At 51.5% G+C, this 141,805-nt stretch overlaps 1 protein-coding gene and 1 pseudogene across 8 annotated transcripts; both read left to right on the top strand.

Moving 5' to 3' along the window:
• The first annotated feature begins 51,278 nt into the window (after positions 1-51,278).
• LOC117023230 (thimet oligopeptidase-like) lies at positions 51,279-54,286 on the top strand (annotated as a pseudogene).
• Positions 54,287-80,591: 26,305 nt separating this feature from the next.
• Positions 80,592-126,909, top strand: TLE3 (TLE family member 3, transcriptional corepressor). Of its 8 annotated transcripts, none has more exons than XM_033107994.1 (20): positions 80,592-80,720; positions 81,251-81,351; positions 81,859-81,922; positions 82,901-82,945; positions 100,888-100,950; positions 102,438-102,512; positions 110,828-111,032; positions 112,784-112,800; positions 116,399-116,518; positions 117,291-117,341; positions 118,043-118,195; positions 118,632-118,764; positions 119,333-119,517; positions 120,328-120,404; positions 121,203-121,452; positions 121,813-122,060; positions 122,530-122,677; positions 123,492-123,642; positions 124,522-124,598; positions 125,624-126,909. In XM_033107994.1, the coding sequence occupies exons 1-20, from the start codon at positions 80,697-80,699 to the stop codon at positions 125,729-125,731; spliced, it is 2,295 nt and encodes a 764-aa protein (XP_032963885.1). In that variant the 5' UTR covers positions 80,592-80,696; the 3' UTR covers positions 125,732-126,909. The 8 variants fall into 8 exon arrangements, with proteins under 8 accessions (XP_032963885.1, XP_032963883.1, XP_032963884.1 ...); XM_033107992.1 differs by having other exon boundaries at positions 119,333-119,532; XM_033107993.1 differs by having other exon boundaries at positions 118,632-118,773.
• The last annotated feature ends 14,896 nt before the right edge of the window (positions 126,910-141,805 follow it).

Here is a 141,805-nt window from a genome sequence, read left to right as displayed (position 1 = left end):
GGTGGGTAAGGCCTGGTCTGGACACTGGCCACCGCGTGCACTGGCTGAATCCATGAAGGAGGAGGGTTTTCCAGCGGAAGTGAGAGACAGGCCGAGGGATAGAAAGTAAAGCTTCAAAGGACAGAGAGGGCCTCATGGATGGTCTGAACATTCTGCTACAGTGAGGGGACACACTATAAAGGCTTGGCCGCCCCTTGTCCCTGTGAACTGGGGAATCCCTGCTGCTCCCAGGTTGTGCAGAACCGAGCCGAGTCTCCCAAGCTGGTCGATGGGACGCAGCCCACGCAGGCAGGACAGCCAGGGACACAGCACCTTTCCCACAGCCAGCTCAGCTCCTGTCCCTGGGGAATCGCTGCCCACAGGTGTATCTCTTCCCCCCAGTGAGTGGGACCCTGCTGGAGGGGTGGGTCCATTTCCATGCAGTCAACAGGCTCTTCTCCTCTGACAGGGCCTTCTGTGTCCTCTGACGGAAAGATCACTGTGCCCAGCGGACTGCCTGCTATACTGGAAGTGCTCAAAAGGTCTGCTGCATCCATGCAGGCTCTGCCCTCTTCCATCCAACGTTGGGCAACCTCAGAAAGCCCAGCCCCACCCCACTTCCACCCCCGCCCCCATTCAGTAAGCGCTCTGTGTGCAGAGTGGCATCTGAGCAGGACTGACCATGAAGAAGACAGGCCCTGCTCTTGAGGGACTTGCAGACGACAGAGCAGAGGAAACACGGACATAACCTACTGCAACATATGCTAGAAAGCGATCGTGCCTGCAAAGCACAAATGGATGGGGATGATTGCTCGCATCTCTCAGACCTAGACAGGCTCCCTAAGAGGTGGCATCTGTGTTTACCCTTGAGGAGTACTGAGGTCACATACGTGAGGCTCAGAGTCACGTAAGAACATGATGTGTTCAGAAGGTCATGGTTGTACAAGAACTTTGACCAAGGGGCCTCGAGATGAGGTAAGCAGGAACCCTAGGATGGAGGACCGTGGGTGGCATGGTGGGGAGCCAGGGGAGGGGAAGCAGCAGAGGAGTCATATAACCAGATTTGGGAAAATAAACCACTATAACTACAGTGTCAAGGATTGAGACGGGGTGGGCTGTAAGAGCCGGAGCGCAATGAGGAGGGGACTGCCCAGGGGACAGCAGAGAGCCCAGGGTGATGGTCAGAAGGGTGCAGCTTAGGAAGACGATTCCAGGGTTATTTAGAAGGTGGAACTGACAGTTAGTGATTGTTTGGGTGGCAGGGGTGGGGGCAGGAGTGGGCAAAGTTGTAAAGGAAGGGCTGGCCTGGGGCCGGTACTTTTCTTAGGTGTCTGGATTGGCCAGAAGTGCCATGACCCTGGAGGGGGACGACTGGGAGAGGAACAGTTTGGGGAGCTCAGGGAAGACGTTGGCTCCAGAGACGGCTGCTGAGAGTTCTGAGGTGGAAGGGACATCCAGGAAGGCCTGGGGGGTGACCACAGAGGTGCAGGACCCTGGGTATGTGGATCCCAGCCCCCACCCCAGGCCTGCCTCCTCTGCCTTTCAGAAACTGCCTGCTTCTTTATGATCACCCCCACCCCTCAGCCCCATAGGGGGTGGTGTCAACTCCCCCAGTGCAGCTCAGCGCCCAAGGCCCAGTCATACACCGGCAGCCATGGCAGGCTGAGGCTAGGAGACTCACCATGCCACCTAACCCTGCCATGGGGCCTCACCTGCCAGCATTCCCTCCCTGGCCACCAAACAGACTGTTCACTAATCTTGCCCTTCTCCACATCCGCCTTCAGCCACCCCTCTGTGTCCAACCCACAGAGCACTTTACACGAACATGAAGTCACCCATTGTTATGTTAGGTCACTGAGATGCCTGGGCTTATTTGTTACTGTATCGCAACCCAGCCGGTCCTGACGAATAGAATCCCGTGCAGAGGTCACAGCACACCAAGCTCACACCTTGTTCCCCACTTCCCCTCGCTGTCTACATCACCACTCCTCCCCACCCCACCCCTCTCAAGCTCTCCTTTCCTCTACTGCGCGAACTCCAGCAGCCTTCCCTACACTTCCTCACACTGTCAATTCACCTGGCCTTTCCATCTCTCCCGCTGAAGTGTGAGCTCCTCAGAGCTAAAGTCGGGCCTGAGTGCCCTTTGTGTCCCTCAGGAAACCAAGCACCCTGCTGGATGCATGGGAACTGAACTAAGAGGTGTCACAAGTGACTAAGCCACTTAAAATCCCCGATTGCCAGGACTTCCCTTCTTTCTCCACTCTGTCCCGCCTGCAGGATCCCATGTGGGGGAGTAGGAGAAAGGCATGACAGAGAGACGGAAAATATTGCTGGTATTGTTCTAAGGCCACAGCCTGTGGTTGTGGAAGGAAGCAAAGGGGGGGGGCGGGGGGGGGGAGTTGGGAGATGGACAGGAGAGGTTAACAAGATTAAAAAAGCCATAATAAGACCACAGCACAAACCCTGCAATTATGCTCCCAAATTTAATCAAAACAGCTTCCCACACTGGGCCTGTAACTACCTAACAAGCCCTGTCAGGTTCTGCCTCCCAGGCCCTTCACTTGAGATACCGCAGAGCCTGGGGTCTTTTTGCAGAGCAAGGCTCAAGCACGGAGACCGCTTTCCAGCACCCGCCCCCACGCCCCCCACGGCTCAGACAGACCAGGTCTCAGGGAAGCTCCGCCTCCCCTCTCTCCTCCTCTCTGTCACATTCCACTCTGCTTGTCATCTCTGCCACGAACACTGCCCCTTCTTCCTGCCCAGTTCCACTGCTACCCCCACAAGTGGGGGCTTTCTCCATAGCCCTTGCTAGAAGTGGTGACCTCAGACAGGGCTCCCTCAGGTCTCCCAGTGGAGAACCCTTTCTTAGTCACACCCCACACACAGATCTGGCCCCACCAGGAGATACGGCCTTGCCTGGATGTGGTGACTTTCTTGAGAGCAGAAAATGTTTCTTCAAATGGTTTTGGTCTCCCCTGGCACCTGTAGGCTAAAACCTGTAGCAGAGGTGGTTAGTGCTCACTGCGTCTGGATGCTTCCCTGTGTTTCCCAGCCTCCCTAGTGGTAGGGTTGAGGCCATGCAACTAGTTCTGGCCAATGGATTGTGGCTTCCAGTCAAAGGGAAGAACCAGGATTCCCTTTTCATCTCTGTCTTCCCCTATCCTGCAGACCTTGGACCACATGTATTTTGACTGGAAGATGAAGAAGGCAACCCAACCCATGTTGACTCTTAAAGGAGTGAAAAGTCATTCACTATTATGTCAAGCCACGAAGAAGCCAAGGCGCATTTGTTACTGCACCATAGCCCAGCCTATCCTGACTAACACAAATCTGTCATTTAGAGACTAATGGAAGCGTTTTCAAGTCATGTCCAGTGAGATGGTGCATCTGGTCTCAAGTCAAGAAACTGAGCTCTAGTTCCATCTCTGCCAACTAATCACAGTGTAAATCAAGCAAGTTTCTAACCTTTCTGAGCCTCAGTTTCCTCATCATCTGTCATGCGGCTGGGTTCGATGAAACGGCGACATTCATTAAAACAAGAACTACAGAAGGAGGATCAGGCTTGTGGGTAAAGACTTGCGTTCCACTTGGGACCTGTCAAGTGTGAGGTGTCAGTGGGGTGTTTTACAGACATAAAATAGGTGTGAGGACAGAGAAAAGGACAGGGCCGGAGGTCATAGGTATAGTGAGGCTGGTAGAGATGAGTTTGCTGGGGGAAGGGAGTCAGACAGAAAAATAAGAGAAGAATACTCTTTGTAAAGTAAAGATGAAGGCACTAGAATGCAGAGAGACGGAGTAATCGCCCAAGGTGACATAGCACATTAGTGCCAGAGGTGAAGGTGGAACCCAGGACTCTTGTCCCTAATTCCAGGGCTCCATCTCTCTTCAGCACGGAGGAGCTGGGAGCCTGGAGGTTGTGAGGTGAGGCTGCCAGTGCATGCTGGGATAGTAATCGCCTGTGTAGCTCTGGTCACTTCTGCGGAACCCAGTTTCCCCATCTGTAGCATAAAACTATGGTGTGAGCATTGTTGTATGGGGCTGCCTGATTTATAAACCACCTTTGGAACAGTCATCCCTTCTGGTTCTTGAAGCCTCCCTTTGAGGAGCCAAGACACACAGGGAGAGTAGGTCAGAGAGATGACACAATTGACCACAGGGGAGATCAAGTCCAGATCCCCTGGCTGTAATGGCAGGTCCCCATCTCACTGAGTCCCCTCTTGGAAGACCATGAATGGGGCCCTGCTCTGCTCAGACATTGTTGCCGAAGGCCAGTCCCGGGCGGCAGGAGGCCTGGGCCACCTGTTCCTTCCCTTGCCCTCTTCATCATCCCCAAGCCCCTTTGGAGAATTGCTTGGTGAGGGGAAAAATCCCCACACCAAAATTGGTATCAGGATAGGAGATGCTCGTCCAAGGTCAAGCATAGCCTGGATAAGGGTGGCCCTGGGCCACACAGGAGTTTAGGTTCTTAGTGATTTCAGGGTTCTAGAGGAGAAAAGAAGTGACTGACTGTTCTCTGAGACAACACCGAGGGCTTAGGGCATTTTGTCAGCCAAGAGCTGAGCTTTTCTACAAGAGCTTATTTTAGGAGCAATACAAAGAAAAGGATTCCAGTCCATCCCAACCCATCTCATCCAGCAAATATCTATTGACGGTACTCCCCAGCCCACCCTCAAGAGGACGGGGGAGATAGCAGGAGAGCAGGATGCAGAATTTCCACCTAGAAGACCCCAAATCAGGGCCTAGCCCAACACTTTCTAGCTGTCTGGCCTTGGGCTAGTTACTTAGCCTCTCTGAGCCGCGTTTTCAAAATAGAGCTCCGTAATAACACCACTCAACTTCCCTATCTCCCAGGGTGGTTTTGAAAATCAAGAGACTTTTTTTGACAAAGTGGTTTGTAGGTTGTTATTAAAAAGATAAAATAAACACTTAATTCCGTGGGACACAAGGTAGACAGTCTTAAGTGCTGTTAGAGAGTCTCAGATAAGGCGCTATGAGAGAAAGGAGAGAGAGGGAGCGGGAGAAGGAGAGAGAGCACATGCGTAGTTGGGACAGTGGGGGAGGCTAATGAGAAGAGGGGTGGCATTGAAATTAAAGGATGGGTACAATCCCAACAGGCACAAATGGCAGAGACTGGATACTCCAGCAGAGAACAGCATAAGCAAAGGTCAGAAATAACAGGACCGTTTCCAGAGACAGTGCAATACGCCATGGGTGTTTGCAGTCGGCACACTGGAGATAACATTGCAAGTGTATCAGGGGAGGTGACACAGTGCCCTGAACACCAGGCAGAGGCACTTGGACTTTATTTGGCAGAGTTGTGTTTGTGTATGTGATGCAGCAGCTCTCAGTGTGGTCCTTGGACCAGCAGCTGCAGCTATACTTGGGAATTTGTGAGAAATGCAAATGTTCAGGCCCGCCCCAGACTTACTGAAGCAGCAAGGGGTGGAGGAGGTGCAGGGATCTGGGTTTTATCAAGCCCTCCAGGGGATGCTGACGCCAGCCAATTGTGCCCTGTCCCCAGCCCTGCCAGCTTCCATCTGCCACCATCAGAATCCCTTCAACTGTTGAGTTCCTGGGGCCACTGATCGTTCCCTGCCCAGGCATGAGAAGACTGGGGTTGCCAGGAGTTAGAGGCCCTGGGATGCAGCTGTCTTCTGATGGTTGACAGGAGTTGGTGCAGTAATACCCCAGCTCCCTGGTCCTTCAGAAGGCGAGGCTGCAATGGGTTTCACACTCTGCCTGGTCTCTGGCAGGACAGAGCTGCAGGGCCCACAGTGGGCACTGTGGTAACAACCGCTGTCTGTATCAAGCAACTTCCCTCCCTGCCGCACCTCTTCACGCCCCACTGGTGTTTCCTGGGACACTTCCCAAAGAAAGCTCTACCACCGGAGTGCTTGGCTCTGCTCCTGGGGGAACCCAAACCTGGACTGTGTGTGTGTGTGTGTGTGTGTGTGTGTGTGTGTGTGTGTGTGTGTGCGCGCCCATGCGTGTGCACGTGCTACCCTGGTGGGGTTAGGGGATTGCCCACTTTCTGGGCCAGGGAATGGCACTAGCAGAGGAAGAGACCTGGGAGAGGAGGCAGAGTGACCTGGAGATCAGACACAAGAAGAAGAGGCACTGGTAAGATGTTGGCAAGAACAAGGTGAGTGACAAAGGGCTTAGAGAAGAAGTGGTCATGGGGAGGAGAGGATCTTTTCCTAATGCAAAATTGCCAAGACTGGGTCATGATTGGATTTGGGGCATGAAACAGAAAAGGAGGTCAAACTTAACTCCAGCACCTTAAGATTATTCCCATTTCATTGACAAAGAAACTGAGGCCTAAAAGTTAAGTAGCTTGCTGTATGCCAGGCCTCATAGCTAGTGCAAGATCTGGGATCAAAACCCAAGCCTGCGAGGCCAGAGCTTCTTGTTTTCGTGCCGCAATCAGGAACTCAACCTCCAGGACTGCCATTACTGCTGCCACAACTGCTGTTAAATGCTGCTTTGAATTTTGTACCTCTGAGGAATTTGGTGTTCACTCTGGTCGGAGGAGGGGCAGTGTCCCTCAAGCAAGGGTTTCCCACACACCCTCCTTAAAACTCTAGCTCATCCCTCAAAAAGAAAAAAAAAAATCAACAGAGCTTCTGCAGCAGGCCGCCTGCATTTGTCCCAGCTGTAAATATGGCCCATTTATGTGTCTTCCTGCGTCAGTTTTCCCACCTATAAAACGGGAATAAAAATACTTCCCATTAAGCTCTTAGACTAGAACTCTTATAGGTGTTGTCATTGTTCTTATTCTTGTTGGTTACATTTCTAAGTTTGGAAACAAGGGCCCATAAAAGCATTTAATAAAGTGTTCCTGACTCTGTCACTTATCATATTCATCACCCAGCCAGTAAGGGGCAGAGCCGGGATTCAACGCCTGGCTGACAGAGAGCCCAGGTGACAATGATACAGGTTAGCTAGCAGGTCCCTAGGTAGACAGGGAGGTCCCTGGGGGAATAAACAAAGACAGCCATAGCCTAAAACTTCAGGTTTTGAAATCACTCCTTCGCTCCAGGACATAATGTAACAAGGCCTTGAGGTTAATCATAAAATTCATTTTGGCCTGACAAACGGAGCAGATCTGATTGATAAGAGTGAATTACTTTGCTAATTCCTTCAGGACGGGCAAGCAGAACCAACCTGGTAGACGAATTTCATTAGAAGGCGCCAGTTCCCTTCTTCAAACAGCTCCCCTTCCCCAAGCAGGCAAGGGAAGGTATAAAAGTAAGAGCTGTTGCCTCAGTCATGGGGCACCCCCCATTTGGGACCCCCTCCCCTTGGGAGCTGCAACCTCTTCTCCTGCCTCTAATAAACTATCCTCTTTTTAAAACTGTTTGCCTCTCCCTGGTCCTTGTTTCCGTTCTTCGGCTGCACGAGACACGATCCTGGCCTGCACTCAAAAACTGCCGGCTGATCCAGCATCACGAACATCTAGAACACCCCCCCATGCTACGGAAGGGTAACATAACTAAACACCAAAACAGTGGAAGAGTTTTGTTCAACATATTGTGTGTTGTTTGCTTCTCTCTCTCTCTTTTTTAATATATGCATTGGGGTGACAATGGTTTGTAAAATTATATAGGTTTCAAGTGTACAATTCTATAATACATCATCTATGTATTGCATTGTGTGTTCACCTCTCAGAGTCAATTCTCCTTCTGTCACCATATATTATATTTGGCCCCCTTTTCCTTCTTCTACCATCCGCTCCCCCATTATCCTCTGGTATCACTAAACTGTTATCTGTGTCCGTGAGTTTTTGTTGGTTTGTTTGTCTTGTTAGGCAGCCCATTGTTTTTTAACCTCAGATGGTTTTTTCAAAATGTATCTATTGACAGGGTCTTAGAGGGTACAGGTTGAAGAATGCTGTGTGGGTCCAAAGAAACAATGCCACTGAATTGGAATTAGCTCAAGGAATTGGGGTTCTGGGACAGGCTCTTTCACTCTGTGCCTCTGTGATCGGGAGCAGGTCATTGTCCTCCTCTGGGCTTCAGTTTCTCCGTCGGTAAATGGGTACACCAATCCCTGATTCTCTTACAGGGTCACGAGGAAACTGTCAAGAGGCATTTCTTGTCCAGCTCGTGCTAGGTGCGAGTGGGGAGAGAGACAGGTATGACGAATACCCCCCAGGCCCCGCCCTGGAAGCCGTAGTTGTTCCAGGGGAAGGGAAGGAGGCAGCATGTTGAAGGAGCTCCTTCGATGAATTAGGCACTGAGCTAAGGGACTGAGCTAAGGGCTTTACGCTCATGTAGTTTTCACAGCGTCCTGGTGAGGTTGAGAATATTATTCCTATTTACAGAAGAGGAGAATGAGGCTCAGGAAAGAAAGACAAGATGCCAGTATTGGGAGAGCTAAGGTTTGGGTTCCAGTTGGTCTCCAAAGCACAAGCCCTTTCTGCCACGCCACACTGCTTCTTATTTGGGGTCTCTCAACAGATAGATGTGAACCCTCTTTGGGAGGCAACAAGTGCCGGGCACTGGGACCCAGGGTGAAGAGGACACCCCTGCAAAGTGGAGTGACAAGTACAACAATGTAAATATTAAATGCAGTGGTCACTTAAAGGAAGGAACTGGATCTGTTGGATGAGGCACAAAAGGCTCACAGAAGAGGAGATATTTGACCTGGTTTTAAAGAATAGTTTTCCAGATAAGGGGAGGGGGGGAGAAAATTCTTTCAGAACAAAGGGAATTGCATAGATAAGGCAGGAAGATGTCAAGCGGCCGGCCCCTTGAGAAACAGCAACTGGGTCTCAGCTTCTGAGGGAGGGGTACAGACAAGTGCTAAGTCCTATCTCTTTAGCAATTTATCAGCCCTGTGACATGGAGCCAGTTACTCAACCATTCGCACCTGCAGTTTCCTATTTTGTTAAATGAAATGGCAATGCCTAATTCGAAGAGTTGTTGGTGTAGGTGAGATAAAAGTGAAAGAACTTTACATACATCATTCTCATTTCATCCCTACAGCTCCGTGATCTGAGCTGCATACAAAGGTTCACATTTTTTTTCAGAGCATCTGAGAGGGAAGGAACTTGCCCAAGGGCACACAACCAGAAGTAGCAGACTCAGGATTCAAAACCAGGCAGTCTCATTCCAGATCCTGCCGTCTTAACAACCTGTAATATTAACACAAAGATTCTAAACAAAATCTTAGCAAAGCGAAACCAGCTTTGAATAAAAACATGACTGGGCCATGATCAAGTAATTTTTATTCCAGGAATATGGATATGATTCAACATCAGGAAATTCCTTAATATAGGACATCATATCAGTAGGTTAAAGGACAAAAACCATAGGATTATTTTTAAAGAAATAGAAAAAGGGATTTAATAAAATGCTCCATAAAGATCTCACTTAAAATTTTTTTAAGTAAACTAAAAGTACTTTCCTACCTTGATTTTTTTTAAAAAAGCTTTCTCAAATCAAACAGCTAAGATGATACCTATTGGTAAAAAAAACTAGAAGTATTCCATCAAATCAGGAAAAAGGCAATGATCCCTAAAACACTCCTGTTTTTTAACACTGTTCTGTGAGCCCTAGTAGATACAATAAGACATGAAAAGATAATAAGAGGTGTAGCTATTGGAAGGGAGAAGATTCAATTATCACAGAGTATACAGTATGTTCTCACTCAACGGCTCATTAGGTTTTTAGAAACTTCGACTGTAAGCAAAACAACACATAAGAAAACCAATTTTACCACAAGCTAATTGACAGAAATAAGACTTAAGTTCCTATGGCATATTTCTGGTCACAAAAACACCACCAAACTTCTCAATAAAGACCCAAAACACTTCTAATATTAAACACTGAAATAAATGTGCACTCTATATACACTTAAGAAAGATGAATAAAAACAAGTAAGATGATTTTCTAATCCGCTTATTCTACTTTAGGGTTGCAGGTGGCTGGCACCTTTCCTGGCAGCTCAGGGCACAAGGCAGGACCCACCCTGGACAGGGGACAGGACGCCCCTCCATCGCAGGGCCACTCACACCCACCCACACTCACTCAAACTGGGACAGTTCAGACACACCAGTTCACTTCGCATGCACATCTTTGGGATGTGGGAGGAAACGGGTTCCCGGAGAAATCCCACACAGACATGGGGAGATTGCGCAGACTCCATACAGACAGCCAAGAACCATTTTTTTTCTTTCTTCTCATTAACATTGAATGGAAGGACAGTATTTAAGGACCTACTGTAATGGCCTACCTAAAAAAAATTCTCAATAAAAAGGGAAAACCTATTAGAACTCTTAATACTCAAATGATTAAACGCAAAATAAGTACATATTTTCTAAACAGTACTCTTTGAATGTACCAACCAGAACCAGCAAGAACATAACACTGGAAAATAAGATCCATTCACAACAGCTACAGATATTGTAAATGTGAATTACCTTAACCATAAATGTGTAGGACAACATGTAGAATGGAGAAAACATTTCAGAGACATAAAGACATTGAATAAATGAGAGATACAGCATATTCCCGGAGTAGAAAACTTAAATATTATAACGATGTTCATTCTTTCCCAAATTGATAGCATGTTTAACGCAGTTTTTTTTTTAAAGAAAACTGTGATATCTAGGTCTTGATCAAGTTATTATAAATTTCTAAATTATGTTAAATTTCATCCAGGAAAATGAAGAGGCAAGTCTTCCCAAGAAGATTTTAGGAATTAAGTATAATGAAGGGAGACGTTCCCCACAAAAAAATGCAATATAATACAAAGTTATAATCATTATAAAACAGTATGATCATAGCACAAAAATTACTAGATTGATCAATGGAAGAAAAACTACCTTGAAAGCAGGCCTTCGCTTATAAATGTGATAGCTATATAAGTAAAGTCAGTAGATGATAAAGTGAGAAAGGAAGACTACTGACTAACTGGTGCCAGGCGATTGATTAACTAGTTACAAAACTCAATAAATTCAGATCTTCACATCACACTTGATGCCAAAATAAATTAGAGGATTAAAGGACTAAATGTAAAACACAAAGCCATAAAAATCTAGAAGAAAGCAAAGATAAATATCTATTAGCTTTTTATAATGAGACCAAATAAAGCTCTACAAGCATAAAAATATGAAAGTGAAAAGACAAAGAAAAATTAGTACATCAGACTGAAAAAATTAAAATCTTCCCAACTCTCTGAACCATTATAAACAAAACTAAAAACCATTATAAACAAACTTAAAAACATTTGTAGTAAATAAAACAGAAGGACTGATCTTATTATGTAAAGATTCAATCAAATTGAAAAGAAAACAACTCAAATACCAATGGAAAAATGAACAAAATATACATGGAAAACCCAAAGGAGAAATGCTAATTAATGACCACAAAAATGCAAATAACTAAAAATGTACCATAAACCATTTTAAAATCATGCTTAAACTTTGAAATTAGCAAAGACTTTAAACAATGATATGCTCTAATGTGGACCAAAAACACCTTCATATACTAGAAACAATTTGGTGCTATATTTTTTACATTCCTTTTACACAGCAAATTCCCTCTTAAGAATCTAATTATCAGAATTTGTGACAAAGATTGATGCATATAAAACAATGTTTGACACTGAATTATTTACAAAAGCCAAATTTTGGAAACTACATAGATGACCAATAACATAGTGTTGCAGGAGATTGGCTTAATAACTTACAGTATCATCACACAATTATTTAGTATTTTTAAGCAATGTCTCTGAAGAATATTTAATGACGTGTAAAGAAGAAATGTGACAATAAATTATTTGGTAAAAAGATACATTTGTGTATAGAGTAGGATTCAAATTTTCTAATATTTAGTGCAAAACAAATACTTTAAGGATTATGAATTTTTCTTGTTGTCATTCCTATCTGTTTTTCAGATTTTTAACAATAAGCACATTTGTGGGGTTTTTTCCATTATATAAGATTATACCCTGGCCTGAAATCGTGTGATAAGAGAGAAGAAGGCCCTTTGACAAATTCAAGATCCTCTAGGTTTGTGTTGTTATTTTTACTACAAATCTCCTGGTGACATAACAAGTGTCTAGGAGAGACCCTTCTGAGTTGTCACTCACACACAATCAACTCTGGCTTGAGACCATGCTGCATGCAGCATGTGGATCGGGAAACCACGTTCCCTGCTGAGAGGACAGCTGGCTTTACTTGGCTGCTCCTCTCTGTCTTCCTTCTGCCCCTGCTCCATGCTTGTTTGCTCTTTGTAGAAGCAACACCATTGCTGCTATCAATAAATGCAGAGGTCTACACACACACACACACACACACACACACACACACACACACACAGACACGGCCCTTCCTTGCCTTCAATGAACAGGCAGCACTAGCCAGACTCCCATTTCCTTAATAAGAGAGATGACCCGAGATGTTAAGTGATGTTCACCCCTCCCCCTCCTACCATCCAGCTGAGCTCCTTGCCCTGCCCTAGAATCCGTGGATCCCTACCTTGTTTACCCTCCTCTCCCACCCTTTACCTGGCTACCACTTCTGTAATTTTCCTAACGTGGAAGGGGAAGCAGGTGGATCACGGTTGTAGTGTTGGTTCTGCCACCAATCCAACTGATGACCAGAGGCTAGTCACTTTTCCTGTCTAATTCTCAGAATTCTCACCTGGGAAATGGACCAGCTGGAAGAAAGCATCTCTGAGACTCCCTCCAACATCAACATGCAGACGGGCAATTGCTCAGGGGAGGGCAGGGTTTCTGGCTCTCCCGACAGCTGAACCCGGCATCCACTGAGACACACATCTAAGCATGTCCACCATAGTGATGCCATGGCACGGGACGTCCCTCACTTGGAGAAAAGATAAGGAGAATGTAGTGGGTACAAGTTTTAGGAGACTCTGGAGCAGTTAGAAGCAAACACTAAACGTACATAGAAAAAGAAATAGTATGTTATTAAAAAGTAAGAAACAGAATGAAATCAATATGTAAGTGCATCGAGCATTGTCTGTTGCAGAAAGGGGCCAGAGGTGTTCACGATGCACATGGCATAGACCTGGAGAGGCCCCGGACTGCCTCGCTGTAAAATCTTGTCTCAAAATCACTCTTTTGGGTCTTAGAAGCATGTTTATTTGTTTGTTTGCAAGACACAAATCTGATCAGAAGCTGTCCTGGGTTCAACGAGAAAATCTGAGGCGACAGTACCATATGGGACAGACAACGTTTGAACTATTATGCGAATCTCACCTTGGGTTCTTATCTGTCTGAGCTCCTCTATGTCACCGTGAACTTCATCCCAGCTCCTTTTGGAGCTGCTTGCAAACTTCCTGTCCTTGCAGCCATCCCTGCCTCCTGCCCTGATACTTACTCAGCTTGTCTTTCCTTCTGCATTCCCAGAGAGCCATCCCAGGGGACCATTTCCCCAAGGAGACCCCCTCAGCTGAGACCTTTAAGGCTCTCACGAGATTTTAGAAGGGAGAAGAGAGAGAGGGTACAGAGGGGTGGCAGGGGGGCAGCAAAGGCAAACATAGCTGACTCCTCCATGAGCACAAAGGAAGCCCCAGGAAAGAAAGCAAAACCAGCCCTGCGGGCATTGCTTGAGTTCCAAGACTGCCGGGGCTGCCGTCCCACATGTTTCTTACAGTAATGGCCTTAAAAGTGCCAGCCTTGCTGGTGAGTTAATGTTCCTTTAAAAGTAGCTTGGACTAGTATAGCAAAAGTGCTTCAGTAAGTCTCTGGGCAATAAGGGAAGGCAGAAAAAAAGGAAAAAATTGTTCAAATAATAGGTGGAGCCATGGCAAAGAAAGCGGCAACTGAAGAAAACAGGTCATTTGCATTTTCCCAGAAGTAGAATTAGGTCAAAAGGCATGAGCGTCTGTAAAGTATATTTTATATATTGTGTAATCTAAAAAGATGAAAGAATTAATAATGCCACCAGCAGTGACTGAGTATAGCAGTCTCACCACTACCTTGCCAGCACTTGCTGGTATTGTTTTAAAATTGTTTTTGTGAGTTTGGTAGACAGGAAGTCAGTTTTTCTTCCTCTCATTTTATTCCATTCAACAAGCTTTCAATGAGGACCACTAGGTCTCCGGCACTTGGTTTGTCCCAGGAAGTCCTGAGAGATGCAGTCTCCTTGCTCTGAACCAGCGTCACTCTAGCTGAGAAGGCTGAGGGACTGAATGCGCCTGGGGGGCATAACAATGCAGTGTCAGGATGAGAACAGTGAAGGCTGGGAGCCCAGGGACGGAGCTGCACTCTGCTCGTGGGGTCCTCTGATCAGCTTGGGGGCTCCAAGGCTAGACAGAGCTTGCACAAGCGGCTACCAAATCCACAGGCTTGAGCTTCTCCAAAGGGGCCAGCTTCCCAGACTCCAGCTCACCAAGTTGCAGTCTGACAGCACCCTCTGGGAGAGAAATGTGACCCTCCCCGAACCCCTCCCCAATTCTGGACAACCATCCAGAGCTGGGAGTGGGGATACAGAGAGCACTGGGCTGGGAGCCATGAAGCTGCAATTCTAGTCTTAGCTCTGCCACTGAGATGCCAGGTGACCTTGGAAGTCTTTGTCTTTCTCTGAGCTTCAGTTTCTTACAGAATGGGGGGGTGGTTGTACTCACGGGCACGTGTCTAATACTCTTTGCCCCCCACCCCTTTGTGGAAGACCTGGTCCTCAAAGGCGTGGAGCCAGTAAGCTACAATCCAGTGAATCCCAGATCCAAAGTAACAGGCTGTCTGAGTCTTCATCCTAAACCCGGGGAGATAGTTTCTAAGAGGAGAGATGTCAAAGAGGCCGATTCTAAGAAACAAGGCCTGAGAAGAACAAGCTGAAGATAAAAGGACCTGATAATTGTTAATCGCTTACTGTGTGCTAGTTGCTGGTTCTCGGCAGGAGGATTCTGGCTAGCGTTATCTTTATCCCAACCACAACCCTAGGAGACAACCATTCTTTTCCACATCTTGCAGATAAGGGAACAGAGTCTCCAAGATGAAATTACTTGTCCAGGACCCCACAGGCAGAAAGTGGCAGATGAGTTGCAAACTCAGTTCTTCTGATCCCAACAGCCGAGCTCTTTTCCTGAGCAAACAGACCAGGTCAGACGCTCACCAGGCTGAATCTGGCCCACAGATGCATGTTGTTTGGCCTGAGTGAGGTTTTGAAAATGGGACATTTTCCCAGAAACCGAGCTTCTAGATTGGAACGTTGGGAAATCTGGTATCACGAAGCTCTTGTTCCACGTGGACCCAAGGAGCTGGAGCTGCGTGGGGGCCCAGCCTTTAGGACAAGCCTCTCTAGAGAGCCAGGTCCTGCTGTCCCACATGGCAACTGGCTCTCCTGCCCTTGTATGCCTGCTGGGCCTGTGACCCCAGCCTCAGGGAATATCCCTGACTCTGCTGCATCCCACTGGGGGAAAGGCTACATAATGAAGACAGGAAAAGTATTCTGGCTCCAGCATCCCGAGCTCTCTGCTTCCCCGTCCTTCTCTCCCACTGCTTCACACCCCTCCCCCGCCCCTTCTTCCCTTTCTCTCTGTCGTGCTGGAGACCCTGCTCATGCCGGAGACCCTGCTCGCTGCGCCATTTGTCACGTAGGGTGGCCTGCAGGGTCTTAGCTCCCGCTCCCCACATAAGAACGCAGGACATGATGGTGAGGCCAAAAATGAACACCCACGGGGCCATAGATAGGGGAGTCATACCACTATACCACTGGAGGCTGGATCCACACGACCTGCAAAATGCCGTCCACTTCTCTGCCTGCTACCCAACCGACTGACCAACCAACACAGCCGGGGCAGTTATATCAGTGGCCAATTGGCTAACTGGTTACAGCTGACAGTCAACTAACCACAGCTGACGGCCATCTACTACCCAAGCCAGCACCTTTCACGTGAGGCCGAGAGCCTAGAAACTGCTCTCTGGGACTCTGTCCCCACAGTCTCCTTCTCCTCCCTAGTCTGGCCCCTCCTGCACTTTCTTTACACACACACACACACATACACAGCCTACTCTCACTTTTCCAGGGTGTGCTCTGGTCCCCCAGGAGACTGCAGACCCTGTGGGGACAGGGGTGTCCCTCACCTCTGCACACAAGACCTGGTGCAGCTCCGCAGAACAGGAGCTGTCTCCCAGGGGTTGTAATAAGCTCTCAGTGTCTCTGGTGTCCAGGCAGAGGCCCAGCTGGCTGGGGAGGGGGTACATATGGCAGGAGACCCAGCTTCTATCCGGCTGTCCAGAATCACCCCCACTCACCATGCCAGTGCTCCTGGGGCACTTCCTCTGATGGGTGAGGCGTGAGGAGGCCCCAGTGGTACCAGCCAAATGCCCTAGCTAGGAATTTCTCCCCACTGACACTGGCTAATCTTGGGGAACCTGGGAGCTGGTCCCCAAGTCAATGTGCGTTTGCCCCTTGGCTATGTACATGAAAGCTGCAGCAGACGCCTAGCCCTGGCCAGGAGCCTTTAGATCTTGTGGGATGATTATCTGAGACCCCTAGGTCAAATTTCAGGAAAGCCTAGATTAGCAAAGCCACTCTCCTCCCACATGTAGGGCAGAGACCACAGGGGCTCAGGCCAGACCAGCCTGGGATTCAGCCCAGAGCACCGCCATGGACTGCCTGGGTGGCCTTGCATGGGTCTCCAGCTCAGTTTCTCCGTCTGTAAAATGGGACTCAGGAGGCTAGCCAGAACACATTCCCAGGCCTGGGAGGAGGGAAGTCTCAGGTTCTTCACCGGTGAAAGGAAGGGGTGAGGCTAGATGGGAGTTCTCAGGCCTGGACAAGCATTAGCACCACCCGTGGAACTTCCAGGCATGAGACAAACCTTGGGGAATCTGCCCAAGGTGCAGCCTCAACACAGTGCCTTGGGATAGAAGGCCTCATAATGTTTCCCATTACAATTTAGGGAATGGGTGTTTCATTTAGCAGCTTTTTGTTTAGCAGCAGAGTTTTCAGGAACAAATTCTAGTCATTCAGTGAAGGACTGGGTGTGTGATTCTGGCCTCATGGCAGAGGAGCAAATAAACTGGCCTAGATAATAATAATCTAGAAACTATTCCTGAGTGGTTTCGTAAGTGGTGGGAGTCTTACATATATTTTGTCATTTCAACTTCCAAGAGCCACAAGCACCCAATAGAGTGATGGTATACGCATCAGTATCTTTATTATATAGGGGAGGAAACTGAGGCACAAAGAAATCTGATTCGCCCAAGTTTACCTGGTTAGCCAGTAGCAGAGCCAGGATTTGGAACCGCGGTCTCACTCTGGCTCCGAACCAAGCATCTTTCCTTGTTCCCTCTGATACTTTCCTGAGGAGGGCTCTTTCTGCTCACAGGCCTGTCCCCTAAAACGAGACATGTGGCATATGGCCCATGGACTGCACTTGCAAGTCTCATTCTTTGGGATCTATGTGAAAGAGCCCTCAGAATTAAAGAGACAAAGTGAAAAGAAGTGTAACTGTGTTACTTTCAACACATCCAAAGAGCACAGAGCTGAGGAATGGCTGAGCTGGCAGAGTCAGCTCTGCTGTGTCAAGTGTCATCCAACTCTCTGGGCGTCAGTCTCTTCAGCTGTGAAATGGGGATGGCAATGTCCACCATACCTGGTTAATGCAGGGATGATCAGATAACATGGAAGTAAGTTCTGGATAAACTGGAGAATAAACCGTTATGCAGAAAGTCAGATTTTTCCAGAAGATTCCAGAATGCCCAAAGAGTACTTATCATGTTACAACTTTGTTTTTATATTTCAAATCTGTGCCTGACTGGTATTTTACTTGTTATTTGACAGTAAATAAATCTATTGTCAGTGACATAAACCTGTTTGGTTCAGCAAGTGAACTAAAGCGATTGTTCCAGGCGGAGCTGCATTTCCCGGTTGGTGCTGAATTACGGGTGTGTACCTTTCGTCATCAGAATCAATAAGAGCAGCTTTCTGGAAAAGGTGCAGCATCTAGTCAGGGTTTTGGTGCCAATTTTACAGGTTGGCTTGGAGTAGTGGTATGAACCATTCCTCAGGGCATTTTCCTCCTTCAAACATGTTTCTATATTGTTCAAAATGAAGGAGCCACAGCATTCATAAGAGTAATAAAATATGTGTATGAGACAGCTATAACAATCCATTACCTGAATCTCTTTTACATGAACAATAAGGAATGATGAAAAGAATGGATTCGAGGTAAATTGGTTATATAGTGTTATGTAAAAAGTTTATTTTGCATAAAATGTGTTAAATCCTTGGGTATGTACACATTTTAAGTGAGTTTGCCTAAGTGGTCTTCCTTCGGGATCTTTCAAGGAAGGATTTTTGTTTTTCAGCACATAAAAATCAGTTCATCAATCAACATGAAACAAACAGTATTCTACAAGGACCTACACTGAGGGCCAGTTGTACCAACAGGGGTTTCAGATGCGCTTGTACCCTATTCATTCCCCTAAGTCAGTTAAATTTTCCCCTGCAGTGTCACTCCCTGGGTAGCCAGTCGCTTAAGGAACCCCTTCTCTCCTTGGCTAGAGTAACAGCAAACACCATTGCTGCTGTGCACAAATGACCACATGCCAAACTAGCTCATGGTCCCCCTTTAAAGGACTTTTAGAAAGACATTAGTTACGCACAGGCTCTCCTACACTAAAGCCCTCTTCTCATGATGAACACGAAATATCTAGTCCACCATATTCCAGGAAGAGGAGTGGCTTTGGAAGAAAATGGCCAAGGCAGAGGCCGTAAGACGCCCATGTTCTGGCCTGTACGCCGGGCACTGATTGGCATCTGGAAATCCCACTACCTTGGAAGAGTGACCTCGCTCAAGAAGGGAGCATTGACTCCAGAGGCAGGCTCTCCGGGTTCAGATGTTGGTTCTGTTTCTCATTAGCTGTGTGATGTTGGGTAAGTTGCTTGATGTCTCTGTGCTTCATTTCCCTCATTTGTAAAATAAGGAAACAGGCTGATCATTTCCTCAGGACTCCAGTTTCACGAGCTCTGGTGGGTCTAGAGCAGGGGTTGGAAAACTTTTTCTGTAAAAGCCCAGATAGTAAATTTTTTTTCGGCATTGAGGGCCATACATACAGTCTCTGCCTCACCACGAGATTCTGCGGTTGCAGTACAAAGCAGCCGCAGACAATAGGACACAAATGAATGTGATTGTGTTCCCGTAATACGTTACAAAAATAGGCAATTAGTTGGATTTGGCCTGTAGGCTACAGATTACTGACCCCTGGACTAGAAAATGTCAAAGCCAGGACAAAGGAAGTGGCAGTAAGAACGGACAGAGCCCGGACAAAGGAGGAGGGATGATTGAAAAAATTTCTGAGCTCATGGAAAGAAAACTGAGGAGGTAGAAAGAACCAGTGGGCTCCCCCTTCCCCCATGCTGGTTGCCTGAGCTCTTGTCATCTCCCGACCTAGAATGCCTCCCCTTCTCCCAGACCATTTTCCAGGTTTCAACTCCTAAGGGTCTCTCCCATTCCATCCACACCCTTGGAGAGGGTAGGGACCAGGTGTTCTATGTTCAGTGGGGACCAGAGTAGACTTCCTGAATGTAATGCATTTGGTCAAAATACCATTGCCCCGAAGCTGAGTAGAGGTGAAGGTTCTAGTCCCACCTCTGCCGTGAACTTGCTGTGTGACCTCATGTGTGAGGCCAGTAAGGCAGCTGCAGCCCCAGGGCCTCCCCTGCCAGCCAGGGTTGGCCTCACAGGGCACCACAAGATGAGTCTGGGGACAGGAGGGCTGTGCCGTCTGTGCTGTGTCCCATCCCTCCGTCCTGCTCACGTCCCCAACCTATTCCCCAGCCCTAAAACACGCAGTCCAAGTCACCCCTTCAGCACCCCTGGCTGAGTCTGCAGCTTTTCTCCCTTCTATGCATCATATTCTCCCATAGCCAGAGGGCTTTGAGATCATCTAGTTAACCCTCTCAATTTTTAAATGAGGAAACTGCAGCTCAGAGAGGGGGAGGGACTGCCCGCGTTCTCACAGGTAGCTGACCTGACTGACAGGCCAGTGCCCTGTCTGGGTTCCTACCCTGAGGAAGCCCCACCCTCAGTCTCTGCAGGAATGCAAACCGCAGGGACTCTGAGGGCCCAGGCAAGGCCATCACTGGACCCAACAATGCCTTTGTGAGAATTATAAAAGAGTACTCTTCTCTGGCCAAACAGAGCCCCACACCGGTGCCTATGGCATGGCAGGCAGATGGTAGGAATTCAGCTCCATGTGGTCCCACAGCAGGATGCTTTGTGTAGTGAACAACATGAAGCCTTACGTGGAAGCACTGGGCCCAGGCCTGGTAGCAGGGATTGGCACTAGCCTTGGCACACCTGAGATCGCAGACCCAGGTGGTGATGCCAGGCACCCCTCAGCTCGCGGCCACCGTTGCCGTCTAGGAGTACGCACCCAGTGTCACACTGGAACTCTGGGTTTTCTCATGAAAGCTGCAGTTTATAAATGCTGCCAGTGGATTTCTTTTCTTTTCTTTTCTCTTCTTTAAATACAATACAGGCTGATCCAGTGCAGACCACACAGGGTAAGTCTGTGGTCTGACAGATGTTGTCATCCAGCTACTCCAAACCCCTCGCAGTACAGATGTGAGATGACAGAGAAGTGACTTGTCCAAGGTGACACCTCGAGCCAGTGACAGGCTGTCTTCCAGCCTTCCCTGATACCTGCGACCCACACCGTGCCTCCATTTCACAAATCAGCATGCATTGCACACACACCTCCCAGCCTGGCCCGGTCCCCAGCTGATATTTTTACCAAATGTCCCAGCAGTGTGCAGGAAGGCCCAGGGTCTGGCTTGAGCCAGTAAATTATGACCGCTTGCCAGCGAGCTGTAAACAGGACTCTGATTAATGAATTCCTTAATGGTCGGGCCTTGTGTGCAGACGTTGTCTGAGTGTCACCCCCCGGCACACATGGAGGAGGAGTTGGCCGGGCAGTGGGAAGATTTGTGTCATGTCTTTGCCTCAGAAAAGGAGCTCCAAACCTGCTGGCCCCAAGCGCCTCGATAATCTCCCCTCCCTCACTCCTAATCGTGCGCCTGCCCGACTGAGTTCCTGCAGCTGACGTGTACATGAGACCAGGGAAAGTGATGATTGATCCTCGGGTGAAAATAGAACTGGCTGGCCTCCACCGTGATCTCAAGAAATTTGAAAATGCCCTATCTGAATCCAAGCAAAGAGCGGAGAAGACGTCTCCCTCGTGCTGCCTGCCTCGCCCCTGGTGGGACCCCTGTGGCCTGGTTAGAGCAGGAAGCTCTGCGTCTCCACCTTTCTTGGTTGGAGATTGGAAACTCAAACAGCAGGCTCTGGAAACATATCTGTCCAGACTCCCCAGGGATTTGGGAAGAATGAAAACACAAGAAAGTTACTGACAAGGAGATGGTCCTGCTATGTGACCTTGGGCCGGTCTCCTGACCACTCTGGACCTTGTAGAATGAAAGGCCCAGAGAGCGTGGCTCTGCAGCAGGCGAAGTCAAAACTGAGGCCAGAACAGGGGTAGGAAATAAATGGCACGTGTGGCCCACTCCCGCTCTGCTGATCCATCCTGGCTTTCCTGGCCACTGAGCAGGGACCAGCCCTCACAGCCCTTGTCAGGGCAGGCCTCTGGCAGCCAGCACCAATCAATCACAGCTGGCAAGTGTGAGAAAGCGATTTGCGGTCCCCAGACTGGAATATTTGTCTTTTTTGCTTTAGTCTAAGAGTGGCAGCTGGTATGACATTTTTGGGAGGGAGGGAGCTGTTTGTGTGGTTTTTGTGTTGGGGCTCTTGGATAACTGTCACGGCTCTGCTCAGCTCACTCGGGCAGGGCACCAGGCCTCTCAGAGCTCCCTCAACGTCCTTTCCTGCCTCGAGTGCATGGACTAGTCAAAGCAGTCTGTTAATTATAGTAGCCTGGGCATTTATGTATCAGGCACTGTGCAAAGTACCTTACAGCATTTTCTCACTTAGTCATCATAATACTTGACAAGGAGGTATTCATATTGTCCCATTTTATGGAGGGAGATATTGAGGTTCAGACAAAGTAAAAGAGACCAAGTTCACAACTAGTCTGTGTCCCAATAGTGAACCCAGGCATCGTGTGACAGATGAACTGTGTCTGTAAAGTCTCTGAGGCTCCTCCCATCCACAGATGGAAACTGTTTCCTCCACCCCTTGAATCTGGACTCTGTGACCAATGGGATGTGGCAGAAGGGGTATTGTGGAAGCTCGGCCACCTGGGCTTCACAAGACCTTACAGCTTCAACTCTTGCCCTTTGGGATGCTGCCCTGAGACAGCTGGTCTACCTACTGGAGGACAAGAGGACAGGTGGAGAAGCAGCAAACAACCAGCATGGGACATGTGAGTGATGCCACAGCAGGCCTTCCAGTCCTGCAGACCCTCCAGCCTGCCCCCCAGCTGAATGCAGCTGAGCGAGTGAGCCCAGAACCCAGCAGAGGCACTGCCCTGCCAGCTTACAGACCTGTGAAAAGTAAGCCACTTAGTTTTTAGAGTCGCTCGTTATGCAGCAATAGCTAACAGATACACGATCTTACTCCACTGCCACACTCTGAATAGTGTTGGTGTATTTCACAAGAGGCAATACAGAGTAAGAGTGTGTAATACAGAAAGCCTGGCTTCAAATCCCAGCTACACCCTTTACTAGCTGTGTGACCTCAGGTAAGTCATTTTATTTCTTTATGCCTTACTTTCTCCCTCCATAAAATGAAGGTGATAAGAATAATATAGCTATCTTACTGGGTTGTTGTGATGATTAAATGAGTTACTTGAAATATATATAAAATGCCTAGAAGAGTGCCTTGCACAGCGTTCTCAGATGTTCTTCCTCAAGAAAGCAAATCCCCAGGCTCATGAGCACCCAGTGTCACTTGCTCATGAGAGCTCCTGGGGACTGTGGCAGGAATCCTGCCTTTTCTCAGTCCCTCAGAGAGAGAGATTGAGCCAGAAGCCCCCGAAGGGACATCTTGGGAATCCCCTCTAGACTTGTAGAACGTGCAGACGAGCATGGTGGCCCTGGAGGTAGATGCTATGGGTTCTACTTCCCCAGATGAAGAAACCAAGGCCCAGAGAAAGAACCAGCCCTCAGCCAGCCTCCCAACTCCTGGTCCAGAGCTCATCCTTCAAGCCCCCCAGGCTTCCGTCCTGATGCTGGTGCAATGACAGGGTGTCCTCTGTGGGGCCCATTCCCCAGCCTTCAGGGTAGGTTAGAAGTGGACTCTCTGAGATTCAGTTATCCAGCCGTCTTTGGGCTGCGGGAGTGACGGGGCAAGGCCAGCCCCTCTCTGAGTCCTCATGCAGCAGAACCCGGGGGAAGAGGGTGGGCCAGATTCCAGCAAACTAGCAGAGCCCGAAGGCATATCTTTGAAAGGGGGATTGTGCCAGCTCTCGGGTTCGCTTTCTCTCTCTTTGGAGAAGTCCCTGGTCCTTTGTTCCTGGTCATCCAGCATCCCCTCTCCTTCTACCTCTATGAGGATAAGCCCTCCCTCTTTCCTTTTTCAGTGGTCTAGCATCAGGCAGGGGAGAAATGAAACCTAAGATTTGCTGAACACCCAACATGTGCCTGATACAATAAAAACATTCCCCTCTTTAATTGACACAACAATCCCACAGGGATGCGAGTTTCCTCACTGTCACAAATGAGGGGATGGGGCCCCAAGAGACTCGGTGACTTGCCCAAGAAAACACCTCTAGTAGGTATCAGAGCTGAAATTTGAATCTAGACCCCTTGACCTCAGAACCAGGGCCAATTCCACCACCCCACCTGGCATTCCCCAGGGAAGCTGGGCGCCCAGCATGGAAATTCCGGTGTGGAAACAGCCGAGTGGAAACTGCGCTAATGAAAGGAGACTGAGCTGGGCCGGGCCCCCAGGGCAGGTTCCTCATCGGCTGAGCCCCAGCTGGGGAGACATGTTCCCAGCGTCCTCAGCAGCTAATTACCGGCTTCACTTTTTCCTTTCCCTCTTTGGATGTTCCCTATGCCCTCATCAATGCTCCACATTCAGACTGCAGAGCACGCTGCTCCTTGGAGCGGAGCTGGCAGGGCTGGGGGGCGGGTCGGAGAAGGAGCCCACAGGGCCGACTCACAGCCCGCGGGCCCCAGGCAGCTGCCTGGGCGGCCACTCCAGGAGGGCAAGGACCCCTGTTGGCTCCATGAGTCGCTGAATTGTAGTCCCCAATAAGGACTTGTTGAATTATTTAACTGAGCACAGCTACGTGCTTCATGTCCACACCTCATAATCCTTGCGACGCTTACACTGTCATCATCACCGGTCATCTTCACTGCATACGTGGCCTCGCGGGGCCACCTGTGTGGGATCTCACTGCCGGCTCACGTTGACCCCTAGGGAGAGCCCCAAGGAGTCCCAAGCCTCACTGCGTTGTCCAGACCTCAGATGAGGTGGCTGATACCCAAAGGGGCTAAGTGACTTCCCCCAGCGAGCAGGTGGCTGTTGCAGGGTTTTAAGCCCAGGTCCCCTTGGCCCCTGAGCCAGCACTCGTAAGCACCAGACTCCAGGTGATGTAGACTCCAGGTGATGTAGGTGGCCAGGGAGATATCTCCCTCTCCAGAGAGAGGAGCTGGCTGGGGCAGTAGTGCCCTCAGTGTGGCCCTCAGGCTGACAGGGACCCCCCTGAGGCTGGTCTCCCTCCAACCCCGGTCCATCCGTGTAGCTGCTCCTTTCCACCTCCCGATCGACCCTCTCTCCCCAAAGGAAGGGGATGGTGCTGGCCCATCCGGGCTCCCCACTTCCTGGCCCACCCACTGCCTGTCTCAAGGCCTGTGGAATGTCGGTTCGAGTCCAGTTACATCTTGACCATTGAGCGCCGTTGATGAGATCTGTGCTTCTCTGGTCCAGCCTGGAGCTAGAGACCTTCGGCTCACTCTCTCTCTCATCCCCTTCTCCTCTCTTATTTCCTCATGCCCCACTTCCCCCACACACACACACACCGCCACCTTCCTTTCCCTTCCCCTTTTTCTCAACTTTCCTCTTCCTCACCCAGAAAGGAAAGGACGCAATACTTGGGGTCAGGAGGCTCAGGGCCCAATGTCAGTTCCCCACTCCACATCTGGGTAACCTTGGATAAGTCACTTAATCCTCAGAATGAAGCAAACAAGTCCTGCAGCCGTTTAGGGTCCTGAGATGGCGGAGGGGCCAGCTAACATTTGGGGTCCCTACTCTCTGTCTGGGGTTCCTTAGGGATAGCTCTGCCTATTTTCCCTCTTGCAGTCTCCCAAATGGGCCTGAGTGGAGATGGGGTGAAAGAGGGTCACCCAGAGGACTACGTCTGTTTTCTCAATGAGGAAAAAGAGGTGAAGTCACTTGCCTAAATGCCCCAGGGCTAGTTAGAATTTGGATCCGAATTCGGACCAGGTTTATCCAAGTGCGAAGTCTGTGCTCATCCATCAGTTCAGAGTGAGCAGCAACTCACTGTCAAGCACGTCGCCAGGCAGAGGATTAACAAGATATTTGAAGGCACAGCCCTCCATCCCCAGGTGACTGAGGGCGGGAGAGGGGTATATCAAGGGCCAGAAGAGGTCGTGGGCGGGAAAGCACTTGTACATGTCAAAAGACAGTGCATGCCCACCTCCCGCCAGGCCAGACCTGCCTCTGCTCGGCCAGACCCAGGGGTCTGGGAAGGCAGAGGCCAGAAGTTGTTGGCAGACCCCTACCAGACTAGCAGACCACCCAGGAGCCTCCTCCTTCAATCTTCCCTGACACCCAGGTGTGAGATTAAGATTAAATTAGCACAGAACCCTGGGCCTTGCTCCAGATCCCACCGTAACCTGTGCCCTCAAGGCCCAGGGTCCTCTGCTCTGAGAAGCGCCCCTGCCTTCCCCCGGGTCTCTAGTCCTGCTGGCCCTGCCCTGCAGAGGCCCTGCACTGAGCCAGAGCCAGAGCAGAACCCTGCCAGGGCAGGGGCAGTGCCAGGAGGAAGCCTAGAGCATTGTGCCAACGCTGGGAGCAAGATGGGAGGTTATTTTTAGAGGCAGCCTGATGGGGTAGCCGTCTGTCCCACTTCTCAGTGACATGGAAATGCCCTCTGAAGAAGGAGAGGACCTTTGCAATCCAACACTCAGCCTCTCTTAGCCTTGCCAGAGCCTGGGCAAAGCCACCTCCTCCAGGGAGCCTTCCCTGGTTCCTGCAACCGGCCAATAGCCCCTTATTCTCAATTTTGTAAACAAGGAATTAGGAAAAGGCAAGGAAATTACTCTTGCATGTTAAATGACTTCTCTGTGCCAGGTGCATATCTCCTCATGTACTCCTTCCAAGACTCCTGACAGGAGGGCATTACTCATTCTCATTTTACAGAGTAGAAAACTGACACTCAGAGTGGCTAAGTAACTTGCTCAGGATCACTCAGCTTGCAAATGGCAAAACTAGCATTTTTTAAACCCAGGACTGCCTAACGCCAAACCCTGTCCTCTTCCCGTTCCTCGGTGGCACTTGGAACCATGTCCTCTTCCCAGTTTCTGCGTGGGCCTCTGGCCACATCTCCTCCATCATTCCCCCTTGTAACCTTCAGTCCTGATATTCCGTGAGCCTTGGTGACTTCTGGGCGAGTCAGCCCTGGCCCGTGGTTCTCACTGTGGATAATGAGCATTTATTAAGTATCTACTATATACCAGGCGCTCGGCTTCGGGAATTCCCTTGGGATTCATCACTGGGCCACTTAATACCCTCAGATCTCTGTGCTCTGAGCTGTATCTCTGTTCTTCATAATGACCTTGGGCAGGAAGAGCCATTATTTCCATTTTGCAGGTGAAGAAAACACGGGCTGGAGAGATTAACCCTCACTTGCCTAGGGCTTTGAGATCACATGGTTTAGTGTCCCTATTACATTTGCAGTAGTTGTTTAAACGGTTCCTATCAAGTGCTTCCTTGTTGCAGGAATGCAAAGGCCTGAAGGGATCTTAGAGACCCCTCTGGTTCCATACCCTTATCCCTCATTTTATATTAACCTTGAGGCAGGTACCCGTCACCTAACTGTCCTGAGAAGGGGTGGAACTTTCTGTGTGTTGCAGTGACAAAGGCAGGACTGAGTGCCTATTTCCGCCTGCTTCCCAGCTGCCCTCAGCTTTAGACAGAGGCCCTTGGCCCTGAATCCAAGCAGTCCAGGATACAGACACAGGTGGGCGTGTCCTCTTAGGCCTGTGCACTTGATCTCACTGGAAGCCAGAAACCCTGGGAGGCTAAAAAACTCTAGCATCCTCAAGGGACATACATTTCGGAAGGCGCAGAATCAAGTAGGAAGCAAGCTCAGTGGGCGGTTCTGCTGGGGCCAGGGTAGGTGCAATAGGAAGAGCTGAGACTGAGAGCCAGGAGCCCAGGGGCCTGTCACTTTGACTCCCTGTGGGGCCTTGGCAGCAGGGGTGCGGTCTTTGACCTCTCTGGGCCTCCTTCCCATCTGCAGAAGTAAGGAGGGCGACCAGGTGGTCTCCCAAGTTTTCCCTTCACTCTGTAAAGTGGTAGCTAAGGCCTGCCATCCCATGGGAGGGACACAGGAACATCAATGACACGGCGACTCCTGTTGGAACGCACAAGGAAAATGGCCAGAGGTCTGCAGTATCCAGAGGGGAAGGGAGAACTTTAGGGACCTCTGGGCTCAGGATGGGGAGCAGGGTGAGCAGCTAACAGGCTGCTTCAGCAAGGAAGGCAGCCTGAAGAAAGAGCGCCCCTCTTCGCTCCCCCAGAAGGCTGCTGGTTGAGTAGCAACGGCCCTGACAGTTGCGAGGCAAACAGCCGCTCAAGCTGGCTTGCAAAGCCGGCTGCACGAGAGGCTGGTGAAGGAGGCAGCTGCCGGAGGCCACGTGCGTTAGCATCCGATAGCTGCTGTAACAAACTACCACCAACTGGGGAGCTTAAAGCTACGGAAATATATTCTCTCACAGTTCTGGAGGCCAGAAGTCCAAAATCAAGGTGTCCAGGGTCATTCTTCCTCTGGGGACTCGTGCCTCTCAGCTCCTGGTGGCCCCAGGCGTTCCTTGACTTGCGGCTGCATCACTCCAGTGTCTGCCACCTCTCTGTGAAATATCCTGTGTGTCTTTTATGAGGGCACTTTTCATTGGATTTAGCACCCATCTGGATAATCCAGGAGGATCTCTTCATCTCAAGATTCTTAATAACATCTGCAAAGACCCTTTTGTCCATATAAGGAAACATTCCCAGGTTCTGGGCATTGGGGCATGGCCATCTCTTTTGGGGGGAGCCACCATTCAACCCACTATCGCAGCATCTTGGGGGCTCCATCCTCACTGCCTCCTGGCATCTGAGAGGCTTCTGGCAGCTCAGCCCCGCTGGGTGGGGAGTCCCTGCTTCCTGCCCGCTTTCTCTGCCTACCGCGAGGCAGAAGGCTGAGGGCAGAGCTGCTCGCTCCTGGGAGGGAAGGAGGTCTTTCTGCAAAGGTGTCTCCAGCTCTGGGGAGGCAACAGCTGCCTGCAAGCCTGTCTTCCAGCTCAGAGACAAATGAGCCAGCTAATTCAACTCCATCGACTGGAATGACCAAGCCTGAAGGGGACTTAGGGCAGTCAAACTCCTTCCTTTCACACGCAGGGACAGAGAGGACACAGCAAAGAGAACCAGGTGGAGACCCAACAGGGGTACTCGGGCGCAGCAGCAGGACACAGGACAGGACCTCCCAGGGCATCTCACACGAACCCCAAAGACACCCTCTTTTCCTCCCAGCCCAAGCACAGGCTCTGGAGCCCAGGTTTGGCAGAGCTGTCCCAGTTCAGGGCATGTTATATCATTATCAGAGCCTGTGCCAAACATGCCTTTAGATCTGAGGTCGTGAAAATAAGTCAGTGAGTACATGAGGCCCTTCTCGCTCCAGGCTATTAGACATGAGCTCTTGGCCAATCTTGGCCAAACTAGTTTACTGAATGCTGTGACCTGGTTCTGAAAGGGACAACGTGGGGGAAGAAAGGCATGGGACATCATCCCAGTGCTTGGGGAGCTGCAGACTGAGTAGAAATTGTGCACACAACAAGAAATAACAGAGTGTGGCCTGGAGAGTAGAGATCAGGGGACAGTAGTGTGGGCAAGAAAGCATCCTAGGTGCCCAGGGACAACCGAAAGGAGGTATGTGCAGGGGTTAGCTTTGGGATATAAAGCGGCAAGCACGTGTTCTAGGGACTGAGGAACCACGCAGTCTTGTAGCTTGGGAGTGACAATACTGGGCTAAATTTCAGGAAGATCAATGCACGGGCCACATGTAAGATGGACTGAGAGGAAATAGAGAACAGGGCAGAGACTATCTGGAAGGCTGTTGTCCAGACCCTAGAAGGGTAATGAGAGTTTGTTTGCACAAGGGTGGTGACTGTGAGCCTGGAGAGGGAGGGAGGGAGGGAGGGAGGGGGGAGTGAGGGAGGGAGGGGGGAGGGAGGGAGGGAGGGGGGAGTGAGGGAGGGAGGAGGGAAGGAGGGAGGGAGGGAGGGGGGAGTAAGGGAGGGAGGGAAAAAAGACTCGTTGAACATACGTTCTACTCCAAACACTGCACACAGCACGTTTCATCCTTTATCCCATTTCATCTTCTCAATTGCTGCTACAATGGGATGAATGGGTTCTAAGAAACGTCATGTGGTCAAAACATTGCAGAAGGAATTTTTGCAATACCGTGTTTCCCCGAAAATAAGACCTAGCCAGACCATCAGCTCTAATGCGTCTTTTGGAGCAAAAATTAACATAAGACCCGGTATTATATTATATTATGTTAGATAAGAGCCGGTCTTACATTACAGTAAAATAAGACCCAGTCTTATGTTAATTTTTGTTCCAAAAGATGCGTTAGAGCTAATTGTCCGGCTAGGTCTTATTTTCAGGGAAACACGAAAGGACAAAAAGAGATCATAGAATGAAAAAAAAAAACAGACTCCCAATAAAGTTATTTCTCTGTGATGATTCCAATAATTACAGTGTCTTATACTCAAACTTGTCATTTGTGATTGCAAGCTAAAAATAACGGAAAGACATGTTTCCCACACGTGGGGTGCTATGTCCCACTGTGATCACGTCACCACAGTAGCAGTCCAGTAATATGTATCCTGTTCCCTAATGAATCAGCCATGCCTTTTCCAACTCAAGCTATGGAAATATGTGTGGAGCAGTGTCTGTGGTTATTACCCCCATTTCATAGATGGGAAAACAGGTTTGTGGATAAGAACTCCCTCACCAAGGTCACAAAGCCCAGGAAGGGCTGAGCAGAGATGTGAACTCAGCCTCTCCAACGGGGCGTCTTTACACTCTCTAACCTCCAGGAAGGGCTTCAATTTGGTGACTGATGCCTGCTGACAGCCCAGGAGGCAGGGCAGGTGCAGGTGGAGCTGGCTGGAAGCTCAGGCCAGCTCCTGAGGGCCTGAGCCTCTGAGGCAGGCAGCCAAGGGAAGGCAATCCCTCTCCTGCTTGGCCAGGCTGTCCCTCCCACCCTCGGGAGCCCTGACTGAGTGCTGCACTTGCAGAGCAGTGAAGGATGGAAATGGGAAAGGAGAGAAAGGAGCAGATGGGGAAGGAGGGAGCATCTCGCCCAGAGGGAAGACAGCACCCTATTTAGGCCGGACTGAGGGCAGCTCTGCCTGGCTATTGCTACGCTACCTTTTAGCACTTTAATCAAATGCCTTACGAATGGGTTTGCCCAGATGTCAAAAATCCAATCGGATACATTTATTGGACTGACAACCAATTTTCTGCGATGTATCATCAGGGACTGATGGTCCATTCGAGGCAACAGGGGAGTTGGTGATAATGGAGCTGGGAGAGCCATTGTGTGCCCTCAATATTGTCTCAGGCTGTCATGGGAAGAGAAAGGAGCCCACAGAGGCAGACAGACGGACAGACAGAGCATGCCTTGTGCCTCGGATCCCCACACAGTGGGGAAAGTGCTGGACCAAGGAGAGTAGGGGGATGAGGGAATCTCTGGCTGGCCATTCACAGCCTGCATGGCCTGTGGCATGGCCCCGGCCTATCCTGGCCTTCCTCAGGGTCCTCAGCAGCCACGTAGGGAGCCTGGGAGAGCAAGAACCTGGCAGGCCTGACGTGAGGATTACGTGGCTTCAAACAGCACCTGCTTAGTATTCTCCACGTGCAGGGCATGGAAAGGGGAACCGGTTAGAGCATGGCTCCAGTCCTTGGGGAGTTTCCAGGAGACTGGGGGAGATTGAATTAAAGGGTTGGAGGGGAACACAGATGCCCTCCCCTCTCATGCCTTCCCAGCTGACACTGAGGAAACCCTAGGAGTTTCCAGGAGCCCCCCTAGGAGTTGCCAAAAAGCTGCAGAGCGGGCGCCCGGTCCACATTTCAACACAGCGGCTCCACATTTATCTTTTATTTGGTGGGCTTCTGTGTAAGATCACCTTTGAGCAAAGGGTTGTATTCCTTTTTGAAAAAACCAAAAACCTTTGAAAAGCACTGATTTAGCCCAATCCTCTTATTTTACTAACAGGGAAACTAAAGTCCAAAGTGGTGAAGTGACTCCCAGGCAGCCTAGGAGGACTTCTCAGAGGAGGTGACATGTATGTGCATTGAGGCCTTGAAGGATGAGCAGAATTGCCCCTGCATTGAGAGGCAATGAGAGGAGGAAGGAAATGTCACATTGTCCCATGCCGGTCCCCACCTCTGGGCCTTTGCTTAGGGGCCTGTCCCATGGAGGGTCCTGTCACCCTTTCCCCTGTGCCTCCCTGGCTCACTTTTCTCCTCCTTCAACCATCAGCTCATACCATCTCCTTCATAAAGTCTCCCACCCAGAATGAATGGTCCCAGCACCCCAGCACTTGTCAGAGATAATTTGTGGGGCAATTTAGCTCTTCCATAACTCTGCCCTGCCCTGTGCCCAAGGTTGGTGGTGCCAGTGCCACCCAGTCAAAGACCACAGGGAACACACCTGTATTTGAACCAAGGTGCATGTATTACCTGTTGCAATAAAGGAGAACTCACATCCTGGGGAACGGTGAAAAGGTGCTAGAAATGGGTTCTAGGATCTGGGCTAGTGAGAGGTGATTTGGGGGAGAATTCAAAGAAGCAGAGCTTTGTTCTGGATTGAACGCTTCCAGGAAATGGGGGAGGAGTACTTCTGTACTGCCTTAATGAATCTTATCTAGAAGAAGGGAAGGCAAGAGCAAAGCGAAGTTCTAATTGCTAACAAGGCAGTAGTCGCTGATATTAGCCAGGACAGGGGGCCGTTTGGTGACTTTTGTGGTTTGGACCAGGTTCTTGTTTTTGTCTGTGTTCAGACACGATTACAGAGTGGTCTTGTTTTTGTCTTGCTTGTGGCCTCGCCTGATGTTTATGTGCTGGGAAATTGTTTATGTTCAACAGGAGACCACGGCAGCCGGGCTGGGGTGCCAGCCAGGCCAGCTCTGGCCATCGGGGGTTGTCTGTGTCCTTCCGGGAATGGATGGACTCTTGCTCCTTCCTGGCCTAACACAGAGCAGGCACTTAGCAATCGTGTCCCGTGTGGTACGAGAGGTTGGAAACGCGGTGTGGGTTTAAGGAATCTGTGGGGCTGACACCAAGGACATGGGGGTCGGGGGTCAGAGGTCAGGAGCAGGCCTCGAATGCTAACTAATCAAATGGGCCGACCGGATGACTGCGCTCTGGAAGGTATAAAGTACAGGCGGATGCTGGAGGATTAGTCTTATCTCCTTCTCCTTCCTCCCTGGACATTGGCCTGGAGGTTTGCAAGCTGTTCAGCAACCTCACCAGGCTCCAGAGACAGGAAGAGAGAAAGAGAGAGAGCACAGCTCAGCAGTAGCCAGAGAAGCTCATCCCGGGTGGGCAGGCCAGCGAGGAATGCTATTTATTCCGAGGACGCCGCTGACCTTTCCCCACACGACAGGGACAGACCCACGGAGCATGGCTGCATCCTTCTCCTTTAAAACAAGAAATGGAAGCATTACTCACCACCCTGGCCATTTATCATGGTCTGGGGACATTAATTTGACAGTGTGTCCTTTTCCATTTGGTTTGGGCCCGGTGGAGGCTGCCCTCGAAACACCTTCAATTAAATGCAGCTAATAACACAGAGCTATTTTGAGCCAGGAGGCCCTCTGCCTACCACCCCCCACCCCCAAGCGCTCTGGTGTGCATGTGCGGGAGAAGGGGGGCTGCAGCTCACGGTGATCCCAGCGCTGGGATGCTTTTCCCACAAACACCATTGCAGGAGGGGGAAGCGCAACCAGAACAGAGAGCATGGGAGAAGGACCCCCTCAGCCCCTGGATGAGAACATTCCACCGGCCAGGCGGTGGCCCTTTCTGCAGGACATCAGAAGCCATGGTTCTCACCCAGCATCGACAGAGCAAAGGTTTTGGAGTCCAGCAGGCTTGGAGGTGGATCTCAGCTGTTCTGCTTCCTGCTGTGTGACTTTAGGCAAGTCCTATAACCTCTCTGAGCCTGTTTTCTTATCTGCAAAATGCAGACAAGAGTTCCTCTTTCATGAAGTGATATCATGATTGATATTTTCTGAACTCAATGCGTTGGCGGTAACCTTTTCACTTTCCTAATTTAAAATTGGGGGAAAGATCATTAAGTCCCCAGCACTCAAGATTTCTTCAGTGAGACTCAGAAAGCGCAGAATGCTACGGCGAATGCCCATGGCCTCATGTTGGAAACACCTGGGCTGTGGTCCCAGCTCAGCTGCTAACTAAGCATGTGACTTGGGGCAATTTGTTTAACTTCCTTGTGCCTCAGTTTCCTCATCTGTAAGAAAGAGATAATTATACCAGCCCTCCCTAAGATTGTGGAGAAGATGAAATGATAAGACAGATTAGTAAATGCTGGATACACGCTAGCTTGCCCATTCTTTGCCCAGGCCCTGTGTGTAGAAAATAAGCACCAACTGTGGTGGTTATTACGTTGTATGTACGTGCTAAGCATTGGGGATGCATGATCTCATTTTAATCCTGAAAATGCTGTAAGTTAGGTACCATTTGTAGATTGAGCCATATGCCATGTGTTGGTTTTGTAGGTCAAAAAAGGTTGACTATCAGCAATTTCATATGTTCAACCTAACGTCGTCCACTCTGTTGATGAGGCAGCGGAGTCTCAGGAATGTCGACGAGCTCCCACCAGGCACAGCAGCCCTGGGCGGAGCCGCGGTGGGTTCCTGGCCACCAGGTGACACGGGGGTTGTCAGCTTAGCCAGGCTTGATGGGGAGGCAGAGGGTCCATAAGAAGCCCCAGGCTCTAGGAATAAAGGATAACCACCACTGGTCCTATTTTCACAGGACGGTCCCCAGTTCCAACCTGTTGGCACTAGAAACATTTGGTGGGACCCAGTCAGAGGTCTGGAAAGAGCCAGTGTAATGGTCAGAGCAAAGCTCTGTGTGGGGGTAGGAACCAGCGGGGCACTTAGATCCTGTACAGCAAGTCCTGAGGGTTGCTAGGCTCTTTGGGGACCCCAGGACCCAAACTCCACACTCTGATGCCTAGCCAGCCTCACAGACGGTTACCTTCCCCACTCCAAGGCCCCAGGCAGCCATGAGTCAAGAGCCACAAGAGCCACAATTCACCAAACACACAGCTGCCAATGGGCCCCCTGCAAAGTGCTATATGGATTCAACTGCTACCGCTGTCGCTGTCGTGGTTCCCAGATTGCTGTGCTGGGGAAAAGCCCACAGCCCACCATGCGACAGCACTGAGATCCTATGAGTACAGATAAGATGCTGATAAATGCCAGCCGATTCAGGCAGCCCAAGTCACAGGGAAGCATCTTAGTCTGGGGGAGCCCCAGGCTCTCTTCCAGGCCTTGCCCCTTCCCCTGTCTGGGCTCTGTCTCCTCAGCTGTAAAATGGGGCCCTGAATGAAGGCTAGTTTGTCCATCATGGAAGATCTATGCGTCTTTACAAGCAGTGTTCAGAAGGTTCCCCTACTGGTGTATTAAAACACTTTCGTTCCAAGGGAGATGAGGTGAAGTAGTAAGATTCTCCTGTTTACGGTTCCTACCATCCAGGCTGGTCTCAACTCATGCTAATGTTGTTAAACAACTTTTTAAAAACTATTTTTCCTTTCCCTGTACGCCTCCATCCCCCCCACCCCCACCCCACCTCACATACAGAGGTAAGAAAATGAAGGGATCGACATTCCTTTCTTCCTTCACAGCACTGTTGTTGTTTTTTAAACTGGTCGAAACAAGCATGTGGGCATTTCTTAGCAAGAATGGATACCTTTGTCAGTTTCCACATATTCACCAGAACTCAGTGTTGGAAGGCCTGCGGGGAAATTGGAATTTCAACAAGCTATGCACAACGGAAGACCAGCCAGGCGGTTACGACAGCCTGCCCCTTTCTCTTGCCCACAGGGAAATCTGGTACAAATATTCTGGAGCAGTTTGGCAAAATTGATCAGGATTTTTAAAAGATTTGTATCCTTTGGAATATATCCTAAGGAAACAATTCAAAGTACAGAGGGGACCATATGCATAAAGGAGTTCATAATGTGAAAAATTAAAGTAAATTAAACATCTAGCAATAAGGGATCGGTTAAGTAAACCATCCCACATCTGCGTGATGAAATGTACAATATTCTGCATCAATTATAAAAGTCCATAAAACCTACAGCAACATGGAAAAATATTTACGTTTTAACAGTAGGGGGAAAAATCAAGATTCTAATGCAGTTAAACATGGTGGATTAAAAATAGCTTGACCTTCCCTCATTCTCAACATCTCATTAAATTAATAGTAAAGGGGGAGATGTATAAAATCTTAACTCTAAAGTGGTCTGTGACATCAGGAAGTAAGAGATTTCAACAGATATCTGGAAAGTCATCACAAGCGATAATGACTCAGTCCAGTGGACAAAGCTACAAACTCAAGCACTTGCAGATGAGAGACCAATGAGATGCAAACTGATTGCCTTAAAGAATCCCCGAGAGGCTCAGCGCTCACACGTTGCAAGTCCGTGAAAGTCCGTGGTGCAGCCAGCACACAGCTGAAGGCGGAGGTGCAGGGGCTGAAAGTCTCCATCTGGAGCAAAGCACTCCCAGGGCCCCTCCCACCCTCCACATGGTGTCAGACCTCGAGCTGAGCTTGAGAAAGTAGAAGATGGTGGAAACAGGTCCACAGAATGCAGAGAGGAACATTGTTTGCAACACAGAATTCTATACTCAGCCTGATTGTAAGTCAAGTGTGATGGTGACATAAATATATTCACACATGCAAAAAAATTAACCGCCCTTGCACCTTTTCTTAAGAAGTTACTGTAGCATGCGCTTCAGCCAAACAAGAGAATAACCCAACAAATGGGAACACGTGGGATTACAGGAAACAGGGTTCCCACCCAAGAAACTGGCACATTTCAGGTAGCTACTGTGCAGTGGGCCCAGAGCCTCTGGAAAGACACAGACAGCGGCCAGTCCAAACGAGCACTGAGAGTGGGAAGGCCAGAGATGAAACCGTTGTTCCAAACTTTCAGAAAACAATATTGATAGACGTTCGCTAGGTCTCTTGGAGCCTAGAGAACTGACCAAACGAAAAAGCCAAGAAATTAATATCAAGAAAAGCAAAACGATGTACAAAAGGGAGGATGTAATCATAGTACCTCATGTGATTCGTGGCAAAACAGTATTTTTATAGCCTGAATAATGGAAACACAGGCCCAAACTGTGATATAACATGGTAGTAGGATCATGAGAGAAGGAGAAATGGGGGAGGGATCCTTGTAAAGTAGTTAAGTCGTCAATTACCGGAACAAGAGGGCAACAGACAATGTGTGTGGGGGGGCTGGGGGTGCAGCATAGCAAGTTACTCAGAAGGATATGGAGCTAAGTAATAGAAGCAATACCTAGTGAGCTGAGATCGCTTCCTCTGGGGATGGGGGAGGGGTGATGATCAATGGAGCAGGGACAGCTGCTTTGCACATGAAGCCTTTTAGTGTCGCTCAGTTTCTTAGAACTACGTGTGCAGGTTACTTTGGAAAAAGTAAAAAATTATTTTTTCAAAACGGTATCCCCACTTTGTTCACAACTGTCAGCTGCACGAGTGCTTCTCGAAGCCAAGCGGATCCAGCCCCTGTGATGGCACCGTGCAGCTCCTAAAAGGAAGGAGCAAAGACCTGGGGTAATTTCAGGCCATTGCAAGGCTATGGGTCCTGTTTGCTCTCAGCCTGATCCCCCGCTTTCTGTCCTTTGCCCGGACCCCTACCTCCATAGAGGACATCTGTACTTTTGCCTCTGACTTTCCGTGGATTTAGAGATGCTCTTGGTTTGCTGGACTCAGGACTTTGATTAACGTTTCCCCTCCTTTGCCTCCCCTGGTTCCCACTGCCTGGGTGGAGGCCCCCAGCAGACACGTCTACACCATGCGGCCCTGCCCACTGGCCACAGCTGATTGGAGCAAGGGTGTCCGCCTGACCCCAACAGAGCCAACCCTGTTCCCTCTGAGAAATTCATAACTGAGACCAAGAAGTAGCCAGACAGCTGGACTGCTTTGTTGAAAAGCGGAAATGTAAATGTGGAGCTGTGGGCATGGAGGGCAGACAGTCAGTCTGGAGAGAGAGAGAGAGATAGAGAGAGAGAGAGAGAGAGAGAGAGAGAGAGAGAGAGAGAGAGAGACCCAGACGAGCAGGGGGAAGCTAATTCAAGGGACCGTGTAGTCTCAAGTAGAAAGACAGACCGAGAGAGAGGCTGGTCCTCGGATGGCCCTCCCTGAGGCTTTGAACTCTTCATGCTTTCTTTAGGAGAAAGCCTCTTTTTCTGATGAAACGAGCTTGAGTTGGATTCTGTCACTTACAATCAAAAGAATCTTAAGTAAAAACCAATCCAGTCCATCTCCCTAAACCCTGAATGGGGAGGGCTGGTGAGAAGTAGACATTTGAGTTTGGGCGGACTTAAGCATCTATTCTCCTCTCCTAAAAGCCCTCAATTTCCTGTGGGGAGTACCTCCCCCACAGCATACAGCCTCAGTTTATAGTGAGCACAGAAGGTCTGTGTTTCCCTGGGAAGGGGGAGCCCCCCTGGAAAGGGGGAGCCCCCCACCCCAATCCCCAGAGGCCCCTTTGCAGGAAATTTCCTTCCACTGCCCTGACTTAGTCTGGGGATGGACACCTGATGAATGAGACCATCTCCTGGGACTCAGGCCTGAGCAGAAGCAAAGGAGGCAGGGTTGGAGTTCACGTAGCCAACCAGCAGTGGCCATTCAGGGAGACCAGAAGAACTGCTCCCAAGGAGCTCTGTGGCCACCCTTCTTTCTTGTCAGTCAGTTCTGGCTGTTTTCATCCTTCTTTCCATCCTATGGCATCCCCCACACTCTTCCTTCAAGCTCCCTTCTTTGTTTCATTTAGCCTGGTTAGCCTTCTGTTCGTTGTAGACTGGGAATCCTGACTGACCCTGGGAAGAAGGACCAGGCAGAGACTGGACAGCTGTATGTGGACCCCATGCAGCCCCAGTGGACTCCCCTTGTCTTGGGGACAACTAGAGACAGCACCCTCATCTTCATCAGTGGCCCTGCTAGGGAGCCCTGTTGGGTTTGGTAGCCAGTGGGGTCAGGAGCAGGAGCTCAGAGAGATTTCTGATTTAAAAATAAAAAGAATAAGACAGGAAAATGAATTCATTTGGCAGATACAGTCTTTCACATCAGGGGGTTCATGGTGGTTAAAATTAATAAAGGGAGCTCGTAGTGATGAACAGCTTGCAGTAGGTTAGCCTGAGCCACCTTGCTACAAATTAGGATTCGGCTTGGCCTCTTGTCTTGGGTCCTCTCCCACCTCCCTTCCCACCCCACCCTCGTCACCTGCTCGCATCCCTCCACCGTCATCTTTCTCCCCTGAACCTCAGGCAGCCACCCTTGTCTCAGGTTGATCTTCACAGGGTGCCCCTGTGGGAGAGGCGGGACTTTATGCCTACACATTGCACAGGCTTTCTAGCCCCGACCCTTCCTCTTCTCTCAGCTCGCTCTCACCTATGAATCTTCTGGAAGGGTCGCCCTGAGGACAAGCAGTTTACAAACTCAAGGGAGAATAGGGAACTCACATCCTGGGTATCAATTAAATTTATGAGTCATGGATATCACAGGGCCCTGTTGTCATTTGATTTCATTCACCACTTCCTTTCTTCATATTAATTTCTCCCAACAGCCCACTTATCTTCCCTCTTGGAGCCCTGCCCGCCGTCACTTCCCCAGATAGCGGGGTATCTCTAACAGGCTCAGGCACTCACAAGTTACTCTCTGTGGTTAATCAAATATCAAAACAACCTCCCCCCAGCGATTTGGAGGAGCTTGGTGACAGCAAGACACTGGCCACAGAGCCATCAGAACAGGCCACGTTGGTCTGATGACCGGCCAGTAGCGAGGCCAGTTTCTGTCGTGCTGCATTGCTAGTGGCAGTGGGCAGTGGCTTTTCCTGAGAAGCACTGCTCTGTGGTTCCTGAGGTTTGGAGCTTTTTTTTTCCCTTCTCCTCCTCCTCCTTCTTCTTTTTTTTGAAGGCAAAGAGATGCTCCACGCCGAAGGTCAGCTGGGTGGTGGTTAAATTTTTTTTTCTATGACTAAATGAATCATAGCAGCAACAGCAGTGGTTAAAGGGAAGAGACCGCCTCTCAGAGCTGGTCTGAGTTTTGTCCAGAGAACTTTGAACAAGTCACAGCCACTCTGAACTTCTGTTTCCTCTTCTGAAATATGAGAAAATTGGATTAAGTGGCCCCTACGGTTCTTGAAACAGAAGGTGATTCAACTTTTTACAGTAGCTTATAGTTTAAACAACATGTCCACGCTTCTTACTTCATTTGATGCTCACAGCAATCCCATGAGTGAGCCAGGAGAGGGGTTGTTATGTCCATTTTATAGTAGTGAAATGACTTGCCCACGGATACACATCCTGCCTGAAATGGAGCTGAGCCTCCTGCACGGGCTGCTCTCCTGGTCCAGGCTTGTCCCACCTCTTGGTACAGACGGCAGATGCTATGATCCAAACTACCCTTCCCTTTCATCTCCTCATGGGAGCTGCTGTTCAAGCCAGAATTCAGGGGTCACCTTGGTCACCTTTTTTTCTGCTAAAAAATTGAGACCTGTAGAGGGAAGTGAAACGGCCTCCCCACAATCATACCACGAAGAGCCCCAGTCTCATGACACATAACCCAGAGCTGTTCCACGCCACCACCCTCCTCACCGGTACCACAGGGCGGAGAACACCTGCATCTCCAGCCTGTGCTAAGGATGGGCCTGTCAAGAAGGTGACACTGGCAAGCTCTGAGCACACTTGGGACACCACCACTGTGTCATCTCTACCCTCACTGTCTGTATGGGGCCTTGAGAAATTGTCACTGGGGTCCTCTTGGGGACTGATGTGCCAAGAGAGCTCATGACAGGATCGTCGGTGGCCTGTCACCCCTCAGTGTCTCCCTGACCGTCCAGGGCTGCAGCTACACAGCCCATCCTCTGGGCTCTCCCAAGTCCTCCGACGTCTGCCGAGGCCCAGCCCCACCCCCCTTTCCTCTCCCTGACCTCAGTGTGAGTGGTTCGCTCTACCACCGCCGCCAGGCCCCACCGCTGTCACCGGGAGCACAGTGTGCATGCGGGGCTCTGGGGTTTGGCTGGCCTTGCGGCCTGCAGTGCCCGCTCCCCCGTCTGCCTGGTGAACGCCGGCTCTTTCCTCCTGACTTAGCTCAGGTGGCCTCTCTTCTAGATGTGGCCCTGCAGAGGTGAGTGTTTCCTTTCCTCACTCCCATGACACATTGAATAAACCTCTGTGGGTGCCCACAGGTCTCACGTGGCCATCATCACCAGTCTACAGGGCTGCCCTCCTTCTAACTGGCGTGAAGGAAGGAGGGAGGGAGAGAGAGAGGGCGGGCAAACTGTACTCACTGATAGGAGCGCACTAGGCCCATCACCACTGAAATCAGCCCCACCATCGACCGATGTGTGAGCCAATCCTCTCCAAGCCTCAGTTTTCTAATCTACAAAATGGGGACAATGATAGTACAGGCCTCATCTGGATTATAGGGGATAAACCATGGAAAGAGCTGAGCACATCACACATAGTAACCGGGAACTATTGGTATTATTATTGGGGAATTCCCTGTCAGGTTCTTCCCTGAGCTCACAAGAAAACCCCAGGGTCTCTACACCATTCGCAGGAAGCACCCAGGGGAGCTGGCAGCCACCTTCCATGCCCTCCCTGCTCCAGCCCCAGTTGGAAAACCCCTTGTCAGGTTGCCCCAGACACAACCAAGCTATTTTCCTTTCCCTTGTTGACACAGGGAAGACCTGGCCGCTGGGCCTTGGGCTGGGCCTCCCACTCTCAGTGCAAATACCGAACTGTGTATTTTGGGCCCCTCTGAAGGGCCGTTTCTGGTGAAATACCAGGTTTTGAAATACTTCACTGCTTGTTTGCATTCGGAAGCCATACAAGCTCAGGCCTCGAAAGGCCCGTGTTCAGAGAGGCTGGAGGCTACGTGGTCACAGAATCAGGCCCCAGCGGGGAAACACAACAGCTCCCTGCTCTCTGGACTGGGCCTGCTGGAGTTGCCTGAGGTGGAAGAGTCCACGTCCAGCCTGGGGAGGGCAGACAAAGGCATGCAGACACGCTCCCAGGCAGCGGTGAGACAAGCCACTTGCACAGTCAGACCAAAGCTTGAAGGGAAAAGTGAGCTTCCTGCAGTGCTGTCTGCAGAAGTGCTAGGCCCAGCACTTCTTCCAGTCCTCCCTCTTCCAATCACCCAAGGCTATGTAAACTCCTAGTCCTGCCAAGAGCCAGTGTGAGTGGAATGGATGATGATTTGAGCTGTGTGGCTCTAGGAAGGAGCCATCCAGCCCTGTAGCCTGGAGCCGAGGTAGAGGGGCCAGAGAGGAGGCAGGGAGGCCTGGATGGAGACCCCATGGGTGTGAGTGGGTCCCGTAGGAGGATAAGCCACCTAGGTGATCATTTGGGCCAGGTGTTTTCTAGGCCTTGTTTACGGTACTTTAAACTTCCTAAAACAGGTGGTGCCATCTCAATTTCATAGATAAAGAAACTGATGCTAGAATAGATTGGGCCTCTTGCCCCAGGGCCAGGACCCTGGTAAGAAGCTCCTAGGACAGTGACCGCCCTTATGCAGAGGCTCCCGGAAGTGTTAGCTGAGAGGAAGTGGGGACAGGGCTTTCAGAGAAGGGAATGTGGAGGAAGTTGGCACACGAGCATCCAGGCCAGATGTTTGGGACAAGTTCAGAGGCTGGTGAGAAGCCCAGTTTGGCAGGAGAGAAAGGAGACTGGGGACATGAGGACAGGCAAAGGCAGGGAGCTGACCATCCCTCCTCCCGCGTGGTGTGTGCCCAGCCAGGGGCCGTCTGCCGAACAGACAGCAGCAAATACTGCCTAAGCACCTTGGGTGTGACCAGTACCTGGGAATCCCCCAAGGAACAGACAAAAGGTGGAGAAGTGGATTGATATATTTATACAGCCATCTCATGGGCCTTCCACAAGGAAAACAGATTTCCAACACATGCGTTTTTCCTCAGAAAGGGCCCTCCGTTTAGGCCTCTACTAGAAGCCTGTTTACTCTTAGTTTGCAAATAGTCCCAACAAGCTGAGTGACCTGGATTCACAGCCCCAGGCAGATTAGAAGCTCAGGTTCAGACAACAGAGAAAAGCTGTTCCTGGAAACCAACTGTGAAGAAGGGCATGGAACCACCATAGCAAGATGGACGAAAGTGGTCCAGGTGCAGAGGGAGTGAGGGTCATCTTACGAAGGAGGGCTTTGGATGGAACAGAGCTGGGCCTTTTGACTCTGCTGTGTAGCTAAGTGAGGGTGGGAAAGTTCCTGCTACTCTGAGGCTCAGTTTCCCCGCTCTGAAAATCAGGCCTAAGGCCACCTGCAGGAATTAATGTACACAGAGCTTGGGAGTCACCAGCTGAGCGTCTGGTCTCAGGAGCAGTCACTTGTATCATGATTGCTGTGCTTCATGTTATTTTTTCTATTGGAGGAAACTCACCACATCCTAGAACAGTAGTTCTCAAACTTGTCTACACCTTGGAATCACCTGGGGAGCTTTAACAAACACTCAAGCCTGGCTCCACCTCCCAGAGATTCTGAATTAAATGGCCCGAGGTTGGACGCGGGCACCAGGACTTTTTAAACTGTCCAGATGATTCTAACATGCAGCCAGGGCTGAGAACCTCAATCCTGGAGACAACTGCAACCCAACCCAGCCTAGGATCAGACGTGGAAGGTCCTAGTCCTCAGACTTGCCAAGAGGGGGCTAACTCTCCCTCACAGTACCCAGCCTCTGAAAGCAGCGGAACATATTTTAGAAAGCTTTCTGTCAAAGTGGTTAATTTCTTTTAAGCCTTGGCTCTTAGGGGAATAAAGTTCAATTATCTGGAAAACTCACTTATGTGGAACCTCTTACTCCCTAATGACACTGGTTAAATGAGGTGTTACGATTCTATAGATTCTCAAATTACAGTATTTGTGGTTCTTCACCCACACACAAAAATTATCCAGAAGCTTGGAGCTGAGGCACACCCTCGCTTTCCCAGCTACTTAGCCAGCTGAGCTCTGGCTAAGCCTTGTCTTGGGGAAAGGCTCGCTGGCTTCGCAGGAAGTTGTTTTTGTTTTGCGTCCCAGCCAAAGCAGCATGCCCACCGCCTTGGGGCCATTTAACCCACTTCCTCATGAAACAAGCAAGTACCTTCTTCTCCCATATCCAATAACCATATCCCGATTTACTGGAAGAACCACTGTGGATCCTGCACCCATCCCGCAGAGCGCATGGCTCCACGTGGATATTTTGGATGAGTTCTTTTATAAAGAATAAACATAAAGAATTTGTTTCATGTGTGTTTTATTAGCCCGTTTTTAACCAGAGGTGTGAGAAGAAAACAAAAGGCGTTTTGATTATCAAAATCTTGTTCTCAAGGCCCCCGCACAGGCAAAACCCAGAGGTGGAACTTAACGTTTAACGTTTATCAATGAGTCTTCATGACCCAACTAACGGAAAGAGAATGGAAAGAAGGATTCGTGTCCCAGGAGCCTTTGCAGGTGTTGTCATTGGCTATTTAATGCGTGTCTTCCCCACTGGAAAAGAAGCTGGAGGAGAGAAGGGACTTCGTCTGCGTTGTTTATTGCTGGATCTCCAGCACCTACGATCACACCTTGCCAGTAGTACGCATGCCATAAACATTTGTAGAATAAGACGATCCTTGAACGGGTCCCGGTTTTTGTAAGTTTGGGATGAAAGTTCTTGGAGACACTAGTTACGTACTGTATTAGTTTGCTAGAGCTGCCGTCACAAAACACCACAAACTGAGTGGCTCTACACAGAAATTTGCTGTCTCGCCGTTTTGGAAGCTCTGAGTCTGAGATCAAGGTATCGGCAGAGTTGGTTCCTCCTGAGGGCTGTGAGAGAGAATCTGTTCCTGCCTCACCTCTAGCTTCGGGGGGTTTGCGGGCAACCTTTGCTGTTCCCTGGCTTATAGAAGCATCATCCAATTCTGGCTTCATCTTAACGAGGCACTCTCTTTGGGTCCGCGTCTGTGTCCAAATGTCCCATTTTTATAAGGACACGGGTCCTATACGTTTAGCACTCACCCGAATGACCTTATTTTACCTCATTACTTTGATAAAGGCCCTCTCTCCAAATAAGTCAGATTCTGAGGTATTGGGGACTTCAACATATGAGTGTCTGGGGGCGTGGGAATCGACGCTTAACAGCTGCTGATGGATCACAAATTAATTAAACTAATTAAATAAATCAATTCCTGTCACAACATCCTGACGGCTAGGTGCTTTGTGAAATACTGGGAAGCGATAAAGACGATATAGAGAAGCTGGCAGAAATTGAAATTGAAACCGTCTAAGGAGGAAAGACCCTCGCAGCTCTACTCGCCACAGGGCCCTGGGCTCCACTGTAGGGAGTGATTCGTTCTGTGGAGGGGACCAAGGAGTCTTCATGGAAAAGGTGACCTTTGAGCTGGAACTTTGCAGGATAAATGGTGTCCCCCAGTGTGGGGACAGAGCCCCAAAAAGCAGTTTCTAGGCTCTCGGCCTCACATAGAAAGGTGCTGGCTCAGGTAGTAAATGGCCATCGACTGTGATCAAATGGCCATCAGCTGTGGCTGGTTGGCCGTCAGCTGTAACCAGTGAGCCATTGGCCACTAATATAACTGCTGTGGCTACGCTAGCAGCAAATGGGGGCTGGCAAGAAGATGGTGGCTGAGCTAGCAAGTGGAGCAGTGAGGGTTGCGAACAGTGTGGCTCCTGGTTCCTGTGTCTCCAATCCAGCCACCAGCGAGAATATAGTAATATGACTCCCCCATCTATGGCTCCATGGGTGTTCCTTTTTGGTCTCACCATGTCCTGCGTTCTTATGTGGGGAGCAGGAGCAGAGACCCCGCCTGACACCCTGCAGGACACTCAGTGAAGAAGGAAGGAAGAAAGGAAGGCTGATTTGCCACCAGAAATGAAGGCAGGGGGGCGCTGGGCATTTGAAGGGTGCACTGAACGCTTGAGCGAAGCCGGGATGTATCCATGTGAAGGCATGAAGTAAGAGAGATGCCCGTAATGAACACAGATGTGAGAGGCTTGTATGTGTATTTGCTGCCAGGCAAGGGGAGCCAAGGCCTGCGGTGGAGGAGGAGCCTGATTCAGGAAGACCACATTTCCCATGGTGCAGGAGGAAGGGTGCAGAGAGCAATTTTCTAAAAGCCCAGGCCAGAGTGGGGATGAAAAGAGCCATGGACTCCAGGCTTCCCCAGATACAAGCCAGGACAGGTAGAAGGTGGCGAAGAGACGGGGCTGGGGGAAGCGAGTGGGAGGTTGTAAACAGAAAAGACAGGGACTGAATGGTGAGTTAGGTGGTAGAGGAGGTGAGCTGAGCCTGGGGCGCTCCAGGTGGGTATGGCAAGGTAGGAGGCATTCAGGAGAGAGATGAGGGCTGGAAACAGATGGGAGAAGGGGACATTACAAGAGATGAAGTCACCTGGAGGAGAACAGTGGGCATTTGGAGGGGAGGGGTGAGGACAGGGCCCGGAGGCCTCCGTGATGGTGAGTGTCAGTGGTGGCTACACCTGAGCTCCATCTGGAGAACTTGGGAGTCAGAAAAGCGCCAAGGCCCTTTCCAGACAAGCCTGATTCACCTGGGCGGCAGTGGGAACCCGCATCGGTGTTTTTTTTAAGCAGTTGTTCTCAAACTTGGCTGCACGTTGGAATCACCTGGGGAGCCTCAAACACTGCTGATGGCCAGGACAGACACCCCGAGATGCTGACTTAATTGTTCTGGGGAAAGGCCTGGCCATCCAGAGTTTTCTGTGCTCCCTGAGGGAGGCTGATGCACAGTCCTGAGTGAGAACTGCTGCTGTATGGGGTGGTGATGGGACAGACCCAGGGAGCAGTGAGGGTAGCCAGGCAGCAAGGAGGAGAACAGGAGACCTCAGCAGCCCTGGAAGCCCAGGGAAAGGGTCCAGCGCCGTGGGAAGGTCAGAAGACGTGACGCTAAGAGGTTGTCACGCAGTGGTGTGCTGGAGCTGGCTCCATGGCTTCTGAGGACCATTCGTGTGCATTTCTTCCCAGTTCTGTGCTCAGCGGCTTCCTAATGCTACCTTGAAAGTGGCCACATTGAGAAGATGGATACTACAGAAATGGGCAAATGTTACCAGTCAGGATACAAACCAACCCCCACCCTAGCCAATTGCTAAGCATTGACCAGCACGCCACCGTCTTCAGATTTGGCCACTGTCTGAGGTCAGAGTTTTAACCCACACAGCTTCCATTCCAGGACAGGCTCCCTCCCAAGGGTGCCTAACTTCCAGGCTGCAAATGTGTTTCCTCTGCCCTTAGTCCTGGGCCTTTGTTTTCCATCCATCCACTGGAGCAGCGTTCCTGCCTCCATCACCTGCTGCCCACAGCAACCCACAGAGGCAGACACCGGCTGGCCCCTGCTCTGTGTGGGCCCTGAAGGGGCCACGGGGACTGTAAAAGTGGCCTCGGCCCCTGAGGACCCCATCTCACTGCAGACACCCAAAGGACGAAGAGCTAAATGTCCACAAAGATGTGGGTGACAGATTAAGTCAGAAATAAGAGACTCTCACAGCCCACACTGTCAAATGGCTGTGCCAACCACGTTGGGAGCCCTGAAGGCGGGGTGGGCTTGGCGGAGAGGCTGCTTAGCGTTGGCAGGTGAGTAGGAACGTGTCAGTGGCTCAGTCACCCACAGGCATCGCACAAGGGGAACACTGCGCTCCCCAGAATTTTATTGCTCTGAAGACATTTCCACGTGGATTTACACCTCTTGTCCTCTGGGCCAGTTTCACATTTCCCTGGAGCCCCTGCTAGAAGCCCCTGCTGGACCCTCTGGGACATGATCGTAGCAGAGAGCCAGGCTTCTTGAAGAGACTCTGACGAACCGCTGCCCAGCTCCACCCAAGTCTCCCCTCTTGGTCTCCCACCACACTTAGTTTTGGTCAGCAACCCTCTCTCCTTGCAAACCCTTGGGCAGCGGTGGACGAGCTCAGTCATCAGCTCCAGCTGGCTTCCACATTGAACCCATTTGAAGCACCTGCACAGGAAAAATAAAGATCGACCAAATTTTTAGGGGCAGCATTCATAAATTGGAATGGGTCCAGGAGCAGGAGATCAAGCTGTACCCCAAAAGCCAGGTCACAGGACGGAGGGTGGAGGCCTGGGGACCGGGCATCATTGGGTATGGTGAGATTCTGACCCTAAGAGCTTCACTGGGAAGCTGACAGAGCCACCACGTGGATGTGGAATTCGTCTTCTGTGTGTGATGAAGGGCAGAACTTGTCCAAAGGGGGAGTATCCACAAGGTAACACAGCTCAATTCCAAAGGGTGCTCTGCTGCTTAGAACTGTCTAGAGTGCTGCCTGCACAGGCCTCTGAAGTTGGCAAAAGCAAAGGTCAGACTGGGTTCCACATTCTGGAAACTAGTCAAAGAGAGGCCCCTTTTAAAATCACCATTGCCATCAACACAGGGGGCAGTGTCCCCCCCCCACCCCCACCCCTCCACCCCTGTCGTCTCCCAAGTCACTGCAGCCCCCAGGGGGGCTAAAGGCCCCAGGAGGTAGTCAGAAGGCGGCACTTCCTATGTGCTTCCTCTCCTGACGCTAGAATGTGGCCACACTTCTTCCTCCCAGCCGTATGATACAAAACAGTGAGGAAGCTGGTCTCAAAAACGCCTGCTGAGATGTGCATGACAAATGACAGTGAGACTCTCAGCATCCAGGGCTGGAAAGGGGCGCTAAGCTGGACCACTGCCTGAAGCTAAAGAGAAAAACCTACAGGGTGTAATGTCGGGCCCCGCCAAGCTGGACATGGAAACTAATAATTACAGACCTCACGGTCAAGTCCTATGCTGGAGCTGCACCTTTCTTATCTGATTTAATATTACGGCTCAGAAGGCCACTAGATAGTTCCCATAAACCGACCTGGTGTCAGTCAGGCCTGGTGTGGAGGTGGGAAGACGAATCTCTTAAAATATACATTTCTGTACTCTCTCCTCCAAGGAATAGCATTTTACGTTATTAAACAGAATGCCACACCTGAGGAGGTCTGCAGACAGATGAAATAGAGGGCAAACCCAGCCCCATCACAGAAGGATCCCTGGGCTCTCAGAAAGATCCAGGGTTTCTGTGGGTAGCATCTTCTCCAGTGTTTGTTTTCAGCTCATTAAATACTTAACAGAGGGAGAGTCTAAAAGCCGAAGTGCTCCAAGCCAGTGCTGATTACGTATCAATCAGAAATTAAGACAGAGCAAGTCTGAAATTGTAATGATCCTTTTTAAGGACAGGTCCATGTTCCACTTGATTTTTTTTTTTTTCAATTTGCCTGGCAGGAAGCTAAACAACTAAAGCACGTGGTTAAACACAGGACACCCAGCGCCCTTGCCACTATGATGGGTATCTGCTCTCCTCAATTTACAGGTGAGGAGCCCCGAGTTCTCAGAGAGTGGGGAGTGCCGCAAAGCCACACAGATACTGGGAGTGCACACGTGGGGGGCCAGGACTCCGTCTGGGTAAACTGGCTCCAAGATGGTAAGCACCACTCCCACCGCACCCCCACTGTTGAAGCTCCCTGAAGCAGGCAGAGAAATCTCCTCTCCCGTCCCACAGCTGGCAGAGACCTGGGCTCTGGGACAAAGACAATACAACTCAGAGTTACTGAGAATTTACTGTGTCCTGAGTTTACACTGTTCTGTTCCACGTGTCATTTAATCATCACAACCACCGAGTGAAGGAGATACCACTATGTATCCCTTTACTGATGAGAAAACTGAGACCTAAAGAGGGTGAGTCATTTGCCCAAGACACCTGGATGGTAAGCGCTGGGCCCAATTTACAGACATCCTTTGATTTCAGAATCCCCAAGCTTAACCTCTGTCCCCATGATCCCAGCTGCTGGGAGGGGGGCCAGCCACTCCTTGCTGCAGGCTGTGCCCCAGCCCCCCTTCAGTTCCCACATATCACTCTGAAGATGAGGAGATGACATTTGGCACCAACCCTCTCTAACTGGCTCCAAGAGGAATCAGTGCTTCCTTGTGGTTCAGGAGTCAAAGGGTTAACTTGAACTCCATTCCCCTTTCAAAGGAAAGGAAGCAGAGGATTCATTTGGGGTAGGTCCTATGCCTGAGTCACTTTGGCACTTAATTGTTTATTATTTAATTGCTGTATTGGGGAGCACAAAGTGATCTACCGCAAAGTTATTAGCAAATTTCAGTTTTAAGGAAATAATTACTGAATTCTCCCTCCCTGGATTGAGTAATTCCTTCCAAGATGTTCAAAGACATTAAGCATTTTCACCAGGGCCGCTAGCATCTCTGTAACATGCAAATAAAGTAACTCTGTAATTACCAATAAAATGCTTACTGAAGTGACAAATTTTTACTCAGCAGTGAGTTGGGGGCGGGGGGGAATGACATCATTTGTTTTTTTAAGGATCCTTTAACCTTGTTAGTTGGCACTCAATTCTATGCTGTTTTATGGTCATTTAAAAAGACAGTGAAGTCAACAGGCCTCCCTGAGTGGGGAGAAGGCTCTCCTGGGAGCTCCTCTTCCCACTGGCCACATCATTCTGGGGGGCCTGCGTGCTCCACTCTGGATGCTGCAGAAGCACGGGTCCTCTACAGACTTGCTCTGTACCTCTCTAAGTATGCAGTGGGGTTTCAGACTGATCCTTCCAGATGGACAAATCACGAGTGACCTCTCAGCCAAGAGCAGCTGCCAGAATGGTCCTTCTGAAGCCCAAGTATGCCAGTGTTGCTCCTACGTTTGCAAACCCTTCCCTTGCACTTTAGAGATAATAGCATAAAGATCTAGCCGTTTGTCTGGCTCTCAAGGTCTTTCGCAATCAGTCAGGGCACTGGGCGTAGGGAGGGCTCCAGCTACCTCTTCTCCAGTCTCATCCATGGCTCCCCATGCAACTTTGATTTCTTCATCTCTAAAAAGCTGTTTTGGTCAGCATAGGCCGGGTTATGCCGCAATAACAAGCAAGTCCAAAATCTCAGTGGTTTAAAATAATCAAAATTTATTTGTTGCTCATCCTACATGTCCATCATGGGTCAGCCTGAGTATCTGCTCATTGTTTTCACTCAACAAAAAATAGCCTGATGAATATTACCCAGCAATAAAAAAACAACGAAAGCTTGCCATTTGCGACAACATGGATGGACCTAGAGAGTATTATGCTAAGTGAAATAAGTCAGACAGAGAAAGACAAATACTGTATGGTTTCACTTATATGTGAGATCTGGAAAAAAAAAGAGAAAAAAAGATTAAACAATACAAAACAGAAAAACAGAAACAGACCCACAGATATAGAGAACAAGCTGATGGTTGCCAAAGGGAAGGGAATTAGGGATGAGGGAAAAGTAAACAAATGAAGTTTTCTTTTTAAAAAAAGCAGGCTGATGAAGCTGTCATCTTCACAAACACTTCTGGCCTGTCACCATCTTGGAAGGAAAATGAAATGTTCTCCAACGTGGAATGTCATAGTATTTTCTTTCACAAGTCATTGGTCAGAACGGTTCGCATGGCCTCTCCCAACCACAAGGGCTCAGGAAGTGAAATTTTACTTGGCAGTCAGAAGCAGGAGAAGCAGAAATATGATGATAAGACTGACTGCCATTAATATATATTTTAAAAATCATGTAAGTGTTATCTCCCTCATGGTGTTGTGAGAGCTACGTGTGATCACGCTTGTAGAGAGGTTAGTACAGGGCCTGGCACTTAGTAAGTGCTCAATATCAGTTACTAATAAATAGGTGTTCAATGTACACTTACTGGATAAACAGTCCAGTATAACCCTCTGAAGTCACAACCGGTCCACTCTCTCTCCCTCTGGAGCCCTATAAATGGTGGTGATCAGGGAGAGGTTTCAAAGAAAAGGTAACAGTACAACCCAGTTTTGGGAAGGCTGTATTGTCGGGAGATGAACCTCCAAGAAGAGGAAGCCATAAGTGCAGGCTGTGAGCTGGAAAGTAGGGTGGACGTGGGGAAGACTGAGATGAACTTGACAGGAGTAGAGGTTTTCAGGGATAGTCCTACATTCCATAGGGGTGTCTTCTCAAAGAAGTAATAAAAAGCCTTCATTCAGAAGCCTGGGTTAACAGCAACAATTCACAAATCAGAAAAATTCCTTTGACACGTCCTGAATCTAATTCTTGGCTTGGAAACTGTCACTTGGAAATAAGGTTGGGGTTAGAGATCAGAAACCTTGATCTGAAACCCAGATCCCAGCTGGTTGCAGGTCCAGCGGCCTCTCCACAGCCCACGCGGTGGCTGACCTGGTTTCTTCTCCTTCTCATTGCCGATGGCTCCATTTCTGAGTGACCACATTTGCCCCAGGAGAAGTCTTTCTCTTATATTTGCATTGGTAACGGCTCACAGGCCCACCGAGGCCTTCGAAGCACACCACTCACATCCTCTCACACTGGCCCGATTGTTTGTGGTGCACGCCTCTCTTTTGAACTCTGGACCTTCTAGAGGAAATGATTTCAATAGGAATAACTCTGAATTCTCCAAGGCCTTGCCATCTGGGCATCTGGAATGGAGCTTCCAGGATATATCGTTCCTTGGAAGGAAGCAAATTCAATTGGTGATTGTGTTCCCATTTAATATGCCTAAGGAATGCTCTTGTACTCTTGCCAGGGCTTTTTTTTTTTTTCATTCAACAAACACTTATTGATCTCCTACTGTGCACTCTGCACTGGGCTGTGTGGTGGGAGGAGAAGGTAGGGAGAGTGGACACTTGTTAAAAATGACTTTGATCCGAGTAGACATGTGGGCAGCGGTCGCCTCAGTGGGGATGGCGGCTGCTACTGAGTGAACGGAGATGGCCGGCTGCAGAGGCTGAGACACCCCAGTGCAGACTAGTTGGAAGGAGAGGCTGCCAGTGCATACCCGCCCACCATGAAGCCCCCGCAGCCTGTGCAGGAGATGCCCTGGACAGAGTGCCCCTCTGCTCCATGGTGAACCGCTTGAGATGGGACCTGAGCGCCCAGCAAATAGGGAAGCTCACAGCGGAGCTCATGGAGCAGACCAAGTGCATGCAAGGCCAGGTGGGCTCCCAGAAGTTCAAGGACGTATCCTATGAGAGTACATCAAGATGCTGGCTGATGTGGAGATGTCCTAACAATTCAGAGGAATATCCTTGACTTCCCCCAGGATGTTTCTCCATCTAAGGCCATTCGAATGGCCAGCACAGGGGCAGACAAGAAGCTGTCAGAGGTCGACACGGAGATGAGCACGAGGCAGGACGGGTACCAGAGGATGGTCTGGCTGCAGGAAAAAGTTCAGAAGGACTCTCTGAGGCCCGAGGCTACGCGGTACCTGGAGCAACTGATCAAGCTCTGCGGAAGGAACAGGCTTCACTGCCCAAGGAAACTCAGGAAAAAAATCAAAGGCATCAAGAAGAAGCTGAGTCTCCTGTGCATCGACTTCAATAAGAACCTGAACGAGGATACGACCTTCCTGCCCTTCACGCCGGAGAAGCTGGGAGGGCTCCCCGAGGACTTTCTGAACAATCTGGAAAAGATTGAGGATGAGAAGTTCAAAGTCACCCTCAAGTACCCTCACTATTTTCCCCTCCTGAAGAAATGCCACGTGCCCGAGACCAGGAGGAAGGTACAGGAGGCCTTCAATTGTCAGTGTGAAGGGAACTGTGCCGTCCTCAGCGAGCTGGCACCCTGCCTGCCTGCTGGGATTCCCCACACATGCTGACCACGCCCTGGGGTGAGCGTGGCCAAGACCAGCCAGGCGGTGGCCACTTGCTTTGACGAGCTGGCCCAGACGCTGAAGCCCCTGGGAGAGCAGGAGCGGGCCGTGATCCTGGTGCTGAAGAAGGCCGAGTGGGAGACACAGGGCCCAGACTTGGATGAGCGGGTCAGTGCTGGGGACATGCGTTACTACATGAACCAGGTGGAAGAGACGCGCTGTAGCGTGGACCAGAACCTGCTCAAGGAGTGCTTCCCCATGCAGGTGGTCACCAGGGGCTGCCGGGCATCTCAGGAGCTGCTGGGCTGACCTTTGACCTGGAGGAGCACACCGCCATTTGGCACAAAGATGTGACACTGTACTCAGTGAGGGACCTGGCCTCAAGGACAGTCTTCGGGATGTTCTTCCTGGACCTCTACCCCTAGGAAGGCAAGTACAGGCACGTGGCCAGATTTGTCCTGCAGCAGGGCTGCCTGTGGCAAGACAGGAGCCTCCAAATCGCCATCATGGCCATAGGGCCAACTTCATCAAGCCCACCCTGCCCGCCCCCTCCCTGCTGCAGCACGATGAGCTGAACACCTGCTTCCATGAGTGTGGGCACATGATGCCCCAGCTCTGCTCTTGGGTGGAGTTTAGCATTTTCAGCGAGACGCACGTGGAGTGACTTCATGGAGGTGCCTTAGTAGATGCTGGAGAACTGGGTGTGGGAGAAGGAGCCTCTGCTTGGGATGTCACAGAGGACAGCACAGATAGCACCACCCCCAGGAGCTGCCCGAGAAGCCCTGCAGGTCCCGACAGGACAACACAGGTCTCTTCAACCTGTGCCAGATGGTCCTGGCCAAGGCGGACCAGGCCCTGCACACAGATGGCCACAGACACGACTGAGGAGTAGCCCACCTCTGCCAGGAGATCCTTGCGGTCCCAGCCATGCCAGGGATCAACATGCCTGCGACCTTCTGCCACCTGGCGGGCAACTACGACACACAGTACGATGGCTACCTGTGGAGCGAGGTGTTCTCCTTGGACACGCTCCACATGCGCTTCAAGCAGGAAGGCGTCCTCAGTGGCAAGGTGGGCGAGCACGACAGACGCTGCATCCTGAGACTGGGCGGTTCCCAGGGTACCAGTGTCAGACTGAAGCTCTTCCTGGGCTGCGACCCCAAACAGGACACCCTCCTGAGCAAAGGCCTGCAGGTGGAGGGCAGTGAGCCGCTGGGCGGCTGACGCACTGGGGTTCTGCTGGCCCTGGGTGGGAGCCTCCAGCTCCCACCGCCTGGTGCCTCCACTCCCAGCCTGGAAATGGGGAGGGAGACAGCGGCCTCCAGCTCAGCGTCCTGGGGAAGGTGGGCAGGGTGAGGAGAAGGGCTGCTCCCCTTGGTCATTTCTCATAGCCGGTATCTACAACCCCATTGGTGGCCGGCTTGGGCTGAAGAGAACTCACCCTCGAGATGTCTCGGGAGCACTTGCATCTGGTGAGGGTTGCCTCTCTGTTGCACTAACACAGCCCCTTCCTGGGAAGTTGTCCTAGGCAAGGGATGCGTTCTTTGAAATGCAGCCATTAAACAAAAGGAAACCAAAAAAAAATGGCTTCGACCCAGCATAATAGAGATAAGCAGGAAGGACTCTGGGAGCCCAGCAAGGATGGTGCATTGGACCTGGGCAACTCAACAAGATTCAGAAAGGGACAACCAGGGCCACCAGGCACCGAAGAAAATGGACCTGCAGAAACTTAGGGAGTCCTACACTTACTCCACAATATTTCGGAACAACTTTGTGGTGATCACCATAAAATGTGATTCCACTGAACAGACATTTTAGGTCACCTGTACTGGCCAGGCACAGAGCTAAATGACTGAGGGACCCAAAGAGGAAGGAGGCATAGTCCCTGGCCTCAGATTGCTCATTGTCTAGTCGTGGAGATTTAGGGCACAGATAACTCTAACGCGCATTGCTTTAGAAAGCCCTACTGCAACCCCGCCACATGAAAAGAGCGCAATAGTCCCAGGGACTGGCAGATGGCAGGCAGGCTTCCTAGAGGAGGTGGCAGGACGGGGTTTTTGGAGAGATGGAGCAATGGGGAGAAAGAAAGAGAGGACTGCGGCACAAACAGGCAGGGTGACCCCGGAGCCAAATCATAAGCACGACACACACATGTTCCAACTGAAGCAGTGGGAGCAGGCCCAGCGGCCATGGGGTGAGGGTAGGCTTCACCCTACTGGCCTGCGACCACCAAAATTATCACCACCAGAGCACTTTCGTTCCGTTTCTCTAAGGATCTCATCTTTTCGCAGGCTTTCCTCTGCTGAATACGCCTCATCTATTAAACAACAATCCATGTGTTTCCCCACAGCATTGACTCAATTGAGATTATTCTAGCCAAAATGAAAAAGAAAATTTTCTGAACACATCACTCTGATGCTCCACACGCTTCGGTGGCTACCCATCACCCCCAGGATAAAGCCCAGCAGCCCAGGTCCTTGGCTTCCTGGCCCTTAGCTCGCTGCGGGGCCCCGCCAAACTCCCTGTGCCTCTGCAGACCGACGGATTGCCCGCTCCAGACTTCCGAGTACCCCGCTCCTCTGCATGGAAGCCGCTCGCACTTCCTCTCCACATCTTCTGGCCTCTCTGGGCTCAAACCTCAAGGCTTCCTCCAGACAGCGTTGCCTGACCCCAGATCTGGGGTAGATGCTGAGCTCTGATCACACGCTGTGGGAATGCTGCGTGTGCTTGTCTGTCTCCCTCAGGAGGCTATGAACACCTGGGGCAAGGACTCCACATCCAACCCGCAGTGGCCAGCACTCTGGAGTACAGTAGTGCTCGAGCAAGGTCGAGGAATGAACAAGCCACGAGTGAGAGAATGAATGTGATGAGTCATTTCAGGTTGACCTGGGGAGCCACATCATGGCCAAAAGGACCATTCACACGCACCAAGCTTTCCGAAGGAATGGCAAGAACCTACAGATTACCTGGCACAGGCGCTGAGGAGACTTTGACCCAGGGAGGGGCTCGCTTTTCCACCCACAGTCTGGCAGCTTCTCTGCACCCCTCCCCCCAGTCAAGAGGGCTAGGCAATGTAATGTGGCATCAACCAGGTTGTACCACCTTTTTCTGTGGGTATCTTTCCTGGTCCTCTCTTTCAATGTTTCTTCACCTTCTGACCCCGGACAGGAAGCAGGATTAGTGCTTCTGATTCTTCAGGAGATGATGGCCTTCTGATCCCTGTGTTTAAAACTCCACCCTTGACATTGTCACCAAGAATAAGTGTTAAGGGTGTGCCAGCCACTGGGGACCCAGACACACCCCAAATGTGGTCCCTGCTTTTGATGGGTTTGGAGTGAGGGCATGAAGGATAAACCTATCACTAAATAACTCCCATAGGAGCCTTAAGCAGGGTGAGCAAGGGGTGCAAAGGGGTCTCTGGCACTGAAATTTTGAGGGTATCAAAATGTGGAGGAATGGTTTTTAAAGACTGAACATACTTCTTAGCCCTCCCCTCAGGCCCCATGACACTCTGGAGAGGATGGCGCAGGTGACCAGTTAGCCAGAGGCAGCCTCACTGCTTGTCCCGTGTGGCCATCACCTGTTGGTGCACTTCATGCTTCACGCCCCAGGTTTCCACACTGTGACGGATGACGTTAGCTATCACTCATCCTGACACTGCGCTAGTTGGTACCCACAATACAGTCCGTGGAACCTCACTAAACTACCCTGAGAAGTGGGGATGAGTTCCCCCATTTTAGCTTGAGTGTTTGTCCAGCTGATTACAGCAGCAATTTGAGAACCCAGGTCTAGGAGACCCTGAAGCCAGGGCTGCAGCACCAGTTGCATGGTTTGGCCCTCATGGCAGAGGGTTGGGGAAGCTGAGCAGATGGGAGTGTCCACTCCTGGCCATCCTTCGGTGGAGCTCTCCATGCTCGGAAATTAGATCATGTCATTGTTTGCCAATGAGTGTCAAGGGCCCACAAAGGCGGACAAAATCAACTCCCTCTTTGGCCAGCCATGCAATGCCATGGATAGTGGTTGCCCTCTGGGCCGAGGCCCTGCCGTGCAGGTAAAAAGGAGGGGCAAAGGAAGAAAAGGAGCCCCTCCATCCCATCAGGGCCCCAACTTGTCTCTCTGTACCCTCTAATCTTCCCCCACTCCAACCCACCAACCCCCATATTCGTTTATCCATTCACATCTGGTGAGCACCACTCTGTGCCAGAGACTTACCTCACTCAACCCCTAACAACCTGAGGAGAGCTTTACTAATATCCCCATTTTACAGAGAAGAAAACAGAGGCTTAGAGGCTCAACGATCCAAGTCATGGAATTGGCAGGGGCTGGGATTCCAACGTAGAGCTAGCTGTCTGGCTCTGAAGCTTCTTAAAGCCACAATCCTGCAGGGGTGTTCTGTCCCCTTCCTGACAGGGGAGGAGGAGCCTGAGAGCTTGGAACCCATCAGGAGACAATTACAGATTTCAGGACTCCTCTTTTTCCTCCTTACACTTTTGCTCAGCCCCACACCCCTCAGGGAAGTCCTTCAGTCTCCGCTGAGTCTCCCTGCCAGGCCCAAGAACACTTACCTCCATCATAGGGGGGGCGGGGCGGGGAAGGGCAGGGGAGAGAGGGTAATTAACCGTCTGCAAGGGCTTTGAAGATGAAAAGCAGCCTTCAAGTGGCAGCCTATTATCCCTAAGCTTCACACACGGAATAATGAAATTCCAGGTTCCAAATGGACAGTAAAAATCCTTTAACAAAGTGATAAAGGGAGGCGGCTGAGGGCCAAAGTGGAGGGCAGGAGGGCAGTTCACCAGCCTCTCCAGAGCCCAGACCCCAACAGACCCCACAAGCCTCGGGCTAAAAGCCTGTGAGCTGGGTCAGCCTCAGGCTGGGAGGCCTTTTTCATCACGGGCTGCTGTCCTTGCCAGTACCCTGAGATTCTGTAGGAAGCGAGAACCAGGCGTCCCCTGAGGGGCCCCCGGGGGCGGAGCCAGAATCTGAGGACCCTGAAGCAGATGGTGAACCTGAAGGACCCGAGCTGGGAGGAGGGAGCCTTGAATTCTGGCCCGGCTCTGCGCTGGCCCGGTGCCTGACTGTGGACAGGTCCTGCTCTCTCTGCCTGCATGGCCCCCACCCAGCCCCCACCCACGGAAGCCCCTAGAGGATGGGCACGATGTGCGCAGCGCTGCGGAGCCCAGAGCCCGCACAGGGCCTGTGAGCAATAATTACTGTTGACTGAACAGCTGCTCTAGGGTCCCTCCTGGGGCTGATTTTCTGGGGTTCTCAGACTTTAGGTGTTCAGTCCGTCCCAGATTACAGGGTTGGGAAGGGGCAGCCCTCCCATAGCCTCCAGGAACTCTAAAGGAAGCCTCACCCCCACCCTCCCCCTCAGCAGTACTCCCAGCTGACCCCTCAGAGGCGGTGGGTTCCCTGAAGGCAAGGATCAGTCCCACTCAACTCGGGACCCCCAGTGCCGGCCACAGGGCAAAGTCACATTCAAACATAAATTCTTGGTGTTGGCAATCCAATAAATAGTCCTGAAATTGAACTGGTGAAGTTACTAAAGAGATTTTAGAAAAGTCTTACCAAAAATTAAAATTTGATCCCACCTCTACTATTTGGACAAGTCACTTAACCTCTTTATGCCTCAGTTTCCTCATCAGTAAAATAGAGATAGTGATAGGACCTACCTCATAAGATAGTTCTAAGGTTATGCGGGTTAATTCCTATGAAGAGCAGAGAACAGCATCTGACATATAATAAGTATTCAGTCAGTTATTATTACTTAGTTATTACTAGTAGTGTGGTTAGTCCCTTATTATTCTCTTCAGCTTTTTGCTGTCACCTGGAATTACTTTAACCCCTTCACTGCACACGGAGGGGAGACGCGGAAGGGAGAGGCCATTTGGACAGGCATTGTGATGGAGCCCTAGCCCCCAATGGCACATTGCAGGTGCTCAGAACTCCTAATAATCAGCCTCACGTTTGGTCCTTCAAACAACCTCGACATCCAGAAAGGTGGGTACTAGTCTCCTCGTTTACAGAAGAGAACATCGAGGCACAAAGAGCAATGGAGTGGACTACGGTGATCCAGCTGGACAGGGCAGAGCGCAGATCTGAGCACAGATTGGAAATCGTCTGTGCAGTTGAGAAATGTATATTGAGCACTGACGGGCCAGGTACCAGGGACGTGAAAATAAAGAAGATGAACGTGTTCTTTGCCCTCCTAGAGCTAACATTCCGATAGGCAGATAACGAGCCAGAAGCAGGGGAGTAAATGATCAGGGCTCGGAGGTAAATAAACAAAGTCCTATGGTCAGAACTAATGAGGAGGTTGTTCAGGGAAACATCTCTGAGGAGATCCAGGCTGAGCCCTGGAAGATAAAAGGGGAAAGGCTGACTGCCGTCCCATTGCTACTGGTCATCTCACCACCAATTCTCACTAAGGTGTAAATGATTAACGGTTCAGTCCCATCCTGGAAGCAAGATTTGTAAGCAGAAGGGAAGAGGGACACTGAGGACAGTGTGGCGAGCCTAAGGGAGGAAGAGCAGGATGGCGCTAGAGAAGGAGAGGGCTTGGAAAGGCAGCGGAGCCTTACAAATATAAGGACCAGAGTTGCAACTTTCCAGGGCTTTGCTAAAAACAAAAAGCCAGGCCTGGAGGCTTGAGGAGAAAGTCCCATCGATGAGAAGAAAGGACATGTGCCTGAGTCCTCTGTGTCCCAGAGACAGGCCGCAATTTGAGGCTATTAAGACAGAAAAATGAAAATCATCTGTTCTTGTGAAGAGGGATGCAGGAAGATGACATCACCCTTAACCAGAGCAGACAGACGCAGTGCTACACGCAGGTCCCCTGAGAAGGATGACACCACTCCTTCCACTCTCACAGCTGTCATGACTTAACTGGTCCCAGGCACCCTCCATGTCCTGAAAGAGATCCCACTACGTGTCCCACATTCTACTTAGCTCAGAGGAGAGACAAGAGAAATCAGCCTATAGCAGCAGGTGTGCTCAGGCCCAGGAAGCAGAGAAGGCCTCTCTGAGGAAGCCCATTAGCACTGAGACTTGAGGTAGCAAAGGGAAGGGAAGTGTGTTCCTGGCGAGAGAAACAGCATGTGAGTGGTGCGCTGGTAAATTTCTAATAACTGGCTCTGGGGGGGCGGGGGCGGGGGCGGGGGGGCAGCTGATTGGCAGTATTTGCCCATTTCTGTGGTGTAGATACTCTCACTGGGGCAGTGTGTGACTGGCATGGGAATCAGAGCCCGTGGGTGCCAGCTCCGGCCCATCACTGGTGTGTGCGGCCTGAGGCAGGCAGGCACATGGCTGGTGGGAGGCCCAGGAGCCCAGCCGGCGGCACCCGAGGAGGCTGCTGGCCTTGGGGGAGGTGCAGGCTTTGGCCAGCAAGTGGCACGTGTAGATTGCGACCACAGGTCTCTTTCATCTTCCCATTCTCCTCAGAGCTCTGCCAGGTTACATCCTGGGCCCAGAGTTCCTGGTGTTAAGTAACAAGGAGATGATTAATTAATTAGATCTCCGCATGAGCAGATGCCGACTTTTCATCTGGTGAAAGGGCAGCAGGCACTCTGTAACCATGGAGGGGATGCCCCTGGAAGTGCCTCTGTCTCGCCCTCAGTGACAGCACCCAAATCACATACAGGCTGTTGGCGCACCAGCCCTTCTGCCTGAAGAGGTCCAATTGGGCAGCCAGGCTGGAGAGTGGGGGTGGAAAGGTAAGATACAGACCCCACTTGTGCCCTTCCCAAGAGCTCTTGGACTATGCGGCATCTCTCCATTCCCATTTTAGAGAAGGCTAGAGCAAGGCAGAGGAGGACCAGGTGACGACAGGTAGACAGAGAGCCGCCCCAGCACCAGGCACCCAGGAGGATCGGCCACTCACAGGAAGGAGGAGGGGACTTGGAGAGGGTAGGCCTGAGGGGGGAGGGCCTTGGGGACAGGGCCCCTGCACTTCCCACCCTACCCCTCACAACTGGACTCGGTTCCCTGCACCCTGGCCCTCCTAATCTTCCAGTCTGAACCTGCCCGAAAAATCCTCTGTCCTCCACCTATTCGTGCGTCTCCCCACACTCCTAATAACCACTCATCCTTTTACTGTCTGCATCGTTTCGCCTTTTCCAGAACGTCACATAGTTGGAATCATACAGTGTGGAGACTTTTCAGATTGGCTTTGTTCACTTAGTCATATGCATTTAAGCTTCCTCCATGTCTTTTCCTGTCTTGATAACTCATTTCCTTTTAGCACTGAAAAATATTCCATTGTCTAGATGACCCGCAGTTTATTTATCCATTCACCTACTGAAGGGCATCTCGGTGGCTTCCAACATTGGTCAATTATGAATAAAGCTGCTACGAACACCCATGTGTTCAGCAGGCTTTTGTATGGACATAAGTTTTCAACTTCTCTGGATAAATACCAAGGAGTGCAATTGCTGGATTATATGCTAAGAGTATGTTTAGTTTTGTAAAGTGGCTGAACCAGTTTGCACTCCCACCATCGATGAATAAGTTCCTGTTCCTCCAGCACCTGCTATTGTCAGTGTTCCAGATTTCAGCCATTCTCATAGGCATGTAGTGGTATCTCCTTGTTGTTTGTATTTCGTATAGGACATATAATGTGGGGCACCTTTTTATATGCTTACTTGCCACCTGTATCTCTTTTTTGGTGGGTTGTCTGTTCATATCTGTCCATTTTTTAACTGGGTTATTCATTTTCTTATTGTTGAGTTTTAAGAATTCTTTGCATATTTTGGATAACATTCCTTTATCCGATATAGCTTTTGCAAATATTTTCTCCCAGTCTGTGGCTTCTCTTCTCATTCCCTTGATGAGTTAAATTTTTCATTATTAAAACAATTGCTTACTGTGTAAACAACATGTTCGTAATAAAGATTGAAATAAAAGAAAAATATTCTTGATTCTATTCCTCTAAGGATGATACGAATGATGATAGAGACATCCATTCCCATCTTTGTGACTTGCTGTGTTCTGGGCGCGTGGCACGCGTGCCAGGTCACCCTGCCACAGAACCTTGTGGGAGAGGTATGGTTATGCCCACTTTATAGATGCTAAACAGGAGACTCAGAAATGAAGTGGCTCGACCCAGACTGCACACTAGTAAGTAGGAGAGCCGGTATTCCAACCCCAGCGTCCTCGTTCAAAACTCCCTCACAGACAGAGCTGTGTGAGCTGGTGCAACGTCATGATGCAAGAGCTCCTTCAGGACCAGTTTTGCACACACCTTTCTCATGCCAAGATTTTCAGCTAAGATTTTCCTCACTGTTTCTCTGTCGATGTTTACTTGGTCTGCTATGCTTCTCACAGTCAGCCTATGATTTTGATGCACAATTTGACAAACTTTTGCAATGTTTTCATCAGTTCTGCTCGTTACTGGCTGTCCTGACCTCTCTTCATCAGTGACGCGTTCTTGCCCCTCGGAAAAACATTCAACCCATTTGTACACTGCCGTTTTCTTCATGACACTGTCCCCATAAATTTGGAGCAACATGTCTCTGATTTCACTTCCACTCTTGCCAAGTTTAACAAGAAATTTAATGTTTGTTCATTGCTCTAGTTAAGGCTCAGACAGTCTCATGACGGCACACAAAAACACGCAATAACAGTAATGAACACCACTCAGCAAGACACTGCCACACGTCAACAGGAACACAGCTGTGAGACGCTGATGTACCAAGGTTATGACACCTCACCGAGCTGTTTGTACAGTGCTGCCAGTGTAAGCACATGGTGGCAAGTTCGCAAATTTAATTGTCAGACTTCGTAGGCCACAATTTGTTAATCCATTTACCCTCTGAAGGACATTTTATTTCCAGGTTTTGGCGATTATGAATAAAGCTTCTATAGTAGTTCCCCCCCTTATCTGTAGTTTTACTTTCTACGGTTGCAATTACTCACAGTCAACCTCAATCCCAAAATATTAAATGGAAAGTTCCAGAAATAAACAATTCATAAGTTTTAAATTGCACACCACTCTGAAAAGCATGATGAAATCTCACACCGTACCCTCCATCCCACCTGGGATGAGAATCGTCCATCGGTCCTGTGTATGTGCCACCCTCTTGCTGGTCACTTAGCAGCGTCTTAGTTATCAGATCCACTGTAGCCGTATCACAGTTTACAAACTCAAGCAACCCTTACAGCAGCCTAATGCCACGTCACAGTGTCACTCACCTCACTTCTGTCCTCACGTAGGCACTGTGTCATCTCCCTCATCACAAGAAGAAGGGTTGAGTACGGGACACTAATATTTTGAGAGTCACATAATTTTTCTTACAATATATTGTTATAATGGTTCTATCTTCTTATTAGTCATTGTTATTCTCTTACTGTGCCTAATTTATAAATCAAACTTCATCATAGATATGTATGTATATCTATGGTTCGCTCTGCAGTTTCAGGCATCCCCTGGTGTCTTGGAACATGCACCCCATAGATAAGGGGGGACTGCTGTATAAACATCCATGTGCAGATTTTTGTGTGGATGACTTGCCAATTCATTTTGGTCAATCCCAAGGGGAATAATTACTGGTCACCCTGGTGTCTTCCACACCACGTCCCTGACCTCTCCCAGTCTCAACTGGAGAACTCTTAGAAGGCAAAGAATGCATCTGGTACTCCTCTGTCTCCAAGATTTTCACATAATAGGTCCTCAGTCTATGTCTATGGAAACAGGAACCGCAAATACACAACCATATAGCTCAGATTTTCCAGGACACTTTAAATTCCCTATCATTTTCTTCTCGGCAGCAAAGGTAATTTATTGTGAATACAACCAAATGAAGATTGAAAATGCCTGTGTAAGGCTTTGCATATCAAAACATTTCACAAAAGACTTTTAAAAAGTCTTTTGCCAGATACTGACTCCTGCTTTGGGATTCCAAAGACACAGTGCTGGCGTTAGAGAGACAGGGACCCAGACTGCATCAGATCATTCTCTCTGACCTTCGTCTAGTCCCTTTCCCACACAGGGCCCTGGTGTTCCCCTATGAAACAAACGCAGGGTTTGGACTAGCTGACCCGAGTTCCTTCAAGTTAGGTTGTGCTAGGATTCCCCATCAGATGAGCCCCTTACCCTCACTCTCCCAGGGGAGACAGGGGCTTAGAAGGGTGGGAGAGAAGGCCAGGTCTGCTGAGGTCCCACTCATAGATAGGCTCCCCAAGCCCCAGCAAGAGGAAAGAGGAGGGTAGGAGCACCCTGCCCCGTTTCACCAGAGATGCCCCTTTGCTCTTTCTAAACTATTCATTTACCATGTTCGTTATAAGAACATCCCCTGAGCACTTACCACGTGCCAGGCACTAAGCTAAGTGTTCTTAATAGACTGATTTAGTTCTGGCACAGCCCAATTATATAGGGACTATATCACCCACATTTACAGATTCTATTAAATCCCCAGATAGGTATTGAGTACCACAAACAAGACACTGTTTTAGGGCTACAGAAGACAGCAAGGCAGAGTCCCTGGACTCATGGGCTTGACATTCCATGGCAGGAGACAGACAATCAACACAGGGGAACTTTATGGTTTGTTAGAAGGTGGCAGCCCTACTGTAGAAAGAAAAAGTAGAGAATGGAAGAGGGTCAGGGCGGTGGGGAACAGCATGGAGCTGAGTTCAGTATTAAACCGGCTAGCCAGAATGGGCCTTGTTGAGAAGGCAGGGTTCCTGGCAATCATTTGAAGGAGAGAAAGTTAGCCAAGTGGATTTCTGGGGAAAAAACTTCCAGGTAGAAGGAACAGCCAGAGTGAAGGCCCAGAGGCAGGAGAGCGTCTGGTACAGAGGAGTAGGTGGGTGAAGTGAGTGGGGCAGAGAGGCAATGGGGTCTGCTCAGAGAGGTCCTGGTGGGCCACTGTAAGGACCTGCGCTTTTCTCAGAGAAAAGCTGGGGAGCTGGCTGGGCCGGGTTTTGAGCAAGCGTATCCTGATCACCCTGACTTCTCTGTTAAGAGCAGATTATGGGGAGAGGTGGAAGGGTAGAAACACAAAAGCCTGTTGGGCGCTGCTACCGTCATCCAGCAGAGACATAAGGTGGCTGGGAGCTGCTGGTGGCCGTGGAGGGAGTGACAAGAGGTGGGATTTGGGGTTGACCTGGAAGGTGGAGCCATCATGATTTCCTGAGGAAACCATTGCTCCCTTGAGAGATTTGAGGTGGAAGCCTTTACCCAGGCCCTGTCCTCAGGGATAGCCCTGGGGTGGGGGATTCCAAGTCTGCTTCTCTCCCAGGCAGGCTGGTGAGGCAGGGGCCACCCCAGAAATGGAAAGTACCTCCTATGCCTCCCCTTCCCGGGACTGGCTGCAGGAGCCTCAATCCCAGTTTCGCTGGTGTCACCATCGATGGCACAATGATGGTAGCTTCCTATGGCACTCCCAGAAGCTGACCTCGAAGTCACCCGGCCAGGCATTTCAGTTAAAGAGGAAGCAGAACCGGAAGTGGAACTCCTGCCCTAGCATTCCATACCCTCCTGAGAGCTGGGGCAGCCATGGGGGTGGGGGGAGAACAGAGGAAGGGGTTCCTCTCACCGTTATTGAAAGCCATTAGATCGCTCCAGATTTTTGCAAAATCTCTGCTTCACTTCAATTAATTCAACATTCAATGAGCTCCTACTATGTGCCTACCCACTGAGCTTGGTGTTTTTTTGCATATAAGATGGTAAGTCAGCCTTTGGTGGAAACAGCACAGGCGTTTGACTAAGAAGATCTGGGTAGCTGAGTTATGTTCTGCAGTTAGTAGCTGCCTGACCTCCCTAACCATTTAAAAAATGGAGACAGTGATGTCTATCCAAGAGAGCTATAAAGGAGCATGAATGTAACAGTGACTTACATAAACTGAAAAACACTGCCCAAGGGGAGAGACCCACATGCCCAGCTCATCACAGGGCAGGGCGCCCTGGGGAGGGGCATCAGACACCAGTAAGGATGCAGCAGGAGCCCAAAGGAGGGATGACTCTTCTGATGGGAGAGGCCGTGTTAACATGAAGGCTTGCTAGATAAAGGGTCTTGAAGAGTGGGTGGGATTCCATCAGCTCAAACAGACTCGAAAGGGCATTCCAGGTAGAGGGAACAGGCAGACCAAGGCAACGTGTGGACATACACCACAAATGGCCACAAGAACTATGGAAGGGTTTGGAGCAGGGGCTGGCAGAGCCACATTTGCCTCACAGGTCACCCTGGCTCCTAGGGAGGGATGGAGTGGAATTGCCCGACCCAGCTGAACAATCCCAAGACTCTAGCCAACTCCACTCTCCAGAGGAGAGGGGAAGCCTGCCGGGGTTCCCTGCAGTCCGGATGTGCCTGAGGAAAGGCAGATGGAAGTTGGAAGCTAGTGAGAGTGGGAGCCTGGGCCAGGCTAAGCTAGCTGGCTGCCCACCCCGCCCCCAAGCCTCCCTCCATCCCAGCTCACCCACAGCCCCTGGGAGCCTAGAGACCTGTTTGTTTTCCTTGTAAAGAGGGGAGCTTTGCCCTTTGTGAGATTTCTGCTTGGGAAGGAGCGAAATGTCTACTTGTGCTGCTGCCTGGATTTCCAGCTATTGACATAGACTCTGACAATGAAAGCAAAGGCCAAAGGAGGCAGAGACAAGGTGGCTGATTAAACTGTTCTTCCCCAGGGTTGTTCAGTCCTGCCCTGGGAAGGCTAGTTGGAAAACCCGGAGAGGAACCCTCTCCTCCAGAGCCTCAAGCCCACTTAGATGTGAGGCTTTGAAAATAGTTGGGGAGTTTCTGCACCCCCAGCCCAGTCCAGCTGATCCAGCTCCTGAATACACTGTTTTGTTGTTTCACTCTTCCCCTAATAACCAGGGTCACTTAGATGACTGTAACTTCTTTGAAGCTGTTTTGTTTCTAAAATAAGGCAATGATATTACCACTTCATAGGGTTTCTTATAGGTCAGATTCTCCAAAGAGCAGATTCTGAGATGGAGCAGGGTTGCCCGATAAAATATAGGACACCTACTGAAATTTGAATTGCAGACAAACAATGAAGGATTTTTGTTTTGTTTTGTTTTTTAGTATAAGCATGTCCCATGTAATATTTGGGACCTACTTATACTCAAAAATGTATTCATTATTGAAGGGAAATTAAATGTAAATGGGTGTCCTGTACTACTATTTGCTCAGTGTGACAATGGTAGCTTGAATCTGTTTGAATGCGACGGTTCATGGCCCGTGCTCTCAGTGTACGGCCAAGGAGCCAGGGCAGCAGATGAGCGTAGGGCTGCCACACAGAGGTCGCAGCCAACCTTCCCCCTGGGGAGGGAGCCCTGGAGCCGGGCTGGCCTTTCAGAGCTGCCCAAACTGAGGCTAGGGCGCTGGGCATTTGTATTCCCATGTCCCACCTGTCATTGGCTTCTGGCTTCCTGGAGGTGGTGTGACATTGGGCAAGGTGGCTCTCCTTTACTGAGGGCAGTTCTGGGAGGGAGACTCAACACAACACTGTCAGCCCCCAATACTCCCTTCAGCGGGGGCACAGTCACTTCGGTCCTAGGGGAGTCTGGGCAGCAGCCCCCCACCGCAAGTGCTATACAGTCTGGTGAGACAATTGTGTAAACAGCTTAGTTTAGTGGTCAGTAGTCAGTGATTTTAGCATCCCCCAACAAAGGTCAGGTCACTGAGCCTGGGCTTCAGGGCCATCAACCGTCCAGGTCCAAAATTATCTGCTCTTTCAATCTCCCTCAGCTCCTTTTGGGGAGCCCTTTCCAAAGTCAGGCCCGTTGAGAACATCTGGGCCGGGTGCCACGATCACAGTTCCCTCTGTGCCTTGATGACCACACCTGCTCCAACCTTTGAGTCCGCAGATCCCAACCAACAGCATAACGCTGGTCTTCTCCTAAAGACTGTCTGAAGCCCAGAGCCCTAGTCATGGTCGTGAGGCCTTTGGTCTTCCTCTGACTGGGGCTGGCCTCTGTCTTATCTTAGTTAGGAGTTGTGAGGCTGCAGTTACCTGGGTTGGAGAGGACACACTCATCATTGGTTAAAAGGGGATCCCTGCATTGCCGATTGAGGGGGCAGCCTGGCTCTGGTTCCCAGTGCCTTTCTAGGTTTGGCCTCCATAGGGTAGGAGGCTGCAGGCAAGTGGGCAAGGGCGGCCTCCATGCCAGGCTCTTGCTAGCTCTGGACAAGCAATTCCCTACCCCATCACACACACACACAGACGCACACACGCACGCATGCACACACACACGCACACACAACCCACTGCAAACCCACCCAGCCATGGCCCCTTGCATTCTCCCTTTTCAGGGAGTCCAAGGGCCTTCTGACTATCATTGGCCTCCAGCTTTTGAGCCTCTGAGTTCCCAGCTTCCCTTTTTCCCATGTCTCCCACAAATGTGAAACATCTTTAAGTTGTAGGAGCAGAGAATCTGGCTCCAGTAGAAAAGCGTGTAAGTTTGGATGTAGATAAAGAGGCTGAAGGGTCTGAACACACTGAGACAAAGCCGTCAATATGCCCTCATTCATTCAGAATCACTAAAAATCATTGAACGCTTGCTGCCAGCCGGGATTATCCACTTACTTCTCACAACCGCCCTGTCAGGAAGGCACTATTAATATCCCCATTTTACAGATGAGGAAACTGAGGCTTGGCCAAAGAAGTGCGTTGCCCAAGGTCCCACAGCAGAAAGAGAACAAGAGAGTCGGGATTCCACCCCAGCTGTCTTTCAATAGCACCTGAGCTCTGAATGGTCGAGTGTGGCCCCTGCTAGGTTGCACACATTCATCTGTTTATGGTCAGGCTTGATGGCCGTGAGTCACTGGTATTTTCAATCACTATTCTTGTGAACCAGGTAAACAGCAAGGAAAGACAAAACACCCCCAAAGCCCAAGTCAGGCTGAGACTGGCATAGTTGGGAGGTTTGCTGGAAGAAACAGGAGTGTTCCAGTCAGGACTCAGGTGCAAGGAACAGGGGCCACTCTAGCTATGTGACACAGACAACATTCAGTGGAATGAATTAGCATCTAAGCCTCTAGTGGAAGGGCTAGAGAAGGCTGGGGACTGGGCCTCCAGGAACCATGCCTGGAACTCTTGAGAACTCACCTGCCAGAGAGACGGCCTCTTTGTTTTTTCCATTTTTTACTTTACCACGTACCATAAAATTTGCCATGTTAACCATTTTTAAGCGTACACCTCAGCGGTGTTAATTTTGTTCCCATTGTTGTGCAACAGACCTCTAGAACTTTTTCATCTTGCAAAAGTGAAACTCTGTACCCACTGAGCGGCTCATGTCCCCCTGCTCTGAGCCCCTGGCAACCACCATTCTGCTTTCTCTTTTTATGCATTTGACTACTCTGGACACCTCATGTAAGTGGAATAGTACAGTATTTGTGTTTTTGTGACTGGATTATTTCCCTCGATTATTTTCCTGAGATTTATCCATACTGTATGTAGCACGTGACAGGAGTTCCTTCTTTCTTAAGACTGAGGAATTTTCCATTGTGTGTATATACCACCCTTTATTTATCCATTCATCTGCAGATGGACATTTAAGTTGGTTCCACTTCTTGGCTATTGTGAATTATGCTTCAGTGAACGTAGGCTTGAAAATATCTCTTAAGATCCTGCTTCCAGTGTTTTGGAGTATATACCCAGAAGTGGGATTGCTGGGTCATAAGGTAGTTCTATTTTTAATTTTTTGAGGAACCTCCGTACTATTTTCCATAGTGGCTGCACTAGTTTACATTCCCACCAACAGTACACAAGGGTTTGAATTTTTCTACATCATCACCGACATGTTATTTTCTGTATTTTTTTAAAGTGGCCATCCTAATGGGTGAGGTTATATCTCATTTTAGTTTTTATCTCATTTCTCTAATGACTAGTGATGTTGAGTATCTTTTCATATGCTTGTTGGCTACTTGTATATCTTCTTTGGAGAAACGTCTATTCAAATCCTTTGTCCATTTTTTAATTGGGTTATTTATTTTTTGTTGTGAAGTTGTAGGAGTTCTTTATATATTCTAGATATTAGCCCATTATCAGATATATGCTTTGCAAATATTTTCTCCCTGTCCAAAGGTTGCCTTTTCAATCTATTGATTGTTTTCTTTGATGTGCAGAAGTTTTTAGGTTTGCTGTAATTCCATTTGTCTATTTTTGCTTTTGTTGTCTGTGCTTTTGGTATCATATCCAATATCATGAAACTTTCCATGTGGGGAAGTCTTATGGGGAGAATTCTTGTGGGGAGAGCTGCCTCTTCTAGCCGTCAGGAAGATGGGGAAATACACAGCCACCTTAGAACCTCTAACTTCAAGCATCCCCGCTGTCACCAAGATGCAGAGTTTAGAAAGCTGCACTACCCCTCTACCCCTGCCACAACTTTCCCTTCATATTTATGAAGCTAGTGACTAGGCATAGAAATGTGGGTGCAGAAAAAACCAGCATCTCCATAAAGGTGTCATTGTCCAAACCGACTGGGGTAGCCAAAGGTGACCTCTGCCATACTGCTGCTTTCCATTCTTGCTTGGGAACATCTGATTGTAGAGCCATATTCTCATCCAGCGCCCCAGCAGTGGAGGAATCTAGAAGTGTGATATTTCACCGTCAGTCTTTGCAGTGCAGGAAGGTGCCCAGTAAGGAGGCTGGGAGAGACGATGAGTGGCAGGGGGCCAAGATAATAAATTAGATGACGTATCAGAAAGTGCAAGCTTCTTAGCCCAGAGCAGACCATTGTTATACACTGTGACCTTCTAAGCCTGAAGGAATGGTGGGCTGATGAGGCAGGGTGGTATTGGGTAGGGTAGCGCGATGGTTATGGGCACCGGCTCTGCAGCTGGACAGGGCTGGTGTGTAATCCCAAGTCTACCCGGCGTGAGCTGTGTCACTTGAGCAGGTCACTGGGTCTCTCTGGGTCTCTCTTTTCTCCTCGGTAAAAGGGCAGCGAATGGGGAGCAGGGAGAGAGGGGGGCCCAAATAATCTGCAGCTCTCCCCTTCTGGGCTGCCTGGCCATCCCACCTGCTCTGGGGGTGTGAGTACAGCCCTTGGCCTCTCTGAGTCTCCCTTTTTTCTGAGGCCATTTCACTAGAGCCAATGGGAGACTGAATTTGGGCTCCCTAAGCGTGAAGACAATACAAGGTCTTCTGCTCTAAGACATCATCAAGACCCCTTGAGACCTGGAATTTCTGCAGCTCTTCTCTCTAAGTAGGAGAAAATTCTGTAGTCACAGCTGAGAGTGTCCGGACAGATCCTGTGTAGTTCAGTGATTCTAAAACTTCTTTTTAGGTCCAGAACCTCTCCCCTTTCCCCCAAAACAAAATATTTTGTAGAACCTAACCTGTAGAACAGATAAAAATTGGAGTTGTTCTGATTGAGGTGGGGGAAGGGATCCCCACCGCCACTCTCTCTACTTCCCCTTCTTCTCACTTCATCAACTTCTGCAGATCCCAGGACCTTCTTAGAGCACAATTCGAAAACGTGCTGGTTTATGGAAAGAATTCATTTCAATGCTAGAAGACCCAATTCTGGCAGAACTCACCATTATCAACTTGCATGGTGGTGGACACTTAAATCTCTCTGGTCCTCAGTTTTTTGATCTGTTAAATGGGGATAATTTTCCCAGCTCTACATTTTGTGTCTTGTCTATGAGTCTATAGATATTGATAGCACTTTAAGATGAAAACACAAAAGTAAGGTGGCGTTGGATGTGTTTGCACCTTGCTTTGTTCTGTAGATGTTTTGCAGTGGATTAGTGGTCAAATGGTAAGTTAAACCTCCAGATTTTCAAACTGAGTCTCTTTTTGCAATTTTATGCCAACGTCAAAATCTGAAATGGTCTATTTGCTTTATTCTCCTCTTTCTTACAACTGAAGCCCCTTCCCTCTTCTCCTGCCCCTATCTCTCCATGTTCCCAGAATTCCAGGGTCTACCTGCAGCCTGGACTTTCAGAGTCCCCATCTCCCTCTTCTCTCTGCACCCCCCAACCCTTTCCCTAGCCTACCCTTCTCCTCTTGCCCCAGACTCCCTCCTGCAGAACCTCAGTTCCAGGAAGAGCACCCCCAAATAAAGCAAAGTATACACCATTCCTGGGTCACCCCTCCACCCCAAAATACACACAATCTTGTCCTCTTTAGCCTTCTGCCTGACGTCTGTCAGAGCTGGGCCAACAGCTACTTTCCTATTTTCTGGTGTGACACAGACATCTAGAAGGCCCACACTTGTCCCCACTTGTAGGAGTTATGGGGGGGGGTGTCTTAGGACCTTGCCTAAAGCTGGATCTTCACAGGGAGACCTCATTTGAATAACTACATCATTGCTAATTTATAGGCAACCATTAAATTGGCTTAAATTCTACCCAAGGTAGGATCCCAGAGCCAGTTGATTTTAATTACTTGTAGAGAGCACTGAGAATAGAGAAAAGAGAAGAAAAGGGGTCTGAAGACCCTACTAAAGAGTTTGAAGGTAGAGGGTCTGAGTTCAGCAACCTCAACTTCTCCCCTGCCTGCACACATGATGTTTTCCTTCTTGTGCTTTGGTTTGCTCATCTGCAAACTAGGGACACAGAGAACTACCCTACTTACTAAGATTAAATGAGATAATGTATGTCAAGTTTCTTCAACCTCAGTACTATTGGCATTTGGGACCAGATAATTTGTTGTGGGGGCTGTTCTGTGCACTGTAGGATATTTACAGGCATGCCTGGCCTGCACCCACCAGATGACCCCTACCCTGAGTCACTGTGACAACCAAATGTGTCTCCAGATATTGTCCAATGTCCCCTTGGGAGCAAAATCACTTCCGGTTGAGAACCACCCGTGTATGTGAACACACCGGATAAACAAATCTTCACTATTATTTTATGTATGTGACAAGCACCGATTTATGAATTCATTTACTAAAAGGATAGAAAGTTGAGAGCACATATTTGGAAGTGAAAATCAAAGCAGTCGGGCAAATGAACACCCTCTCCTCTCGCCTTCCCTCACCCCACCCCCATGGAAAGTCAGCGTGCTTTGTAAGAATCCTGCCTGAATCACCCAGGTGGACCCAGAGCCGTGCTCTCCACTGGCCTGGATCATTCTCACAACGTGGGCCTCGCCCTTGTGAAGTTGGATGCATTAATACCAGCAAAATATTTCTTAATCTCCTAAGCCTCTGTTACGAATTCTTAAAAAGGAAAGAGAGGAAGGGCACAAATCTCTTAATTAGGACGCCCAATCACTTCAATAAATATTTGCCTGGTTGGACATGAGGCATAGAAACCCTGCGCCATCTGTCAATAGAGGTCAGCAAAGGGCGCCTGGGTAACCACGGGCGCAGTTCAGCTTGGCTGTGGACAGCGTGTTGGGAGTCTTATGCTTCTGCTAAAGGCAGGTGAACAAACACATTCCGTGCCTCCTCTGCTTACCTGTCCCCACCCCCCCAAAGTCCCAGGTGGACACCGGGGTCTCATTGGAAATCATTGCCTGGCTTCCTTAGCTTTCTGGAAGAGGTGGTGGTGGCCTCTTCTGCCACCACGCAAACCTAACCATCCTGTTCTCCAGAGTGTCCTGGCTGGACACCTGGGTCCTATCTGGAACTCTTCCCCTTCTTTCTACTTGGCCACACCAAGGGCCACCCTCTACAGGCAGTTTCCCTGATTGTCAACCCCCACTTTTCCACCCAATACTGCTTCCCTGCATAGACTCTGTTTAGCTCTTAGGGCCTATACACAGGCTGGAATCAGGAGCTGTCTGGCCTTGTATGTGTCCCAAAAGTAACGGCTTCCCTTAGATGTTGGTACCTCCAAAGCAGTTTTTGCAGAGTAGTTTTCTATAAATTCTTGTCAGGTAAGCAATCTGACGAGGTAAGCAGGTACCACGATGCCCATTTTACAAATGTGGAAACCAAGCCCCTGAGAGTTTCTTGCAGATCCTCAAGCCTCCTGATGCCCAGGTTGGGGGTGCTACACAGTACTGAGATGTGGATTCCTCTCTCCTGAACTTAGGAGCCCTCAGACACAGATTTCACTGGCCTCTGAAATAGAAGTGAGGATGAGGGAAGCAAGCTCTTAACTCCTTTCCTCTGGGACCAAAAACACCTTGTCAGGTGGCAAAAACACAGAAAGGATCTAAGGAAGCAGGCTGAGGGAAAGGGAACGGTGTCTGTTAGAAGTATTTGCTCACCCTGGTCCCTCTGCCCACTGGAACTTCTGTCCATTCTTCTGGGCTGAGTTCGAGATCTGCCCTTCCAGGAAATCCTCTGAGAACGCCCGCTCCCCCGACCACTCTTGTTCTCCCTCAGAACCAGACTGCTTGATTGTTGTGCCTTGTCTTCTCAGAAATGCGATGGGCTCCACTGCTGCCGCAGGCTGATTTCTCTGCCTCAGTCTTCCACCCCCATTCCCACAGGGCTATTCCTTAAATTGTCCCCCATTCTTTCCTATCCACCTCCACACACCTCAGGGGTCCTTGAGCAGTAGGGATGTCCAAGGTCATCTGAGGACCATGATAAAAAAAAAAAAAGGGAATTACAGAGATAGAAGGGAAGGCCTGACAACTTCGGGAAGGTGGGGAAGGAGCTCAGGGAAGGGGAGCTAGGTGTTTCTAGCTGGGTTTAGTTACGAATATATAGAATAAGGTGGGGGCTACTGTCTGGTTTATTCCCCCCAAGGGCTGGGACATTAGTCCTTCCTGTCTGCAAGTACCCAGAAAATGTGCGAGGAGTTGAATCACTCACTGGGTGGTTGCACAGCACCGTCATGGCCACATAGCTAACTGTTATTAATCACTTAATGTGCCAGGTTCTGTACTAAGTACATCGCAGGCATTATCTCCATCAATCCTCGGAACAAACCTCTGAGGTGGACTCGATTGTTATCTCCACTCTACAGATGAGGAAATGGAGGCTTAGCAAGATTAAATAAGTCCCCCAAGGTCACATAAGGTAGACCAACCAGATAATTGGAAGAGAGGTTGGGGGACTCCCTTGACCTTTCAGAGCTCCATCCCCTTCCCTGAAATGAGGTGGCTCCAGGACACGCTCTGTGGGGGCTCCCTCTGGGACTTCCTGGGGCCCTCCAGTGTCCTGTGGTCTGTCCTGAGGCCCTGAGCTGTATTTCCAGGAAAGCCATGGTTGTAGAGACAGTGGGGTGTGGTGGTGAAGACTCTAGAACTGAATTGCCTAGATTCAAGTCCATCAGCCACTGAAGTGACTCCAGACAAGTCATTGCCCACTCTGTGTCAGTTGCCCCCTCTGTAAAATAGGGGTGATAATGATAGCACTCACTTCATTCGCTGTGAGAAGATGAAGTGTGTTAACATGTGTCCAGTATTTAGAACAGTGTCTGACACATAGTAAGCACTATATGAGAGTTGGTTAAGTAACTAAAAATCCCCTTTCCCTCTCTGGTGACGTGCTTGCTTGTGGAGGAAGGCCTAGGATAACTGGTGGGAATGGGGGTGGCGGGCTGAAGGTGCGGGGACACAACTGGCCTAGCAATGGAACCAAAGGCCAACAATCAGAGAAGTCTTAGAGTCAACCAAAGGAGGGGGCGGAGGGCAAGGGAGATTTCTCTTCCCTTTGGGCAGTCTCTACCAGAAGACACCTAAAAACAAAGCCAGTGGCGGCTGTAGGGGAAGGGACACAACTCCACCCAAGGCACTGGGTGATCTCTTCCTCAAATAGGAGGCCACAGCTTAGTGGCTGATCTGAGCCAGACCCTTTAATTCCTGAGAAAGGGAAGACACATTTATTAACACTCTAACTAAAGTGTTTGACAATGATTTTTAAAGAACCAGAGGACCTGCTTTTGGAACTACCCGCCAACCACCCTGTGGCCCAAACGAGGGGCTGGAAGCCTTCGCTTTGTAAATCCAGGCCGGGCTTTCTGTTTCACCCGGGTGAATTTTTTTTTTTTTTTATTGTGCCAGGAATTCCTCTCCCACGTGGGGTGGACTCCGAGGTACTCAATTAAGCAGCCAATGAAAAGTCAGCTCTCCGGTAGCAAATGACCCTGACACTTCTTGTAACATAAACAGTTGAAACGTTTCCAATTAGAACTGGAGACAGAGACGTTTGAACTCTTTCTCTCCACTCCCCTCCTTCTTTAAAAATAATTGTCAAGCGCTTTGGACAGGGTGTTGTATACATGTTTTTTATTTTCTTTTCTCCTTCTCGAGCATAAAAGATTTTTTTCTCCTTGTTTTTCCTGATTTGTGGGGTGGCATGGGGGAGGGCATTGAGCGGTGGTGAGCATAAAGGGGTGCTGGCTTAGTTCCTTACCTCTCCGCTCTTCCTGCTTGGGGCTCTGGCAGCTCGGGAGAGCTGGGAGTGACGCTGGGTGCGGAGCGACTGGGAACCAGCGGCGGGTGCGCTGGGCCAGTGACCCTACCAAAAGAGCTGGTAGTGAGTGAATGAGTAAATAAATGAATAAATGTGAATGAATGAATGAATGCCTGTCCTTCAGCAAATGCTCACACGGATCCAGCGCAAGCAAAGAGGACTCTGGGATGGGATTGGCTGTCAAGTCGGTTGCCCTGGATTTGAATCCGGACACCTGCCCCGCTTGGGGCAAATTGCTGTTTCTCAGCCTCTCGTTTTTGCTCTATAAAATGGGGCTACCAGCCAGGCCGCTTCCCTCGGGAGGGAGGTGAAGGTAAAGAGAGTTCTTGCCTGGGAAGCAGTGTCCTGCCTTGTATGTAATAAGCGCTCTAGAACAGTTCTCACTCTTGACTGAGGGGCCACATACACCACACGCCGCCTCGGGCTCCTCCCAGGTACCCGGCCCGGCGCTGGCGCTGGAGCTCACAGGTGAACTTGACAGGAGTCTGCCCTTGTTGGAGCGCCCTGGCTCGTGGGGTCCCTGCAGGAGCGCGGACGTCGGGGTAGGAGCGACGCCGGAACCCGAGACAGCTGTTGTGCTCGGGGGTGCAGTCCGCGCAGACCCGGCCTCGGGGCCGGAGGTCCTCGGCCGACTGCGGTCGGCAGCCGTCGGAGCCAGTCCCGAGTGAGACAGAGAGAAGGAGGCCCGACGAGGCGCCGAGTCCCGGCATCTTGAAGACATTGTGTTTAATAAATCCGGGCGAGACGCACACCCGCTCTCCCCCTCTCCTCTCGGCTCCCAAATCGAGACCTGCTGTGGGATCCCCAGTTTATAGGGTCTTAAAACCCCCTACACTTTGATTAGCGGCTTCAAAGAGTTCTCTTTAAAGTTCGCCCCCTCCCCGCCCCCACTCCTCTATTACAGGCCACCCCTCCCCCAGACTAGACTTCTAGACTTCTGGACAGCAACAAAACAATGCAAGTTTAAGGTGTGGGGGGGACGACATTCAGGTTTCCTCCTTGCACGTGGGCCTTAGAAATTACCTGTTTCAGGCGTGCGCAGGAGTCGGGGAACCGTGGAGTTTGGGTGTTTTTCTTTTCTTTCTTTTTTTTTGGGGGGGGTGTGTGTGCGTTTTTTACCTTTATTATTTAAATTGATACGTTTCATTACTAGGGAGAAAAATAAAATATTCCTTTGATACACAAAATCAAATTGATATTTAGCCTCTGCTTACTTTTTTATGCATGGCTCCTTTATACCACATGGTAGTGACAGATTGTTTGAGCTGGAAGGAAAAGCCATTCAAAGCTAATTAAGCAGCCATTCCAAGTACTATTTGCAAGCGGGAGGCTCAGAAGCCTCGGCATTTGTCAGCGCTCCCCCACCCCGCGTGGTTTTGACTGACAGCTCTGGACGCGGACTGACAGCTACCGGCATCTCCACCAATCAGTAACCGAAGAGTCCCCTCAGTGGTCTCTGATTGGTCTTTCGGGCCTTGCTTGGGGCCGGCGTTGGCGGCCCCACGTGGGAGCAAGAGCGAGAAAGGGGCGGGGTGAGTAGGAAGCGGGTGCGCCCACCCGTGACGTAAGGGGGAGGGCAGAGAAGGGGGAGGGGAAAAGGAAGCTCCGAAGAGGAGCCATTTTGTGTCTAATGAATGCTGTGGCCAGATGCTCGCATCTGTCGAGCCGGGCTTCTCCCCACCCCCCCCCCTTCGGTGCGCGCCGCACACGATTTATGTTTTTATTTAGGAAAATAAATAAATGAAGAGAGGAGCGCGGTTCGGGGCGGGAGGCCGGAGCGGGCGCGGGGAGGTTCAGCTCCTAGGCGGGCGCTCACGTGTAACTCCCTGCGCACCGGCCTCCGAGCGCCCGCTGGCTCGCAGCTCTTCATTAAGATGCACAAGCGAACTCCGGCTCCTAATGAGGGGAAAATATAGATCCGGGGGCGCGCGGCCGGCTCGCGCGCGCCCGTCGGCCCCGGGCGCGTGCGGGTTCGCGGAGATGTTGGAGCTGGACCCCGGGGCCACCTGGGCCCGCCCACCCGGAGGCACCCGCGGGGTCTGGGGCGCGGCCGCTCAGGCCTCCTAGCCGCTCGGGGGCAGCTTCCCCTTGGCCTGTCCTCCCTGACGTAACCCCGAGCGCAGGAGAGCGAAGCTGTCGGTTTGCGGGCAAACTGGCCTCCGGAGTCGAGTGGTCTGTGCGACCGCGCGGGGAGTCCCGGAGGAGCGCCCGGGGCGGGTGAGCGTCTGCGCCTCCCGGGGCGTCGAGGCTGGCTGCTGTGACACTCCACAGGCTCGCCTGCTATCCCCTCCTCCGGCGTCCGCCGACGCTGTGACAGTGGCGCGAGCAGGCAGAGTAAACCAGGTCGGAACTCGAAGGACCCAGCCCGCGGCAGGGCAGGGCCACCACCCCATTCCCTACTCCGCTCCCTAGACCCGGCGGGCAGTGAGGAGCTGCGACAGGGCCTCTCTGTCCCCGCCGGGAAGGAGACCCGAGTGGGGACAGCGCGAATTGAGCCGGCAGTCCGTGGGCAGCCAGGCCTTTCCATCTGCGCTGCCCCCCAAGAGTTCCCCAGACTTCTCTTCCCAGGCAGCCGCTGCACATCAAAGTCGTGTTTATTTGGCTTTCCGAAAAGAAGGACGAATGAACAAAGAGGAAACACTGGGGACCATGGGGTGTTGGGGGTGCGCTGGAGGAGTAAAGAAAGGGACACCCTCAGTTCCGACCAAATTTTTAAAGGTGGGAGGCAGCTTTGAAAGCCACCATTTTCTTCGTCCTAAATCTTTAATGTGAAAACATTAAAGTGACAAAGTGATTCTGTTTGTTTTATAGTATCTAATTGGGCTGCTTTGCAGACCTAATGAGATTAGAGGGAGAAATGGTTCGCCGCCACTGCAGAATAAACTGATACATTACTACCAGCCACAGGTTTTAAGGACTGTACAGCCTGTCTTTTTTCTTTTTGTTGTTATTTCTCTCGTCTTCTCTCTTTCCCCCCTCGCCAAATAATTATTTGCTGGCAGATCGTGGAGGGAAAAAGAGAGGTGGAAAAAAACTCTAGCAGGCCGGGACTATAATATATATCTATTTATTATATGTCTTTCGGTTAATTCCTGATCAGAGGAGCGCTGTTTTTCACTCCCATGCGAAAGTCACCAGCGGGTAGGGCCTGATTGCTACTTTTCATGCATAGTTTTAGACACAAGAGGGCATTGTGACGTCGCGTCCGGCGGCGCCCAGTCGCAGGCCGAGTCCGGCGGCCCCACGTGGGAGCTCTACGCTCCCATTGGCCAGAGACGGGTGAAGCTGCCACATTATTTTGTTACTTTTCAGTCCCTATTTGGAACTGCTCTCGCGGCAGTTCAGACCTCGTGCTCGTCCCTCTCGCCTGTCTGTGTGTGGTATCCGCAGGTCCGGGGCACTTTTTTGATTGTGTGTGTGTGTGTGTGTGCGCGCGCGCGCGTGTGTGTGTGTTGGGTGTGTGTTTGGGGGATTTGTCGCGTCGCAGAGCGGAGAGCCGGGCCGAGGGGAAAGAAGGAAGCCGCAGAGCGCCCGGGTCTCGGGCTGCGTCTCCCCTCCGGCGCTCTTCTGCCTGCGAGCTCCGGCGCCGCGCTCGAGCTGGGAGCAGCTCTAGGACCCCTTTGCGGAGGCTTCCTGTGCCTGCTGGAGTTAGGATACCAGGTCGGCTGATTTGCACCCACTGAACCGGAGTTTCTTCCCCAGCCCTGGGAAGGGTTGGCGGCGGCGGCGGAGGCGGCGGCAGCAGCAGTAGCAGACGGAACAGCAGGCTCTCTTCTCCGAGGGGGGGCGTCGAAGCGCCCAAGCCGGGCTCCGGCCCTCACCCTCCGGCGCTCCTGCGGCCCGAAGCCGCACCTCGGAGCCCGCCTCCTTCCTCTTCTCACCGACAGCCGCCTTTGGGCTCGGACCCGCGCGCCACGGATGCTGGGGCTGCCCCGGCGCGCCCCCCTCCCACTCGAGTGATCGGAGGGGGCCCCGCGCTCGCCCCAGGAGAAGCCCGGGCCTCGGGACCCCGAGCCAGACCCGCGGAGGAGACGACGATGTCCGCGCAGCCCCCGGCTCTGACGCGCTCCACGCAGCCGGGGGAAGGCGGCCGGTCGCTGCCCGCCGAGCCCTAGGCGCACAAAGCCCGCGCCCGCCGCTCGGCCTCTGCGCCAGCCGACGACTTTGCCGCCCGCTCCGCGGCTCTTTGTCTCCGCTTGGGGCGGTCGCCCGACTCTGGGATTTCGCTGCGAGAGCGGGCTGGGGGGGCCGGGGGCGAGCTCTCGGTTTGCCGGCCGCCCCCCGCTCGGACTTGGCTCCCCCCTCCCCCGCACCTCCCCGGCCGCGGCTCTCGGCGCTTCCACGCTCTTGGAATCACGACCCCTCCCTGCCATGTATCCGCAAGGCAGACATCCGGTGAGTAATTGCAACTCGGTTTATTTAAGCATCTATCATGGCAGGGTAAACGAGGCAGTTTATCTGGCACCTCCATTTTGCTTGTTGCTACCTTTATGGAGTGTGTGTGTGTGTGTGTGTGTGTGTGTGTGTCTGCGCGCGCGCGCGCGCTCACACAAAGGGTATGGGGATGGGAGAGCGCCGCTGAGATAGGTTCATTCCACCCTATTGGTATGAGGGGCTGCTTGTGTCCTCCGCCCCCTCGCCTAAGTCTCCCAACTCAGACGCGTGTCTCCCCCGCCCCCATCTTACTTGGGAATGGGGGCCCCTTCGTGAAAAGGATGGGAGCCCCGGGGCCAGTTAGGGAAGGATTGGGGCACCACCGCTCCCCTCCTGGGAGCTGAGAAACTTGCCAGGATGGTTCTCGGCTGTGAGGGTGGCCTCTCTGATGGGGCGGGAGGAGGATGGGGACAGCCGCTGAGCGGCGCGGGCCGCTAGGAGTCCTGTCTGACGCCCCCGCCCCCTCCTTGTCTTTCCTTCGCGGGCTCCAGGCCCCCCATCAACCCGGGCAGCCCGGATTTAAATTCACGGTGGCTGAGTCTTGTGACAGGATCAAAGACGAATTCCAGTTCTTGCAAGCTCAATATCACAGGTAAGGCTGCTTGGGGCTGCCCCGGGGCTACGGGGAGGGGGCTTCCCCGCCACGGCTCCTGCCACCCCCCGCGGGGACCGAGGGGGCTCCCGACCCCGGGGCGGCGGGGCAGCCGGGCCTCCGCCTTTTGTTTCCCCTTTTCGAGCGCGGCGCCTTAACCCTTGGCTGCCCGCAACCTCCCGGCTCCCGGCTCAGCCCGCGGGGCCCCTGTGGTTTGAGGGTCCGGGTCCCGGGCTACCTCACTCCAGGATCTGTGGTTTGCGAGCCAGTGTCAGGATCACCCCCCCCCCCAAAACCCCGGTCCCCCGCGCCCGCAATCAGTCTCTTCGCTCGGCCGCGGGAAGTTTCTAGTTGTTTCACTCCCCCTCCGCCCCCAGGCTGCGGGGTAATGGGGTTCCCAAAGGGTTGTCAGGAAAGTGGAAAAGTGGCTCTTAGACGCCCTCGAGTTGGGGCCCCAAGGAGGCTGTGCAGGCCCCAGGCCTGAGCCGACTCCTCCTGCCCTCGCAGCCTCAAAGTGGAGTACGACAAGCTGGCGAACGAGAAGACGGAGATGCAGCGCCATTATGTGATGGTGAGAGGCGGCGACCCGGCGGGGCGCGGCGTGGGGCCGGGCGGACTGGAGCCGGGTCTCCCCCCTCCCCCAGGGCCCGCGGCAGGGCAGCCCCGGGAGCGGGTGGAATCTGAGTGTGGCCTGTGCGCCTTCCCAGCCTCCTTCGGCCGGCCACTCGGAAGGAGGGTGGGTGGGTGAGAGGAGGGCCAGAAAGAGAAACCCAAACCTCAGGCCAGCACTTATGCGCTACCTTTGTGTACCTTTAGTTTGTTATTTGAAGGTTTCCCAGAGGTCTGGTTGTCCTATCTTGGCGAGTAGAACAGGGCTGGATTAGCCCACATCAGGGTTGGATAAAAATCTCCCTTGGAATCCTCCTGGGAGTGTTTGGAAACTTTGCAGCCCTGGGATCTAGCCAGAATGGGCCATAAGCCCTCCCCCCTACCCTTTTCCTTCCCCAGGCATTTCTGAGAGGGGAGGATTAAAGCCTCTACTGCCCACTCAGGAATTCCCAACTGAGAATCTTGTCAGCCCTGGGATAGTCTTGTCCCCTTCCCCCGGTGTCTGTTCTAGGGAGTTTACCTCTTGCGTCTGTGAGAGGGCATGGGAGGCACTTAAGCGGCTCCCTGCGCTGCTTTCCACATAAGAGGCCTTCGACACATTGCTAAATAACTCTCAGAGGACAAGAGGGTCCCAGTGTACACAGGAGTCCCTGTTGAACCCGAACCTGTATAAACAGGATATATGGCACATGCAGTGCTTGTGGGAGGGAGGGCCCCACTCTTCTGACTACTGTATGTAGTATAATGTTCTGTTGAGAACAGCACTCACTCCTTGTCAGCTCTTTAAACCCTCTATTGCTGGCTTTGGGGTTTAATTTAAACTTCTTCATTAGCAAATGTATCCTAAAAGTATGATTTGACCAAAATCTTCCCAAAAGCTGACATAGGAAAATGGAGAGATTTCTGTGTTTCTATTAATGGCAGTTCTTTTCACTTTTAGTACTATGAGATGTCCTATGGCTTGAACATTGAAATGCACAAGCAGGTAAGTGCTTTTCTCTTTAAAACTACATCAAAGGGGAAAATTGTACCTTTAGGATCTGCTTTAGAGGTTCCTGAAACCAAGAGGTGACTGGCTGCTTTTATTTGTTTTAATGTAGAATTCTCAAGGGGAAATGCAGGGTGTGTGTGTGTATGTGTGTCTGTGTGTGTGTGTACATGCAAAAATGTGATGTCTGCCTTGATAAGATTAAACTTCAAGAGTCTTAAAAGCCAGGCTGAGCTGTCAATACTTAAAAGAACAAGCCACTAACTGCTTAAAAATATAAAGCTAGAATGAAACAGAACCCTAGTGCCTTGCATGAGGGAGCTTTCTCATCTCTTTCTTAATTTGAAAGTATCCACCTTCCCATTTTACAGAGAAGGAAGGTGAACAGCAGAGATGAAGTAACTTGCCCAGGGGCAGCCTGGCCCGGACTTTTGAGATGGCTGGGAGTTGAGCTTACCTTTGAAATCCTGAAGTCAAACCAGTTTAGCTAGTGTGGTGTTGCCTGATGGATATGTAAACTACCTCATATTGTCACTCTTTTAATAACAGTATACCTCAAACTGAGCAAATACAAACACCCTTTATCTGGGTGCATATCAGTAAGTAGTCCCTGGTGCTAGGCTGGGCTGTGGGAGAGGCCTGTTTGTGTATTTGTGTTCTGAGGAGAGGCTGCCTATAATTTGGCTTGGCCAGGATTAGAGTTGGCACGTATAAACGGAGTATAAATGGTGTAGGCCTGTTGTTCTTTTTAACAATTGGTGTTCTTGAAATCTCAGAAGGCTGTTGACTCATGCTAGCCTTTGGTGACCGTGACTTGAATGGATTTTCTGCTGTAAATTAACAGTCGTTTACAAGGTTTCAATTTTGCTCTTTCAGGGGGTAGGACCCACGGCAGGTGAGAAGGGCAGGTGACCTCTGGAATGCTCTCAGATTCCTGGAATCTGCCTGCTCCAGTGGCTTGTATAGACCCTATGAATCTGTAGTTTCCTTTCCGCTCCTGGAGGGAGCCCCCAGGTTGGGTGCAGGGTGACCAGAAAGGGGTCTGAGTTTACTGAACAAGGTGGGAAGCCAACTTGTTGCTTTCTGAGGGATTAGTTCTTCAGGGATGCACTTGAAGGATACCAGGATTTTACTTCCTGACCCACAGAAATCATAAACACATATCGCTTTGCGTGTAAAGATGTTTTTCTTCGGGAGAATGGTTCTGCCCAACTTTAGGTGGAACTAACTGGGTTTGACTGGTGCAGTAAGAATGCATGAAGTGGAACTGGGGTCCCAGGTGTTCAAGGACCTTGGGGTGTTATGCAAGGTGCCACCTCCTCCCTTTCTCCACCCCCCCTTTTTTTTCTCAGCGCTTAGTATCTTGGGTGTGTTTAAAGAGGGTAATTGCACCCAGGTTTAAAATTTATAGCAGCAGTTATTCTAAGAGCTTCATAATTAAGGTGTAATATGTCGTTGCATGTTGAGGTCTGCATGGGTGGTGTTTCTCCCCGGGTCTGTGAGTGGTGGATGGGTCTTTGGCACAAGAATCCACCTTGGCTGGAGGAGCAAAGCTATTCCCAGAATCCTGAGGACACTGAACTCATGAAGAGTTAACCATCTTAACGCGTTTGGTGGTGGCGTTTGCATAAAGAGCAGCTGTGTGCATCTGGGGCTTCTGGCCATTCCCCAGTCAGGGTCCTTAGGGGGAGTATGCCTGAGGTTTGGCTACATCTTCTCATGTAATCCTCTCAGCTGCCAGAGGCTCATAGATGGATTCTCTGTCCCTTTTTTTATGGGCGAGGAAACGGAGGCTTCAGGGGCACCAAGAGAGCAGAGCTGGGACTCAAATCCAGGCCTTTGGATTCCTAGCCTGGGTGCTTCACCCTCCTTGCCTGCCCTCTGCCTTTCAGCCACAGTTCCCATTTGCTTCCCAGCATGCTGTGCCTGGGAAGAGTTTATGGCAGTCCCTGAGTTGGGTGAAATCACCCTGTGGCTGTGTAGGAACAAAGGCGTGCAACCTTGACCTAATGGGGCTGGCCACTCCCTCAGCTTGCGAGCTTTTTGCAGAAGAAAACCCAGCCACTAATTGTAGTGTGGGTCTTGGGTGCATTTGGCGGGTGGTGGTTAGGCCTGAGCAAACAAGTTTATCAGCTGACCTGTTTAGCGGTTGACTGGTGTTTTATCTGCACACACAATCGAGTGACTGGAGTGCTTGAATTATTCATGCAGTGTCCTGCCCTCTAGACTTGACTGTTCGTGTGATTACATCTGCCTGGAACAAACAGGCTGGATTCTTCATTTTTCAGCTCGGGTGGGGGTGGGGACTGTCTGTACTTTTTTGTATAATAGATGATCTCCGGAGCTAGCACCTTGGGAAGTGTGGCCGGTCCACAGCCTGCTCTCACACACGCCACACCTTACCACCACCACCAGAGGAAATGCCTATTAGTTGGGAACCACAGGTTCTGCCAAATGGGCTTGAGTATTGACAGAGGGCAGCTGATGAGGTGCGTCCAGCCCATTTTTATTTTACTGAGAGGTTAAACTCACTGTGGCTGGCTTCTCTCTTGGCTGTTTTTCTGTCTCCCTCTCGTTCTTTTTTCAAGCTGTCAAACCCCAGAGAAGTAATAAACGGTCTCGACCTACTCCTCTGCCTCCCTCCCTAATTATGGTAAAGCAAAGATTACAGAATACAGGCCTGGCCCGAGACTTCAGGAGGTCACTCACCTCCTCTAAGCCCTTGCTTCCAGGCAGAATGTCAAGGGTGATTCAGCGAGGCCAGGGAGGCGGTGATGGCCGACCAGCTCATCAGTTCCCATCTTGTTTCTGCAGAGGATTTGCAGTGTCAGCCACAAATCACAAAGCCGGTTAGCAACAAGCACGCCGGAGCCACTGTTGTGCTTTGGGTTGGAGGCCCTGACGCCGGGAGACACTGGGTCAGGCCACTTTTCACACCTTCCGCCCATGAGCGATGAAGGTTTGAGAGAGGACATGAGGCGTTTTGAGTTGGGGGCAGCCTCATGCCAACACTGCACGGTCACGCTTTCCTGGAAACCAAACAACCCCTCCTCTCAGTTTCCTTTGCCATCCTGGAACTGGGAGAGCCCTTTCAAGTTACAGATGAGGAAACTGAGGCCCCGAAGGCAGGGAGCTGATGCATCCAGACGCATCCAGTCCCTCGTTAGTGACAGGGCTGCTGCTGTAGCCTTTTCTCCCAGCCCCAGGTCTCCAGCAAGACTCAAGAAATGAAGAGTGCTCGTGTACTAATAGCACTCTGTGTCTTTAATTACCAGGGCTTCGGCCTGTGCCGTTATCTCCAGAGGCTAGGGCTCCAAACCTGTCTACACCAAAGTCCAAAGTACCCCCACTTCGGGTTGTAAAACCCTATCAGCTAAACCCTCTTTGCCCAGGGTCCTCTTCTGAATTGCCAGTCATTTGTACAATTAATGATTTGAGGTGCGTAATAATACATGCAATGCGTAACAAGCAATCCCAGAGGCAAGGTTCCTGGGTGAGGTAAAGGAGTAAAACCTGTGAACTTTTTACTCGGATACAGCCAGCCATGAGGGTGGCCGTGAACACAGGGCTGAGGGAGAGATGGGACATCTCCATGTGTCACCTGCTCTCTCTGGGTCCTCTCACCTGAGTAATAAGAGTCTTGGGCTGCAAGATCTCCAGGTAGGACTGCTTGAAGTTCTGTAACCTTCGTGAAGGTGTGGGTGGCCCCAGCGAGCCAGCAGGTGGCGAGGTTACAGAGACATTACCCGGGCGTTGAGTCTGTTGTGATCGGGAGAAGGTGGCACTGCCCTCAGCGTGGAAGGGGACACGGATCGTCATACATAGGGCTGTGCCTATTTGTGTGGCATCTGCGTTGAGCTTAGAAGAAATCCGATAAGCAGTTTTTGGCCGGAGTGCTGGCATCTAAGAAGCCGTCTGCACCCTGGTTTCCATCTGACTTTTCCTGCCTTGCTGCTCTGCCCTGGAACAGTCTCTGGTAGTCACACAGCTTCGGTCACTGCACGGTGTCCCTGCCTCACTCGGCTTTGGGCTCTGCTGGTCTCAGAGCTCTCTTCACCCTGTCCTGTCCACGTCCGAGGAGGCCCCTCACCCTTCCAGACCGCCTCCCCACCAGCCTTCTCTGGCCCCTTCGTTGTTGCCCAGGGCGTTGTACAAGGTGGGGTGTGGTGCTTCTCTGGGCCTTTTTCTTCTCACGTATTTATTTGATCACTGAAATGACCTGGGAGATGGGCAAATGCTCCCTTGTCCTCACTTTACCCATCAAGGAAGCTGCCTGGGTGGGAACCTGGCTTCTAACTGAAGCCTCTTTCCATGGACTCTGGACCAGGAGGCTCCTGAGGGCGCAGAGCTCTTCTCTCTCTCTCTGGATTCCTCCCTCTTCACCTTGTATAGGAAGGGTTTAGTCTGTGTCACAGGCCCTTTGTTTCCTTGTTGTTGTAGGAGTGAGTTAGTCAAGGAGTGAATTTCCTTTTTTCTTCCTGCACAGGACAGTGTTTTGCTGTCCCATTTGCTGTACAAAATCCTGGGACACCAGGAGCAAAAAGGTGATGAAGGCCAACCCTCAGCATGTTTTCCTTTACGATCTCACGCTTCAGTATCGAGTCTTTGTAGCTTTGGAGGAAGGCCCTCTGTTTAGGTCTCTTCTGTGTACTTAACACATAGTACGTGCTCAGTGAACATGCCGGTTTTGCTTTCCTCGGTGGAATTCTGATTCCCTGGGCCCTGTGAGTAGGAAGGAGGGTGTTACCTGTGGGCTGGCCGCTGGCTCTGCTCTGCGGGCTTCCTCCTACAGCTCCGCATCCAGTTTCTTCATCAGTCAAATGAGGGGGTTGGCTTCATTCCCGAAACGGTGATTAGGGGCCCAGGATGTGCTGGGTGTGGGCCGGGGCGGGTGCATGAGACACCCTTTCCTCCACTGGGGAGCTGGGCATCTAAATAAGTCATTGGAATGCAGTGAGGTAAGTGCTACTATGGCCGAGTGACACAGGAGGAGGCGCACGTAGGACAGAACAGAATGGCTTATTCTTCCTGGGAAAGGGGAGTCGCACAGGAGAAGCCTGCACCCAAGGGCTGTTACTTGAGCCGCGTCTTGGAGGGCAGGGGTTTGTGAGGCAGAAGCCGACACTGGAGGCTCCTGCAGGGGTGGCAACAGCGCATGGAAAGGCAGTGAGTGTGTTCCGGAAGCCACAAGTCCACAAGTCTTTGGAATGGTGCTGAGAGGGCTCCACTTGGGGAGTGAGGCGAGGTGGTGACATTTTGCAGCAAAGTGATCTCCAAGGCCTCTCTGCTCTCACACTCCTGACTGGCTCCTGTGTCCCCAGATGGCTCTCCAGGGCTGGCCCGAGTCCATCTGCCTGAGTGGGGGTGGGGGAGCGTTCCTGTGTCTGCTGCCTCCCCTGCCTGTGTCCCCACAGTAATAAGCTGGTTGGGACTTGATTTCCTAACGTGGCATTGTCTCCTTTCTCATATTGGTAATTCTGTAATGACTGGTTGTGACCCGCCCCTCCCCCATATTTAATTCTCATCAGCCCAGCTCTCCACTTTGCTATTAATGATAGCAGCCAGCAAAATAGCTTTCAACATGCCATTGACAGTCTGGCTTAAGAGTGCACTTGAAGTAGTGCTAGACAGCTGAAAGCACCCATAATTGTGTACCAGAGTGAGAACTGCATGCTCAAGGGCCTTGTTTTTATATGCTTAAAGGGACAATATCTTGTTTTCAACAAATGCTCTCTGAGACTCATAGCCAAGATGCTTTCTTCCCCTCTCACTTTGCTTTTCTCCCTTGGCTGTTTCTTTTCTTTCTCTTGCCTTTCAAAGTAAAAATGTTCCCACTCAGGTTGGGGCTAAGGACAAACTTTAGGAAGGGGGAGTTTCCTACCTTCACATAAGTAAGGATGATTCCCTGAGTTGGTCCCTTTGAGGCGTCATCCATTGCAGACAGCACACCCCAGGGACAGCACTAAGCCCACCTGTGTCCCCCCCCCCCACTCCCCAATTAGGACCTGGCATTTCTCAGGAGGTAATGAAGGGGGCGGAGTCAAAATTCTCACCAACATTGATTTGAGCTCTTTTGTTTGCTCAGGAAGTTGCATAGTCAGCATGAGGGTGCGGCAGACAGGCTTTCTAGCCTTCGCTGAATGTTTAGGCAGAGGCCACCTTTGGGGGGGCCGTGGAGGAGGGGTCCTCCTGTTGGAAAGTCAGATCAGGGACTCTAAGCTCCTTTCAAATCAGATTTCAGGAGGCTGTTCTTGTGCGGAGACCCCTCTGGAAACGTGAGGGTGGGTGAGGAGGGATTTATATTCTCAAGTGGAGTTTCATCCAGGCTTAGGGGGTTACCCGCGGGTCCTCTTTAAATCAGCCCTGAAGATTTGGCCTGACAACAAGTACCTCCCTCCCCTTCACCCCCGCCAACTTCATTACTTTGAAGATGCAACAACCTTTTGGGAAGAGGCTCCCTTCACCCACTGTCACCAAAGCTTTTCTTTACCAAGTGTGCCCTTTGAAAGGTGAAGAAAGAGCCAAGTTCGCTGCATTGGGAAAGACCAGGGTGGGGCTGAGAGGCCAGGCAAAGCCCTGCTGGGTCTGGAGTCTGGGCCTGACTATTGCCCTGTTCTCTCGGAGGCTGGCTGTTCTTGGCCAGGGCTAGGAGCGTGGATGGGCTTGGCTTGTGTGTCAGAGGGGGCCCCTTATTTACCTACCGTGGGAGTGACACAGAGGGTGTCAGGGGTCCTGGGGCAGCTGCCACCACTCCCACCAAACAATCCCGGGAGAAGGCCTTTACTGAGGATAAAGCGTTTGCAATTTTTGATCTTCTAAATATTATAGCTACTAATAATATAGCCCTAAGGATTTCTGTAGCACTTGATTATTTACAAAGCAGATAAGACATTCTCATTTTAGGAACCTAGAATGATAGGCATTTGGGTCCAGGACAAGCACACAGCAGGATGAAAGCACTGGAGCGTGGCGTGAAAGGCCTGGGGTGTGAAGATTACCTGCATCCTTCCTAGGCACTAGAGGGCTGTGCTATTAAATTGGGGCTGTGGGGGCAGGGCGAGGAGCGGAGTGTGGTGTGGATTGACATGTAGGTGAGTTCCCTGAGGGACAGGACCTGTGTGTGTGTGTGTGTGTGTGTAGTCTCTGAAGCCCTTGAGCCCTGTACGGTGTTTGTCACGCTTGGAATCAGAGTGTGGGTTTTGTGGGGGACTCAAGAAGGGTTATGTTCCAGTTTGGGGTTCTCCCTGAACCTGTAGAGCATTATGGACTTTCTGGGAAGGAATGAAGGCTTTCTCAGGTTTCTGAGGGAGTGAGACCTGTCAGCTGTAAGAGGTGGGATTGTAGAAAGAAATGTGTCATAAACCTTTAAAGTGTCTTTAATGTAGCTTAAGCATTTTTTTTTTAATCTCACGTTGTGGACAGTTTAAGTATGATGGGAAGAAAGGAGGGGCGGGGAAAGAGATAGCTAGGAGGAAAGATGATAAAGAAGAGATATGGGGGAATAAGGAATGGGGAAAGGTGGGTAAAACATGCTGAATCTGAATTATAAGAAGTAGCAGGAAGCAAAGGTCAGGGGCTTGGAGGAGGATTAGTAAAGTGCTTGTCATGCCTTGGCGTTCTATTTAGGCATGGAGTTCATAGGGTTATGGCCTTATCTCATGGCCCTTTTAAATCCTTGGTAACCATTGTTCACAGCTCTTCAACTGTTTTTTGTTTTTGTTTTTAATTTTGACTAACAGCTCTTACTGGTCCAACGGTAGAAGTTCCTTTTTAGTTTGCACTGGAAGGTTACATTTTCCCTCAAATGCAGCAAGAGTTCTTCCCACCAGCCCTGCAGCACTGGGAATCCCAAGAGCAACGTGGGGCTGGGGTGGGGGGACCGTGCCTTCCTGGTTGGCTGGGAGGCTTGTGTTTTAGACTCCTATACCACCCAGCCTGTATGCAGTTGAAGGGTGGGAGGAAGAGGCCCTCCACATGCTCCCCAAATGTTTCCCTAGGGAGATTCGCTCAACAGGTCTGTCCTGACTCTGAGTCTAAAATGGATACTCTTGTCAGGGGCGTGCTTTGTGAGCCAGGCGTGATTTCTGCTGGGGAAGAGCAAGGCGGTTCAGTGTACACTAGTGGGCAAGGCAGGCGTGTGGGGGGAGGGTGTCAGTCTTTGACCTACGGTGGGGGTGGGGCACAGGAACTGTCAGATTTCCTGTCTGAGAAAGCACACTCGGTGGGCCTGGAGAAGCTGCAGGTGGTACCCTAGAGGGAGGGGCTAAGTGGCCTGGGGGTGCAGAGAGAGGATGCGATTGGGCAGATGGAGGTGGTGAGCCCAGGGGTGCATTAGCTCCTTAAGCCCTCCCTCTGAGAAGAGAAGGGGGCCCCTTCCTCTGCTCCGTCCCCAGTGGAGAGGGCTGCAGTTGACATGTGGGGCTGGATCATTCTCCGGGTGAGGCGGTCCTGTGCGTCAGTCCATGTTGGTTTGGCAGCATCCCTGGCCTCTCTACCTTGTAGTCCTGAGACGTCCTAGGGAAAGACTGGAGGAGTTGAGGTTGATGGTACTTCCCTGTGTCCCACCCTCACTCCTGAGGACCTGACACTCCATCCCAGAGAAATGGGAAACTCCATGAAGCTAGTTTGAAATGGGGAGAAGCATTGGGGTCCCCCAAGAGCTGCCGTGCCCCTGCCAGGGTCTTTCCACTGTTGGCTTGATGCTCCTTGTCACCTGGGAATTTGTATGTGGCACCAAGGAGCCCTGCCTGCTAGAATTTCTTACGGTGCGGCTGTCTAGATACTCCCGTCAGCCTTTTTGGGTTTGTCTCTATTCTTTCACCTGGTTCTTACCGCGCTGCACGAGGAACCTCTACCTGGCTTCCCTTCACTACCCACCTGACCAGACAGGCCCCTTCCTTAAACTCCCGAGATGCTGCGGGAACTTTGGGCATTTCTCAGGCCTCCTGGGCGGGCAGGACGGCTCCGTAAGACACACCCATTTTTACTGTCAGCTCTATGCCAGTAGGTTCAGAGTTTCTCCGTCAGAAGTCACCTGGTTCCTTATGGAGGACCCTGGGAAGTCAGTTGCGGCGCAGCAGGAGCTGGGAGGTGGTGGGTCCCGGTGGCTGAGAGACAGGCTTTGCCGTCAGACAGACTTGGGCTTGAGTTTTAGGTCAAGGCTCTGTGACTTGGGCAGACTATCTGATGTCTGTGAACTTGAATTTGTAATGGGGGTGACAGTCACCCTGCTTATTAGAGCGGTGCTGCCCCGCGGGACTTCCTTCCATAATAGAAATGGATTATCTTACTGTCCGGTATGGTAGCTCCCAGCCACTATACGTGTTGAGCCCTGGAAATGTGGCTACTGTGACAAAGGAACTGAGTTTAAATTGAATTTTAATGAATGTCAGGTAGCCACACGTGGCCTGTGGCTTTGACTGGTGACGGTGCGGTTACAGGGAGTGTTAGGAGGATTATGGATTATGTGAGACGTTGCGGATCAGCCGCTCAGCGCGGTACCCACCTTACGTGGAGGAAGACCTCGGCAAAGGATTCTCACAACGGGACAGAGTCCCAAAAGTTACCAAGGCATCCCAGAGTGAGGGCAAGAGCCGTGGCATGGGGGATGTTGTAAGACTTCCCAGAGCCCTTTGTCATTTGTTCCTTCTTGGCTCCATATGCCAGCCTGCATTGTCAGCGTGAGCACCGCCTAACGAGGCAACACTGGTGTTTAAAGACGTCACATGACTTGCTTGTGGTCTCACGTAGGGGCAGGGTCAGAACTGGAAACCAGGTCTGTTTCATTGTGGACCAGAGACCTTTCCCCACAGGCCAAATCGAGTGTGTTCTCGGGGTCGCCCCGCAGGCCCGCCTCCTGACCCACCTGGACTCCAGGGCCTTTGCTCCAGTGCTGGGGATCCCCAGAGAGAGCCCCGAAGGAATCAGTGAAACATGCGTGTCAGCACGTGTAGATCAGGCCGCCTCAGCCTGGGCACTGTTGACCTTTGGGGCTGGATCATTCTCTGGGATGAGGCTGCCCTTGTGTGTCCCTTGATGTCTGGCAGCATCCCTGGCCTCTGTCTCTTAGTTGTCACCAGCATTGCTCCCGTTGTGACACCCGGGCAATGTCACCCGGGGAAGCAGAACCGCCCCTGGCCCAGAACCCTAGATGTTGGGTGTGGAATTCTGTGCTGCGAGCTGGGAGACTGTCTTGCTCTGTGACCTAGGCAGCTCCTTGCCCTCGCTGGGACTCATTTTCCTCCTCTGCAAAATGAGAAGTTGAATGGGATGGTGGTTTGGGAGGAGGTGGGTTTAAGAGGGAGCAGATCGTATAAAGAAGTTTCCAAAAAGCCGATTCTGATTTCTGCGGCCGATGAAATGCCACCACTCCTGCCATCCTTGTCTGGGGAGACAGGAGCGGAGCCTCTGACCCTTTTAATCTAAGGAAGAGTCATGCTCTTTGGTTGTGAACTCAGTGGTGGGTGGATAAAATGGGGCTTTCTTTCTGCCCACAGTCTGTCCCCTCCTGCTACACCTCATTTTCCCTTCCCTGCCACCCAGGTTTCCCAGAGAGCCTCTGTCCTTAAAGAGTCATGGCCAGTGTTTCCTTTGTAGCACTGCCCTCATGGGGAGACCCCGAAATTTAAGGAGCTGCCTCTGCAAGGGTAATGTGACTTTTATAGCCTGTTGAGGGGCAAAGGGAGATTTACATAATGTTCCAAGGGGGATTAGGTGGGGGGGTTGCCATGGCAACCCCACTGCGATGAATTGAGAATTTTTCCCCCTGGCAGGGGAGTTGGCCAATGGAGTCTGGGAAGGTGGGGGAGGGGCAGGGGGTTATCTGAGGGGAGGGCGGGGAGGGAGGGCTGGGGGCGGTGGCAGTGCCTGGGATGAATGGGCAGTGTTGGGGGAAGGTGTAATCTGAAAAGGCTCTCCCTGTTCTGTCTGCACAAGCAAGCTCTTTGAGGGCCATCCCCTGGAGTGGGGGTGGGAGGCAAGCAGAGTTTCATGTGTTTGGGAACCAAGAAATTAAAGTGAACAAATATTTAAAGATTATTGGATCTTGTTAACAGGAAGCCTGGTAGATGGAAACTGAGAGACTGAAAAATGAACGCCTTCCAGTCTTAGAGCCAGGGAGGCACTTGGCTGTCATCTAGGCCCAGGTCCCTCCCACGCAGTGGTGCCTAGCCCCCTGACCCTGGCAGGGGGGGGGGCATTGAATGCTCCCAAGGACGGGGCACTCACTTGCACCGAGCACTTAATTCATTTTTGAGATTGTTATGCTGGACTCAGATCTCCCTCGTCCATATAATGGAAACTGAGGCCCAAGTGCAAGACAGGACATACCTGGGGCTGCAATGCAGGTCGCTAGATTTTGCGTTGCCAACTCTCAGGGTCAGTGGCTTAGAATCGTACTCTATTCCGCCATCTCGGCCCTTCCTCACGTCCTTGCTCCGTCTTACCGTTCCCAATTCCCTTACCCCCTAGACTCTTGGCAGAAAATACCTGAGATTTCTGGTGGGGAGAGAAAGGGAAGGCGGAATTCCTTTCGGGGAAGCACAAAGGATTGCATCACAAACTCAACACCCCAGACTCTCTTGCCTCTCTTCTGTCCTTGCTGGGCAGGGGCTGGTGTGCTGTCCTCACTGCTATCCTACCCTGTGTGAAGGAAGGGCCTGGGGGCTGGTGCCTGCAGGATGGGTCACAGGCTAGCCTGAGCCAGTGTCCGGTTCCCTCCCCTGGGAGAGTGAGCCTCAGGGTCATGCCAGGGCTGGGCCTTTTCTTGTACCAAGCCCTCCCAGCATAAAGAATTCAGCAGGCTTCTTCGGAAGCGTAAATATTTAATGGTGTTGTAGTTATATATAATTTGATCAATATGTCCGTGCTAAAAGGGCCTTTAAGGAGACTCACCTATCATTGAGTGATCTGTGATATAAACCTCCCTGGCCCCTCCAGGAGCAGGGGTCATTATCTCCCTCGGCTGCTAAGTGGATCATTTATTTGCCCCTTCTTAAAGACACTGCGTCGCTGCTTTTCCCATAGAGCCTGTGGCTCAGATGAAGTGGGGCCTGGGATCCCCACGCTGGCTTTTGCTGGAGGTCTCACCCCTCCCCGTCCCTGGATTTCTCTCCCACTGGCAATAAAACACCCACTTGCTTTCTTTCAGTTTGGCCTGAGGAGAAACTGCCTGGCAAGGAATGTCATCTTGTAGTCCAATAATTGAGGGCCTATCAATTTAGAATTGCCTTGGAAATGCAATGGGATATTTTAAGTTAAAATTGCCCAGACACATTGTTCTGGAATCTTTCAGTATTTGATTGCTGGCTGATTGTGGCGCCCAGCTGCTGGAGCCCTCCTCCTTTTATACAGCCCCCCCCCACCCCCACCCCCGCCCTTCCTGTGCCCCTGTGATTTTAATTCAAGATGAAGCAGACTCACTTTGAACACCCTAGTACTGGAGTCGGAGAAGCCGGTGAAACCTGATTACATACAATTCAGGAGCCCCGGAGTGGACCGAGTCCCCACCCCAAACGCATGCTTTGAGAGGAGTGACCAGAGTGACCCGAGGCCCAGCCACTGGGCGTGTCTTTTCCAGGGGTCACATGACACACCAGGCACAGCTGAGTTGAAAACCACCATTTACACAAGGCTTGGGAGTGTGACTCATGTTTCACATAGGCAGGTATCTTCTCATCTCAGTTTTCTCGAGCTCATCCACAAATGGGTCTCCGGATTCACACCACACCATCCTGATTGTCCCAGGAAGAAATCCGTGTTGCAGAAGTGAAACCAGGAGCCTAGTGGTGGCCCCTTGGCTGACTCACAGACGTGGAAATTGCTGTTACTTCCCACTCAATGATACGTCTTGAAGAGCCTGTCTTCTGCTCACAACCGTTCTTTCCTTGTGAATCAAAGAAACCCGGACAGTGGGTGCTTGATGCATACAGATAGGACATCACTGCTCAGTGACAGTTGTGTGCACTTTTGCTGATGGACGTAGTTGAATGTGTCCATGCTGTGAGGACTGGTCCTTGGGACTGAGCCCCAGCCAGCCCCAGCCCAGCCCACCACCCGGCATCCATCCACCTCTCCAGGTGGCTTGTTTCTTCTCTGCTTGTCCTTCAGACTCATGCTGTGCTCTATTTTACCGAGCTTTGTGGAGGAAATGATATATCGCTGAGCAATTCAGGAATGTTTAGCATTCTAAACTCTTAAGTGAAGGCTCCTGGGTCTTATAAGTTATCCAGTTCGCCCCTCCGTTTCGCGGACAACAAAATTGAAGCCCAGCGGAGGAAAGTGATTTGCCCAAAGCCAAGAAGCTAGATGGAGGCAGAGCCGTGCATAGAAGCCAGGTCATTTCTATGTGGCTCTGGGTCATCACATACTCTTTCAAGTGGCAGGTTTCTCCCTCTCCTTGTTTTTATTTGACTGAGGGTAAAACGAAGTGTGCGTTCTCAAGAGCCCGCGGGTACAGCCACCTGGGCAGTTTAAAGGGGAATAATGGAGAGACCTTCTGTTGGAAGTAGCTGTCAGCGGTGCTTTGGGCAGTCAGCTAAATTAGAAAAAAAAAAAAGTGCAACGCCAGGCTGGGTGCTGAGACCAGGGGCAAGAGGTTGCTGGGGGGAGGGGCCCACGCTCAGGTTCCCTCCCCCTCAATTCGGTGTCCTGGGTCAAGGGCGGCCAGGGGACCGGAAGCTGCAGCAGCAGCGTGAATGCTAGCCTGTTGTTAGAGAAATACGCGTTAAGAATGCTCAAGTACCCTCAGTTTACAGCGAGCATTTTAGAGGTTCCTGCTTTAATGAGGAGATGATGGTGCACGTGGGAACTCCCGAGGCGCAGGGAGCAGATTGCTCTTTGGGAAATTACACTTGCCCCCCACTATCTTGTTTCCGTCATTTATTTGCCTAACGATCTCGACAGAGACATAGGGCAGATGTTACTCCCAGCGCCCAGTTGGGAGCGCAGATTCTGAATTTCACAGGATCTCTGCGCGCTTCTCTGAAGTGCTTCTCTGTCTGTGTCTCCTAGATTAGTTCCTTCTGAGCAACAATGTTTTTCCACCAGCAAAGCCGCCTTCTTTGAACCGCACTTGAAAAGAAACTTTCAAAGGCAGCATCGGGCTCCCCAAACACCTTTTCCAAAGGAAGCAGTCTTCCCTCGCCAGGCACCCCTCCTGTCTGGTTCGGGTCTGAGGAGCTGGCTCAAGGGCTGTGGTTTTGCCGGACTCAGATGGAGGGGCAGATGGAGGTTGGCCTCCGAACCTCCGCTGCCTTCTCGATAAGAGTGACCTGCGTTGCCAAAAGGAGTTTTCCAACGTATTATCTAGGTCCAATTTGTGGTGTGTGACCTGTCCCGATTGTTGAAGTCACACATCTTGAGTTTTTTTCTTCTTCCTTCCTTGAAACTGATGTTTGGCCCTTGTTTGAGTTGGATAAAATGCTGTTTTAACAGCTGTTCTAATCAGAAACGCAGTCGATTGGTAACCCTTATGGTAGTTTTTCCTTCACAAATACTTCTGTAAGCTCTCTCAAAATGGGGACATTTGGCTTCTTGGTAGGAAGTCATTTAGTGAAGTTGCTCAATTGCTGAGTGTCAGTTTCCCCATCTGAAAAACGGAGATTTCAAGAAGTGCCTTTCCTATAGGGTTATTGTGAGCTCACGCATGTCCAGTGCTTAGAAGAGCTGGGTCAGCGATGTTAGCCATTATTATTATTGTGGGGAAGCGTGGTTCTGTCCGGCCAGTGTTCTGCTTCCAGGAGCCTTCCCTTCCTGCAATCACCACCCTCAAAAAGGTAAACATGAAAAAAGTCATTTAGAGAACAGTTTACCTGCTCATTCTCTGACTCTCCAGAGTGTACTGAGCCGGCAGGTGCTCAGGGTTGGGTGGCCTTAGTCCTTGCTTAGTCCTTGCTTCCACACTTTGGGGGGCCCGGGAGGGGAGTGGTGCTCTATACCAGGTGATGGCACAGTGACAGCAGGAGCTACAGATGGGTTTGCCTGCTTTTCCCACCCACCCACCCCGGACCCATGGATAGGGAAGCCGAGGTTTATTATAAAAGCTCTCCAAGTGTAAGACCACCCCCTCTGCTCTGCCTGCCCCCCAGCCCCGTCCAGGCCTGCCTCGTGGTGTCCCAAAGTCCTAACTGCCACACAGCGAGGCCACTCTGAATTGAGCTCAAGCCCCAGGGGAGAGCCTGGGTGGATGCTGATACCCAGGCTTCCAGAACATTCCATATCTGTGTGGAGCTGTTTGGATGACCCCTGGTTGATGTTTGTGGTCTTGGAGGCGAGTGAAGAAGGCAAGAAGTGCTTTCGGAGGGGTGGAAGGGTGAGATTAAAGAGAACTTATTCCGAGTGAGTCTCCTGTAGTTACCTGGTAGCCTGGATGCCACGCCTTGGACCCGGCAGGTCCCTTTTCCTCATAAGGAGAGGAGGCTGGATCCCACCAGGCCCTGCAGGAGGATCCTACCTAGGGGAAGCCTGTGGCCCTGTGTGTGTGCTAAAGGGCGTGGGGAAGGGGAAGGTCAGCTACTTTTCCTGTCATTGCCAAGATCCTGACACTTGACCTATCAGCTAGAGGAAGTAGGCGACAGCTGGGAACACTTTCATAACCACCCAACCCAGAGATTGTGAGAGTTGTCATCGCTGAGGAGGCCAGAGTGACCGGGAAGGTTCAGGGACTGCTGCCTGCCTTCCTGGCTGCGGGGAGGGGGCCACAGTCAGAGACCCCCTGAGGTGGCTCGTGGTTGGTCTGGTGTGATCACCTCGCCTCACCCGGTGGGCGCAGGGCTTGGCTGCTGCCCACCCCACCTCCCAGTTGTATGCCAACATGCCTTTCACCACGGCCCCTCCCAGACATGTGGCCCACCCTGGGGCAGGCCCGGGTCTTCTGCCAGGGGATACTCTGCACTATGAAGTCTTGAAAAATAAATGCAGGGAGGCTGGCGAGATTTCTTCTGGCTAAACATTTATTGAGCACCTTCTGTGTGCCAGGTCCTGCTACGCTAGTTATTGGAGGTAAGAGGCCTTGGACCAGTGAGCTTCAAAGCAGTGAGCCTGGTTTATTTAGTTGATAGCTGTTTGTGTTTAATGTGTCCTTGTATTCTTATTTGGCATGTAAACTAAACATGAGATCCTTGAGTGTCCATGCTGCTCGGTGCAGGTGTGGATTGAGATGCAGACTAGCTGATTGTTTCTGGAACTGCCACGTACAGTCCTGACTTTTATACTTTATTCTCCTTCCCCACTCAACTTGGGGGAGGAAAAAAGGAACAGAAATGATAAAGAACCCTATGTTGGAATATACCCTTCCCACTTACCTAGGTTAATAATTCCTACAGTAATCACTTAGCAACCTTCCCAGGTTCCTTACAGTATGAATGGCAGGCGTCTAGTAGGGCGGAGGCCAGGGCTGCCACTAAAAACCCTGTGATGCACAGAACAACCCACACAGCAAAGAAGTGTGCAGCCCCGAATGTCAGGAGCACTGAGGCTGAGGAGCCCTGATGTAAATGTCCTTGCTCGAGTGTACCCCGAATGTGCAGGGGTGGCTGTGGGTCCCATGGGTCTCCGTGGGGGCTGATACTCCCCCCACCTCCCTGAAAGTTTGGAAGTAGGGACCCTTACTGACACTTAGTTGCTCTGGGGTACAAGGGGCAGTCCTTCACAACAAAGAATTGTTTCACCCTAAATGCCTGAAACCCTGGCCTCTTCCTGAGGATCCGGAGTGTTCCAGGAGAGGGGCCGCCCCACCCCGCCCAGGAGGCCCTGACGTGGACAGGCTGCCCGTGTCGGAACCTGCCACGGTGGCCGCCAAAGCTCCATCAGGTTCCTCTTCGGTGGCCTGCCCACAAACAGGAGGCGACCCCTTTAGTGGCCAGGTTGGAGGGAGGTGGGGGTGCAGCCCCCCCCCCCAAGACCCTGAGGCCCAGGGTCTGTTTGTAAGCAGTCAGACAGCATTGTTTTTATGTTAAGTGCACAAGGATTTGTCATCCAGAATCATTTGACATGCAGATGATCACAGATTTTTAAAGGCTGTTGTCATGGTTTTGTCTCTGGAAGATTGCTATGTGCTGATGGAAGCTTTGAAGCAGCCCTGGGACCTGGTCCTGGCCGCCTCAGGATTTAGAATGAGATAAGAAAAGCAATTCTGAGACTTGTCTATTCCTGGATCTAGGCCTTCCCGTCTAGGCTCAGTTAACCATTTAGCACCATTCTCTTTTAACCCCCTGTGACCTGGGGTTCACATAGGACACGGGTGGCAAAAACAGGCGATGTTTTTCTAAATGTGGTCTTTTCTGGACTGTTAAGGGATGGGGCAGAGAGAGGATGGATCTGCCTTTCTGTGATGGACTTAGATGAAAGCTTAGAGCCCTGAAGAGTTACCTCCTGAGCAACTTTGTAGGGAAGGCAATGCTGTACCCTAAAAAAATGAAGTGTTAATGGCGGAGTTTCAGGCCGGGCAGCAAATAATACGGGGGAGGCAGCAGTGAAAAGTGGGGGTGCAAGAGACCCTGTAAGCAACATACCACCTTGTGTGACACTGGCTCCTCTCGGGGACTTCCAGTCACCTCCCGATTTGTCTGAGAGCACGTCCTGCTGTTGCCATTGGGGCCACGGCATAGGGATCTCCTTCCCTCTTGTCACAGGTTTTACACCGTGTGCAGTGTGGGGGTCATTCTTGTTTTGTTTTGCTTTGTTTTTAATTAGGGTTTCCATCCAGACTAGGCAGACTATGTTCTGACCCAAAAAGATAGACCACCCCTGATAGGAAATTGGAGTCCCCCCAAATGTAGGCAACCTGGTTGTGGGGAGTTGGAAGAAATTTCTTCATGCTACAGATTTAGCAAGGAGGCTGGGAAAGACGGAGCCGGGCGTGAGGGTCTGTGGTTTGGGGGAGTCGGCACTTCACTTGTCTGTCATTTCGGCGATTTGATTTATTCTCTTTTCTTTTGCAGACAGAGATTGCGAAGAGACTGAACACAATTTTAGCACAGATCATGCCTTTCCTGTCCCAGGAGGTAAGACCTTGAAGTGGACAACCTGGGGGTTTACAGAGCCTTCTCCAGCTGGTTCAGGGACAGGGAGCACGTCAGGGGGACGATTTTGCTCATGCTTCTGATAGAACTGGTTCTCTGCCACTGCCTGAGACCAGAGAGGACGGTTCTGGCCTGTGACTGGGGTAGGTGGGCTGTGGGCAGTAGGTGCCTCTGTGCCCCCCCTGCCCCATCCAACCCAGAATTCCCAGCCTTCGCTTCCTGGTACCCCAACTTCCACACCTGGAAATGTCTAGGAGCAAGGAAGCCTGGCCCGTCCGTGCCAAGGGCCACACCCTGGGAGGGGAATCAGTGCGCAGAGGGGACCCCACCCTCCAGGACAGATTGTGCTCACCAGAGGCGTGCACAGTCCGTCGGTCTCATTAGCTGCTAAGCCGCTTTCCAAGTCCCCCCCACCCCCCACAGGGGCTGGCTCGTGGGCAGTGTGAGGGAACTGTCTCCGAGGGGCTCCTTGGTGCAGGGCAGACGGGAGACTGCTCACTGAAGCTGGGGCCAGCCCTCCCCTCCAGGCCGCAGTGGCTGGGGCCGGCTCAGCTGCCTCCTGCAGTCCTGGACCTGAGTCAGTCGTGACATTAAATGACTGAACTCATGTAACAACAGGATGCAGTGATGTCCTCAGAGCTTGCAGCCCAGGAGGAGAGATAGCTGCATATGAAGCAGGTGCTACCTCAAGGCTGAAGGGAATGAGTGTACCAAAAAAAAAATTTTTTTTTAAAAAGAAAAAGACTATTTTTTAGAGTAGTTTTACGTTCACAGCAAAATGAGTAGAAGGTCCACAGATTTTCCCATAGCTCCCCCACCAGAGGGGTGCATTCGTTACAGCTGGTGAAGCTACATGGACAAATCTGTACCACCCGAAGTCTGTTGTTTTCATTCGGCTTCATTTTGCCACTTCTCTTTCTATCTAGACATATGTTTTTGTTTGTTTCCTTGCTATTTAGATAGATATAGATTGGGGTACATTTAGATGCATGTACTTTTCTTCTGAGCCCTTTGAATGAGAGTTGTAGACATCCTGACAGCTCACCACTCACGGCTCTAGCTGTGTCTCCAAAAAACCACGGACAGGCTCCTGCATGACTGTACTGCCGTTACTGCAGTTAGAACACTAACACGCATTCAGTAATGTCATCTGATGTCTGGCTCACAGACAGATGCATGGAAGGAAGTTTTCCTGTGTGTGAGGTGGAGGGGAAGTAGTTGACTAATATCCATCCTTTGACTCGTCTATATTTTAGCGTAAAACAATTTATAGGAAGTTTTGATGACGAAAGTAATACATGCTCATTGAAAAGGGTTGAAAGAAGAAAGTAAAAACGCCCTGTCCCTGTCCCCTGCGTGTCCTGTGCCGATGTAGTGGACCCCCTCTGTTTTCTGTTGGGGCTCGGTCACTGCCTGCTCTGAGAGGTGGGGACGGTGGCCGCAGCTAACCCGTGTGCTGTTCCCTCCAGCACCAGCAGCAGGTGGCACAGGCTGTGGAGCGCGCCAAGCAGGTCACCATGACGGAGCTGAATGCCATCATCGGGGTACGTGGACTCCCCAATCTGCCTCTCACCGTGTGTATAGCCCTTTTATTCCTCTCATTTACCATAACCAGAGAGCAACCCTGACCTTAGCTGGCTTCAAAGAATGGCGGCCCCAGGGCTTCGGCTCCCCAAGCACTTCATGGGCTCGGATCCATTTGGGGCTCTCTCCCCAGTGGGTCCCCAATTGCCTCCCAGTTCCCAAATTAAAGGGGTGCCAGACATGTCTCAAGTCTACCTCTAAACCCATCGGCCCTGTCCTCTGCCAGCTTTTGGTGTCCCCCTGTTGGGGGAGCGGCTGTGAGATCCCCTCAAGGCCAGGCGGACTGATACGGGTCCCCCGCCTCCTCATGCCTCCCGGGGGCCTGTCTGCCCTGTGCCCCCTCCCTGGCAAAAGTCTGCCCTTCTTTGGCCACCTGGGATCAGGACTGTCTCTGCTGAATTGTTGATGTGAAATGTGCTGTGGAATTTGGGTTTGGGCCTTGCTGTCCATGCACTGAGCTGCCTGGCTGAGTGCTCCTCGTGCATTCCAGCCAGGGCCCCTCGGCGGGTCTCCCTGACCTCCTAGGTTGAAGAAACAGGAAAACATAACGAAGAGTGCTTTGTGAGGGCCATTTCTGGTCTGACCCCTCTGTGAAAGGAGGAAGCCAGACCTCTCTCCCCTTTAGTGCCCCTCACGGGCTTGCATCTTGGGTGCATTTCTTGGATTCAAATAGCATCTTTCTCTTGCTTGCTACTTTGGTGGCGACTATGGATATTTAAGATAAGCATCTGAGGAAAAAAGCTGGTCAGTGTGACTTTGAGTGAGGTGCTTACCCTAGGGGTATACCTGTCTACCTTTTGTCCCTACAAATGAGAAAATGAAAGGGGTGGGTGACATTACTGCCTCCTATCCACAGAAAGCTGGGTCCGGGTCCCCAGGGGGGGACTTCTGAACAATGTAGATTCCAGGGGATGCCCCCCAGAGTGCTTTTCATAGGTCTGGGGGTTGGACTGGGAGCCTGTTGTTTGAAGTTTTCCAGATCATTCTGAAGGATTGTCAGGCTTGGGAAGCAGTGGGCTGGTTGGCTGAGGTCCTCTCAGCCCTAACATTCTGGGATCCTGATTAGTCTTCATGTCTCTTTATTTTCTTCTGCGAGGTGGTTATTTCAAGGTGGAACCGCAGGCCCCAGAGTTCCCCGCACGGTGGGTGAGCTGATGACTCTGGGCTTTTCATTCCGGGGCAGAAACCTGGAGACCTGTGGTCTCGTTGTGGCTCCTCCCCTGTGATCCTGGGCAGGCCCGTCTTACCCTCTGCCTTTCTGCATCTGTGAAAGGAGGGGCCAGGACTGCCGGGAGGCTGGGGTCGGAGTGACAGTGATGCTTGTGGATCCTGACTCGCTGTCACACCGTTGGGACCCACGCTAGTTACATGGTTGTGTCCTGATCTGCGCCCCATGGCCGCTGCTGGGGCAGGGCATGAAGCATTAGAGTGGTCCTGGCAACATTGTGGGAGGAGCAGAGGGGAGCCCGGAAAGGAGACCGTGAGCAAGTGGTCAGTGTTTTTGGCCATTGAGATGGGAGGCGGCCCCCCAGGGGGAATCACAATATCATCACACCGTCAAGTTTGAAGTCTCCTTAGGATCCTCGAGCCCAGCGTGCGTTAGCCTCCACATTAGAGGAATTGGGGGCCGTGTGCTTGGCAGGGGTCTGTCCCGTGCATTGAGGCGTCTTGAGCAGCAGCCCTGGCCTCCACCCGCACACACAGCTGTGACACCGGCAGTGTCCCGGGCATTACCACGTGTGGGGGCAAAATGGCCTCTGGTGGAGAACCACCGCTCTCTCTAGCCAACGGCCTTGTTTTTAGAAGAGGGGAACTGACCCACGGACGGTCACATACTGTTCGGGGGCAAAGCCAGGCAGGGGCCCAGGGGCTGACTCACAGCCCAGGGCTTCCCCTGGCCCAGCCCTCGTGGGAGGCCTGTGTCCTCTGTCCCACGGCCCGGGTCCTGGCTCAGCGGCCCTGCTGACGGGTAGAGGGGTGCACGCTGTGACATCTGTCCTCCCCTCCCTGCAGTCACAGTGGGGTCCTCTGCCCCCTCTGTCTCCATCTTGGGAATTAAACTCTTCTTATGAAAATAGTTGGTTTTTTTTTTAAGTTCTAAGACAAGAGTGAAATTGGGGAAGAAGCACTGCTTGGATTAGCTCAACTTCCTTTAAGCAGTATTTAGGAAGCTACAAGTTAGGTCAAGGCAGCTCGAGGCAGATATTGGAATTCAATTAAAGCCAACGAGTGGGGCCTGTGACCCCCATTTTCAAGGTAATTGCTTCTCGGGCTCTGAGTGAATGCAGCCGTCGCCCTGTCATTAGGCAGGCAGCCGTCTAATCGCTGCGCCTGACGGAGCCTGGCAGGGCAGGCGTTACGGGCAGCTGAGGCACGCTGCGCTCCGGGGAGGGGAGACGGGGGGCCAGCTTGCAGCTGAGCTGCCTCAGAGAGTGAGGTGGAGGAGGACGGCGGGGGCTGCAGGCAGAAGGGCAGGAGTCTCGTCCCCAGCACGCAAGGACCGTGAAGAGACGGGCCCCAGAGGCTCTTAGTAGTAACCAGTGGCTACCCCCACGGTAATGGCTTTTAGAGTTCTTGGATTGGCCCCTCGGGAGGGAGAAGTAGCCTGGCCCTGGTCTGGGCATCAGGAGGGCTTTGGGCCAGGTGCTTCATAGCTACAGGCCTCAGTTTCCCCATGTGTGAAAAGATGGCGATGGACTAGGCGCGTTCCACATGATCGGTCCACTTGAGTCAGTTGTTGAGAGCTGTCTAGGGCCTGGAGTTAAAGGATTCCGAAGCCGCGGCTTGGCTTAGCTCGGAGAGAGATAGGAGATAAGTTACCGTGTTTCCCCGAAAATAAGACCTGGCCGGACCATCAGCCCTAATGCGTCTTTTGGAGCAAAAATTAATATAAGACCCCGTCTTAGTTTACTATACTGTAAGACTGCATCTAATCTAATATAATACCGTGTCTTATCTTAATTTTTTGCTCCAAAAGACGCATTAGGGCTGATTGTCCGGCCAGGTCTTATTTTCGGGGAAACAGGGTCGATGTGTATGGGGTGGGCACGCCGGGAGCTAGTGGCATACTTCTTGTGTGGATTACGGTATTTCTGGCGTCCCCCTCCTGGTGAGAAAGGCTAGGATCCAGTGTCAGGTTGGCGTGAGAGGAGAGGGGACGGAGGGGCAGGTGGGGGCTGCCCAGGCTTGCTGACCCAGCCCACCCCCTGCCCTTTGGGGCCACAGGAAACTCAAACATCCATTTAGGGAAGACATGTCCGTAGATGTCTCTGCTAGCCGGGGCCTGGCAGGGACCCCGTTACTGCAGACCCCGTACAGTCACATGCCCTTTACTCTTGGATCCAAATTGTTGGGGGATCCTTCAAGGGTCAAGATCACTAAGCATGAGCAGGGTAATTTTGTCCCTCGGTAACAACTTGCAGAAGGCATCCCCACGCCCTTTGAAGACCCTGTGAACTGACATTGTACTATCCATTTCCGAAGCCCTTTTTCACATCGCTCTGTGCTGGCTCAAGCTCATTGAATCCGGCGGCTGGAGGGCCTCTCACCCCACTGCCCCTGACAATTTGGTTTGCATTCCCTTGGAAATTATTAGTGGAAGTGTTGACTTGATTTTTTTTTTTAAGTGGGGTGGGATGAGGAGGAAGAAGGAAGTCGTATCTATCTCGTCAAAAACTACACAGAGTATTTTGAAGCCATCCCTGAGGTTCTTGCAGCCTCCAGGGTGTTGATGAGCTGGATTCATCTGATTGAATCTGGCCCGAGGGAGAAGGATGGCGGAGAGAATGTGCCTAGGAACGCAGCCTTTCTGTCAGCCAGGTGGCCGCAGTGGAGATACATGAAGCTGGGTCTGAGTCCTGGGTCTGGTCAGTTCTGGCTTAGCAATCCCTTGGTGTCTCTGTGCCTGAGGCCGTCTTTGCACTGGGGACCAGCAGGGTTGTTGTGAACTCTAAAAGCTATTTACAGACCTTGAAAGCTCAACCCATGTGGAGCAGTGGGCCCACCAGCCAAGAAAAGCAGAAGGAGCCAGCCGAGGTCTGGGGCTGCTCTCCTTGCAGGGCAGGAAGCGTTCGTTTTATGCAGTGAGGACTCTGCTTCCTCTGGCGGGCATTTAGGTGGGTCTTGGCTCTGGAAATGCTTAGACAACTTTGCTACATTGAACGCACCTCATGAACCTGAGCAGTGAGGCATTGAATCAGCTCGCTAAGGCGGAGAGCGTGATGCGCATAATCCAATTGCACATTGTCTGCAAGCGGGGTCTTCCTTTCAGTCTCACCTGTAAGAGGTCACACCTCCTGAGCCCAGGGCATGCTCATTTGGCACACGCGTGGAGGACGGGGACGCACGAATGCCCCACAGAACACGTTCTTGGACGTGTGCTTGTCTTCCGGCAGGAAATGTTAAAGGAAGGAGAAGAGCTCTCCGGGGTGGGCTTGGGTCCAGACTCCTAGCCCCTCTTTTGGGGTTGGAGGTGAAGCGGGGATAGCCTTTCACATCGTGGATGGAGAAGTCCCTATATTGGAAAGAATAGTAGGAATTAGAGGCGGGCTGTTGCAAAAGTGGGGACCTCAGGCCCCTCCTCGGACTCTGGGCTGGATTCCATTTATCCCCAGTTGAAAACATGGTGCCCCTCCCATTCAGACATCACTGTGTCTCAGCAATTGTCCTCTGAAGTGAGGGATGTGTCACGGGATAGAAATGCAGCCTGAGGATGGCTGAGCCCTGCTTGCCGACCTGCCTGTGGAGGGGCTGGGGCTTCCACATGGGGGTGGTGAGACGGGCAGGTCCTTGCCAGCTGGATCCCTCTGCCTCACTGAGGACAAAACTTTGTTTCACTGTCTATTGCAACCAAGACTTGCTAGCAGACCCCCGCCCAGCCAGGCCTGGTGTCTGCCCCTGCCTCGAGAGAAAAGCCTCAGAGGCCGGCTCTGAATTCCGGCTTCCTGGAGCCCGCCAGGCTACTCCTGACTGTGTCTTCAAGTCACCCAGAGGAGACCTCAGGGGACGTTCTGTAGCCGAGCAGGGGGTGCTCTTGTACTTGAAGGTGAGAAGAACATGGAGGTTTCCTTTCCTTTTTTGCAAACTCCTGCTTGACGTGCTACGGCAGAAACCACCTTCTCAGTCTTAGAAGCTCAGCAGCTTTGAAGGCCACTGTTTTCCAAGTTGTGATTCAGCCTCAGGAAACCCCACTGATGCTTCTTGCCCTAAATAACTGTTCTAGCTGCATCTAAGTGTGCATTAGAGAGGTGGCACGGATCTGGGAGGCAGATGGTCAGTTTTGGACAGAGCCTCTCTGCTGACTGACTTCCCAGCCTCTCCATGTATACCTTTTCCAACATTTTCACTTATTTACCCAGCAGGTGTGCCCTGAGCAAATATGCCAGGCACCTTTCGACGTGCTGGGAGGGATGAAACAAGGTACCTGTCTTCCTGGAAATCATAAGTTGCCAAGCATCACATAAATGTGAAAAAACAGTTATATTTGTGGGCCAGTCGTCATTTTTGCTAATGTTAATTGAGCACCTACTTTGCCTTTACATGTACTAATGCATGTAATCCTTACACAAGTCGAAGAAGTGGGCTGCATTCAACCCCCATTTTGCAGATGAGGAAACTGAGGCCTGGAGAGATCTGCTTACTCATCTAAGGTCTCAGCTAATAAAGGAGAGCTGGACGCCCACGTTAGTCTGCCTGGCTGCAGAGTCTGAACTATTAGAACTCGTAGAAGGGAGACCTGTTCTGAGCAGGACGATGGGCGGCCTGAAGAGGAGGTGGCATTTGAACGGGGGAAGGTTGAGCCTAGAAGGTTGGGTCAGAGGGCAGGCCTTACCTACTAAGGTAAGAATCAGGGTGTCTGGAATTATTCACGTGAGTCTTTCCATGAGTGCAAACCTTCAGTAAGCTTTTTCTCTAGAAACAGAATTGGTGGTGGTGGTGTTAGCCTTGTGTTCCCAGGCAGCAAAGCGACTTGTGTGAAGCTATCCTCCCTTCCTCTTTCTCTTCTCCCTCCAGTGCTCTTACTGGATTAAAGATCTCCATTCTTGCTTTCTAGGGTTTTACTAAATAGTAGTTAACACGGGCAGAATTAAAGGGTCTACCAGCAACTGGTCGGAAACCACAGGGCCCCCAACGGGGACTCGACTGGGCATCTAGATAAAGTTGGACGGCCCGACCACACTAAAGAAGGCTGTGTGGTCATTAAAAAGCACACGCGGACTTGTTCATAGCACTCTTAGCTTAAACTCCAATTGTGTAGCAGTCAGGGTAACAAGAGCCCATTTGTGTAGAAATACATTTAAAATGTGTAGATTTTCATAAAGGAAAACACAGACAAATAGGTGACCAGTGGGATCTTCTAGGGAGTGGGACTGAACTATAATTTTTTAGAAACTTTTTTTGATTTGTACTTACTTTTAGTATTTTCTGACAGTGAGCATGTGTTGTTTTTGTAATAAGATACAAAAATCAAAATTGTAAAACAGAAAAGGCGGAGGAGCTCATCTGTAAGCTCCTGTCCCAGAAAAGCCCGCGTCTCAGCTGGGTGGGTTGGATCTCTCTAGGCTCCTAGGACTCCATCCTTGGGGCCCCTACGCATGGTTCCTGCTTGGGCGTCTCGGCAGATCTGGGGTCAGGCAGCCCTGCACCAGTGCCTGCCAGCAGCTTCTGTGTGCCGCCCAGGTCCTGAGCGCAGGTCCTAGCCTTTCACCCAGAGCTGAGGAATGAGCCCTCTGCCCAGGGGTGTGGTGGTGGCCATGGTTGCGTTAACTCTGGGGTGGGCAACGTTTGCAAATTAGCCGGGAGCGAGCAGGGCCTGTAACCCCTGACCTCAGACATTTGCTGCATTTGGAGCGTCACCTCCAGCCATCACTGGGGGCCTTCCCTGGGTTCTGCCATCTGGCAGCAGTGGCCAGAAAGCCTCAGTTCACACTGACAGGAAAGCTTGTCAGACTTTTGCTCTTTGTCCTCCCTTCCCCCAAGAACTCGTCTTGCTTTGGGGGTCTCTTTAGGCATATTCTCTAGGTGCGGTTGGTGGTTGACAGATTTGAGTCCAGATCCCACTTGCTAGTGATGGGACTTGGCTGGATACTGGCTGCCTCCTCCAGCTCCCCAGGTGGCAGTTTGCCATCTGTAAAATGGATGCAACCCCTCCTTTGCCAGGTGGTTGGAAGGGTCAGAGATACTTGGAAAGTGCCCAGGCATTCATTAATGTTGGTTCCCTTCTCTTGTGCTCCTTGAGAAGAATGATGTACGCACAGGTGGATATCAGCATATCCAAGGCCCCAGCCACTCCTAAGAAATACTTCGATCCCTGTGAAGTATTTGGCACAATCTTAGGAAAGATAAGATGAAAGGCATTTAGCCATGGCTGCTGGGGAGAGACCTAAGGCCGCCCAGGCTAGTGCTGGATGTGGCGTCTGGAGCAGGGGAGCAGAATCTGATGGGGGACTGTTATCGTTGCTGTTGATGGAAATACTGAGTTAATCAGGGCAAGGGATTGGAGCAGAGGGGAGCTGCTGTGAGCCCTCTGGTAAGTTCGCTCCTGCTAAGATCACTTAATGAGGAACCTGCCTCGTAAGGGCTGGTCAGTGGTAGGGCTGGAGTGTGAATCCTGCTCTGTCTGGTTCCAAAGTCTCCACTCTTCTCGTTAGCCCGTTCTCTACTCCCGTGTCCAGTGCCATTAGCTCTCCTATCACTGCCCCCAAGCTCCTCTGGATCATGGGACTTGGCTGCGGTGGCCTGCCCCAGCTCGGCGAGGCCGGCCTGGAGTTCCTCAGGGGTAGGAAGCCTTCCGCAGGCTATGGGCTCAGAGTGGGGGTGCTGGCTGCTGACGTCCATGGCATGTAAGCCTGAGCAAACAAACGTGGGCTGCTGGTAGCTTAGAGTGGCTCCCCTCCGCTGAGAGGGAGCCTTGATGATGTGTAGTGTTTTTTGGTTTTCTTCTAGAAAACGTACCCATTTTATTGATGCCTTGCATACTGTGTAGTTTTTAAATGCATGCTTTATTTATCTTGGGCTTTTAAACGTACATACATGAAGACATTCTATTCTGAATTGGGTGGGCGGACGGGTGGAGTGTTTGAGGACATAAATCTTGTATCTAAATTGCAGTCCATTAACAGACTTCCTTCAGCAAGACAGCATGTGGACTGAGCTGGGAAACAAAGGCTGTGGGGGGCGTTTGTCCCCTGCCGCCACCTGAAGGAGCGAGAGGGATGGCCTGTGGCCTGTCCTGCCCCCTCCTGCTCCGCTGTGCTCACCACTCACTTCATTGCAGCAACAGCAGCTCCAGGCGCAGCACCTCTCCCACGCCACGCACGGCCCCCCGGTCCAGTTGCCACCCCACCCGTCAGGCCTCCAGCCTCCAGGGATCCCCCCAGTGACGGGGAGCAGCTCGGGGCTGCTAGCGCTCGGTGCCCTGGGCAGCCAGGCCCACCTGACGGTGAAGGACGAGAAGAACCACCATGAGTTGGACCACAGAGGTGCGGCCTGGGTCTGGGGGCAGCGGGCAGGACTGGGCTGGGGGCAGGGGTCCTTCAGGCCCCACTGTGAGAGGACACAGCAAATGCTGTCACCCTAGGACCAGGAGTTAGCAAAAGATCCGGAGCCATCTCTTGAGTTTCCGGTGCATGGAAACCAGAGCCCTGTCCCCCAAGCCCGATGTACACCCAGGATTCTCTGCCCTGCAAGACATGCTGTCCATGCATCTCGGAGTACCCTCCCGTCTTCCAGCTGCACCTCCCATCCTTAAGCGCCAGTCCTGGTCCCATGCTTGTAAGATGCCTTCCTGGCCAGGCCGGGCCTTTTACAAATTCCAATAAGAGTTTGCTGGCCACGGGGCGGGGCTGCGGTGGTTAGCTCAGTTGGTTAGAGCGCGGTGCTCTTGACAACAAGGTTGCTGGTTCGATCCCCGCATGGGCCAGTGGGCTGTGCCCTCCGCAAGTAGATTGAAACAACTACTTGACTTGGAGCTGATGTGTCCTGGAAAAACACACTTCAAATACATAAAAGTTTTTTTAAAACAGATAATTTAAGAGGTGGGGTCCCAAGAGCAAGCCCTTTGTTACTGTCCTCTTGTGTCCTACCCCTGGAAACTCTTTTGTCCTCACCAAGATGGTTAGTCCTCCAGGGACACCACGGTCCTGGGTGTTTAACTTAGCGAGTGCATCTCACCAACAGCAGGTGCCCTGGAAATGGTAAGCACTGTTAGTTAACTGTCTTTAAGTAGAGGTGGTGGTCACATTGCTGCAGGGGGCTGATTGGAAAGACCTGGAATGAGAATGGTCCCCACGCCACCCCCAGCCCTTACTGTGGGGACCAGGAAGCGGCACCAAGTGAGCCTCAGGTTTGATTGGAAAAGGGGAGGCCCTGGCTCCCCGGCAGACGCTTTTCAAAAATTGCCATGCTGTGTCGTCTGCCCTTAGGTCATTTTTTTCAGTTTTATTGAGATATAATTGACACATCACATCGTGTAAACTTAAGGTACACAGCGTGATGATTTGACTTGCCCTTAGGTATTTATGGGGGCACGTGGCCAGAGCCTTCTGAGCCCCGCTGCGCGCCACAGTCTTGGGCCTGGGGGGCCTGGAGTGTCACCATTCGCCCTGCCCGGGGCCACGGGGCAGTAGCAGGGCGTGGGAACCAGACGTCAATTGCTGTGTCTGCCGTCGGATGGTCCCGTCTGCAGAGGACGCAGGCCTCCCTCCTCACAGCACAGCAGCGTCAGGGCGCTAGTGCCTGGCTGGGCAAACAATCCGAGGCTTCAGCTTCCAGGGGCTTCGTGGCAGAGAAACAGAGAACCATGTTCATTAAACAATAAGCACCGCATCCACCATTTCTTTTTTTGAAGCAATAACGTTCTCAGTCCCAGATCCTATGGATATTTTGCATTGTGTGATCCTTCCCAAGCTTATGGCTTAAAAACCGCCGACCAGTAAGCAGCCTTGGTGCCCTTCTTGGCACGTCTGGGAGAGCCAGGTCCAGACGGCCCCACCCAGGACTGGTGGCGGGGAGAAGTGTTGGAATTGGGGCAGTTCATTTCCAAACGGAGAAATGTCACCCAGTGCCCCCTGCCTCGCACGACCCACCGTGAAGCCAGCCTGCTGCCCATTTGAAAACCCGCGAACTAGCAAAGCATAAAAGCCAGCTGGATAAGACTGACGTTTTTCCTTTTTTTTCCTTTTTGTCTTGGGGGCCCTGACCCTCCTGTTGTCCTGGCCTTTGGTCCCCGAAGAGAGAGAATCCAGTGCGGTAAGTATCAGAACTCTGGAACCCCTGGGGGTGTGTTTGGGGTGCTGGGAGAAGGGGACCATGTGGTTTTCCGCGGGGCAGGAGTGTTGTCATGAAATAGGAGTTGTCCTCTGTTGAGAGTAACCTTCAGTTGGGGAAGCCTTCATCTCTCCAGCCTGTAGGTCTGTCATTTGTCAAATGAAGAGCTTGGGCTAACCAGAGAGGTCGGCTGGCCAGCCCTGGGTCCTCCTAGGGGGCCTGGACAGTGTCTGGGCTGAACCCGGGGCTTAGGGCCGAGGGGTCCCACATCCCGGGCCAGGGTGCTTCCCGCCCCTCTGGTTGGCTGCCCCCTGCCTGATCCTGCATCCTCCTCACTTCCTCCAAACGCCTGAGGTTTCTCCCTGTTCTGGGCTTTAACATGGTTTAAGAAACTGCTAGCAGGTAAGCGTTAAGGCCAGGTTGCCAGCGTGTCTGCCAGCTCTGAGATTTATTGTAAATCTTTCTGATCACACCGAGGCTCAGAGGTTCTGTTTCAAGTCAATAAGCCTTCTCTGAATAAGCGCAGTGGAGTCTGGATAAAAAAAATCCTCCGGCGATTAACAAAGCTATTTTATTCCTCATCTCTGTCCTTGTATCTGGGGCCATCGAATCTGTTAGGATGGCTTTGCTTATTACCTCATGTTAAGTAGGACTTGGAAGGTCAGGCAGGTAACTAACCATCTAGACAGCGGCTTCAGCTCCTCCATCGACCCACCTTCCCTTCCCAACCCTCTGCTCAGGCTGACCTTCTAAACCTCCCTTCAGCAGCATGTTCACGTCCCCTCTCAACTTTCCTTCACGCTCAGAAATCCAGGTCCACATTTGGGCCCAGGAGTGGCTAGGCACGTAAGACGCGAAAAACCAGAGCTGAAAAGCCTTGCTGTTGTCCTGAGTGTTGATCCCTAAAAGGGGGCGTTTTTTGGAGAGGTGGTTTGCGTTAATAGGAAAGGGCCGGGCTGGAGGCCTCGAGACTTCGGTCTGGTCCTAGCTTCGTGCGATGCTGGGTGGCTCTCTTGGCCTCTCGGAGCCTGCTGCTTTGTCTAACATCTTCCCACCAGCCAGCCTCTCAGCTTAGTCAGTAGGAAGACCTCCTCTGCACAGGACCCAGGACCCAGGACCCGGGAGGTGAACCTGTTACGGGGCCTGCTGCAGAGCGAAGTGGCTGTTTGCAGCCCAGCACCCACCCTCCCTGTCTTCACATCACCCTCACCCTCATTGCTCTTGGCTCTTGGCTTTGTGCCCTCATGTAGGAAAGCTTTCTGCTAAAAGAAACCACGGGGAACCCCCAAGAGCTGCGCTCTTCACTCCACGACACTTGCTGACATCCGTGCACATCAGACTCACAGCGCAGGGGCCAGGCTCTGGCCCTGGGAGAGGCCGGCGGAGTGAGCCAAACTGCCCTCCTGGGCTGGGTGGACCGCTCGGGAGGCTGTAGGGCCAGGCACATGTGGCGATCGCGTTGGAGGGGTGTAGACTGAAGTAATCAGCCCTGTGGAGACCAGGTTGTCAACAGATGTGGCCCAAGCCCGGAAGGACAGGGCCGAGTCGGGGTGGGAGGGGGCCGGCTGGATGGGCTGGAAGCTGTCCCAGAGGGGTTAGTCTGGAGTCCAATTAGAGGTAGCTTCATTCATATTTCCTTGCCTCGCCGAAGCAATAAAAAATACTTAGTTTTTTGGCCGCCTGCCAGCCAGAGGCGGGCTGGATCGATGCCGCTAAATGCCTGACATGACTCTCTGGGAGCAGCGAGGGTTTTCAGCCTGACTGCATGAGAAGAAAGAGCTCGCTGTTCCCCGAGCCAGCTCTGGGTCGCGAGGAGAAACACGAGCAGCCGCACGCACTCTCCTGCCGCCCTCCCGCCCACCCGAGAGGACGGGGCTGGAAGCATTTCTGCTTAGCACGGGGTGGCCACCTTTGGAGGAGAGGAAATGAAATGACGGGGATTTTTCTGCCGGCGCTCAGAGCAGCAGCAGCAGCGGCGGCGGCCGCGGCAGCAGCTAATTGAATTGCGGCTGTGCGCACGTCGTCGCCGCCACTCTTGCTCGGCTGTGGGGAAGGTTGAGCTGCAGTTCCATTATAACCTCCATTTTTTCTTCAAGGCTTGATAACTCTGCCATTTTAATTTGCTTCAGGCAGAAACTTGGCAGGGAAGGGCTGCCCAGAAACCGGCTTAGCAAAGGGAATTAAGTTCTGTGGCTGGTTCCCGCACAGTTCCCCCCAACCTCTGGCACGGCCCCCCCAGGAAAGTAGAGAGAGGGGAGGCGCCGGCGCATCCCACCTGCCTTTTGATGCTCTCTTTTGAACAGACGTCCCTCTGCCTCTCCATGTGGCCTCGTCACGCACCTCTGCGTTCATGGGGACGTTGATGTCCCCTCTCCGGTTGGACTGGAAGCTCCTGGAGGGCAGGGCTGTGCCTGTTCCTCCTCCACCCTGGCACCCCCCCCCCAGGCCCGATGCAGGCCTGGCGCTCAGAACAGGGGAGGGTGGTGAGGGAAGGTTAGGGTTTGGATCTTAGGAGTAAATCCCAGCAGCCCCCTGAGGGCCATTGGTTCTGACTTCATTCTCCGGGCACAGAGGTTTGCTGGCAGGTGCTTCTCCTGCCCCCCAGCCTGGGGCTGAGAGCCGCCGACACCACCTGGAGCCCGCGGTTCCTCCTCCGTGGGTGGCTCTCTCCCCTTCAAGACAGCGAGCATCCCCCCCAGGCCGCCTGTGAGGCTTTTGCTGCCTTGGTGGTTGGCCCATCTTCCCTCTCCCAGGCCTGGAATTCCAAACTGCTCCTGTCCTTACTTGCTTTATAGTTGAAGGAAGAACTCATTAGGCTCTTCCAGGCCTGAGTAACTTGGGTTTTCTTCACGTTGCCTCCCGCTGGGCACACTTCTCGACCTCCTTCCCATCATGACAGGAACAGGGAGGCTTGTCCCTGCCCTTAGGCCTTTTCCCCGTCTTGCAGAGAGAAGGGCAATGGTATGATGGCATTGTATTTTCGGTCTCTTTGTAATCCTGGCGTTTCTCTAAAGTGGCCGCTGGCCATGCAGTGGAGTAGTCGGGCGTCACACAGAATGCCAGGTTGTCAACTGCACGTGGAGGACCTGGGGGCAACCTGCCGTTCTCCTTTCCTGTCAGTCCCCCCGTTCCTGTTGGTGTCAGCCCATGAAGTTTTGCACGTGGTACTAGTTTGTTGGCCCAGATCCATCTTTCAAGGTTCAGTGCAGATTCTGCTTATCCCTTCTTGGAGCAAATACGTATGACAGGCACAAGATGGGGGTGAAGGAGACAGATGTGACCCCTTCCCCCCCCCAACCCTCGTGGAGTTTACAGTCTCACAGGCCAGAAGGTACACAGCTCATGACAAGGTTAATTCTTTAGTAGCAGCAGCTTTAATACAGAAGAGAATTGGGATGCCCTCAGAGTCTTTCCCAGGGTAACCTAGTCTAGGGAGTTAGAAAGCTTTCCCTGGTGAAACGCTGATGGAGCCACGACCTGGTAGGACACTCCGGACACCTCTGCCGACCTCCAGAGTCACCGCACTGAGCCGTGGCTACATGTGTGAAATGTTCACACTGTATCTCCTCCTTGATTCCAGAATAACTCAGTGTCGCCCTCGGAAAGCCTCCGGGCCAGTGAGAAGCACCGGGGCTCTGCAGACTACAACATGGAAGCCAAGAAGCGGAAGGCCGAGGAGAAGGACAGCCTGAGCCGATATGTACGTCTGAGGGCACGGCGGGCACGGCTGGGGTTTGTGTTGGACAGGCTGGGCTGTGGGAGAACCCACAGCACCTGAGTTCTGAGTGCATTAGAGACAAAGGTGGGGGCAGGAGAGAGGGCCCCACGAGCAGGGGCGTCTGGGGAGAGCTGAGGGCACCTCCCATAGACGGCCCAAACCCCCGAGCTACTGTCACGGCCCTCCCAGAATGCCCAGTCTGCTCTCAGGGACTGTTTCTGGTGCCCCACACTTTGACCCTATGGTGTTGCATGGTGTCTGCTCTGCAGGCTGTGCAGGGGTGAGAGCTGGGACGGGGATGAGTGATGCGGGGCTGGCCCTGGTGTCTTGCCCCGAGCCCCTTTCAGCTACTTGGCTGCTCTGTGGCTTTGAACACATTGCACAGCTGAAGACTCAGCTGCATTTCTGGGCGACGAGGCTAATCTTCCCTCCCACATAAAGTATGGAAATGGTGAAGTGAGATCATTTCACTTCCTTGTAAACGATGGAAGATATAAAACCCACTGGAAAGAGGTGTCTGGCTCCAGAGACAAGTTAAAGGGGCTTAGAAATACAACAGGACAGGTGAGGTTGCCACTGGGCTATGAAACAGCTGATGTGGGCGGCAACTTTGGGGGGGCAGCAAGGAGAGAGTGTGGGCCTCAGGGTCCAGCCCAGGCTTCAGATTTTGGCTAGTGGAAGCAGCGTGGGGGTGGTTGGTGCTCAGTTTGGCGTGGGGAGGGTGTGGCCTCTTACAGGGTCCTCTCGATTGCAGGACAGCGATGGTGACAAAAGTGACGATCTAGTGGTGGACGTTTCCAATGAGGTAAGGGCAGGCTCCGGCTGGAGAGCGGCTCTCGGTGTGAGGGTGTTCCCCCCACTGCAGGGGTGCTGTTGCGTCTTGGCTGCTGCCCTGACATTACTGGCAGCCTGAGAAGGGCAGTGAGGCCGCTGGAGTTGGGGCATCAGGCTGGTTGGGAGAGCAGGGCAGGGCTTTGCCACATGGTGCCTTGGCATACGCGGGCACTGAGGGATTTCCAGGGAGAGACGCCCAGAGATCGCAGGGTAGGGCCAGCTTTTGGTCCCTGTGGTTCTCCAGGGCAGGGAGAGACGCCCAGAGATCGCAGGGTAGGGCCAGCTTTTGGTCCCTGTGGTTCTCCAGGTAAGCTGTGTTCTGTCCCCCATCCCGGGGTCTGGAGGTGGGGGTCGTGAGCCCCCCGGGTCAACCTCAGCAGGGAAGGAGAAGCTGGAGCCGATCGACCCGAGGCCAAGAGGCCCAGATGCCCAGATTTGAGTCCTGAACTTGTGTTTAATCGGGCCAGACGCCCCATCCCCACCCTGGCCTCAGTCTCGCCATCTGGGGGATGAAGGGATCAGACTAGATCATTAAGAGCTAGTCACCCCCACTTTGGGGTCCCCAGTTTCTTGCAGCCAAGCTGCGTTCCCACTTCCTTTCCATCCCAGAGCCGGGAAGACTCTAGGCTGGTTGTTGCTTTGAGTACATCTCTGCATCACTTGTGTTTTTAGGACCCAGCGACACCCCGGGTCAGCCCGGCACATTCCCCTCCTGAAAATGGGCTGGACAAGGCCCGGGGCCTGAAAAAGGATGCCCCCACCAGCCCCGCCTCGGTGGCCTCCTCCAGCAGCACACCTTCCTCCAAGACCAAAGACCTTGGTCATGTATGTGGGGTCTGCCCTTGGCACTGCAGAGGCTGGGAGAGGGCTGGGGAGGGTGGGGGTAGAAGGAGAAGGTTCTGGAAAAGGGACTGGCGCTGCAGTGCTGCTAACTGGGGGGCAGAGGGGTGGTGTAGAAAACCGTGGACTGGCGTTTGGCCCAGGTTCAAGTGCCGGCTGTACCACTTGCTGGCTGGGTGCTAACTAGTTAATGTTTCTAAGCCTCGGTTGCTGCACCTATCAAATGGGAACAGTCACGTAGTCCCTGCCAAACAAGGTCGGGCAAGAACTGAGGGGCTGTTGGGCAGAAGATTCAAAACGGGGTGGGGCTGGCCGCAAAGCATCATGGCACTAGGCGTCTGGCCAGCTCCCAGGGCCCAGCTCTCCTCGGGTGAATGAAATCTTCATGGCTTCTCTTGGTCTCTGCATCTTCCCTTTTCAGAATGACAAATCCTCCACCCCCGGGCTCAAGTCCAACACGCCAACCCCGAGGAACGATGCCCCGACTCCAGGCACCAGCACGACCCCGGGGCTCCGGTCCATGCCGGGCAAACCTCCGGGCATGGACCCGATAGGTATAATGGGTAGGCACAACGGGGCCGGGCCGCTGGGGGTGGGGAGGTGTGCCCAGGGCTGGGCTGGGCTGGGCTGCTCGCAGAGACCAGGAGCGCATCAGAGCCGGCGCTCGTGCAGGGCCTGCCTTCCAGGGACTCCAGGGCCAGGTTTGAGGAGGAGATATTTGCCTGGTGTTTCAGCACTGATGTCAAGGCTTACTCAGGGCACTGCTGGGCTAGGCCTGTGGAAGGAAATTCAGACGGGTCAGGACACCCCCGGTTCGTTCCTCCCTCTATCATTAGTTCTGAGGCTCTGAACCACCCTTTCTTTGGGCTATGTGACCTGATCTATAAAAATAGGTGGGTACTTCTCTCAGTTCGAACCTTCTTGGACGAAGAAAATGGGGATCCCAATTAGGTGTGTTCAATCTGGGAGGACTGCCTGGAGCAGGCAGCTTGAGAATGGAGGAAGGATTGCTGCTGGGAAGGGAGCTGACCTGGTGGCCTGGGCTCTGTCCTGCGAGGAGGGTGGGGCCCCTCCCACTGACGCCTGGTGGGGCCCCTCCCACTGACGCCCGCCTCCTTGCAGCCTCTGCCCTGCGCACGCCCATCTCCATCACCAGCTCCTACGCGGCGCCCTTTGCCATGATGAGCCACCACGAGATGAACGGCTCCCTCACCAGCCCCAGCGCCTACGCCGGCCTCCACAACATCCCGCCCCAAATGAGTGCAGCTGCCGCCGCTGCTGCCGCCGCCTATGGCCGATCGCCAATGGTGAGCTTTGGAGCTGTACGTAGACTTTTTGGCTCCTTTTGTGGGGGGACTGGCAAGGAGTGGGGAGCTGGTGAGGGTTGTGGGCGCTTCCAGCACACCACCGGGGGCCTCAGAGTCATGACCAGGCAGCCGCCTTTGGGGCGCAGTGTTCATCAGAAGTAAGAAAACCACACAATTGGGGATCAGCAGACCTGAGTCCCAGGCTGCCCACCCATTAGTCGCCATGTGACTTCACGTACTGTGGGCTCCTTGGCTGCCCCTTTCCACCGGGGACGTCGGGCTGATCCCTGACTGGGGCCTCCGTGGGGATGGGATCCCCAGATGAGTCAGGTGCCTTCCTGGAGCAGGGCTTTGGCAGGTGGGGCTACCGGTACTGATGAATGGTCCGGCTTAGGTTGTTAGAGAGAGGAGTCCTTTTTCAGGAGCCAGTTTCTCTCTCTACCTCATGTACCTGGGTTGATGTCCTCTCCACATGACAGGCCCACGGGGACACTGCAGAGAGACTGCAGTGGGGTCGGGCCAGCTCTGCCTTGTGGAACAGGGAGAATGGAGGCGGGGGGTGGAGGATACTGGTTCAGAGGTGGGAGGTCTGGGCTGCCACCCCGTCCCTGCCACCATCCTGGGCAAGGCACTCGGCACTCAGGGGCCTGTGTTTCCTCTGAAACAGTAGGCTCGGCTCGGCCTGGCTGTCTCCCAGGTTCTGCAGAAGTAGTGCTATGCGGACAGGACTCAGGAAGAGGAGGTGGCGGCCAGGGTGGGGGGCTAGATGGTGTACCCCTCACTAAGGGCTGGCCTTGTCTTGTCTTCCAGGTTGGTTTTGACCCTCACCCCCCTATGCGGGCCACGGGCCTGCCCTCAAGCCTTGCCTCCATTCCTGGTGGAAAACCGTAAGCTCTGGCTGTACTTACTGCATGCTTCCTGGGCTGGGCAGGGGAGAGCACACAACCCACCCCCCAACCCGCGGCCCCTGCCCTGGTGGACCATCTCTTGAGAAGGTGTCGGCCTTTAGAGGTTCTTCTAGGCTAGGCTGCAACCCCAGGAAACGGCCGCCTGGCCACACTCCTGGTCAGCCCCCGGCTCCCTGTAAAAGGGGAATTGAGTGGAGTTTGAGGGTCTGATCACTGGGCTCTGAGGGGGAAGGGACACTAGACGTTGGGGCCTCCTAACCAAATAACACGGTTGGCCTGGGGACTCCTTTGGAGTCCACCTACTTGAAATGCCTCCACCTGGCACCCATAGTAGCCTGAGGCCGCAGGCAGACCACGCCAGCTTAACCCCCATCTCTGATGTGTACTCTGCGATTCATTTGGGGGCGCAGGTGGAGTCCTCCCACCCCAATGTGCTCCCACTGGCTCCAAAAGGACAGGATGGCTTTCTGCTGGGTCCTTTCCAGGGCTGGGGTGTTACAGATGTTACAGACGGTGGGAGAGGGTGTCCCAAGGCCCAGGTGGGGCTAGTGACCTGGTTCGGAGCCAGGATGTATAAGGAGAAGTCAAGGCTGGACTATTAAGCAGTCCCCACCCTGGGGGAGCCTGGCCAGGGAGGTTGGGGTGACGGTTCCCTAAGATTTGGGGGGCGGCTGGAGGCAGGGAGGCCCGTCGGGGGTGGTGCCGGTGGAAGTGGGCAGAACCTGTGGGAACCGGGAGGACAGGGGACATCAGAAGTGATGGTTCTTACCCTTTCAGAGCGTATTCTTTCCACGTGAGTGCTGATGGGCAGATGCAGCCCGTGCCCTTCCCCCACGACGCCCTGGCAGGCCCCGGCATCCCCCGGCACGCCCGGCAGATCAACACGCTCAGCCATGGGGAGGTGGTGTGTGCTGTGACCATCAGCAACCCCACGCGGCACGTCTACACAGGTGGCAAGGGCTGTGTGAAGATCTGGGACATCAGCCAGCCAGGCAGCAAGAGTCCCATCTCCCAGCTGGACTGCCTGGTGAGGATCCGGGCTGCGGGCACCTCCGAGCTGGCGTGGGAGAGGGGGTGGCCTGCGCCAGAGCGAGGGCCCTGCAGGCCTGGCCTGGCTCAGCCCTGCATTGGCTGGGTGACACTGGGTCAGCTGGCTCACCTTTCTGAGCCCCCATTTTCCTGTATAAGTGGAGATGATTACTGACCTCCTGGGGTGTGTGAAGAAATGCACGACAGATTGAAGGGCTGTGAACGAGCAGTGGGGACAGCCTGGCAGCTGCCAGGAACCAGGGCAGGGCGTGAGCAGGGGTGTCGAGGGGCACTGGCTGTGACTCCTGGTCCCTGGGGAGGGCGGGCCGCACTCAGCTCTCAGCCTTCCTTCCTCCAGAACAGGGACAACTACATCCGCTCCTGCAAGCTGCTGCCCGACGGGCGCACGCTCATCGTCGGCGGTGAGGCCAGCACGCTCACCATCTGGGACCTGGCCTCGCCCACGCCCCGCATCAAGGCCGAGCTGACGTCCTCGGCCCCCGCCTGCTATGCCCTCGCCATCAGCCCCGACGCCAAAGTCTGCTTTTCCTGCTGCAGCGACGGCAACATCGCCGTGTGGGACCTGCACAACCAGACACTCGTCAGGTGAGGCCGTGGGAGGGACCTCAGACCTGTCACCTAACCCTGTGTCTCAGTGTCCCCTCTGTGGGGTGGGCACAATGCCTTGGAGTGAGACACAGTGCAGTGGCAGCAGGGCTGGCCCAGACCTGGCTCTCGGTACACCTTGGCCGGCTTTGTCTGTCACGGTACCATCTGACGGTATATGGCCTCCGCCCCTAGTCATGCAGGGTAAGGAGAGGGACTAAGAATGCACAGCAAGGATGCACAAGTGTCCACCCAGGGGGGTCCCTTGTTATGCATCCGTCCCTGGACAAGACCCTTGAGTGGAGCAGAGAGAGGCCAGGCCTGGCTCTGCTGCAGGCTTACTGAGGGACCATGGGCACGTGGTGCACACGCTTCTGGGCCTCAGTTTCCTCATCTGGTTAGAGGCTGCCGGCTTGGCAGTCAGTGGTTCCCCCTGAGCTCACCCTTCCTCCCTGCTTGGCCTTCATAGGCAGTTCCAGGGCCACACGGATGGGGCCAGCTGCATAGACATCTCCCACGATGGCACCAAGCTGTGGACAGGGGGCCTGGACAACACCGTGCGCTCCTGGGACCTGCGGGAGGGCCGGCAGCTGCAGCAGCACGACTTCACCTCCCAGGTGAGTCTCGGAGACTCTTCCCTTCCCCCAGTGAGCGTGTTTCCTTCCCTCCTGGGTGTGCCCAATCTGGGGACAAAGGGGCTCTCACCAGGTGGTCATTGATAATAGACCGGGGACCAACCTGAGGCATCAGGGAAGGCTTCCTGGAGGAAGTGGCAATGAAATAGAATTGACAAGGCCTAGGATTTGGACATACTGCTCAGATTTGATTCCTAGCTCCTCTCCTGTCGAGCACTTTGGCCTCAGTTTTCTCATCCTGGGATGGGAATGATAGTAGCTACCTCCTAGGTCTGGTGTGAGCACCTGAAATGGTCCTTTTAAAAGCTTAGCCATCAATTTGGTTCCTAGGAAGCATTCTGTAAATGCTAGGTATTAGGATTTTTTGTCATTTTTATCACTCATTTTAATGTTTTAGTCTTACATATTTAATATCAGGTGGGTGCAAAAGTAATTGCGGTTTTTGCGATTGTTACTAACTTTTTATACTGTAGTTACTTTTGTACCAGCCTAATATTTTATTTACTTATTTTTTTTCTTAAGGAAAGGCAGAAGTCATAGAGACAGAGATTAATTTGGAAACTAAAACATCCTCTGCCACCTCTGAGTTTGAATCCTGACTCTCCCGCTTTATTTTCTGAGCCTCGAGCTCTTCACCTATGAAATGGGGGTGAAGAAGTGACATCCCTTACCCCTGGGGCTTGGCTTTGCAAGTGGCAGGTGGGGAGGTGAATGGGGAGGGAGTGGTGGGTCCCCAAGTGGTGGGTCCCTGGAGGGTAGATAGAGGAGGCTGAGCTCATCCCCGTCCCGCCCGCAGATCTTCTCCCTGGGTTACTGCCCCACCGGGGAGTGGCTGGCTGTGGGCATGGAGAGCAGCAACGTGGAGGTGCTGCACCACACCAAGCCGGACAAGTACCAGCTGCACCTGCACGAGAGCTGCGTGCTCTCCCTCAAGTTCGCCTACTGTGGTGAGCCCGGGGCAGCGGGAGCGCGCGCAGCCTCACCTGCCCCTGTGTGTGGATGAGGGGTCTAAAGCTTACAGCAGGAGCAGAGCCCTGATGGGAGCCAGGCCTCCCGACCCCGACCGCTGTCCTCCCGTCCCGGTCCTTACCATCCTTGTCCCCTGGAGGCAGGTACTGCCACAGAGTACCGAGCTCTCCAGACAGCAGGCCAAACAAAGCCCGTCTCTGCTGGCCTGGGGCAGACGAACAGCACTGTTGTCCCTGCAGGCAGTTGCTCCAGGCAGTTCCTCCAGGCACTTAAAACCACAGGCTTTAATATTAATAGCCCAGGGCCTTGGATTGGAATGTCTGCTCCTCTGCTGACTAGTCCGAGACACATCTTATCCTCTCTGATTGCAGTGGGTTTTTCTCTGTGGCCTGGGCATACATAGCACGGTACCCGCCACGTAGCTTTGGGGCACATAGTGAATGCAGGCAGAGTCCTGGCAGAGTGAAAGTGCCCACTGACTGCTGTCCTCTGTGGTGGCTGCAGGCGCAGCGCTTTGCCATGTCCGGTATTTCTGCCATCTTCCAGTAGAGACGAGCAGAGTCAGCCAACCTTAGTAGCTTTGAAAAGAACCTTTTGCGGAAGTGTAATTGCTGCAATTCACTGCAAATCTTGCCTCTTTTCTGTCCCAGCCCCGCCCATCCCTCCCCCTTGATTGCAGAGAAAGGCGGTCTCTGGGTGTCCGTGTGTCTGTTGTGTGTCTCACTGGCAAGCGGAGAGTAGCCTAAGTGCTGGTTAGCGTTCACACCATGTTTCCATGGCAGCCGGCCACCTGTGGGGCCGGTCTTGCTTTAGCGGGGCAGGCCACAGTCTGACACTTCTTTGCATCCCACCTGCAGGCAAGTGGTTTGTGAGCACTGGGAAAGATAACCTTCTCAACGCCTGGAGGACACCGTATGGAGCCAGCATATTTCAGGTACCAGCCACCATCCGCGGGCCCCTCTTGGTTCTGCCCAGTCAGGGCCTTGCCCTGGTAATGGGGGTGGGACGAGCGGGAGGCAAAGCGGGACCTTCCAGCCCCAGCCCCTTCCAGCACCTACCTCATGGGGGTGGGTCTGAGGTGGGTTCTCCAGAAGTGAGGACTTGGGCACATCAGCGAGACTCATACTCTGCCGCTAATGGCGTCTAACCCCTGAGGGCGAGCGCTTTTAGGCAAGGGCTCTTGTAGGATTTCTAGAGCAAAGAGGAGTCAAAACACGTGCTTGGGTCCAGCGTCTATGCTGAGTCCTTCACAGGAGCTGTGCTGGGCAGTGGAGCAAACAGGGCAGCTTTTCTCAGGGTGGTGTTACCTGATGTTCGAGTCAGTTCCTGTTTAATTTCAACACTGCATTGTAAGGAGAGAGGCAGGGCAGGAGAAAAGGGTCCAGAGAAAGATGAGAGAGGGAAGATGCTTTCTATGATTTTTGAAATCTGGGGCCTGACATACTACATACACCCTTACACACACACACACACACACACACACACACACGGTGCCCTCACTGCCATCCAGCCACACTCTGTATTCGAACCTGAAACGTCCGGCACTGGGTGTGTCACACACATAACTTTCCGAGTCTCTCTAGTGACACTGTAGGCTTCAAAACTGGGTGCAAACACTTTCCTTAGCTCTTGCCTGCTGACTGCTCCCAGCTCAGAAGTGCTGCTTCCTGTTTGTAAACCCAGCAGAGAAGCTCATGCCAAGGCATTCTGTTTTGATCCTGACAAGTTACGTTAAAGATCGCAGTGACCCCTGTCAGTGAGCTCCTCCTTGTGGAAAAGCAGGTAGAAGGGGCGTCTGGAACTCAAAGCGCATCTCCAGGCTGTATTTGGCGGCCGGCTGTGTGTGCGCTCCAGGGCAGGGAGGGGTGATTTAATTCAGAGCGTTGCAGAGGTGTGCAGGACCCAGAAAGTGATCCCTGCCTTTTTTCTCCCCGCACCTTCCTGCCTCTCCTGCTCCAGTCTAAGGAATCCTCGTCTGTCTTGAGTTGTGACATTTCGGCGGATGACAAATATATTGTAACAGGCTCCGGTGACAAGAAGGCCACGGTTTATGAGGTCATCTACTAAACAAGGACTCTAACAGGGCTGTCAAACGCTGGGAGAGACAGACTTGGCTGTGACAGGGAGACGCCGGCGAGGGGTCCGAGGATGGCGAGGCCGGGCGAGCAGCCCAGCGAGCGAGCCTTGTGGGGCTGCGCTGTGGCGGCGGGGAGGGCGCGCCCGGCGCGTCCCGCCTCCAGGCACAGAGGGATGTGTCTCACGGACTCCGACGGATTTCTCTTCTCCTCTCCTCCTTCACCATCCTGGCAGACGTTACAAATAGATTTATTTGGAGGTTCGTGGCTCCAGCTCCCCAGAGACACCCTCCTGAATCTCTGTGTTTCCTTCCCCTTTCTTTTGACCTGTCCGCCTGCCCTGGGTCGGGGACACTGGAGTGGACCACATATCTGTGCTGGGGTGGGGCGGGGGGGATCTCATTTTCTCACTTGTGCAGCGCACGAGGTTTGTGAAAAATGTAAATAACAGACTCCTATCTCGGACTGCTCAGCGGGGGAGGAGGCCCCTTCCCACCGGAAACGCTAGCCGTGTATTTCGCCTGCTGTATTTGTAACCCACTCGTGGTGGTGGCTTTTTTTTTTTCTTTTTTTTTTTTAACAGAAGTTCCCATCTGGGAAGGGGGCGCAGGGAGGGGAAGCAAAATGGAGAAGGGGAGGAATGGGGAGAGAAATCCTGGGGTAGAGGAAGGGAGCTGCGGCTGGTAACCAGACTGACCATCAGGCACCCCTGGAATGAGTGTGCCTCCGGTGTCCTGGGGAATTCCCAGGCGGGTCAAGGTCGACACCACACAGCCTGGCGGACAGTGCTTGAGTCGGGCCAGCCTGGGCTGGGCCACAGAGACGGTCAGGTTTTTCTGTGGCCTCCTGCACTCCATCTGCCTCTTGCCCTCTTGTCTCCCTCTCTCAGGGGTCTGACATTTGCTCACTCTCCCTTCCTGGACTCGGTCTCTCTTTGGTGCACACTCAGTCATCATGTTGAGAAATGGAGTTCAGAAGAACTCTCTTTCCGGCTCTTCTTAATCTGCAGACACAACCTAAAAAGGACAGCAAGTTAGACGAAAGCATAGCAATTCAGCTCAGGGAGCTACCAGAGAAAAATAGCAACTGATGTGGGTGCTTTTTTTTCTTTTTTTTCTTTTTTTTTTAAATTGGAATAAAAAGAATTAGAAGTGATGTCCTTTTATAAAATGCCTTCTCCCTTTTACTGCCTGTGACCCCTTCCTCTCTCTGCAGAGGGGAAAATGTATTTAACCTGCAGGGTTGAGTCTGAAAGGGTTACCTCCCCCACCCTACCCTGGCAGGGCAGCGGGGGCTGAGGGGCCTGGGGGGGCGGGAGGGAGTGGGGGCACCTATGCTGGCACACTGTGGTGACTGCTTACAGCTTTCAGTCTCTCTTGAGCCCAAACAGGTTACAAGTGGAATGTTGTCTCTGCAGGTACCACGTTTTGGTACCAAAATGTTCTGAGGTATTAGGGTTTCGGTTTTGTTTTTCTTCTTCTTTTGGTCTTTTTTTTCTTCTTTTAAGGAAAAGTTAAAGACCGTTGTGAGTCCTGGTGGTGGGCTCTCCATGGATGTAGCATATGGAAGATAATTTTTATACTGCATTTGTATGGCTTATTTTATAATGTGTTCCTCTGTCTGGTGAGAAAGAAGGAGGGGCTCCAGTGAAAACGTCCCGTCTTCAGTGATCCTGCTCCTGGGCCAGCAGCCCCCCCTGACATGACATGGAGGCGGCGAGGACTAGCCAGGCACCCCGTACCATTCTGAGGTTGAGGGAGAGGCTGGCTAGACTTTCTGTCCGTCTGTCTGTCTGTCTCTCTCTCTGTCTGTCTCTCATCTGCCACTCTTGTTAAAAGGCCGTAGCCACAAGGGAGGGCAGGGCTAGAAGAACGTTGATTCCTGAAGAAAAAAGAAAATGGAAACTCTAATGAGCTGTTTTTATATTTTTAAAAGTTACTATTTAAAGGTTGGCTCGATTGTTGTGTTTTAATTGCCTTCCGGTTTGTCACACCTCCCCAAGAACAGAGCTGGGGCCCCTGTTAACCCTCACCTCCTGGATCCTGGGCGATTGCCTTTGTCTGCCATCGTCTGCCATCAGAAACATGAGCTCTTCTCATTTCAAAGCACTCCCCACGCTGCCCCCCCGCCCACCCCCAGTCCGTGCTGGACAGTGAAGGGGAGGGTTTTTACAGGGCACACGTCCGATGTGGCCGTCTCAGTCTAAGCCCCAGGGAGTGGTGGGGTGCGAGCTGGAAGTTCCTCAGGCCAGATGGGCAAGACAGTTCCCTGAGGGGAGGGCTGCAGGTTAACTCCAAAGTCTTGTACAACTGTCAATGCAGAACTTTTTGGGGGGAAAAAAGAAATGTGAACAAGTGAAATGGCGAAGTGTGAACATCTGGACCCTGAAAACCTGTATCATTTTTTAAGCTTAACCAATTTAAATGTTGGGGGTGGGGGCTCAATCCCTAGGACACAAAGGTGTGTTTGTTCAAGGCTTCAGGAGAAGGAGTTTGCACAAGGGGCAGGACCAGGTGTGCAGGTCAGTGTCCCAGGGAGGTAGGGTAGGGCTAGGGCCCTTCCCAGCCTCTTGGATTTCATGCCCCCATCAGAGAAGTCTCTCCTGGAATTAGGGATGGACGTGGTTTCCAAATCCTTATTTTGTCAAAGTCAAATCAGCACAATTGCCTGCTATCATTCCATACAAGAAAAGGAATTGCACATTTTTTTTAAAAAGGAGTGACAATCAATAAAGCTCAGCAATTCTAAGCCTGGAAAGGACAGCTGGACTGCACACGCGGGTCATTTAGTTGGAGAGGGGATGTCCTCTCAGGCTTATGGGAGAGGTGCTTCAGGCAGGTGGGAGGTTATGTTGATGTGAGGTTGCCGTTTATGGCTCTGGCGGTTGCTTGACCTTGTAGTAAAACGGCACCGGCTTGGGCCACACTTTTCCGTTTGTTCAGGTCTACACATTGCCACACAGGCCTAGAGGGCCGGATGGCAGGCTCTGACTAGAAAATTCTATGTGCCCAGGACTTACCCGGGGTTTGCCCACGGGTGCCAAGGCGGTTGGAAATGAAGCTTAAAGACCTCTGTGGGGGAAAGAGGAAAACTTTTCCTACGGGCAGTGGAGGCTAGCATTATTCCCATCTCTGAGAAGGGGAGGCAGTCTCTGAAAGTCCGTTTCCTGGGCATCGTCAAGGATGGGGAGATGACCAAGACTCAGTCCTTGCCATAGAAGCCCAGTCAAGGATAGGAAGAGACAACACAGACCCGTCATTTGACCTGTGCAAGTTGTGTTGGGGACACGTGCTTTCGCTTCAGCTGGTAGTGCCCGGACTCCTGCCTGTTCTCACCACCACGTCCTCATAGGAGCTCACCACGATCTCACACTGCGTGCTTCGTCCCCGCCCACCGCTCCCATCCATGCTTTCCACTCAGCTTGTTAGAGATCAGAATCTCAGCCCCCACTCAGTCCTGCAGAAGCAAATCTGCATTTTAGTGATCTCTGGTGATTCCTCCACGCTTTAAGCAAGGCAGCAGCATTCATGGTTTTTGTTCACATTGGATTATGTACAAGCGTCCAGATCATTCTTAGCAGCTGACCAAGCCACCTCTTCTTGCCTATCATTGCCCATCCCTCTTTGCCCCTGGTCAGCCCCAACTCCAGACCTACCCTAACTTTTAGGGTCCCTGGGAGGTATGGAGACACAGAACTGGATGCTAGAGCTCTCAGAAGTGTCCTTAGCAACACTGCTAAATGTTACGGACTGGCCAGGATCCCATGATGATGGAGTGTACATTTTTTTTTTATCAAGAACACAGTATTTGAAAATGGGTGTCATTTCTAATGTAAAGTCTAGCAAACAAACCTGATCAACCTTTTTATTTGCATGGTTAGGCACCATTCGATGGTTTTTCATGTGTGTGTGATAATATAAAATGTACTCTATTCTAATACCCATGAAGCATTTTTAAACATTACACCAAAATTGGGCCTTTTGTGTTTGAAGAGATATGTATACAGAGCCCCTGATTTTATAAATGGGACAATTAAAACCCAGAAAGGGCAGGTGTCACACAGCCTGAGCTATTACAGCTCATGTCTCCCCCTCCCCTAAGCCCCCAGCATACTCTGGGCAGAGGAGTGGAGGGAGCCAGAAGGGAGCCACCCAGTGAGCAGGACTGTGTGACGTTTGGAGGATTCGAGTCCAGGGGGTGAGGCCTCCTGCCACTTCTCCAGCAGGGCTGCTAAGGAAATTCCTCATGGAAGGGAGACAGCCAAGAAAAGTCATGGGAAACAGCCTCCTGCTCAAGAACATCCTAGAACTCACCCACCATCTTGACCGTGCTTCCAGACACCCAGCCACCCATCTATCCATCATCCACCCCCCCACTCATCCATGCATCCATCACTTGCTCGTCTATTCGTCCACCCAGCCATCTACCTAGTCTTCCTATCTACCCAGCCAGCCAGCCAACATTTATGTAGTGAAAATCTAACGTGCCAGGCCTGGCCCTAGGTGCTGGGATGCAAAGATCAAAGAGAGACAGCGCCTGCCCACAGAGCACTCAGCCAGCTGGCAGGACCAGTCACATCAACTGACAACCATTCCGTAAGATATGTGATGGAAGTTCCTGGGAGGCATGAACTAAACAGACCTGAAGAATGGAGAGCTGTCAAACCAAAGGGAGGTGGGGGAAAGTGTTTGGGGGCGGGGAGAGGAACAGCGTGTACTAAGGTCTGGGTAAGAGGGAAGGACCCTGCCCTGTATCCCTCCCCTAGCCCCACCTCATGTGGTTCTTGCTCCTCCCCTAGTTCCAATCCAGTTTGTTCAAGTCCCACCCAGTTCCTGCTACCTTTCCCTGGCCAGTCTCCTCCAGTGCAGGAGGCAGACTAGGATTCTGGGCTGAGCAGGCTGGTGAAACTGGAGGAGGGACCTGGGCATGGGCCAGGGCTCCAGCCAGAGCCAGGAGAGGCAGGGAGGTGGGCAGGAGACGGAGCGGGTGGGCTGCCTTTGAGGGGCCGAGAGAATGCCTGTGATAACGCCTAGGCTCTAAGTCCCCAACACAACTGACATTTGAAGACCCGGGGATCTGGGCACTGGGTCACTGGACGTGGTCGGTTCCTTCTCTGGGCAATACGTTCATTCTAATCTACACTCATGCAGGACCTTCATGAACGGTACATCTGGCGTCATCACTTCTCTGCTTGGAGCCCATCACTGGCCCTCTGCATAGCAGTGTCTGAACTCCTTAGCTCGTCCCCAGGCCCTGGGCCTTGCACCTCTAGGCTCAGCCCTCACTTCCTCTCGCTTCACTGTACACACCAGTCATACACACCTCCAATGCCCCGAAAAATGATGCTCTCTTATTTTAGGTTTTGTGTATGTTTGTCTTTCAACCAGGAATCCCCGGCATCCTTCTTTGAATCCCTGTTCATTCTTCAGGACTCAGCGTCAGTGTCACCTCTTCCAGGAAGCCTTCCCTGACCCCTCACTACTCTAGTCTGAATTAAGTGTGTCTCCTTTGTGCTCTAGGAACATCCTCTGCCAGCTCTCTATAGCACATGCTAAGCATGGTATATTGTGACTGTTAGTTTAATGATATCATCCTCCTGATGTCCACTAGACAGTGACTTGTATCTTCAGGACATAACACATAGTAGGTGCTCAGGAAATGGTAGTTGAATGAATCAGTGAGTAAGTGATGAAGATAGTAGATGATATTAATAGAGTACTTAGTATGTGTCAGTGCTTCATAAACATTGTCTAATTTCATACTCATAATTGTCCTATGAGGTCAGTGCTACTATTATGCTCATTTTATAGGTTAGGAAACGAAAGTTCAACTTGCCCAAGGTCATAACATACAGCTTGTAGTGTTTCTATGACATTGCTCCTGGATGGATGGATGGATGGATGGATAATTGGATGGTGGACTGGTTGAATCATTAGAACTGGCTCAGAAGTTTGGAATGATCTGATCCCACAGGTGGAGGAAGACATCAGTGATCTTGAGATGAAGAGCATAGGGGGGAAAGTCAAGGGACAGAAGTGACCCCTGACCAGCTGTGGCCTTCCTGACGTCTGTCAGGGAACCTCTGTCAGTGCCCAGACAACTCTGCAGTATGCGCACCCTGATCCTAACTCAACTCTCCTCCAGGCAGATCACAGGGCAGGGCTGTCTCAGGAGCGGGCCCTGGGTTCCTGCTGCACTGCTGAGGCCAGAAGAAAGAGCGGGTTGGGGCCAAGGCCTGGTCTTTCCTGGATATCACAGATGAAAGCTGGCCCGTGCAAGTGTTTGCTGACGATTGGTTACAAGACTTGAGAAAAGCAGGTCTGGAATCGCCAGCTCTGGCAAACAAAACAGCTAATGAGGATTTCCTTCAGCCATGTGGACAAGCAAACGTGTTGGACAAAATTAAAATAAAACAATTTTACTAGCTTACCTTGAAAGAAAGAGACTCCTTTAATGTCATAAATAAAAGACTTAAAGGCAGAGTGAGGAGTTCCCGAGTTCAGAACAATGTGCAAAAACTGACAGAATTACCAGGAGGAGTAGGAGGTCTTAACATACCACTAACAGGAACTAGTAGATTGAGTTGAGAGAAATTTATAAGGATATAGAAGATTTGAACAGCATAATTCCCAAGCTTGAGACATACAACCCTACAACCAACTACTGAAGAGCACAAATTACTTTCCAGCACACCTGGAAGACCTAATTTTACCAATCAAAAGAAGCAGATAAAGCACCTTACAAAATTCAGCACCCATTCATGACTGTTCTTAAAGTACCAAACTAGGAATAAAAGAAAACAATCTGACAATGGGTAACTACACCAGACTGTTAGCCTAAAAATAGATCAAGGTTAAATTTTAGAAGCACTGTTCTAAAGTCGGCAACAAAGCAAGAGTACCCATTATTACTGCTTCTATTCAACACAGTGCTAGAGGCGTTAGCCAAAGCAATAGGACAAAATAAAAGAATGAAGAAACAAGGTACAATGATTAAAATGAAAGAAAGTTGTAATTATTTGCAGATGATATGTCTGTATACATAGAGCATGTACAAATAATTAAAACCAATAAAAGAGTTTAGTCTAGTTGCTGGATTTAAGATCAACATTCATTAATCAAAAGCCCTCCTATTCATAAGCAGTAACCAATTAGAAAATGTAATATAAAGAAATAAAATGCATTTACAATAGCAACAAAAACTGCCTATGATTACATCTAAGTAAGCCTACACAAGAACTTTATGGAGAAAAAGATAAAATTTGATTGAAGAAAATAATTTTTAAATGACCTGTATAGATCATACACTATACCATATTCATTGACGAGAAAATTCAATTTCATTTAAAAAACTGTCTTTCCCAGCAATCTATAATGCGGTGCTAAACAAAATTCAGATAGGATGTTTTCTATTTAATTCGATAAGCTAATACTAAAATTTATCTAAAGAGTAAAGAACCGAGAATAGCAAAAATGATTTTGAAGAAGAATAAGAAAGGAGGACTTGTCCTCCAAATAACAAGACTCATTGTAAAGCTACAGTCAGCAGGAAAGTGTGCTTTTGGTGCATTATAGACAAAAAGACCAGTGGAACAGAATGGAATCTATACATAAACCTCCATATAGATTAGGTGGTGTTATGTATCTGAAGAAAAGCATTATTCAGCAAATAGTTCTGGGACAATAGGCCATCTTTTAGGGGGAAAATGAATCTCTACCTCACACAATACATAAAAAAATAAATTCTAGTGGGATTAAAGTTTAAACTTTCACGATAAAATATTGGAGAACAACTTTAATAGTCTGAGGAGGGACACAATTATTGAACACGACCCAGCAAAAGCTACAATGAAAAAATTAAAAGAGATCAATTTGATTACACTAAAATTTCAAACACCTGTACAGCTAGAGATGCCGTAAAACTACAAAACATGAAAAATAAGAATGGAGTACCTATAACTGACACAGTTGTGGTATCTGGAATATGTGATGAATGCTTCCAAATCAGTACATAAAAGTAAACAGAAAAATGGGTAGCAGACAGAAACAGGTGACTCACAAGAGAGGAATGACATGTGAAAAATGCCTAGTTAGCAGGGAAATACAAATTAAAAAAAACACGAAACGAACAACTCATTCCCATTGGATTGGCAATTTTTGAGTTCAGTAATATGAAGCTTCCAGGAGAACGGGAAATGACTAGTATATCAAACAGTGGTCGTGGGAGCATAACTGGGTCACCCACTTCTAGAGCGTTGGGCAATAGTCAAGTAGAAGCAACACAGCCCTATGACCTGGTGATTCTACTTCTAGGTAGAACCCTCGAGAAACTCTTACACAAGTATCCAAAGAGATATACACAGAGATTTTCATGGCCCCATTGTTTGAAGGAGTAATAATAACGGGAAATTACCTGTCCGTTATGGGGGAATGGGTAAAGAAAAATCGATGCATTTTGGTATAATGAAATTGTATGTAGGCATTAAAATGCATGAGCTAGATCTTTATGTATCAACTTGGATAAATCTCAAAAGTACGATGGTTGTGTGAAAAGAGCAAGTTGCAAAAGGAAATTTACGATGTGATACTATTTATGTCAAATGTAAATCCACACAAAATGCTTCTACATTCTAAACGAGGGAAAGAGGGAAAAGAACACACTGTACCACCAAGATAATGGTTATCTGTAGGGAGGGAAGAAAGGGAAACGAGGCTGAGGTGGGACTTCAGCTATACCTATCACATTGTATTACTTTTTTAAAAAATCTGAAGAAAATGTTATAATGTTCACATTTTAAAAATCGGTGTGGTGGCTTTTTTCGTGTTATTTTCTGTTCTTTTCTATATGTTTGAAATATTTCATAATTGAAGATTAAAGAAAGAAAGAAAGCCAGAAAAATTAAGACTTGATAAGAAACCACGGTTTCCGGGGACTAGAAGGGAAGCTTTGGGCATGGCGGGGAACAGGGCTGGTTGGGGGTGTCCACGCCCAGTGGCACAGGAACAAAGCCCCAAGCTCCCTGCAGCATCTTAGCTATGACTCCGGAACTCTTCAGTCCTTGCTTTTCTCATCTACGGAGTGATGCTTGGAAACTGGAGGAGCCTACATATCTTGTGATTCTGATGATTTTGGAGGTGTGCAGGGTCAACTATCGCATGCAGAGACAACATGGATTAAATTTGTTTAGCTTTTCACTATAAAACATGCCAAACAGATACAAAGTCGAAAGAACACTATAATGAATCTTCCTGTGGCTTGTCATCCATCTTCACCAGTTAGCAACTTGGGGCTAATCTTGTTTTAGCTACACCCTACCTATTTCCACCCTGGCCACTACCACTGGAATACTATGCAGCAAATCTCAGGCAGCTCATAATTTAATTAGTAAATATTTCAGTATCTCCAAAGGTAAGATCTATTTTAAAAATATACAGCAAAGGGAATAATATTAAAGGGAATAGTCCATAATATTGTAATAATTATGTATGGTGTCAGGTGGGTACCAGACTTAATGGTGATCACTTCGTAAGTTATATAACTATCTAATCACTACGCTGTACACCTGAAACTAATACAATATTGTATGTCAACTGTAATTAAAAAATAAATTTAAAATCTTTTTGAATATAACCATAATACTAACCCACCTAAAAAATTAACAACAATTTCCAATGTCATCAAATACCCAATCTGTATTCCAACTTCCTCAAGTTGTCTTATAATTTTTCTAAAACGTTGTTTATTTGAATTAGGATCCAAATAAGGTCCATACAAAGCAACTATAGTTGATATGTCCTTTAGTTCCTCCCTCATATTCTCTCTCTCTCTCTCTCTCTCTCTCTCTCTCTCTCTCTCTCTCTCTCTCACACACACACACACACACACACACACACACACACACTTATATCTTGAATGCACAAAATTATTTGTCCTTAGAGCTTCTCACAGTCTGAATTTGGCTGATTGCTAAATTGTGGTTCGATCTTGGAGCTTGATTCGATCCAGGCTTGGTTTGGGGGGGGCAGTCGGGACAGGACTACTTTGTTGATCCATTAGGAAGCACATACTATCCAAATGTCGCCTTTTCTATGTTAGCAGTCAGTGATGATCATTGTCTAGATTCATAAATTTATTAGGGGCTACGATACAGTGGTTTATTAATTCTATCACTCCTTCATCTACTGGCTTGAATACTTTTACACAGAGAAACTGTCCCTCATCAACCATTTGGTTTTCTTGAAGTATAGTTTAAACGCAGAATAAATTCTTGATTCATTTGCTTTACTTGCTAGTTTTCAAAGTAATAAGTTAGTTCCTTAGTATCCTCAAAAGCCGACTAAGTTTTAAATATTATTATAAACTTGTCAATTTAAACATACTTGATATGTTTCAGTCAAGAGGAGTTATTGCTTCTCAAATCATCCTATTTCAGGAAACCTCCTGAGTCTTTTTGGTATGACTCTGGTAGTCTGATAGGTTCATTGCTTTCTGATAAAAGACAATGTTCCTGGCTCATCTTGTACCTTTTCTATCCTGGATCTGGACTCAGCCATTTCTCCAAGGAGCCCAACTTCCTTTTAGTGGGTGTTTAGTGACCATAACCTGAGGTCTAGGCATGCTTGATGACAATGGATTGGTCATGCTTTCAGATCCTTTGAGTAGCAGAACTAAGAAATATGTGTGTGTGTGTGTGTGTGTTTATATATTTGTTAATGATAAAATACTTCATGAAATCTATTGATACTTCTAACACAAATTCAGGGTTGCGGGTTTTTACTTAACCTCATTGTTCTTCTATCTGAATTTCCTTTCAAAGGAGATTAAATTTTGAGTGACAGTGAAGCTCAAATCCTTCTCTAGTCGTTATCCATTTGCTTCTTGCCTCATTCTCCAACCTGACTGTGAACTTCCTGAGGGCAGAGGTCAAGTTTGGTTCACTCTTTCTTCCTGGATCCTAACAGAGTAGCTGACACAGGATAGGTGCTTGGTAAACGGTTATTGAATGCCTGAAAGAAGGATGCTGTTAATGAAAAGTTTCCTTTCCTTAAATAGAGAAGTAAAGTGAATGGAATCTGAAAACGAGCTCAGAACTTTAAGCTGAGCCTATCCACCCATCCACCGATCCATGAATTCAGTAGATACAGACAGAGCATCCCCAGTGTTGGAGGCTAGGGACGTGGGATAGAGAGATGAATGGTCCATGCGCTCGTTAGTGGGGAAAACAAACTCAGACAGTTAGAACAACTGTAAAACAGTGTTATTAATAAACGGTGGTCTGGACAGTATGCTATGTGGGTCCTGAGGCGGAGGATCAGGCACCTCTTAGAAAGCTGGGAAGGGGATGTACCATGACGGCTTTGCAGAGATCACATTTGTCCTGAGTGTTTAAGGATGAATAGGAGTTGTAGGTTGTGAGAAAGAAAGGCATTTTAGACACACTAGTCCTTGAGTCACCTGTCCCTTTGTAGCGCTGAGCTAGTTTGCTCCTGGATGGCTGAAGGGTTTGCAGATCCGTTCAGGTGGGGTTGAGGGCTACTCCTTGGATGACCCCTAGGGTCTCCCCTGAGGGGGCTGCAGGAGGGCAGGCAGGCAGGCAGAATGAGGGAGGGAGCCAGAGGCCTGAGTCACTTTTCAGAAGACAGAGAGGCTGCCCGTCTGTCTAGAGCACTGTTTGGAAACTGCTGTCAACTGCTGTGCATGCAATACATACATCAGCTTGTTTGTCAACGAAAGTAATTTGCATTCAAGCTTGTTTGAGGAACACATTCCCTAGTCCCTAGGGAGCCCCAAGCACCAGTGTTACTCAGGACTCTGCCAGTTGACTCACCATCCCCTTTTTATCAGAGTGGGGAACCCCCCTCTGCCCCTCTGGTGGCCCAGTTCCAGGAGCCACCGCTGTCAGGTCTCTGAGTCCTGCCCTCCAAAGTGAGCAGAGCTACCCTTGCAACACAGCAGCCCCTGGACCCAAGAATCAAAGAATTGCAATCATTTGTAAATTATCATCTAGTGATATGTGCCCTGGGTTACTGAACCCCACTGGCTATGAGTTCTTTAATAGTTTTTCATTAAATAAATTCACTGTTTAAGCCTAAATATAAGTACTTAAAAAGAAAACTTCGTATTATTATCTGAAAGGAATATCACTTGCCTTAAGAAAACCCCTCTTCTACCGTAGTAACTGCAGTGAAGACAAATCAAACAGGCTGTGCCTGAAGTGCTCCTTATTCCCTCTTTGTTAAAAAAAAAAAGGAGATGAGGCAGTGTTTGAGAGGTGCTGAGAACCCACCGCACCCAAATGAAACTTGCTCCTTGATTGAATCCAAATGACTGACTGAGAAGTGAAAAGGGAATAACTTTCCTGCTCTGTGGATCCATGGTTTTCAATGCCTCTTCATCTTACTTAAAACTTCCTCCCCCATACCACAGTTTGGAAAACCAGATCGAATGCAATACCCCCATTACAGATAGAGAAACCGAGGACCAGAGAGCACAAGCGACTTGGAAAGGGGGTTCCATGGAGGCAGGACTGCTGTCAGCCTCGGTCCTTCTGTGTCCCTAGCTCTGTTGGCAGATCACACAAACATGAGTCAAGATTGAAACTAAAACCCAGGTTTCTTGACTGACAGATTTTTGCATCCGAGACTCCCCCACCCTGCCCCAGGCCTTCAACACCTCTCCTCAGCTTCCTCTTTCAGTTCTTGGGGAATTCCAGGGACTGTGCTTTGGGGGCAGGGCGGTGTGGTTCTGCTGCGACCTCACTCTTGTACCGCGTCCCCAGGTGTGCCCAGTGGGTACAGCTTGGTCTCCAGGTGGCCTGATGTGTGACCTGTGGGACAGCCAAGGCAGCAGCCCATCTGCCCTCTCTCTGGCCTCCGCGGTCAGCAGCTCTGAGGCCCACACGGGGCCATCAGCCCTGCCCCGTCTGACCTGCCTGGAAGCCAGGTGGGAGGAGTGCACAGTGGGCCTGCTGGGCGTGGAATGAGGGGCCCCGCTGCCTGTGGGAGAGGTGAGGGCTGGGCGAGTGGCTCCTTTCCCTTCAGCTTCCCTCTCTTGCTCTTTCCTTTGAGGACACTGTTCTCCGACCCCTCCTGTGGGCGTGGTTCTGTGCCCTCCTAGGCTAGTACCCACGAGGCAGCCGTTTTGTCAGCTCCTGTCTGGGCCATCCACCCCCATTCAGCCTCTATCCAGTTAGCCCTGAGACGTCAGAGATGAACGGCCCAGCCCTTGCCCCCAAGTTGCTGCCTGACTTGGAGGTGGGGAAGAGACCTGCCCCAGATGACACCAATATTCCATAGCCAGTGCTCCAAGGGCACTAGCATAAGAGTGTGGGAGCCCAGAGGACAGACGCCCACCTGGCCTCAAGGTCAGGATGGCTTCCTGGAGGAGGGATGCGTACGTTGGGCTCTGAAGGCAGGGTGAGATGAGAAGGGGCAGTGCCTCAGCCTGTGGAACGGGCATGTGCCAAGGCCCTGATGAGAAGGTGAGAGAGGAAGCTCAAAGGAGAACCTCAGGGCTCAGCTGTATCCTAGGGGAATCAGGGAACCACTGCTAATCTGTAGCAAAGGAGACTGGTGGTAGGATTTGGGCATTAGGAAACGCGCTCTAGCTGTGGCTTTGGGCAAAGCTTGGGGGTGGGAGTGGGGGTGCAGGTCAGGCAGCAGGCAGCCGGAACGCTGCCATGGTGACTGGCTTCAGAGGCTGGTACAGCCAGAAAAATGTGCTTGGTGCAAGAGTAACAGAAAAACCAGGTGAAGAGAGACCTAAGCCTCTCCTGTACCTCACACCCACTCCGTCCCCCCGCCTCCCCACCGATCCACAGGAGCTCAGAAGGGAGGCTCTTCTAGATGAGGGACAAACACACCAGCCAGTCTTACACACAGGTGTCCTACGTCCTGTGGCTGACAAGGCTGGCGGCCTGGTGTTCTGGGGAGGCGCGTGTCATCACTGCCCTTTGAAAGGCAGCTCGGTCTGCCCCATCCCTCTGCCTATGGTGGCATAGACCCAGCCACGGACTCCTGCCTCCATCTCTTCCCCCGAGTCCCTCTTGGTCACCCTGTCCAGAGCCCAGCATGTCCGGATCTGCTGCCTGCTGATCGATGACCATCTGCTGCCCCCTCAGCCCTGCCCAGTGTCCAGTGTCCCCTGCATTGCCCCCACGGGCCCTCCTGCCACCACCCGAGACTCATTCTGGGCCCCACAGGGTCTCAGGCCACAGCCGGGCCCATCCCATCTCCTAACACTCCAGAGTGGCCCTCAACGCCCCAGCCCCGCTCTCTGCACGTCCCTGGGGGAGGTTAGGCTCTGGCCCAGGCTTACTGCGTGGGAGCCTCCTGCGTCTGTGCCTGTTTCCTCATCTGGAACATGGGGAGAGAAACCAGATCTCAGAGTCCCACCCTCCGTGGGCACAAGCCCAGCACAGCAGCGCTGTAGCCTCCTCACACCTCCCTTCCAGATGTTGGATTTCTGGGCCCCCACGGCCGCCCGGGGGGTACAGGCATGTCTCCCCAGCCAGCGCTGGTCTCTCCATGGCCCCAGCCTGGGCCGCCTGTCGTCGCAGCTCTCCGCGGTATGGTCCTCCATTAGCCGACCCCTCGGGCGGCCCCCAGCGCTGAGCAGATGGCAGGGGAGGCACAGGGCCGCGTCAGCTGCTGTTATCTCTCGCTGATGACACGGAGTGTAAATTTTGTTGGCAACACTCCCTCCTGCCTCTGCTGCCACCAGCTTTAATCACTGTAATTGAGTTATAATGAATGATTGTGTGTCCACATTGTCTGAGCCAGGCGCAACCGAAGACAGCAAGGCGAAGCCACCGCTCCGGGCTGGGGGCTGGGGGGTGGGGGCCGGGGTGGTGGGGGCTGGGGGCTGGGGGCTGGGGTGGTGGGGGCTGGGGTGGTGGGGGCTGGGGGCTGGGGGCTGGGGGGTGGGGGCTGGGGTGGTGGGGGGGGGGCTGGAGGCTGGGGGCTGGGGTGCTGGGGGCCGGGGTGGTGGGGGCTGGGGGCTGGGGACTGGGAGCTGGGGGCTGGGGGCTGGGGGCTGGGGGCTGGGGACTGGGGACTGGGGTGGTGGGGGCTGGGGGGTGGGGGCCGGGGTGGTGGGGGCTGGGGGCTGGGGGCTGGGGGCTGGGGTGGTGGGGCCTGGGGTGGTGGGGGCTGGGGTGGTGGGGCTGGGGGCTGGGGTGGTGGGGGCTGGGGGCTGGGGTGGTGGGGGCTGGGGTGGTGGGGGCTGGGGGCTGGGGTGGTGGGGGCTGGGGGCTGGGGTGGTGGGGGCTGGGGGCTGGGGACTGGGAGCTGGGGACTGGGGGCTGGGGGCTGGGGGCTGGGGTGGTGGGGGCTGGGGTGGTGGGGGCTGGGGTGGTGGGGGCTGGGGGCTGGGGTGGTGGGGGCTGGGGTGGTGGGGGCTGGGGGCTGGGGGCTGGGAGCTGGGGACTGGGGGCTGGGGGCTGGGGGCTGGGGTGGTGGGGGCTGGGGTGGTGGGGGCTGGGGTGGTGGGGGCTGGGGGCTGGGGTGGTGGGGGCTGGGGGCTGGGGTGGTGGGGGCTGGGGTGGTGGGGGCTGGGGGCTGGGTTGGTGGGGGCTCTGGGGTTGGGGGCTGGGGTGGTGGGGGCTGGGGACCAGGGGCTGGGGACTGGGGGCTGGGGGTTGGGGGCTGGGGTGGTGGCCCCGGGGTGGGGGTGGGGGGCCCTGCCTCCATGCCCTGGGCTTGGGTCCCCTCTATGGAATCCAAGGCCACCAACCACCACAGCAAGCACTGATTTCTTCTTTATTATTACTTTGAAATGACAGTGAATTCAGAAACATGGTGGACTATTTGGAACACTCAGCTAAGCCAAAAGGAAAGGAAAAGAAGAAATGGAATTGGAGTGACGGACATCCTGCATCTCAGTGATAACCGCCCGCCCCCCTGACATTTCGGTGAATATCTTCAGACTTTTCATCAGGCAAACAGTTACAGCCATTGCCACACCCCCTCCCCCCCCTCCCATCAGTGTGGCTGATGGCCGTGCTACGTGCATTGCCACCAAGGTGCCTCACTTCCTCTACCCGCAACTCCAGAAGGTAGCACCCAAT

The sequence above is a fragment of the Rhinolophus ferrumequinum genome, chromosome 6 (genome assembly GCF_004115265.2).
Source record: "Rhinolophus ferrumequinum isolate MPI-CBG mRhiFer1 chromosome 6, mRhiFer1_v1.p, whole genome shotgun sequence".
In the NCBI taxonomy this organism is placed as follows: domain Eukaryota; kingdom Metazoa; phylum Chordata; class Mammalia; order Chiroptera; family Rhinolophidae; genus Rhinolophus; species Rhinolophus ferrumequinum.
Note: the sequence above shows the minus strand (reverse complement) of the source record. Positions and strands in the feature narration are given on the sequence as shown.

What these genes read in the sequence shown, in the direction of transcription:
- TLE3 (XM_033107986.1), top strand. Translation starts at nt 80,697, where the DNA reads ATGTATCCGCAAGGCAGACATCCG. An exon ending in CAATGGTGAGCTTTGGAGCT is followed by an intron (nt 119,533 to 120,327) that starts GTACGTAGACTT and finishes CTTGTCTTCCAG; the next exon opens with GTTGGTTTTGACCCTCACCC. An exon ending in TCTCCCAGCTGGACTGCCTG is followed by an intron (nt 121,453 to 121,812) that starts GTGAGGATCCGG and finishes TCCTTCCTCCAG; the next exon opens with AACAGGGACAACTACATCCG.